Source organism: Mytilus galloprovincialis, chromosome 6 (assembly GCF_965363235.1).
Source record: "Mytilus galloprovincialis chromosome 6, xbMytGall1.hap1.1, whole genome shotgun sequence".
Lineage (NCBI taxonomy): Eukaryota > Metazoa > Mollusca > Bivalvia > Mytilida > Mytilidae > Mytilus > Mytilus galloprovincialis.
Genome location: NC_134843.1, coordinates 71,292,682 through 71,436,860, shown reverse-complemented (window position 1 = coordinate 71,436,860; position 144,179 = coordinate 71,292,682). Strand labels below are relative to the sequence as shown.

Here is a 144,179-nt window from a genome sequence, read left to right as displayed (position 1 = left end):
ACATCTATAACATATATCAATATATCTTAGCAGCAAACACCATACTAATAAAAACAATTATACAAAAGAAAACAAACAACATTATATATACACTTATTACGAGTATAAAATACACTTTCTCTTAAAAAGTACTTCATGGCAGATTTTCGCTGTAAAATAACAAACACTATCATCATGAAAGATAAATAAAAACTTTTCCTCATTACTTAATTTACTGAAACTACTTTCTATATTACATACACTGTTAGAAAATATCGTTTGCAAATCTGAATATTCTGGGCATTCTAATAAAACATGTTTTTCATCTTTCAATTATATTCAAATCATTTTTTCTACAATTAAAACAAAACCTTTCATTTACATCTATAACTTCATATCTGCCAGATTTAATTTTTATCGTCGCAACACCTGCTCTAAATTTAGCATATGCACTTCTATATTTACCGGGCATAGTAATACTTAAATTTTTTTCTGTAGAATAATTTATTTTAAATAACCTGTACGTACGCAATTTACTTCTTTCATTAGCTAGTAAATTTGAATGCAATTTATTTTGGTACATAATAAATAGTTTTTTTTAATATCTTTAATAACAGTCTTGCTCAAAATACAATCAATATTACAATACTGATTAAGTTCAAGTTCTTTAAACTTTGTATTCACTCTACAGTTCCAATTTTTTACTTTATTAAAACTGATAGTATTACTCCAAAGAAAAGATTTCTTATTAAGTCTACAATTAGACATCTTACTAAATCGTGACCATGTCCTAAATATGGAAGACCATTGTTTAACAATACATGGTTTCCATCCCATATCTCCATAAAGTGCTAAGTTAGGGGTATATCTACCCACTCCAATAAAAAAATCTCATACCCTTATGTTTAACAGCGTTTATACACGAAAATTCCTTAGTACCCCAAAGAGAGGCACTATAGTCAATCACTGACCATACAATTGAATTGAACAATTTTGTAAAAACATCATATTGAAAACCACCATGAGCTTTACATTTTGCCAGTAGTAAGCCTAATGCCCTACTGGCAGATTTGGCAACTGCTTTTGCCATATCCTCATAACCCAAATGTTCGGTTAATAAGAAACCTAAATATGTATAATTTGATACTTTGTCAACACATTTTCCATTAAAAACAAAAGGAAAATTAGTACATGGCACAGAAGGTGTTCTAAAATGCATAACTTTTGATTTTTCTAGATTAAACTTTATCATGTTTCTATCACACCAACATTCTAAAGTATTCAAAATGATTTGTAATTCACTTTCACTTTCTGTTAAGAAAAACTACATCGTCTGCATATAACATTATACACACTTTTTCTTCACCAATGCTAATACCAACATTTACCTTTTTGACTTCATCAATTAAATCATTAATGAAAAAAATAAACAATAATGGTGAAATTATACACCCTTGTTTCAAACCAGTATTAACTGGGAACCAGTAAGATAAAATACCATTTAACTTAATACAAGACTGAACATTATTATACAAAGATCTTAATGTCTTTATCATTTTAGAACTAACCGCAAGTAACTCTAATTTGCTAAATAACAATGCTCTGTTTATAGTATCGTATGCCTTTTTAAAGTCAATAAAAGCAGCATATGTGAATTTCTACGTAGTTTTCTAGAATCTATTATACTTGTTATAGACAAAAGGTGATCAATGGTGTTACGATCTTTTCAGAAACCATTCTGCTCTAAATAATAATAATAAAAAAAAACCAACAACGAACCGCTGTTCTGTCGATTGATAGTTTGTACGTTTACACCATTTAAATTCAGAAAGGAAATGTGGAATGTGTCAAAATGATGACTTACCCTTTAGAAAAGAAATATTACCGAGGATGTCCTAGAGATAAACGTTTAAAGCTTATCTTAAAAGCAATCAGGATCAGATATAATTCCACATGTTGGACGGTTTTATTTATAAACATGAGAGTCAATTTTGCTCTGTTAATTCGTTTACTAAAACAGCGAAAAACGAATTTACCGAGTGTATTTACAATGTTGGACTGTTACCAGTAAAGTAGTAGAAGATGCTTTAACAGAGAATGTCCTTTGTAACTAGGTTTTCCTTTTTTTGGTTTTGATTTGGAAATATAAGCCTGAAGCGGACATGAAGTGTATCATAATTTTCACAGTGCTTTTACAACACTGTAGTATAAGTTGATGCTGTACAACATTCTGTATCTAAATTAAAATATAGCAATAGAATACCACGAACAACTCCGAGATTACTTAGACTGTAGAAAAGACAATCAAAGATCTGTCATCGACATCTATTAATGGTTTTAAATACATATGAAGAAACTACGATATGAATAAAGACAAGTACTTTCGATGTTCTTAATAAAAGATGGGCAAAAGATACCAGAGGGACAGTCAAACTCATAGATCGAAAGTAAACCGACAATGCTATTGCAAAAAAAGAAAAAAAAACCCAGACAAATCATAATACACAAGACAAAAAAACTAAAGACGAAGCAACACGAACCCCACCAAAAGCTGGGGGTGATCTCAGGTGCTCCGGATGGTAAGCAGATCCTGCTCCACATGTGGCACATATATTATCAAATACAAATTCAATTCGTTATCAAAGATACCTGGCTTATAATCTGATACATCAGACGCGCGTTTCGTCTACATGATACTCACAAGTGAAGCTCAGATCAATATAGTTAGAAAGTCAAACAAATGTTTAGTTGAAGAGCATTGCGAACCCACAATGTCTAAATTATAAAAAAAAGTTTTGATTTCTTTTATTAATTGAGTCCTGTCTCATCTTAAAATTGTTAGAAGAACGGAACTTTCATACATAACGGTAATAGATGTAAGAATTACTGTCTCGACAATACTCACGAAAAAAGATAATTAAATCTGTAGCTTCAGGTCTTTCTAAACATTCTTATCAAATTTTCTACCAATTGATTTTCTTCGTTGATTGGAACATACTGACAGAACTTTGACCGAATTACCTGCTCTTGAATGATTAATTATAGCCAAGGCAGTTAATACCGGACTGACGAAATAGTCTGCGACATCGCCAATCAGAAAAATAAGGTCATCTAATTTCCTAAAAATAACATCTTTGAATTATATATTAGCATGAAAAGAATGATTCGTTGACGTATACTCTATGGGTATATTATGGCTAGATATCTATGTTATCTTTAAATAAACTAAATGTCCTTTTTGGTTTAATTATTAATTCAATGCTGATATTAATTGACTATAAAATATGCCGACCGCGAGTATCATTGAAGACAAATTAATATCGAAATGAGCATCTTGTCGACGTAAGATTATCACCTTTAATGTAGTCATTGCCGTTGTGTTACCTCTTACCAGTTATTCCTAAATTTAATAAACATAATTAAACACATTTATTCTAAAACCAGTTGTTGGCATGACACGGGTTGTGTTCTTCTCATATATTGCATGATAATATGATACTAAACCCCTAACGGGAGGGATTGTGCTTGATATTTATATAATGAAGACATAATCTTTCAATCAGTTTAATTGAGGTCTGGAGCTGGCATGTCAGTTAACTGCTAGTAGTCTATTGTTATTTATGTATTATTGTCATTTTGTTTATTTTCTTTTGTTTCATATTCTGACATCGGACTCGGATTTCTTTTATACTGAGTTTTACTGTGCGTATTAGTGCGGTTTTTTTTTACATTGGCTAGAGGTGTAGGGGATGGTTGAGATCTCAAAAACATGTTTATCCACGCCGCAATTTTGCGCCTGTCCCAAGTCAGGAGCCTTTGGCCTTTGTAAGTCTTGTATGAATTTTAATTTTAGTTAGTTTCTTGTGTATGATTTGGAATTTAGTATGACGTCCATTATCACCGAACTAGTATACATATTTGTTTAGAGGTCAGCTGAAGGACGCCACCGGGTGCGGGAGTTTCTCGCTACATTGAAGACCTATCGGTGGCCTTCGGCTGCTGTCTGCTCTATGGTCGGGTTTTTGTCGCTTTGACACATTCCCCATTTCTTTTCTCAATTTTATTCCACTGCGTTCATATAACAGCATGCATTTATCATGTGAATGTCACCATTGCACGTACTATCAAAAGTCAAATCTCTAATTTATAACTATGTTACTTTTAAAATGAGTTGAGGAATAATAAAAAAAGAGTGTGTTACATCCCAAATTAACCACGCAATAGTATGTACAGGGTGACCTAGTCTAATGGCTTGTTCATTTTATTGAAAGCGTTTGTATTCTCATAAAGTCATCGTAAAGAAAACGATTTCAGATAAAATATAAAACTTGCAATATGCCAGCTGAATCTGAACAATTATGACAAGAAATATGCTCTTTAAAATGAATAAACAAATTAACACAATATAGAATTTCCGTATCCAATATTGTTATAAAAGAAATAAAACTGCACACACAGTGAATAATAAATTCTTCCAAAGGGAATAAGAATGAAACGACAATATTTCATGTCTGAATAATTTCAATATTCATGAAATGTTATTACTCAGAACCGGTGTAAAGTTTGTCCATTGATTTATTAACCACTGCTTATGTCGTTTTAATACAATCACTACATATTCGGTGTACGCTTTTGTAGTATTACCAATAATGCAAAACAAATTTTGAAACACATTTTTTTTTAAGATTGCATTTCACAATATATTAATCTTTGTCTCATGTTTACTATTACATGGTTTCCTATTTCGGTGATGGATGTTGGGCTTGGATTGATCTAACAAAAAAAAATAAAAGTAGAACAAAATCTTGACCTAAAGTAATGGTCTTCCGAGATGAAAAAAAATTAATCCAGGTTAAACCGACCCGTGCTCTAGACTTGCTGTGAACGAATGGTGCAGTGAGTAGCAAAAAAAAAGATTACACACGACCTATTCTTCTAAAGAAGAAATTAAACTACGTTAGGAACAAAGGCAAGTTTCTAGTCTTTGTTTTTTAAAAAGTTTTATGAAACAATTACAACATTCCCAATAAAATGGTACTTTGTAATTGTACAGAATAAGATTCCGGAAATAGGACTATTTTGTTTTGCAGCTGAACATTTGTTTGGATGTTCTAACTTCCTATTATTTACATTTCAACGTCGAATGTACACTTCAAAGTAAATACATAAAGTTAATACTGGACTGAAGTATAATAAAATTCAACAAGGATAAATATGCGACATCATCAAGTATTAAACTCCAAAGAACAACCGTTATGATAATTCATTTTAACGGAGTGACTTTTCTTATCAGACAACACAATTGATTTGCATTGCATTTATTTTAAACCAAAAAAAGTTCATTAAATAATTGCACCTGTGATTTTTTTTTATAATACTTTAACAATGTGATGTACTTCTCTTTGGACATGTATCAAACTTATAAAACAGGGGCGAACGATACCAGAGGGACATTAAAACTCATAGAACGAAATCAACCGACAACGCCATTGCTAAAAAAGGAAAAGACAAACAGACAAATAATAGAACACAAGACACACCATAGAAAACGAAAGACCAAGCACACCAAACAGTCCAAAACTGGAGACGATCTCAGGTGCACCGGGAGGGTAGACAGATCCTGTTCCACGTGTGGCACTCGTCTTTATGCTCGTTTTTACAAACTCGATAAATAGTATAACTCGTTAGGTCACATTCATGAAACAGGGAAAGTTAAATCAAACCAACTCGTGATGGCGTCCGTAAAAATTATAACTCAATCTATTTATAATTAAATGATGATGGGGTCTCGAATTCAGTTTAACGGCTTCAGACGAAAAATATTTTACCTTTTTCAACTGAACCAGGTCAATTATTTATCTTAAAATTCATCGCCCAAAGTTTTATAAAGTGTTTTTTCATCCCCTTACTGTTGTTTCATGCATGCACCATGAAGAAATGTTGCAAATTGTATAAACGTATATGCAAAATATTTGCAAATGATGCACTGTTCACAACTGGGGCTATATTTGTAGACAACTAATTTTAAAGAGCGATATTAACATCTTAAAGATTAACATTATCTTCTTGTCCAACAATCTATGAGATTGTTGCTTCTATAAATACAACATAATTACTTATCTGATCTGATACTACTTAACATATTCTTTTAATCATATATCGTTGAAGATCCTTATAAAATTGAAAGTACCTCAACTAATTACAAAAAAATCTATAAAGAAACAACTGTGTTTAGTTATTATTATTTCATTTGTTTTACAGTTTTGCACATTGAATATACTTAAATCAATATATCATATTGTATAATTTGTGTTAAGTTAATATATTTGATATTACATTCCATCATCAACGAACTGAACAATGAAATAATACGACGGGTGCCGTATAAGGTGCAGGAAATTCTTACCCTTCCGGAGCACCTGATTTCACTCCCGGTTTTTAGTGGAGTTCGTGTTGTTTCTTCAGATTGAAGAACATGCATCACATTGGGAAGTAGATAGAGCATACCGGGATGCTGCAAGAATATATCACCCACGCGATAGAGCTCAAGATATAGGCCACAGATTTGATGTCATCAATAAGGCTTATACTTTGATCAAGCAAAAAAGATCACAGGATACTGAAGAAAATGGAGTGAAAAACAACACAATGACACCAATTCAAGCTATCATGGAAGGATAAAGATTGAGAAGATGAAATTATTTGATTTAAACTTTTTCCTTCTGCTTGTTCTGTCGAATCAAATTTTATGGTGTTACGTTTCATTTGATGATTTCAATTGCCAGAAAATAATGTTCGATAACTCGTAGATTTTGTAATATAGAAGGATTTGTCAAATTGCTCTTCCATTAATTAATTTTTTTTATTATTATTATTAAAACATGATTTGCTAGCTACTTTTGACTTGGTACGATTAGCATCCCAACAAACGTTAGTGAAAATGAAAAAAAAAAACAATTTAGTACGAAACGCACTAGTTATTTACTTACGAAAATATACGTATCCTCAGTTCTCTTTTAAACGATTTCTTGTGAAAAAAGGAAGATAAATGACCATTACTTGAAGTTTAAATTAAAAAAGGCACTGCCTATTAAATTTTCAGTGCGAATTTGCGAAATAGAAACAAAAACCAAAATATTTTGGACGATTTTCTGAAACTTAGTGATAATTGCAGCAAAAAATGCAAACAATAATTTAAACTTCCAGATCCAGTATTCTGAAGGAAACATTACCGATTTCATATTTCATAGATATTTTGAGAAGACAACTCATAATTACAAACAAATGACATGAACTCAACAAACAAACAAAAACGAAATTGGGTGTGTTGATAGGGAAAACAGCTCCTGTTATGATTAAATCATCACCCGTTTGGTTTTCACGCTCGGTCAAAATGTTAGTGTTTGTATTTCCTTTGTTTTTAGTAAGAAGTTAAAATATCATGATTATTTACTGTGTTAAGATTTTCTTTTTTATTTATATTAACTTCGGTATGTTTAGATGGTGAGTTTTTGATGATATTGGTCCAGTGTTTTGGAATAGCTTTCTTTAGTTTTGTTAGCTCAGCAATCCAGTTTTCCTTATTTTTAAGTTTACTTAGTATGTTATTATCTAATAAATCATTTATAACCAGAAAGTTGCTTTGTGTCCTGTTTTTTAACAGTAAATATTTATTATTGAAATTGATATATTTATTGCCCTCATTATTTGTTTCCTTTTTTCCTTAAACATGGTAGGCTTTTGTATTGTTTTTTTCTTAAGCTTTTATCAAGGTCTTTATCAACTGCAGATCAAACTCTGGATTTTTTTTTATTTGAATTTTATCATTGTCTATATTCATCTTCATTTAAAAAAAAAAATATCTCCTAACTTATCCAGAAAATTGTTTTATCGATCCATTTGAGTTGAATTGTTGATATAGAAGTCTCTATAGCAATCCTTTTTAATCCCCCTTCAGTATAATTTTGTGCCAACGTATCTCTTTTAATCAGATCTCTTTTGCCATTCCAGATATAGTTGTTAATGTCTGTGTCATTTTGGTCTTTTGTGGATAGTTGTCTCATTGGCAATCATACCACATTTTCTTTTTTATATAGTTATATATCATAGTTTAATGTTTTGTATAAATTATATTGGTAATATCATATTGCTTGTTATATGTATGTTATAGTTGGGACTATGAGAGACTTCACTACATTTTGTATTCTTCCTAGTATGCTTAGCTTTTATTTTGACCACATACTTATAATCGTTTCTTGTTTTTGACAATAAATTTTTTGATATTATCTTTATTATAGCCAAATTAAATGCCAAAACTTTTCTTTGATTCTTTCAAATTTGTCTTTAGCTTGTTTCAGTCTACCCTGCCAAATTCCTTTAATTTTAGTTCTATTTAGTTTCAGTCAGAGAATGAGCTTAAGGTCATGACTGAAAATATTTCCTCTATTAATTAAAAGAAAAAGGTTGATACATCCTATTGACATATTTTTATACTTCAAACTTTTCCATTTAATCTAATTTGGAACTTTTTGATGTTGTTATCAGACTTTATTCTGCATGCTAATACCTCCAACATTAGTACAAAAATCAGGGCAAATAACGGACATCCTTGTCGAATTCAACGACAGATCTTAAATCGTTTGATATCCAACCATTATTTACAATGTACCTTGATTATGCCATTATATATATTCACAACACAATGTATAAAATTGTTTTTAAATCCAAATGTTTTATGTTTGTATCATGAAAAACATTCATTTACCTATAATGTCTGTTGTGTTCACGCATCGTTGTTAATATTATGGACTTTGATGCGACTGATATATAAGTGAGAGGTTTGGCGCTATAAAAACCAAGTTGAATCCAATATTGTCATCATTTAAAAATGCCTGTACCAAGTTAGGAATATGACAGTTATTGTTGTTTATTCGTTTGATGTGTTTTATCATTTGATGTGGTATTTGATTAGGGACTTTCCGTTTTGAATTTTTCTCAGAGTTCAATATGTTTGTGATTTACTTTTTTCAATTGTATCAAAAGCTATTGAAAAATCCAGGAATAAAATTGTATCCTCTTCATTGAAATTTCAGCATAGTCAACGATATCTTGACTTTGTCTTATATTAAAACCAAAGTATCAATACTTTTACATAGCACTTCTGGTTGGCATTTACGATATTTGATAAAACTATTTTTATTCATTGTGCAAATGTATAAGCAAACATTTCAACATCTACATTTAAACAAGTTATTGGCCTATAGTTATCCTGAGAATTTGGATAATTTTTTTTAAAGATCAGTAAAATTGCCCCCTTGTTGGCAATTTGCCAAACTTTTCTTTTTATAAGACTCATTATATATTTTGGATAGTAACTTTTGGATTTGGGGCCAAAATATCTATAGAATACTACATTAAGTCAATCTAAACCTGGAGCTTAATTTTTATACACCACTTCTGTATTTTTCCGGATGTTACTAGCCCTTCTAAACTATTACTATAATTATCTGAGAGTTTTTTTTTCTATTTTAGAGTTTTGAATATACTACATTGTATTAAGTCTGTAATTTATTGAGATTTACTGATTTATATAGTTTTCATAATATTAAATTTCTTGTTTTTTTCTTAATGACTTACGAGTAACATTTTGATCTAACTCATAAATTTCGATTTTGAAAGAGTAAGCATATAAATCCAATAGTTGACACTCGATATTGAAAATAGTTCGTTAATCAAAGTAAAACTTTTTTCAATTCTGCTATCCGCCAGAATAGTTGCCGGTGTGCAGGATTTTATTTGATAGATTTGAAGTAATTCTAGATTTATGAATTTACAACTATTTTGATCTGAGCGTCACTGATGAGTCTTATGTAGACGAAACGCACGTCTGGCGTATTAAATTATAATCCTGGTAACTTTGATAACTATATTCATGCGCCTGGTCTATTTAATGACACAACTATACACTTCACGTGATATAGAGGTTACGAGTGTGGGAAAATAGATTCCTTATCTTCCATTTTAAAGAATAATAAGGATTAAACGCCTTTTTAAAGGAATTTATTGGTGTATAAACTGAACCAAGTCACTCACAAACATATCATAAAAGTCCTTTGTTTGTTTATGAGTGAATTGGTCGAGTTTATACACCAATAAATTCCTTCAAAAAGGCGTTTAATTCTGTGACATTGATGATGTTCTTCCTATTAACAAGCCAATCTTTGTCTCATAGGGTTTAATTTATATGTCCTTGAGCTATTTCTAGTGTTTAAAGAAACCACATCTTTCTTCTCTGTCTCATGTCTAAACATTTATTTCGAATTTGACAACGGCAGTTAGCACAGATATAGAATATAAGACAAACGAGACGATTTAAATATTGAAATTAGCAATCTATTCTGAACCTTTATATACGTGGCAATATATTAAATTCACCCGCGTATGAAGTATATGTTTCTCAACTTTTACGATATACAATAGCTTCTTGCTACTACTCAGAATTTATTAAACGTCACCGGTGACTTATCCTAAAAAATATGATACAGTGTTTTGTGAAAGAAGGTCTCGTCCTTTTTCTAAAAAAAAAAAATCAACGGAAAATATCAGATACTCAGTGGATAAATGTTCAGTGTCTGCTATACAAATAATAAAATTTGGCCTAAAGTTATAGAATATTTGTACTAAAATTGTGTGTTGTTTACTTTGCTTAACAGTTTTCTGTTTGTTTGTTTTCTTGCTATTGTATCCCTTTTCGTCTTTCGACGTTTGACATGACTCAATATTTATGCATGTTCCTATCTGGTTTTGACTTTTGGCATTTATGGTGCATGTTTGTACTGAGGAAGGGTTTGGAAGCAATATAGTTTTGTTTTTTACAATGTCGTTTCAATTATGTTTGTTATTGTATTAAAATTCCAGTCAATCTTTTCGAGAAGGTGAATACTAAATGCCGTATGTAATATATTTCGTTTACAAAAGTATTTTTATCGGCGTCCTTTTCAATATACTATCAACTACAACACCTTTATTCTTGGAGTAACTGATAGATTTATTTGTATGGTTTTTTTTGTTGTATTATTTTGATAAAGTTTTTATGTATGTTTTCAGCATTTTGATTGGGCAAAACATTTTTTTTTACAGGAGTAATTTGCTCTTACTGTTGTCTTCAAAATTATTTCCAGATGAAAAAAACAGCTGTTTTTTTTAATTTATTTTCTCCATTTTCTCCACAAATATATACTTTTCATTCACTCATCGGCATCTTATACTTTTCCTCATGTATTTTCATTTTGAGAAGTTGTCATGAGACCGCCTGCTATTGCACACGTTGAATAAATCAATGTCGAATAATCCGTTTGGTGAAATTGATCTTTCCTTTCAGTTATTACACAAATTACAGGGTTCTGTGTTGATATCTATACAAAACATTATATTTAATTACCTGTCTTGTTTTTGTTCGTTGCAGTTGCGACCATATCGATGACATACATGTATTGTAGTTTAATCACATCATACGATGAATTTAATTTGAAAAGTTCCCTAGCATAAAAAAAATACGTGCACAACGACTTTCTTGAAGTTGAGTGTGTCAATTTTAATATTTTCATAAAGGTCCTCTCAGTATGTCGATACTGTTTTGCAAAGAAAAAAACCCAACTTCTCTAGAATAATCAAATGATTCTAACAAACGGGTTTTAACAATGCATTTCCAGCGTGATAGATGATCATAATGGCTGATTGAATTGTTCCAGTTCTTGTCTTAACTTTAATGTTTTGTTGCTTTGCTTTATTCTGGTTTTGACATGGTGTTGCTGTCTTATTTGCAATAATGATTGGCGATTAGCAATTGCTTTTTATACAACACAGATAGCATAAAGTGTGTTTCTTGTGTTTTTCTGTCCTGAATTTTCTTGCATATTTGTATTGCATTCCTGTCATGTGATGTAGTCATCTTAGTGGTATATTTAACATTGCCATAAAAGCACGAAATATGACTAGCCATAAAACCAGGTTCAACCCACCATTTTTCTTAAGTTGTCCTGTACCAAGTCAGGAAAATGGCAGTTGTTATCTAATAGTTCGTTTCTGTGTGTGTTGTACTGTCGTTTGTTTTTTGTTGCACTTCAGTGTTTCTGTTTCGTTGTTTTCCTCTTATAGGTGATGTGTTTCCCTCAGTTTTAGTTTGTAATCCGGATTAGATTACTCTCAATCGATTTATGACTGTTGAACAGTTGTATACTACTACTGTTGCCTTTATTGTTTATAAATGTGTTTTTTTCCTTTTCAATTAAGCCATATTCAATGTTTTTAAATTAAAACCTAATGATTGGGTACACTTTGGTAGATAGAAAGAAACAAATACAAAACCATTATCAGCAATCAATTGAAACATAGAGATTTCAGGAAATATATTTTAGTATACAACGTTCGAAAGCGGTAATTGTTTATGATGTACATATATGTAGGTGGGTACTACTGGATCTAATAAACTGTTAACTAAAAGTTAAATTGCAGGATATAAAGTTACCTTCAAATTAACAAGTGCAAAATGGTGTGTATTGGTAATACTATAAATCCATATAAAAAACTAACCAAAACGTTCATATTTTTACTTTATAAACATCTGCTCTGAATCCTACATCCACATTAGAACCATCAGCTTTAAAGTCTAATAACATATATTGTCCAGTTGAATTGTTCACTTTAATACCCGACAGAGATCCTGTGTAATCTGCTATTGTATCATTGGTGGTATATCTTCCATCGTGAACCTGTTAACAAAAATTGAATACATGCAATTTACAAAACAAACAAAAAGAAATACGTCTTTTATACGATCCTGATATACACAGCTACTTTTGCATAGGTACTATGTCTGTACCAAAAATCTGTAGTTCTGGAAAACTACTTCTAATGTTCAGTACTATTTTGTTACTCTAAAATTATTGTAATATTTAGGTACCTGTATTTCACAGTACTTGATTTGTACTTGAAAATTTAAGTACTACATATTTTTGGTTACAATTTTGATAGTATGTCTATTTAAAATCTCTTAAAATTATGATTTTCAAACATGGAATATTGTGATCGCTTTTGGTATTATTTCTGTACCAAAATTTGAAGTACAAGTTAAGTACTGTAAAATACAGGTACGTAAATAGTACAATAATTTTTAAGTAAAGAAATAGTGCTTAATATCAAAAGTAAATTTTCAACACTACGGATTTTAAGTACAAAAATAGTACCTATGCAAAATTGGCTGTGTATAAGTTAGTGAACAAAAAAAGATGATGTTTATCTCTTGGCACAACCCAGTGCCGAATATGACGTGTTTCAAAAATAGCCTCAAGATAATAATTTTAAAGCATGGATATTTAAAAAAAAAGGACGTCTCATCAGGCAAAAGAGACAGAATAAGGTTTTTAAAAAAATTGGATTTAATCTAAAGCTGAAAACCCGATCAGTACATGGATCAACAGCAAACATGAAGAATGATCCTTTCTGCAAGAAACATACAAAAGGGAATTTGTCATCAAATAGACAGACACCGGTAACTTTTAAATAGTTTTCAATTTGACTGCTACATTTCAAGGTTCCTTGCAAAGTTGATATAAAAGACAAGACAAAAGTTTAAATTTGATTATTATCTGGATTTTCCTATTGAAATCTATACTACAGGACTTAGTTTAAGACTATCGCATACGTGGATACATGATAAACGGGACAATGTTTGACTTTAATTTGTAACTTTCCATTTCACAGATATGCTTTACAAATTACTAAATCGTTCACGACAAATCATCTTCATATATATGTTGCATGTTTATATTTCACTTACTATATTAACAGTGTTGTTCTGCAACCAAAAACACTCAAATTTGTTATAATGAACTCGTAGTGAAAGCGACACAACATAAGTTTTACTTTTGTTAACACGAATTTAGAATAGAGAATGAAAACGGGAAACGAGTGAAAGAGACAACAACCCATCCAAAGAGTTTTAACAGCACACTGTCATTATTTGGGTCTTCACATTGTTGATTTATTCTACGTCTCTGTGTCTTTATCCATGACAGACATTCTCTGGTGTGCTCTCTTCACACAAGAATTATAGACTACATATTCTCATTATAAACGGGCATGTCCTACTCCCTGTTGTTGTATACTTGATTGAGCTTAGTATGGCAAGTCAGATGACAAACGGAGATGCAATTGCCTAGGTAATTTGGTTTTCAGATAATTTTCTCATGTTTTGTTTTCTGGTTGAGAAACTTTCATTTAACAAACGGATCTTCAAAATCTGAATATCGTTGAACAAATGTTGGCTTTTTATTATCTATTATCTTAAATTTAAAAAACGTTTGCAGGACTTTTTCTCTAGGGAAAATGCTTATATATCCATTTACTCCCTTCCCTCATACAGATGAACTTCTGATTAAAATCCAATAGAATAAAATATCCATTTTCTGGTGATTCTTTTTGATAGAAAAAAATACATGGATAGATTTTTAATTCTGACAGGCAGACGCCGACGCTCAAAAATAAACCAATAAAATATACTCTTTTACTTACTCTTACGTGGTCGCAACATTTCTCTGTATGAAAATCACGGAATTTGATTCTAATAGTATTTCCAATTCCGGCATAAAGTGTCCAACTTTGATGAACACCATTCACATATGCGGACGGATATCCAGAGGAGTAAATTGTTTTGAAGTACGACACTAAAACAGAATATTGAAGTCGGTAACTAGTAATCAAATTAAAAATATTCTCACAAGGCTACAGTACTGAGGATTTGAGCTTCTTTACTAATGTGAATGGCGTCAGAATTTTTTTTTTAGATATTTATGGGGACTAACTTCAACAATACGGTGAAATGAAACGAAGCTGCATCGTTTGATTTTTTAAATTGTATACTTAAAAGTTAGAATTCATTTACAGTTGGCAAGCTTTTCAAATAATTATTCATCTATTTCTATGACGTGAGTATATAATTCAATCAGAAGAATACCTTACCAATCATAACAATTACAACCAGACAACATATCCAGGGTTCACAAATCGAATCTCGACTTCGTTTGCTGATGATTTGTTCTTTTTGATTGATAACTGCTGTACATAAATTCATGAGAGTGAGGATTTTTCTTTGTCCATTGTTTTGTGGATCGAATCAGTCAATCAAATGATTAACCTCTGTTGTCTTCAATGTTGACATTATTTTTCTTTTGATAACTTAACACGCATAATTCATACGAAATCCATCACCAGGTAAAAGACAAGATGAATACAGAATCTACGAGGACGAATTGTTCACTTGCAAATGTTCTTAGCTTATTTTGACAAAACTAAACCATACTTGCTACTTAAAACGAATTATTATTTCACCATTTCACTTTTATTTATGATCGAACAAAATCAAACTTTATTTTTTTTTATATATCTCGTAGCTAGTGTTCCTTTAAAAATGTATTTAAATAAAAAAAAAAAGATTATAAACATAAGATGGACAAAAATAAAGAGCTTTGATTGAGATATTTCGGGGAACTGTAGTAGACTAGCTAGAATAGAATGTTTTATCTAACAGATAAAGGTCACAGAGGAACATATAATACATAAAATGCCATTATAAACATGTGTAGAACAATAACATATTCAATCTAGATAGTAGATATGAGATAAAAACACCAAAAACAGAGCGCCATAATATTATAATCCTTCTATTTTATGTTATTGCAGGTAAAAACAACGTACGGTGATTTTATTTGCTCTTTTTATATTCTGAATCTTTTCATATTCTATATCAAATTAATATCATTTAATTTACCTTCTGTTCACATTATAATGCCTTTTCTGTAAATAATCCATACACATTGTGTGTTATTATTTTACAATTATAAACTTGAAAATTAGCAAGGTGACTGATCATTTATATAACAATTAAACTCACAGAGCATAACATGTTTTGAAAGATTATAATTATTACATGCATTTAACCTGTTACAAGTTAATTCTTAATTTGATTAAACATACCTTCGCAGAGATCACCAAAGGTCTCGTTGCGGCAGTGACAAATATAACTGTCGTTACTTGCCAATATTCCACATAGTCCAGCATTTTTACAAGGATTCGGAGAACAAGGTGACACTAAAACGAGTAAATACCAATAAATGTTAATTGATTGATTGATTCTATGCAAAGAACTTAAACTCTTTCAATGAATGCATGAAAGTTTTGAATAATGGCAGATAGCACCTGAAAATAATTTGAAAAGTTAAATAATAAGGCTTGACAAAATGTCTGTGTTCAGACAAGCCGAGGCAAATAAGAAAAATGAGATGGTCTGACGGATAAACAATACAGAAGTTATACGAATCAAATTATAAAGTATTCGACCACAATAATTTATTTACTACATAGGTTACTCACTTTGGATAGTTTAATGTTCGGGATTTTACATTTTACATAAATTTGTATAATTTGTTACCGAAAAGTAATCTTCTTGTGCTAACAAGGAAGCACCTGCCTGATATTAGTTGGTTAATCATATAATTAATATAATGAAGCTTAGATTGCTTTATTCGTATTTCTATCGATAGATCTATACATATGTGATATGTAAGGCAATCTTGGAGTATATTTGTCCATCACGGAAATTAAGAAGAGAACATAGTTATCAAAGATACCAGGATTATAATTTGATACGCCAGATGCGCGTTTCGTCTACATAAGACTCACCAGTGACGCTCAGATCAAAATAGGTATTAAGCGAATAATGTTGATCAGATACAATAACAATAAAGAAACGTCCTGATAACATTATAATATACATGTTATTACAAACTATCAATTGTACTTGATATCACATCTTAAAATATCGTTTTCTATGTACTTAAGTTGATTTTATATTTTATCCAAAAAAACGTGACTCAACTTATATTGCTAATTAAGTATCAATAGGTGAAGCTCTTCTTCAAATTTACACTATTACATTGTGTATGTTGGAATTGCAAAAGATTTGCTCTTCAGACTGCTTGTGCTTTTAAGATGCTAAATGCATTGGATATGTTCTGATTTTTGTCAGGAGAACAGGATCTACATATCTATTCTTTCAAATATTTACGAAATACAAATATTGAGCTTTTGTCTATTTGTTCTAAGTACCATTCTAATAAGTGAGGCAGATTTACACGTTTTTTTTTGTAGGTTGTTCTCATGTATTGTCGAAAGAATTTTCAAACATCTTCATTCCTTCATATGATCGACGTGTCTGTTTTAAGCCAGGAACATGACAATTAATTGTTTGTAATCGGTTTCATGTTGTCATAATTGTTTTTGTTTGTAAATAGCTTTCTAATTTGAAGAATACTCAAATCAAGACCTTTTATGAATAACATAGTCGTTCGAATTTTGATCAATGTTGAAACATTTACGGTGATATGTAATTATATTGGTTACATCTTTATTGAGAAAAAGGAGATATATGCTTGTCAATGATGTAAATATCAACCGTAGATGTCAATGATGTCAATGTAGTAAACTATGGGTGACTAAATCGGTATTTGGTATTTTTTTTGTTTTACTTTAACTGGCTCATTTCAATAAGCACATCGAGAATACGGCGAAGATAAAATACATATTCTACCTCTGACTTTAGACAGTGTTGTAACATAACAGCATAAGATTTAAAAAGTCCATAATCAGTTAAAAGGCTCCATTCATAAATCTTCATGAAGCATGAAACGCTATAACCAAAAAGACAAAATACACAAAGAACAGAACTTTATTATTTTGTCTGAATGATATTTGAAATCACATCACATCTCTTAATTTTGTATACATCAATATGACAGCGGTCCGTGTAACACTTATCAATTCAAAGTTTTAAAAAGTTTCAAAATATCAAAATTTCAAATTGTGTAAAAGTTTTGAAATTTTGAAATTTTAACCAAATTATTAAAATATTAAAATTCTAAATATCGTTTATAAATTTGATAGTTTAGGAATTTGATCAAAATTTTAAAATACTAAACCTAACGTGCAATTTTGATTATTTCACTTTTAGAAAGTTTGATTTTTTAAAAAAGAGGGGTACCTGTAAACACTGATGTTAACACGGCTCTGATAACAATCATTCTTAGTTATAAATGAATAGCACAAAATATATCAAATCATGTTTAATTACAAAATAAATAATGGAAAGAAGAACCTTTTTTTTTTATATAAAACATATTAGACATCACATGGGATAACAGTATTCTGAAATTTTAAGGTTGTGCATCTATCAAAAAAATTTGTTAAACCTATTTAAACCGGAATTAAATAAGTTGATTTAAATCTCTTATATAAGGTTAGCGTTTGAGATAAATAATTCAGAGCTATTTGGTGTTCCCAGTGCCCAACATTTAGAAGTAACAGTGAAAACTGACCAACTCGCAGTAAACCAAATAGTATTATTCGCCTTTTTGACGTTCCTGATGAAAGTAGATCCAGAAAAAGCGCTGCGGTCGCATGCAACTTTAAACGTTTTGTTTTCTTTTTTATCGATTGCATGACGATAATATATTGCCTTTTATGATTTATTTCAGTTCCAAGAAATAACACGGAAGGAATACTTAATGTATAGCGTCGCAAATAGATATCATTGAGATGGGAGCCATCTCTGTGGGCCCCGCTGTCAATAACGTGGGGTAAATAAGTTGTATGGATAATCTGATATGAAGCATTATTTGAAGTTATTACATAGTCTCATGTGTGATTTTGATCTAAGATTTTAAGTTAAAACTGATAAATATTCTCATCTTACTTTCATAGTATAATAGTGATATGACTGCATAATGTGAACTCATTGTTTACTACTCTAAGGTGACTTCTGGATATATGGATTGATGTTTGAACAATATGTTTAAAGGTGCTGCCCAATTGATATTTGTCACATATTTTTAGAATTATGCCTTCAATATATTATGACCCACCAAGTATAAAGTATGAAATATTAATGGTTCTCGAGAGGTAGAGCGGACACAATTTGTTAAGAACAACGAACGGATGGACAGACCGACAGACTGATCTTAGACCTAGGATGCATACATTATGACACATTCTCTTGTGTTGGTTAATATATATGTTAAGTTGAAAATGTTTGTCAGGTATAAAGTATGAAATAATAACAGCTGTCCTCTCAAAATATAATGTGGATCAAATTTGTTAGCGATGGACAGACCAACAGACAGACAGACCTTTGACCTAGGAAGTGGTACATACATCATGACACACCCTCTGGTGTTGGTTAAAATGGATGTCAAGTATAATATTTGAAATCATAACGGTTCTCAAGATATAGAGCGGACACAATCTTCACCACAGGACACAGGGTTGTCAACTGAAACCAAAGTTTTTTTGACGTTGACCTTTGACCTAGGAAGTTGTACATACATCATGACACGCCCTCTGGTGGTGGTTAAAATGTATGACAAGTATATACTTTGAAATCATAACGATTATCTAGATATGGAGCGGACACGATCTTCACCACAGGACACAGGATTGTCAACTCGAAACCAAAGTTTTTGACATTGACCTTTGACCTAGGAAGTTGTACATACATCATGACACACCCTCTGGTGGTTGTTAAAATGGATGTCAAGTATAAACTTTGAAATCATAATGGTTATCTAGATATGGAGCGGACACGATCTTCACCACAGGACACGGGGTTGTCAACTGAAACCAAAGTTTTTGACCTTGACCTTTGACCTAGGAAGTTGTACATACAACATGACACACCCTCTGGTGTTGGTTAATAATCCTGTTAAGTATTAAGTATGAAATCATAACGGTTCTGTAGATATGGAGCGGACACGAAAGTGTTACGGACGGACGGACGGACGGACAGACTGATCACTATAGGGCGACCCGCCGTCGGCGGGGCCCTAATGAACGTTGTGCTAGGCACGCTTCAGCTGGCCCCTAGACAAAAAAGTGTACTGGTTAAGTGATTATAGACTTCATACTAAACTTCGAAATATAACAATGAACTAAAATTAAAATCATACAAGACTTAAAAGGACAGAGGCTCCTGAATTGGTACAGGCGCACAAATGCGACGGGGTTAAACATGTTTCGTGAGATCACAACTCTCCTCTATACATCTAGCCAATAAAGAATGAAAAATACACAGTAATACGAACAGTAAAACGCATTTGAAAAGGAAATACAAGTCCTATGTCAGAAAAGGAAACAAACGAAACTAATCAAAATGACAATGATAATAAATTAACAAAGGACTACTTTATATAAAGCTAGCAGTTACTGCCATACGCCAGCTCCAGACCTTAATTAAACTGATTGAAAGGTTATGTCTTCATTATGCACACTCTCTCCCTGTTGTATTTATTGCTAATTTGTTCCTGAACATTCATGAAATATGCGTCACTGGTTCTTATTTTTCTTGACTTTCAAATTTCAGTTTTCAGCGTTCCGTAGTTGAATTTTTTACTTAAAATTCAGCGTTTTACATTGTACTGGTTTTTCGAGAGCAACATTGGTGTATGGCCAAAAATGGAAAAATCCATCATGCAGCTGACACTGTGGCTTCTCTTTACACGCCCCATTCTGACTGGATGTACCTGTGTTCTTTTAGTTTGCTAAAAGTCGATTGTCGTACGATAACTTAAAAATGTTCAAATAACAAAATACAAATACGGAACAATAATATCCCTTAATACAAAAAAAAAAAATCCCTTTCCTTTTATTTACTATTTAAAAACAGTGGTTGATCTAGGACCCATAATGGAGTTGCATGTACGCATATGATAACCAGTCCAAACGTTGTCTATAATGGAGCAACCATTTAACTTTAAAAGTGGGGTGTTGTTGTTTTGTCGAAGCATTTTTATTAAGTATATCGCTGACATAAACTTTAATTTGAAAAGAATTTTCAATTTTCAAAATGCCGACACCTACAAATAAATAGATGGGTATTTAATGTAATACAGCGGCAACTATTACATACATATGAATGCTGAAAATAATGTTTATGGTATACGTTTTTATATGATATGAATGGTATCAACTTTTACAAAACCAGAGCTATAAGTTTGATATAAACGTTGAATTTATTTGGCCTTTTAATTTTATTTGACTTTATTTGCCTTTTTAACTTGATTTGAATCGAGCGTCACTGATAAGTCTTTTGTAGACGAAACGCGTCTGGCGCAAAAACCGGCAAAATTTATATCCCGGTATCCATCTATGATGAGTTTATGTAGATACCTTGTAACAGTATCTTGGCTCCAATCTACTAATATTTGGTCTTAATTTCAGCGTAAATAAGATATATATATATAAATATATATATATCAAAAACCTCCCACATTGTAGACTAGCACAACCTTAATTAGGACACCATGCATTCAGTATTCCTACCGTACCAAAAAAATATTAACTAAAATCATTGATACAAGGCAATATAACTATGCTCGTCATACTACGGGGCGCCGAATGGGACTCTTGTGGTTTTGTACAAAATTCAATTCTGTCATAACAAAATCATTTTTGTCTTACAAAAGTATGTGATACAGACTTGTTTTATGAGAACTTCAATTTTGTGATGACAAAATTCATTTTTGTCATGACAAAATTCTTTTTTGTAGACAAAATTCTTTTTTGTAGACTTTTGTCAAAAAGGTATGCAAATATAAACTTATTTGCATACAAAATTGACTTTTGTTACCTGATATGGAAATTAAAACACAAAAGTCAGTTGTGTGATACAAAATTCAATTTTGTGAGACAAAATAGACTTTTGTGAGACAAAATTGACTTTTGTGAGACAAAACTCAATTTTGTGAGACAAAACTCAATTTTGTGAGACAAAATTCAATTTTGTCAACTTTGTCTGACAAAAGTCAATTTTTGTGACGACAAGCTGAATATTAAGGGCCAATAACCTACAAAGAACAGATTAAATGATATATTCTTTAACCAACATGATTGCAGAAAGTAAGAAGTCGTAGAGTAAAACAGAAAAATTTGAAATCAAAAGAGATAATACACCGTGTATTGAGCCTTTCTATTGCTTAGAGTTCAGTAGAAAATATATATACATGCTCAACCTAAACATACTATTTGACCTACTGCGAGTTGTTCAGTTTTTACTGTTACTCCTGTTTCTCCTAAAATATGGGTGCTAGAAAAACCAGCAAGTAAAATGGCCAATATCAGATCTGTTCGTCTTGTTTTGAAATGAATTCTCTTCTTTTGAGAAATATTTATTTTGTCATCCAATTTTTCACCGCTTACAACTGTCTGTCTGTGGTTTTATTTCATAAATTAACTTTTAAGTATCAGTATGTTTTCAATCATATTGTTCGTTTCGTTCTGCTTTTATTTCGTTTCGCTTTTTACAGGTACCCCTCTTTTTGCCCCTTTTCTATTTTTGATATTTCAATCAAAAATTTATTTTATAAAAAATCAAACTTTCAAAAAATGAAATAATCAACATTGCATGTAAGGTTCAATATTTTAGAAGTTTGATCAAAATCCTAAACTATCAAATTTAAAAACAATATTTAGAATTTTAATATTTTAATAATTTGGTTAAAATTTCAAAATTTCAAAACTTTTACACAATTTGAAATTTTGATATTTTAAAACTTTGATCAAAATTCCAAAAATCCAAAATTTCAAAACTTTTTAAATTTTTGAATTAATAAGTGTTACACGGACCGACAGCCTACTAAAACACGTATTACAGAAATCATCATGAGGTCAATGTATTGTCATAACAATTTACACACAACATTATATTCAACAGACTTTAGAACAGTTTTCATTTTATAAATAATTAGTTTCATAATACATAGATATCGCACATACCTTCACAATGTACGCCTTGAAATCCACTAGGGCACCGACAAGTGTAGCTGTAATTGCGTTTCTGTACCAAACAAGAGCCCGAGTTCATACAAGGGTTTGAAGAACATGGTGTAACTGTCAATTATGAAAATAATTTGTAATGAATCTAAAATGTGAATAAATAAATACATATAAGTGACAATGAAAGAGTTTTCTTAAACATTCACGTACGGAATATAAAAAGATGTGGTATAATTGCCAATGAGACAACTATCCATAAGAGACCAAATGACACAGAAAAAGCGACTATAGGTCACCGTTGGTTTGTTCTATTTTCATTACAACTACATACATGTAATGGTTGTTGATACAATTTAAATTTCATTTCAGTTTTACTTTACTTATGACAAAATCATTTCCGTTGTCTTAATAACCACCGTGATTCAAACTTCAGTAGTGGATTGATTGGAAACTAATGACAGTTCAAACAACGAAGAAGCTAACCCAAGGCCATTTTGTTTTAAACTTTGATTTTTGTGCCTGGATATTGACATATCATAGTTGGTAGCGTAGTCCATCTGTGTCAATAAGTCAGGAGTAATCAAGGTGTGTCAGGCTTACCCTGGATACCTTTGATATGTTTATTAATTCAATGATTTTTACGTAATTTAACTAACACGTGAAGAGAACTCGAAAATTGCGAGAAAAGCAAAATGTATCTTCGATTCAGTTGAACAAAGTAACAGAGATAATTGCAGTATTCCTTTGAAAAATGTTCTATTTTATCTCGAAGTAGTTGAACATTGAGACACGATCTATCAAATGGTGTACAAAAAATTAGATTCCTAAAATATATGACAGACACACACTACACGTTATGTTAATTTTTAAAGTTTATTGAGTTATATTTTGTCCCAAATGTACATTTGTCAAATGCTTAGTCATTTTTATAAATTTACTTTTTGCAAAATTACGAATTATTCGAAATACTAAGGATTAAAAACAACGATCTTCATTTATCCAAGTTAAAAAAACTGCCGCATAGAATATTCAACTAATAAAAAATCTTCACTATTAATCATAAAACATATTTGAAACTAATTTTTTTCTGAAGCTATAATACTTTATTTGCTTTCCTAACTATTCCAGTATATACACACTACTTATTGTAAAAATGTTCATAAAAGTTCGAGTAAATATATAGGACTCAAATCTATGGCGGGTTCCAAATCTATGGCAGATTCCTAATCTTTGGCAAATGTGACGTTATAACGTTAATCAAATCAAATTTATGGCAGATTTTTTGTTTTCTCCAAATCTTTGGCAGAATTTTTGTTTTCTCCAAATCTATGGTAGAATTTTTGTTTTCTCCAAATCTATGGCAGAATTTTTGTTTTCTCAAAATCTATGGCAGATCTTTCATTTGCGTAATTTTCCCGGGGGAAAGAGTAACATATAGCGTCACATTTGAAAAACGCCATATTATATTGTAACCGCCGCTAACGATGGCAGAATCGATAGATTTGACCAACATTCTAGATGAAGGTACTTCCCTTGACAACAATTTGCGGATGATGTTAAGGCAGATGTGACATAATATCCGGTATAGGGACACAATATGTGTACCGGCCGAAGTCCACGTTGAACAAGGGCACCGGATATTTTAGAAAAGGAGTTATAGTAAGTATTTTACTGTCTACGACTGGCAAGGTTTATAAAGCGAAAGATAAAATAACCGGATACAAACTTAAATCGTCATCAAATAAAAAAGATGTATTTACGATGAAATAAATATGATATTATTAGAAAATTCAAACTGTTTTCTTTATTATATTTAAAAAAAAATGCCTTGCTAGTTGTGTTTAGTGAATGGATTTAACAGGTACTAGTACCATGCACAGTTAAGAAAATGCTTATCTTTTACGTCGTTTTAATCTTGAAATGTATTTTTCACAAATGTTTATGAACATGTACCCGTTGTCGTTCATTTCCGAACTTTTTTTAAGGCAAGTCATTAGTTGTATATGTCATGTATGTACTGCATTGTTCTACAATTGCCATAGATTTGGAAACAACAAAATTCCACCATTGATTTGGGACGGCATGACATTGCATTTGCCATAGATATGGAACCCACCATAGATATGAGTCCTACAAATATGATTAAATTTTTGAAGATATTTTAAAAAACGCTGCTTTATGCTTTTCATTCTATAAAGAGAGACTGATGGCTATGATATATTTTCGAATGTACCTTTATCAGAATTATTTAATACCTTGACAAACAGTTCCTGAAAATCCAGATCTGCAATTACAAGCAACTGTACCATTTGCTGATGAACATCTACCTCCATTCAAACATATAATTTTATCGCAAGGGGTAGCTACAACGAAAAATAAAGCATTTGCAGAGAGACATTTCTAAACTATCGTGTAATATAAAAGGTCTATATGCTTAAAAATACACAAGGAATAGGCTGCTAATCAATGAAATCATTACAGCGGTTATATAACATAGAGATATGCATTCAATAATTGACAATATTTTTCAACATGATAAATCAAGCTTTCGAGCTTCATGCGAATATGAAGATCATTTGCTTTAATTTAGAAATAAATTTTAGAAATTTATGGAAGCTATATATTTTTTGGAAATTTACACATGGCCTTGGCCGTGATATTGAATTTTATCCTGAGTGTCAGCGAAACTGAAGTGATGGTGGGTATGCATTGGGAGTGGCTGTTCTTTTTTATATACTGTGCAAGATAAATCTATAACATTCTAATAAATCAGTAGCTTGCATGAATCATTTCGTAAATAACCGCTAGAAAAAATGTGCTTTTTTTAAAGATTATCCCCGAGCTGTTGTGCATTAAATGGATGGAAGAAATATACTTGTTTTTTATTTTTACCAATGATTGACAATAAATTAAACAAGGAAGACGAAGAATATAATGTTATAAATATAAGAAATTGATTAAGCTGTTAAATTATATTAAACTAAACAAATCACCAGGAGAAGATGGTATTGTATTGAAAACCTACGAAATATATAGGTACTTGAAACAATATGAGTTTATTCCAGTTGAAAGGGAGTATCTTTCAAAAATTTTCTACTCGAAAGAAATGACATAAGAATCTGGCGACATATACCATGGTTAACGCTTGTTTATACAGATAACAAAATAGTTAGTAAGAAATAAGCAGAACCTGACTGTTTAGTGGTTGTCGTTTGTTGAAGTGGTTCATAGGTGTTTCTCGTTTCTCGTTTTTTATACCGATTACACCGTTGTTTTCCTGTTTGAATGGTTTTACTCTAGTCATTGTAAGGGCCCTTTGTAGCTTGCTTTTCGGTATGAACCAAGGCTGCCGGAGGTCGTTCTTTGACCTTTAATTGTTTACTTTTTGTTTTTCTGTGTTACAGTTGACGTAGCTCGGTATTTATACATCCGTCATTGTGTTATTGTGTCATGGTAAATGTTTGTTTAAATATTTTTTTTATAGTGATTAAGATTATAACACAATGTTGACTGATGTAGCCTTATTTTAATTGTTTTTACCAATTATTTCTATTTGGTTAGTTCACACATCGATGTCAATATAATGAAATTTTAAGCCACTATCATACTAACTTTAAAACTAGGTTTTATACACCATTTTTACGTACGAAAATGCCTGTACCAAGTTTGGATTGTCACAGTTGTTCTTCATTCGTTTGATGTGTTTGAGCTGTTGATTTTGCCATTTTAATAGGGACTTTCTTCGGAGTTTTAGTTTTGTTGTGAGTTTACTTTTTTCTCTTACAAAATGTGACTTGGATGGAGAGTTGTCTAATTGGCACTCGTTCTTATAGTTATATAACTGTAAGTGTCGTGCATGTATGCAAACTAACAGAATAACGGAAGGCTCTAGCACAATTATCCATTAAGCTGTCAATTGTTATGTGATTTTAAAGGTAAATGTTGATTTACCTTGACACCGGATATCGGAGTATCCTTTTGGACAAACACAAATGAAATCACTGTTTATAACATAACAAACTCCATTGTTTAGACAAGGAGAACTGCTGCACGGTGTCACTACAAAAGCAATTGTTTTTTTTTTTACAAATTAAAGCATATGTGTCATTCAATCAAACATAAAGGTATTAAAGAAAATGTATCATATGTGTCTCCGTTTTAATACTACACCTAGAATAAAACAAAAACTTTTTTCGGATAAGTTGAATTTTGAAATCTTTAATTGTAAACTAATTTCAAGTGACAAATAATATCCATATATTTATGATAACAACGTTTCATCAAGCGTTCAGGTTGTAAATGCAATCCTTTATCACGGAATCAAGATAGCTTATGCTTAAAGCTGAATTCAACCATCATTCATGTAGTTTAAATAATGAATAATATTGAAATCAAGCGTCCAAAAATTGAATGTTTTATACACAGATTAACAGACACAGATTCTGCGAAAGGTTGGGATCTCGATAATGAAAAACTAAAGTATGCAAATGGGCGATTGCTTCAGCACAAAAAAACTAGAAAACAAAATAATACTAAATGGAAAATTTTGACAGAATCATAAAAAATGTACGACACACTTGGATGACCAAGTGAAGTTAACGTTAGAACTAAGATATTTAACATGGTATATTGAAAGAGGAAACGAATGGGATGAACCTACGACATTCGATACAATTAATATAGACCCTTTGAACTCAAAATAGATACCGCTACAGAAGACACTTTTCTAGGCACTATTCTGATGAGAATACAGGGTACCGCTTACCAAACCTCACCAAATCTCATCATCAATATACATTTTCAAATATCCCGACTTGGTCTTATAGTTCAATCGTATCAAAGTATCTATAGACAACTAAAGTGATAAGTTTCAAATAGAATCGATAAAATAAAGATGCAAAGTAAGTTGGGGTTTTACCAGATAAATGTCAATCCTGCTGATTGACGTCACGTGGTATTACCCTGAAACAGTTTAAGTAGAGTACGTTATGTATAAGAGCAAAACTTGTAATAATCCTTAATATCAAATTAAAGGATCTACAAAATGTTGATCAACTCTTCATTACTTAATGTAATCATGTGGTCTACATGATTTTAAGGAAACCTCGTAGGTGATATTCGCTTTGGTCTGTTCATGTCTGATTAACCTCAGGAAATTATCAGGATGAATCAAGATAAAAACTTCAAATCACCACCGCCTTTTTCGATTTCAAGGTCAAAATATATTTTTAGTTGGATATACGTGACTACAAAGAGATTTTTATAATTATAATCTAAACACTGGTCAAGGTTGGCTCAGTTAAGTTTTAAAATTTAGTTTTCTGTATAGTTCTTTGTAGACTTTCTATTCGTCGTGATATATTTGGTCATTATATTGTCTGGTCTTTTTTGGCAAAAGATTTGTTACGCTTTAATAAATACCTACTTCCACAGTTGTGACCAGAAAATCCTGGTGGGCATGAACAGTTGTAGAATCTTCCAACGTCAACGCACAGACCATTATTAACACAGGGAGATGAACTACATGGTGTGTCTAATAAAAAAAAAACCATTTTGTTTACCGTTTTCGCATAATTCTTTGTTAACAAAAGCGAGTATGATTCGTACATCTTAATGATACTTTTAAAGAATATTAATATACAAATTTAAAATATTCGTTTCATGTCTTTAAGCGTTTGCATTTGCCATTTGACGAAGGACTTTCCGATTTGAATTTTCCTTGGAGTTCGGTATTTTTGTTAATTTACTTTTTGCGAGCTATACAATACCCCTGAAATATAATACAAGGATTGCCAAACACCATAACACAAAATTATCAAACAAAATATAAACAAAATGTCTTTTTGCGTTTATAAAACAGAATACAATAATTCTAATTTAAATACAAGTTACAAGAATAATTGCGCATTGATAACACAAAATAGAAAATCTGAAACAAATGATAAAATTGTTCTAAACGCAAAATAGTTCTTAGGGTATCACTATTTCAAATATCTGTTAGTGGTATCGATAATTCCATGTAAATCTACAGTTGATGTACACTTTCTTTTAATATTTCAATTTTGCAATTCAAACGGGATCAAATTTGTTCGTTTGAATGTTTCAAATATATTCAACTTACTTTGTATACAGAATGTTCCATTCCAGTGTGTTGTATTGGAACAATGACATTTATCATGGTCACAATATAACGAAGTACTACATTCGTCTGATGAGTTACAATGGTCATTGTATTTCTTCTCTGAAAAACACGATAACAATGATAACGAGGGTATGACACTTTTTTTTATTTGTTGAAAGCCGTACGGTTGCCAATAATTGCTTACATCCACTTGAATTGAACTCTGGTGGATAGTTGTTTCATTGCATCGGCAATCATACAAACATCTCCTTACTTTTATATTCATGTGGAACTTACTGACTTACTTTTTCACACAACTCTCCTTTTTAAATCAAACATATAATAAGTGATTTAGATTGAAAACAAACCAACAGAACAGTTTCTATTTACTGAGCAAAAACACCTTCACCATACAGTCATAATGATGTAAAATAATTCATTTTTAATTATTATCCTTTTTACGTAGTGTTACAGGTTGTGTTTGCTGATTTATTTAGTATGTGTTACAGGAAACAAAATATGATGTAGGAGCGTTGTTAGTTTCCAACATATTGTAAATATATTTATTCAATAAAGACAGTAAGCTACGATTACCTTTAAAAAGACATAGAATAGAACTTTGTAGTTAATAAACATAAAGTTGATAACTATGTTCTATTACTCACGGCAGTAAAGAGTGAACATGCCGTGTATATTATTCAGGTTACACATTCAATCTTCGTTTTCCAATTACAATACTAAATATAGCAAACGAATGAACAAATGTGTGTTTGTTTGTACTTGTAATTAGACATTGTGAGAAAGATCATACTTACTACTATAACACTTTGGATCTTTCCAGTAGTAATCTTCTGTTGGACATTGGCAACGATGTGAGGAACAAATCAGGTTACCTTTACATTCGTTGGTCGATACACATGTTGCATTGATCGTCTTTTCTGAAAAAGTATAAACAAGCGATTAGAAAAAATATCAAATGCGTTAAAAAAAAATATGTATACTTTTTTACCCCCGTTTTTAAAATGTTAAGCTACCATTTATTCTGTTTTAAATAATTCCCATAACCTTTAACCGTTATACATTATATTAAGGCATTCAACAATTAGCTTTTTAAAACATGTTTGGCCTGGAGTATCATTAAAAAGACGTTTGATGGTAGCATGCGCATTTGATGCAAATAATTGGAAAATTAAATTTCATTTTCAATATTTGGAATTGTAGAGCACTATTTCATTACAGTATCTTTTTCGCTGTTGTTCATACATCAAAATGTTTGGTAATTTTCACTTAATATTTTGAAAAAATTTTCAAATTAGGTTTCAAAGACAATTCATCGTCTTTTTCGGTATTTCAAATTAACATTTGTGAGCGTATTACTGGATTTTCTTTATCATTGTATATTGCAAATTCATTTACGATATTTCGCGAAATTTACATTCATGATATGAGGTATAATTGCCAATGAGAAAAATGGCCACATGAAGTGCTTCAATACAACTTTGCATTATGACGATCATGGAATTAACGTGCGACAGATAATCACAAATATGTTAAACGTTTCATCTCCACATTCCTTACTTTCGAGTGTACTACTCTATTTGGTTCTTTTCAAACGACAAAGATATGCATTTACTAAATATTAAGTTCGGTTTAAGAAAAAAAAAAAGTTTATCTGCATAAAACAAAAGAAAAAACATGTATATATCCCAATGTTTAACTATTACTGCTTTGTTTTCCTTGTCATGTTAAACCGAGGTATAGCTATGCGAACTGTGCGAAACCTTCATGTGTAGTCAACGTCGTTAAACCCTCTTCTAGTAGTAGTAGCTTAGCCATAACTAATGATGAGAATAAACTCATTATGAATAACAGGACTAAATTTTGTATATACGCCAGACGCGCGTTTCGTCTACAAAAGACTCATCAGTGACGCTCGAATCCAAAAAAATTTAAAAAGGCTAAATAAAGTACGAAGTTGAAGAGCATTGAGGACCACAATTCCTAAAAGTTTTGCAAATACAGCTAAGGTAATCTATGCCTGAGGTAGTTGTTTTCGACATAAATCTGTTGTGTACATCATCTTATTCCTTATCAACAAAGTATAAATAAAATAAAAAAATGAAAACCAAAGGATAAAAGGTTGAATTAGATTTTCAAACAAATATAGTAATTCCATAACGTTTAAGTTGCTTTACAACAATATAAATCATTTCTGCATTTAAATAAATAACACGTTTATACACAAATTGTGAACCACATATTCAGTTTAGAACTCACGGTTATTGTGGACACACATCAGTTCACCATTACAGTTTGTAGTACCACTACAACAACTCTCACAAATCATGTGATGAGCACCTGATGACCGACGTCCAAATATGTTGATTTGTCCATGAAGGCAAAGCTTTGAAACAACATAACTTTTTTTAGAAACAAACTTATGATATAGAAACCATACACAACATATATATTGGTAAAATTATTATAAATTTAAAGATTAGTAAATAAATTGTTGCTTATAACTTTACAATATTTCTCAAATCGGTTTTACTTTGCTGTAGTGTTACAACTATTGTAATGCGTAGGGCAACCTGTGTTTGACGATTTCATATTTCGAAGGAGTTGACTAGATCAAGATGCGATGAAATACATATTTTTAGTGTTGTTTTTAAAACAATATCATATATCTGAAATGGAGGTTCAAAACTCAAATGTTACATTTACATGATGACAATTATAATTTTCATAAAAATGTACCATAATGACCGACATGTTATATAATCGTTGGTGTTCTGTGGTTTGCATTTTGGATTGACTATAATATTATTTGTTTTGGCATTTTTCTGTAATGCAGGTTCATGCGTGTGTGTGTATGCTGTATTTCTGTCACGTAGTGTTCTCATTTCAGCGATATTTTAAAACATTGTCACAGAGCGAGAGGTTTGGCTACCCATCAAACAAGGTTCAACCCACCCATTTCTTAAAATGTCCTGTTTCAAATCAGGAACATGCCACTTGTTATTAAATAGTTCGTTTCTATGTGTGTTGGCGTTTGTCTTGTACTTTGATGTTCCTGTTGTTCCTTTGTTTTTCTCTTGTGCATAGCCCACTTTTGACCTTGGATAAGATTAAAATGCATATCTACTTTCCTTTTTGGGATATATTTTTTTTACGAAACTCCAGAGTAAAAGTGGCACAGTTTTCTTATTAGAAGTGAAGGGTTTCCCTCGGTTTTGGTTTATAACTCTGATTTGTTTCCTCTCAATCGATTTAAGACATTTGAACACCCGTATACCTTTAATTAATCATTTCTGTATATCACATTTTGCTCTGGTCATTTGTTTGTGAGAAACAGTCTTCAACGGATTGATTTAAGATCATTGAAGATTCGCTGTAGAATATCGGATGTCTTTGTTCTTTTCATTAGATAGTTTGACAGAACAATAACTTCTAGAAAAGTCACTACAGAAGTAGTGACTTATAACGTACACGTATTTGTACACAATAATGTAGGCAGGAAGGGATGGGTCTTTAAAATATCATGGCATTTACACAGTCTCGTACAAAATTCTTACCACGATTGACCAGGACAGTATGATTTGTACTTTTCTTACTAATTGATTTATATTTAGTGTTGTCTTCTGAATTTGACCATTTTATAAAATATTTACCCCCCCCCTTTTTTTATGACCGCTCATTGGATATGTTTGGATTTTTTGTGCATGTAAAGTTATTATGACAAGATAAATTAGAATAAAGGAGTAAATAGGCTGAGACGGAAGTGAAATTAAGTGTTTGCTAGTGATTTTATTTTCCAAAATCATATACAGTAATGCATAACACATTTGAAAACATGTTTTAGTTGTTGAATACTTTGATCAAAGAAACATTCATAATTTCATAAAAAATCATACATTATAACTGTACATGGACAACAACGTGTTTCTGTTCATTACTAATTGTCCCCCAAGAATTACTTTAAAGGTTGAAATTTATCGAACATTTTATAATTGTATGTTATGTTAACCTACCGCTGAATGCTTGCATCCTAAATCATATCTTTCCTGGTTCAAATTTGTTCTGTATTTATGTAGGTAACAGACCTAAAGAAAACATTTGCATATTTAAGAATAACGTATTTGCAAAGACTAACGTTAACAGTGGTTATCGTTACTTTTTTGTTATTCTCTAAAACATGTTAGTTGTATTTCTATCCCGAATTGTATAATTCAAATGTCTGTATATTTGTAAACATCACTTTATAAAAAAAAACATTTTTTTTTTCGTATCAAAGATAGGTTAAAATATGATGTTAAATACATATATCACACTTTCAGGACATTTATATCAAAAGATGAAATCAATTGCATGATGTCTAAAACTAAATCGTTAAAAAGAGTTCTATAAGTAATATTATATATTTATAGGTCAATAATCGAAATTAGTGTTTTCATTTATTTATATATTACTTCATTGTCCAGGCATTGTGTGGTTGTGTTACATCTGTATGGATCTGCAACTCCGCTGCATGAAAGACAACTCTGAGTTGGAGCTTCAACAATAAATATCACATTATTTAAGGATGTGCATTTGCTGTCATTAATTAATTGCACACATAGAAGATACTTTAATTTTAATTTAAGGGTTTTTGCAAAAATTTTATATATAATAATCGTTTTCGATAATGTGTATATTGCAAATTGTCAAGTTTATTGATGACACATAAAAAGATGTTGAAATCGCAAAATCATTGTAAACATTTTTGAGATTTCTATCAGAAGGATGCATTTTTTAAAAGAAAAATCTATTTCGGTTTTTTTAGTACGTTAGTAAGAGTTACATATTTTGATTCAACATTCAACTTTTAACTTCTATAAAGAAACATTATTAAGTTAACATATTGAAGAATTTATTTCAATGTTCAACATTCAAATTATCAACATTTAATGATTGATTCATGCATCCAAAATTTTAAGAATTGTTTTTAACTCTCATCATTCGATGAAAGTAAATTAGCATGCTTATACATGTAGTATTAATTAGATTTTTTTTTATTTCAACAATTAACAAAGTTAACATAATTGTATTGCAAATTTGGGAGTTGTAGAGGTGCCAGTGATGTTACAAAACATCCAATTTCAAATTACGTAATCTAAGCAAATATAGTTCAGTGTACTACAATATAAAAACTTTATGGTGAGTAATAAAAAGTGCCGAAAGACTAAATGTGAATACATTAAAAAAAAAAAAAAAACACTAATATATACCAAACATTTTAAGGCATGAAGATACTCGTAGAAGAGTGTGTATTTATTACCTACAGTGAGAGTATTACACATTGTGTTTCTATTGCAAAGTAAGGTTTCATTACAACAACTCTCGCAAACAATATGACTGTGCTGACTGCTTCGTTTTCCAAATATGATCCCGGTTGCATGTCGTTTGGTGCAAAGCTGAAACAGAATATCAGCACAGTATTATCATATTGCTAGTTTAACATATCAAGATTCAACAAATTAAACAATTGATTGCACAACACAGATCGCCTGAATTGTTCATAGAAAACTGCGAAATAAAGTACTATGAATATTTTAAAGAGGGGATATACCTATGTCTGACTCTCTTCCGACATGTTTTCATGTTTTTCTATATTTAAACGTTAGAAAACTCAATTGATCTATAAATATACCGATTTCTTTATATACTTGGTCTGGACGTTTATGAGGCACATTCAGATGGCCATGATGGTATGCAAATTAGGAGAAACTTACCAAATCAACGCAACAGATTTTCGATGTTTTGACGTTCTCCGGTTATTTTTTAGTTTTTATTTCAATTTTTCAATTTTTATGGGTATCTTCTTAGTGAACGTATGAGCTTTGAACATTGGTAAACTTATTTCACTTGAAAAGCTACAACGTTGGAAACTAGAAGAAATGACAACTTTTGTCGTCTTAGATGCATGATTTTTTTTATTAGTTGTTAGTGGCTTTGAACTAGCTGTCAGATAATTGTGAGTACTCTTGGATCTGTTCATTGTGTCTTTTTGTGTCGGGATGTATAAGTACCCGGCCACGTCCACTTGTATTTTTTGTCCATCTGATGAGTTAAACCTTTTTCAACAGATTTTTATAGTTCGTTCTTATGTTGTACTGTTATACCACTGTCCCAGGTTAGGGGGAGGGTTGGGATCCCGCTCACATGTTTAACCCCGCCACATTATTTATGTATGTGCCTGTCCCAAGTCAGGAGCCTGTAATTCAGTGGTTGTCGTTTGTTTATGTGTTACATATTTGTTTTTCGAAATTTTTTTTTTACATAAATAAGGTCGTTAGTTTTCTTGTTTGACTTGTTTTACATTGTCTTATCGGGGCCTTTTATAGCTGACTATGCGGTATGGGCTTTGCTCATTTTTGAAGGCCGTACGGTGTATAGTTGTTAATGTCTGTGTTATTTTGGTCTTTTGTGGATAGTTTTCTCATTGGCAATCATACCACATCTTGTTTTTTATGAGATTTAATGTTGATCTATAACAAATGATCTTTATGCTGACTCATTGTTTACATAAGTTTTATGGCTGTTAGTATACACACTTACATCAGGGTACGTACAGCCAGTATCATATCTGGTTTGGTTTTGTTCAGTTCTGTATCTGTGTTGATAGCAAATCTAAGAAAAAAAACCCAACTAAATCATTATTCAAAATCAATGACAAGTCTGAACATAATATACAGATATTGCATACGGTAAACTTGTATCACGTTTCATTGAACCTTTAACCACACTTTTGATATAAATTCCTAGTTTCGATAAACCACGATAAGAAGAAAGTTGGCTATCATCAAAAATGGTCAAATATTTATCTACTAGTCCAACGAAAACATACCATTACAAGTATATGCTATCAAAACTATTCACGGTTATCAAATTCTGGAACCAAAACTTTCTGGAAAATATTACCCACTTGACAGCCCGAAACAATATTTGTCAGTATCACAAAAATAAAATACACGTCATGTGTCGCAATTGTTCACTACATCAATGCTTTGGGTGAAAGTTTTTTTGTTTTATATTAAAGATGTCTATATTGCAAATACATATATAAACAATAGATACAAAATATTGTATTGGGGAACAATATGTTTATGAAATATTTCATCCTTAGCAAAACACAAAAAAATCAAAATCAAAATTAAGGTATAAAGTGCGAATGAGAGAATATAAATTTAAGTACCCATATCAAAGTTGTGTAGAACTACAACTCATTGAAAAGTAATCATCAATGAACAAAAGCATCCAAATGTTCACCAAGTACCCGTAGCTTATGTATATAAAGGAGCTATTTGTGTCTAAGTTTACAGTTCAGCGTATCATGTAATTGTGTCAACATTTGAATAATTATATTCATGTCTTAAAACAAAGGGTTCATTATTTGACTGATTTCTTATCATGGACCTTTTGATATTGTACACACATCAATCAAATCGTCTTCTTGCTATTCTAGAAATTAATCAAATGATGATGCCCAAACAAGATGGGCCACCATTTTTGCCTTTAAAAATGTCCTGTGCCAAGTCAGGAATATAGCCATTGTTATATTATAGTTCGTTTCTGTGTGTTTTAACGTTGTGTTTGTTTGTTTTCTCTTATTTTTGAGTGTAAATTCACATTACTATAGACGTGTCACGGTACTTATCTGTCCCAAATTCATGTATTTTGTTTTGATGTTACATTTGTTATTCTCATAGGATTTTGTCTAATGCTTAATCCGTTTCTGTGTGTTTGTGTTTGTTACATTTTAATGTTGTGTCGTTGTTCTCCTCTTTTATTTAATGCGTTTCCCTCAGTTTTAGTTTGTTACTCCAATTTAGTTTTTTGTCCATGGATTTATGAGTTTTGAACAGCGGTATACTACTGTTGCCTTTATTTACGTACACAATGTACTTTTATCACATTTACACAGTTAAAATATCACACCTTTTTATGATTCACATCAACAGTTAAAAAGTCAAGTGTCAAAATCAATATTATATGCACATCAATATGTTACGACTTTGTTTATAATTTACAACTATACCTTACAACAACGGCAAACTCAAAAAAGATAATCAAACATCAGTGCCATAGATCATTTCAGAAGGAAGGTTGATTCGGTCTGTTGTATACCTATTGACTGGATATGAGTGAAATAGATAATAGAGGGTAATAGTTGTATCCGAGGGACAATAAACTTAATATTCCCAGAACATCCAGTCAGAAAGTGTTTTATTATATCGAAAATGACAGCAGACAATAAATGGCGGTGATAAATCAACTATCGTAATATTAAAAAGAAGAAACCAAACCATAACGTTTACTTCATAGATATGTTCAAATGCTAACAATGGCTAAGGCTACGTCTTGCACTGGCGTCAACCCTATACTAGATACAATAGGTAAAACACGACGTTATTAGTCCCACGTTATTTTCAAAATCCTCCAATTGCGTAGCTGCATTAAAAATTCCGCGAAATATAATGACGCTTGCGGTCAAATAGTTTCACCAAGGTCCAATAGTTGGAAATTTTTGACCGGTCCAATAGTTCAAAACTTGTTATTTGCAAAATAGTGAAAATATTGTGTACTTATTTTATATAGAAAATGATAACTGAGGTATAATAAATCTACTTATTGACCGGGTATGAGTCTAAAAGTAAGTGTATTGCCCGCTTATGTGCAACTACTGCCCTGGTATTCAATGAAATGTAAACATTCCATTAGCACATGTATATGGAGTATACGTCTTGCAGTTGATAATATTCTAGAACTTTCGTCTCATATCATGATTTCCTTCAGAGAGGATTTCCGCTTACAACAAAGCCATTACACTAAGAGCTCCAAAAGGTAAATTGAAATCATCTCTTCTAAAATTTTACTTTGGAAATACATGTTTGTATCAACTACATTTGATATTGAAACATACACAAATAATTAAAACATTAGTGATACATATAAATCTATTGATTAAACTCATTTTCTATTTTTTATTTGAATGGTTAAAAAAGATGGATGCAGTCTACTAATATTTAATTATTTGTTCGTTTGGGTCGTATTACGTTTCCGCATTTTTAGCAAAAATCCAGTTTCACGTTTCCGCATTCTCGTGCATTACTTTTCCGAAATAAATAGATACCACCTTTCCGCATTTTTACCTGTGTTTCACCTGTCAAAAATGGTAATAACGATATATAAGAATTAATTTGCTGACTACAGCCAAGAAAACTAAGTTGCCGCTGATTTTAAGTGCTACATGTAATGTATAATAGTAAACTTACGTTTACGTTTTTATCTGTATATATGAACTTTTAGTGCTGAACATTGACTTTTAATTGATATATGACCATGTATGATTTGTATATACAAACTTTTAGTGTTGACATTGACTTTTAATAGATACATGACCATATTAAATTTTATCATTTTAAGTTGATAGTTTCATTTTAATCATAAAGACTTATCCTGCTCCAAGTCCTACTTCCACTTCTGACCTCCCTCGGTTGCTGAGCAGGGGGCATACATTAAAAATTGATATGCGGAAACGTAAATAACCTTTAACAAAATCAATGTATAAACAATGCGGATAATAGAACTATAAAAATGCAGAAACGTATTGCCAAAATGCGGAAACGTAAAACGCCGGTTCGTTTGATCTACACTTGCGCGGTTGTGTGTGTAATGTATAGCCTACTTGTATATTAAATATTTACCTGGTCATTATCACATTTTACAAACTGTTGGCAGTCGTCTAAATTATTCATTTCACTACAAGCTAGACATAACTGACCACATTCTAAAAAAAGAGTTTAACAATTGTATTCAAATAAAGGCAACAGTAGTATACCGCTGTTCAAAACTCATAAATCCATGGACAAAAAACAAAATCGGGGTAACAAACCAAAACCGAGCGAAACGCATTAAATATAAGAGGAGAACAACGACACAACATCGAAACGCAACACACACAGAAACAGACCAATCATCAGACAAAACACCACGAGAATAACAAATGTAACATGAAAACCAAATACATGAATTTGGGATAGACAAGTACCGTGCCACGTCTTATCTCAATATCTCAAAAATAAGAGAAAACACAAACGACTCAACGTTAAAATGCAACACAAAGAGAAACGAACAATATATAACAATGACCATCTTCCTGACTTGGTACAGGACACTTTTAAATTGTTATTGATTTATCTAATAAGTTTGGACTATTTTTTTTATAATATGTATGTTTTGATCTTAATTTGTCTTTTATGATGCTAAATGCAACACATCTTTTAAAATATCCAAAGCCTTATGCAAACGTGATAGAGTCATGAGGAATTGTTAAGTGATCAGAAAAGGTTTTACTGTCAACGGCGGTTGGAAGAGCTGAGGAATAAAAACAGACACACAATAAAGACAAACCTGGTCAAGGAAAATATATATACATGTATATCATCACCAGAGGGTAAAGTACATCAAAACTGTCTATTTATTCAGTCAAATGTTTCTTTTGAAAAACTTCTATTGGAAAAGAATACTAAAATTCGGATTTTTATTTTAATGTCGAAAGTATATTTCAATGGCACTATTTGAAATTTAAATGACCTCACTCTTTGCGTAAAAAACTTATGATCAAAATCTATCATGCGCAAATGAAATAAAGTACCCCCCTTTTTACCTTCCACAAGTTTAAAAATTTCAAATGCTTACAAAATAAAAAGTAGGAGGCAAATGAACAGATAAATAAGTATATAATAAGTAAACATCTAAAAGCATAAACAAATGAACAAATTCACAAAGATTAAAATTAATGACAAAACGCTCAAAGTATGAATTAAATCTTTATGATTTGTATGTTTAATTATAAAGCAGAAATTAGATTGGTTCATATTATAAACACACGGGTTTTGAAATACATGGTCATTTTATTCAAAATCCGCTCGAAGTTTTCCTCAGGCATTAAAATCAATTCCATACAATAATGTAAACATTTAAAAAATTAGTTAAAGATTTTAAATATAAAGAAACTACAAAATAGCAATCATCATAATTACAGATTACTAATAAATATTACTTTTTTTACAGGGAGCATCGGATGTAAGCGTCTTGCCATGTATATGTCATTCTAATATTGCTATCGTTGATGAACTGTCTCATTGGCGTGTTTTTTTTTTTTTTATCTTATTCATTTTGAAGAATAATATTGTTTTGATAGGCTGTTTGAAATAACAAAGCAAAAAATTTAATAAATAATACACACACTATGAAATTTTATCAAGCCTCTTACCGATTTCATAGATTCCATAGAATAAAATGAACACAACTATACCATTAAATTCTAAAATAAAAAATATATGTATTTAGTGGAAATGTAATACACTGTTATACGCTATTGGATGATTGACAGATATATGTTCTATTTTTTTTACCATTTAGCGATTCTTCACTTAAACTAAAAACTATTTTCTTTTATTATTGTTGAATGTGTACAATTACTATCTCTCGCGCACTAACATTTACCAGAAACTAATCAATGTCAATAATCTAGTTATCTTTTAATGAAAGTACATCATCTATATATCTTTTAATGAGAGTACATCATCTATATATCTTTTAATGAGAGTACATCATCTATATATCTCTTAATGAGAGTACATCATCTATATATCAGAACGCAATGTTAAAGGATAATGCTATTTTGTTTTATTTTTCCGTCAGAAGACTCGTTATGAAGTCAGCCTCATGTAATTAAAGAAACAAGTGAAACAGAAAAGTACTAAAGTACATCCCCATATTAAGTTTGATTTTATGTTGAGTGTGAGGAAACAATTGTAAAGGATAAAGAACTTAAATTTGTTTATCATAACAAGATGAAAGGGAAGAGAGGGACAAAAGGTATAAGGGGAACAGTTATACTCATCAATCAAAAATAAACTGATAACACCATGGCTAAAAATGAAAAACAATCGTATATACTCTAACAGATTATTGAATTATTTTGTTTTAACCACACTGACTGTTTATATAAAAAAAAAATACACAGAAGATGAAATTATCAATATCCAGGTCTTTTTAATCGACATTATAGTATATGTGTTGAGCTTAGATAATTGCTGTTAAAACAGAGAGTCAGTATTCCAATGGTCACTTATTGTGAATACTTCTGGACGACTTGTTTTTGAACTTGAAATATACAGAATTCATCCAAAACCTTCTAAAAGACAAGAGAAAGAACGCACCTTGCAAATTTTTTTAATATTTTTTCAGCTATATTATGATGTCCTGTTACTGAATAACTCATATTTCAGATAGAACCTGGATCTCATATATCCCAGTGAACGTAAAATTAAGGATAGAACTGATACTAGAAGAACTTTCTCACACCTTGATCTTTTCTTAATTTTGACACGGCTTCACAATCTTTGACAAAAGAATTCACCAATTATTAAGTTTCCATTTCTCAGCAGAAACATACCTTCTGCTCCGTAATATGCTCGTGAATGTTCAAACTATACGGACTTCATACACATATATCTGCTCTTTATCCATAAACTGCACCAACAGAGTTATGAGGAGGTAATATTAAGGTGGTACCTAACACTACAGGGAGATAACTCTGTAAAATCAGCTAAACGTTAAAATAACATTGTATTTTTAAGGAAATATTAAGCTTCTCAATGATCAAAATAAGTGTTTGTCAAACTGCTATCTATCCAACCATTTTTTCCGAGGAAATGATTGGTTCAAGTTTTCTGAAATTTTTATATTTTTTTCAAAGGGTCAAAGTGTATATGTTGTCAAAATTTTATGAAAAATTAAACGATCCAAATTAATTTTAGTCAAGGTGTTGGGTACAACCCTAAGATTGACTTTGCGAAAACATTATGGACACCATCATGAATTGGTTGATCAATGCGATATGTCTATGTCTAAACTAACGACATGTTTGTGGTTAAACATCTATGTCGTATGTCTGCTAAGCACCGAATGTGACATATTCCCTAATATGAATATGACTGTTTTACCAGTGTGAATTTGCACTACTATATCGACTTGTCGCAGTAGTCAACCATCTGTGCTGAGTTTTTTTTTTGCGTTTGTTTGTGCTGAATATGTGTCACACAGAGATGTTATTTTAACGATATTGTTTAACATTGTCTTATAAGCGAGACCTTTGGCTACTCATAAAACCAGGTTTAACTCACCGTTTTTTCTTCTTAAAATGACGTTTGGTTTTGTATTAATTTTTCAATTGTTCTTTTGTTTCCATCGGGTTTAGTTTGTAACCCGGATTTGTTTTATCTCAATCGATGTATGACTTTTCAACAGAGGTATACTACTGTTGCCTCTATCTGATACATACCATGTAAGCAGTTAGTAGCTTCTACGAAGCTCTGAAGTCCGGGATCAAAAAACTATTTTGATACATGGAGATCGGATACAAATTTCATGGAGCCCTTGATAGACTCAGTTAAAAGGGCGAAATGTACCAGAGAGACATTCAAACTCAGAGATCAAAAATAAACTGACAACGTTAACGCCAGAGATAAAAAAGAAAAACAAACAGACAAATAAAATAACACATGTCACAACATAGAAAACTTCAGACTAAGCCACACGAATCCAACCAATAACTGGAGGTAATTTACTAATAATATAATAGTTTTTCAATTACAATTCGATTAAAAAAAAACAGATCTATCAACACAGAATCAGTACCAACAAGAACAGGGCAAAATCAACAGCATTTAACATTCTCTTGTATGCAGTGGAAACAGTAATTAACACAAAACTTACGACATCTAGTTTTCTTGAACATGATTCCACTTCACTACGAAGTTCAATAAATTGATTACACATTTCTTATCTAAAAGTCTTCAAAATTTTATCTTTTAATTATTAGTTATCATGACAATTTATGGTGACATTTACAGTACATTTAAGGACAAAGATAAGTTTATTTATATTGACTTGAACACGGAATAGCAATATTCTTTTATCGTTTCATTAATTTAAGGATTTCTTTTTTAGCTTGTTTCCTTAGATATAACATCTGAACTTCATATCTGCTGCTTGGAATTATTTTGGTACATTGTAACTTAAATGCTTAAACTAAAGTTTGTATTCCAGCTGATCATAGGTCTGTTACTAATAATTTACATTTGTCATATATAATGGGCTCGCGCTATATAATTTCAATGTTTTTATTCATGTCAAAGACAATTACGCGCATAAACGTATGGCAAAAATTAATTTATCTTGTTTTATAAAATGTAAATCAATGCAGTGAAAACGACCCATAGTTAAAATTAAATATAGAAAACTAACCTTCATATCATCAAGTTTTCTGTTAAATTTACACTGCACGTTGAGTGTTTGATTTATAGTTCGTTTCTCTGTGTGTTACATTCTAATGCTGTGTCGTTGTTCTCCTCTTATAATTAATGCGTTTCCCTCAGTTTTATTTTGTAACCCGGATTTGTTTTTTTCTATTGATTAATGAGTTTTGAACAGCGGTATTGTTGCCTTTTATTGCCATTATCAGACAGAATTGCATGGTTAGCGGGTTACACAACAAATTTAAGATAAAAAAACAAAGAAAAGAAAACAGAATGAGTAGAACAATTAAGGTTTGACAAATCAAATACTTTTATCAACAGTAAATTATATATATACATGTATGTACAGTTGTGAAGAATTTGAGTGATATACATATCTTTTAATGATTTTGGTGTTACGTATAAATAGAGAATGTCAAATCGCTTTTTAAGCCTCACATCCACTTCAACCCGAGACATTAAGACAATCCCAAGAGTTCTGATTAATGAATTATATTGATTTACGGTTGATACGGTGTGTGAATTTGCAAGAGCAATATCATATAAACTTAATACTATACATAAGGTTGATGTTTTCTAGTGACGTTATACAAATAAGGAGTTTGGTAAAGCCTCTGCAACAGTGACTGATACCGATGATATGACGTCATTTAGATTAAAGGTATGACAAAACGTTTGTAACCGTGACTGATATCGGCATCGATAGCATCATGGATAGAAGATACAACTAAGTATAAACAGAACTCTTAATATAAAAAATACAATGACCAACTATGGTATTGTCGATATAACGGAATTGTAAGGGAATGTCATACAAGTGCGTGTAAGACCAGTCTGCACCTATCATTTCTTATACCTATACCAAACCTATTGCAACTAAAATTTTCAATTACAAACACGTTTTGCAGGATCTCGATATTAACGACTTCAAGTCTAAACTTCCTAATTGCACTTGTGCTAGTTCCCAATTCACATATAATCCTGTTGGCCACGTTATTACCGGTGACCTCAACATTGTTAATAACACTTCACGAAATGTGTTATCGAAAGGTCCGAAATATCGTGAGCCTTAATTCATCAATTGGAAATACAAATTTAAAATTTTGATGGATTCAGTGAGGGTTATGCCAGGCAATGAGTTAAGCGCGATAAGGAAGACGTAGACACTCTTTCCGAATGGATGAAGGCAGTGAGGTCGTTGATACAAATCAGAATTAAGAAACTCAATGGGTCTATCAATGCCCATGCTACGCCAATCTTTAAAGACCCAAATGTTGCAAAACACCTATCCTACCTCCATGACAAATATGTTGTTGTCCCCGCAGATAAACCCCCAAACAATATCGCTTTTGTGTGTAAAACTCATTACATTAACTGCTTGATAAACGAATTAGGTATTGATAATTCACTTGGAAACTCAACATATACCCTCACGACACTTACCAAAGAGGAAATCCTGGATTATCATAGGTCTGTTCTATGTTCCTCTGGAATTTCAACCAAAGATGAAGAACTGGATCTTCCATCGCTGTATAGTATACCTCAACTACATTATACACCTGCATACGGGGTATATATTTCCCAATTGATACGATATTCCTGTGCTTGCATTTCCTATCATGATTTTCTTGATAGAGGGTTGCTGCTTACAAGGAAGCTATTAAACCAAGAGTTCCAAATGGTGAAGTTGAAATCATCCCTTCGTAAATTTTACGGACGCCATCACGAGTTGTTTGACCGTTCTAGAATAACCGTTTCACAAATGATATCGGATATGTTCCTTACGTCGTAACTACAATCCCCTTAACTTTTATGAATGTGACGTACCGAATTAGACTGTTTACCGCATTTGTTATCACATAAGCAACACAACGGGTGCCACATGTGAAGCAGGATCTGCTTACCCTTCCGGAGCACCTGAGATCACCCCTAGTTTTTGGTGGGGTTCGTGCTGTTTATTCTTTAGTCTAGGCATAGATTACCTTAGCTGGATTTGGCAAAACATTTAGGAATTTTGGTCCTCAAACTTCGTGCTTTATTGGGCGTTTTTAACTTTTTTGAATTCGAGCATCACTGATGAGTCTTTTGTAGTCTATGATGATTTTATTTTCTATGTTGTGTCATGTGTACTATTGTTTGTCTGTTTGTGTTTTTCATTTTTAGCCATGGCGTTGTCAGTTTGTTTTAGATTTATGAGTTTGACTGTCCTTTTGGTATCTTTCGTCTCTCTTTTTTAGCTGACTGTTAAACCAGGTTTAGTCCAACAATATCTACATAAAAAATACCTGTACCAAGTCAGGAATATGACAGTTGTCATTCATTCGTTTGATGTGTTTGAGGTTTGGATTTTGCCATTTGATTAGGAACTTTCCATTTAGAATTTTCCTCGGAGTACGTTTTGTTATTTTACTTTTACCTCATCAGTTTTTACCGATATTTTGTTAGTATTTTACAAAATTAATTTTCTTCTACTACAATATTTCTTTCTCGGATGTAATACATTAACACTGAAAGATGCAACAACTCGATTTAGAAGAATCTGTAAAATCATTAGACGCCAATTACAAAACATTGAAGCGTCAGATCGATCAAATAATCACAAAAAGCAGACAGTCGTTAACTGAAAGCAAGAAACATGTCATACTGTAGTAACAATTTATCCTCCAAATATAGAAATAAAGTAAAACAAAAGACATTATTAATTTTAACAAAATGATTAATCTCAATTAGGGGCTAATTTTTACATGACTGTGCAAAGTTTCTATTTTTTATCCAAACAAATTAAAGCTATAGTTGTAGTAAATATTTTCCGTAGCAGTAAAACAACAATTCATATTGGATCAAAGTTTGATAAACCTCGCTTTTATCCAAGTTCTAATCAGTATCTAACAGATAGTTTATTGTTGCTCTGAAAATTGATTTTTATATTGTATATGTATATATTGTGAAGATATTACATATTTTGGTTAATATAATTTGTATTTTGGTACTGGCATAACTTTTTGTTCAGTGAACTTCCATATATGTCTTCTTTTCCATTTATATATCCTGTAAGAAGAAAGGACAATGTTACCACACAACCTTAAATTCCTACATGTAAATGTAAAATTATAGCTTGCTGTTCGGTATGATCTAAAGCTCCGACTTGATGAACGTACTTTAACATTCAATGGTTTCTTTTAAACTAATTGTGACTTGGGGGAAAAGTTGTCTTATCGTCTTATATCTAAGATTAAGTAAGAAACATAAAAAAGAACAGAATGTAAGAAAAAAAAACGGGGAAAATCACAAAATTTTTTTTTAAATAAGGCAGATATTAAGACGGTAAAAAGAATCGAAACAAACTTTGGTAAAAACTAACGCAAAGATAAAATAAAAAAAAAAACCATCGAAATGGAAAATACTTTTTAAACTTTAAGTGGCACTCTATGAATTTTCAACTTTGACATGCGGATCTTTTCCATGATCCATGATATATATCTCCTGTTATCAAGAGAAAAAAAAAGACTAAAAGTTAAAACTGTAAGCCACAAATTGTGTTTTCCTGTAACGGCATTGTCCCAATATTTTCATAAAATTGATTTTCGAGTGAACGTCCCTCGGAGAAATAAATGGAAACTATTTAATAATCAAAGCCAATTTATATATTCAGTATGTTTATATTTAAACCGTTGTTTTAAGCCTCCGAAATATTTCCTTTGGAAAAACTGACGAAGAACCAAGATATATTCTTTTCAGTGGTGGGATACACAGCGGAGTGGTTTCCTAGGCCTACACTTGTGAATAAACGAATAAACGTATCGTTACCATTAATGATACATTGGCACCGTAAAAGCGAATAATTGAGTCTGCAAGACTGTTAATTGCAAAGTATGAGTCCTAATTTATTCTCACAGAATTGATAAGATGATATCAAATCCGTTACCTCCTGTGGTGACCGTCATTAAATGGTTAAACGACGTCACGTATCGGTGACTTTTTATCCCGAGTCTTCATAAATGCGATGTATTTACGATAACAAAAGTATTGCTAACTTGTTAGTACATGTCTTAAATGACCTAAACATTATATTAATAACACATAGCTGAGAGGGTGATAGAGCCGATTGGTACCCCGAGAAAACATTGTCAACCGTGGCGAAGGTTGACAATGCTTTTTCGAGGGGTATCAATCGGCTCTATCACCCTCTCAGCTATGTGTTATTTTATTTATTATACTGAATGTCCTATCATTATTGTCTTTTACAGATGAATTTTATTTAAAAGTATTTTCTATGACGTCACGTTCATAACAACGTTACGGGTATTAGAAAAATCAACAGAACTAAAGCAAGATGTTTTATTTTTTATTTTGACAGTCAAATAATATAATCTTAGCCAAAACGTAGAACTTAATCATTGTCTTTAATAACTTTATATACCTTCAATTCATTGTCTTTTAAATTATCGATTTTTGAATATTTTTGACGAGCGGGTGACGTTCAAAACAATGTCACCCACTCAGCCATGTGATGGAGTAAATTAACACACCCGTATTAGCCAATCAAAATACAACAGTATGCAAAACACAACATTTAAAACTAAAGACTGAACATTAAAAACCCCACCAAACAAGGGATGATATTGGGCGCTCTGGAGGAGTAGGCAGATCCTGCTCCACATATGGCACCCGTCGTGCTGCTCATATATGTGCAAACCTCATTGATAAGTGTAATTCGGTAAGTCTCCATTCAACGAAATAAATACCAAATCATGGTTCCGAAAATAGAAACATAAACGTCATGTGTGTAACAGATATTTAATAACGGTCAACCAACTAGTGATAAGTTTAGTCGGAAACACTATTCAAATGAATATACCTTGACTACTTAAAAATTAATTATTAACCAATTTTTAAAGTTATAGAATAATTAGTCGTTTCAAATCCATACAACATTTAGTATAATTCAAACTACGTATAACAATATGAATAACAATAAAAAGATTTGGACCAATTTCTTTTTTTTTCTTTCTTTTTTTTTGTAGCAGTTCAGTGTATCTGTATTTCCGTTATTTTCCTCTTACATTGGATGCGTTTCCCTTGGTTTGAAATTGTAGCTAACCCGGATTTGTTTTTGCTTAATCTATATATGACTTTTGAACAGCGGTATTCTACTGTTGCTTTATTTACTGCACAAGATAGGCATACCGATATATTTTGTTATCTCTTCAGTGGTGATCGGGAACACAATATTTGAAATTGATATCAAACATTAATGGGTTGATCAAACCAAAAACGACTAAAAATGTATTCAAACCCGGGCAAAATTTATAACCCAAAGCATCGCCTTCTTATTATTTTAGGCACTTAATAAACAAATTGGGTTTTGTTTTGCGCTAAAATACATTTACTTTTTTGTTCTAATTTTTTTTATTATCTAATTCCTACTTAGAAATTTAATTTTGTAACTAATTGTGTTCGTTCACAAAAAAACCAACTTACCTTTTCACAGATAAAACGAAACGAGCTGCTACAGTCATCGTCATTCCATTGAAATCCATTAAGCTTTCGTATTGCAAGGCAATGTTCATTTCCAAATCGATTGTTTGGAGCATCGACAGTCCAATCATCAAAGGTTACCACAGTCTGACTACTTGTCCATATCCAATCGCCTTCATTTTGTATGTCTGTTCCGCCTAACCAGAAGCCTGAGGCAATGATATATCATATATAAATATATGTGTAAACAAATCAAAATCTGTTTTTGAAATAAACAAAGGCTTTACTAGCGATGTCATTTATAACTTGTCACGAAATGAAAATAACGTTTTATAAATTTCCTGCGAAAAACAGATTGTGAAGTTTTACTGTAGTTTGCGTTGTTAATCATAAAAGTGATTAATCTAACATTCTTAATCATTAATTCGATATACTTAATATGCTGTTTCATTAATATACCTTACAAAACCTTGGCTGCATTGATTCCTTAGCGTGCACGGAACAGTAAATGAATATAACTCTTTATAAATTGCGTGCGTCCGAAACAATTCTCTTGATTTATTATCATCAGGAAAGCTCAAACCTTAACATTTTGAATTGATTATGTTGAAATATAAATGACTTACAAGTTTTTGCACACCGACGATTTATGGTTAAAAGAGCTGAAGGAATTTAAAAATACGAGAACCGTTAGGAGCTATAATATATGATCAAAAGGGCCCTAAAACGAAAAGGTAAATTCATCTAATTTCAAATTTATCTGAGGAAGATAGAACCCTAATGTCCTAATGATTTCTTTTAATCTCTGATCGAGGAACTGTGGAATAGTTGGAAAATATCATCATTAGCGGTATCGACCCAGCGCTATATCAAAGTAAGAATTGTCAGCTTGGGATTATTAGTCTCTCGTGCATTGCATACATTACCAATCGATCAACTTATATAACGGGCCTGTTACCTTTCGAAAAAGTTGATTAGTTAAGGTATATAAATAAATAACGAAAATTCGCATACATAGACTTACTTCAAATCTTAAAGTTTCAGTTCGTTGGAAATAAGAATTAAAAAGTGATGTCTATTTAGAATTTCCATTGCAATCAATATACATACTTAATGCAAATGCAGTTGCTGTTGTCTTCAAAAAGTCCTTTTCACAACTGGATTTTACCTCTGCAAGCATTCCGTCTTTATTTTCGCATATAATCTAGAATATATATGTAATTTTATAATGTGCATTATACATGAATACTGTAAACAGTTTTGTTGGTACTGTGGGAGAACAAGTACTACCTTTTTATAGATGTCAAATTGAATGCATGTTTTGTAATCATAACGAAAAAATAAATGAAGTTTTTTTGAGTATACGATAAGCGCATATATACATATTAAATATGTTCTTGCTAGAAAAAAAACGAACGTTTCTTCAAATTCTCTTTGTTTATAATATTGAATATAATGACTGTATTTGCTACATACAATTTTTTTCTATTTAACATGATTATATAGTTTCGTAATTTGTTTTTGAAATAAGGGAGACGTATATATAATATTGAATATAATGACTGTATTTGCTACATACAATTTTTTTCTATTTAACATGATTATATAGTTTCGTAATTTGTTTTTGAAATAAGGGAGACGTATATATATATATAAGAGCACTGCTTTTATTTCCTTACCCTCAATTATTGAATGACTTGCAATTTCGTTTTCATGTATCTACGTTTGTAGCTATACATAACTATTTTTTTATAATAAAAATATTAATCAAGCAAACGCAAATTGAGGTTATTACTACAATTACTACAATACAGAATAACTTAAATACTCATAATTGTTATAAAGAAATTGTCGTATATGAATTTGGTCGATTACCGTGCTCCGATTAAGATGGAAGGCCTTTGATAGTTCCTTTTTACCAGAATAAAGATTGCCTTCGATTCCGTAACGGAGTCGTCCATTTTGATGATTCAGAAGCAGGATTTGGTGTGCTCGATCAGAACATTTAAATGGTGTAATACTTACCTTTGCGTCGTTCCAAGATCTTTCTGAATCACTGAAGAAGTAGCATTTTGTTTCATACTGTGTCCAGCCGTTTTGACAGGAGAGTGAAACTGAAAGTTTAGTGAAAACTATTTAGAAATTATAAACTTACTGTAAAATACAAATTTTACTATATGTATTTCTTTTGTATTAACCAATGCACTATATTTTATGTTCTTGTATTTTGCATTTGACCCTGTACATAATTTTAAAGAAAATTTGGTTATTTGGAATTATTTATTCTTTTTTTTATTTTAAAATTATTAAATAAAAATTTCAATAATAGGCATACAACTACAAGTGTTCATCGTGTGAAAATAATGTCAAATATGTGATATTTCCGCCTGAAATACAGACAGAATGTTCATTTTTTCTTACATTTTTGTAATTGATAAATAGAGGCAACAGTAGTATATCGGTATTCAAAAACCATTTATAAATATTGAGAGAACACAAATTTGGACTAAAAACTGTTACCGAGGAAACACATCAACTATAAGAGGAAAGCAAAGCAACAATAGGAACACTAAAGTGCAATAAAAAAAAAACACCACATAGTTACATAGAAACGAACAGTTTGATAACAACTGTTATATTTCTGACTTGGTACATGACATTTTAAAAAAGATGGTGGGTTGAACCTGGTTTTAAAGGCTAGCAACACCTCGCGCTTTATGACAATGGTAACAAAATAGAAATAACAACACTACGAGACAAAAATACAGCACAAACACACGCAAGAACATTCATCTGTGATTTTGTATTTTCTGATGGAATCAGTGTGTTTCTTCACAAAACAAGGATCATTATAACCCAAAACAAGAATTTATTTCGACGATTCCCATTTTTATAGAAAAAGCTCTGTTTAAGAGATGGTTAATTCGATCTTTTAATTGAGCATTGGGAACAGTAGTGTAAAGCGTAGACAAACCAAAGGTCTTAATGTGGCTGCAAAATTGCAGATTGAGATCAGAGATTTAGCAGTAGATCTTTAGAATAGCTGAGAATCCCCAACTGATTTTCACCACTGGTTGAATATATTGCATCACAATATTTCATAAGTTCATCTTTCACTATAGAAAGAAGAGTAATTCACATTTAAGAAAGAGTTTTGTGAAGTTCTGATATCCTGTATACTGATTGTAGATTTTCTACGTTTTCTTTAATGTTAAAGACACATGAAAGTAGGAGAGATTTTTGATTTTGTAAAATATTGTCCTTTATAAGTGATGTTAATAAATATGTAGGATTACCCGTTGTGTTACTGTGCTCTTTTATAAGACATTGCAATTAATAGTTTTTATATATGAAGAGAATATTATTGGAGGCTTCATCTGCTGGAACAATGACATATTTTTCGTGCAAGAGGAAAAGCATCTACATCCTCAGGGTTCTTAAATGGGTCAGAAATCTTTGTGCTAAAAGTATATCATGATTTGTGAATGCGCTTCTGAATGCATGATCGAATATCTTTGATACATTCATACAAAGTGTCAAGTTCTGGATCGTCTGGTTTACACTTTACCCATTTTCTAGCTTAATCCTCAACTGCATCCATCAGTTACTGACATTAATAAGAGAATTTCTATTTTGTTTGACTCCTTCACATAGATTTTCATTGACAATGAACAGCTAGCGAAAATAGCAGATTTATCTGTGTGTAATGTGTTTTTTTTTCAAACAAAAACATTCAAATCTGTTAATTACTTTTCATTTGTATGCTAAAAACTTTCGATAGCAGTAGATATTTTCGCATAAACATTTGGTTATAACGTGCACACATTTCTAATATGAAGCTTTCGAGCTTCATGCAAAATGTTCTTCGGTCGATGGTTTACATTCCAGCAGAAAAAAGAACCATTCAATTATCAAAGAAAAAGTCAATTCAATTAAGTAATGTCGCTAACGAGCACAAATGGTATACCGTCACCTCTAGCTCAACCCTCTTTTCATGTTTTTTTTTTATTTGTCATTTTCTTAAAGGATATGTGTTATATATTGTAGACAGATATCAATTGTCAAAATTTGTGATTATTATCCACAAATCATTCAAAACATATATAAATAAATGGTTTATTGCTTCCCATTTGCATTGACAGTACAGCATTAAAGCAACGTTTACATCTATAATTAGCCTTAGTTGGAGTCATACACTGTAAATAACAACCAAACATGATATATGGCATCGTATTTTTAATCTCTTAAAAAAGGGGAAAAAGAGATGAAAATTTACCTGTGGACTTCTTAATCATTATTGCCTCCTTTAAAAACTCATTTTGTGGACAACAAGATTGGTCTAGATTGCACTGTTTGGTTTTCCAATCAAAACTAGCATAACAGCAGGTTCTCTCTGCTGAACACACGGAACCACACGCGATTGATGATGGCACTATTACTTTCCGTATCGTTGTGCTGCTTGGAAGAATATTTCTGTCTTTATTATTGATAAAATCACATCTTTCAATTCTTAGTTTTGCACGACAACATGAAGACATGAACATAAAAAGTACTGTAGAAAGAACAACACCTAAAATGTTCATACCACGTTCTTTTAGTTTAGTTTAACGTTTACAAGGTATTGAAAAAAAAGTTGTCAGCTCTCTTACAGACATATAGCCATGATTACATCCTGACAGATTTCAATAAAAGTCATTTAAATAAAAACTATATCAGCTATTCAAACTTGGTATGACGTCATTCTAATGGTATACGTGTTCTTTATTTCAGTGGTTGGACTATCATATACCTGAACTATGTTACCTTGAACTATCCAAACCCTATACTTTCTTTAAAAAATATTGAAGAATTGAAGGTAGCATAATTGATTCTTACAGGTAAACGATAGTTCAAGGTCTGAAAAAAGTCCATAAATTCACACAATGTGTTTCTTCATTTTGAAAATATTGATTCGGTAATGAAATAATTTAAAAGATACTAGTACTTAAATAAAATATTTTACATCTGGTAGGTTTTTCGTCCCTGCAGTTACAACCTATCGGTAGTCGGTGCTTAAGTATTGGTATATGATTTACATGATAGATTTTCATTACCATTTTTTGTTGCTGTCGAAGATATCGAATTGGAATTAAGATCGCAACTCATTTTGGTAAAATCCGCTATCAATTTGCTCTGTTCATTTGTATCAGAATCGAGGTCAAAAGTAAAAACACAAAAATGCTGAACTCCAAGGAAAATTCAAAAAGGAAAGTCCCAAATCAAATGGCAAAATTAAAAGTTCAAACACATCAAACGAATGGACAACAACTGTCATATTCCTGATTTGGTATAGGCATTTTCTTATGTAGAAAATGGTGGATTGAAAATGAGAATTAGAATCTGTTTGCACCTGAGATCGCACAGTAGGAGGTAATTTTGTGAATTTTATCATGTTTATTTGTCTGTGATTTACGTTCGTCATTCACAAGCAATGTAACGTCTTAAACCAACATTTGCACATATTAACTGTTTTTAAAAGCCCTTTGTCAAAAGAATTGCTTACGTTTATATACACAAAGAATACAAAGAGTTATTATAATAACTAAAACTGTATTGATATTTTAAAACATAATCGAATATCTTCATTACTAAAAGTACAACAACATTTCTTTAGTGCATAAGAACGGAGGCAACGTCCATTTTCTCTTTGTTATATTTGCTTCTCCGCGGATCTGATAAAATAGTACTAGTACTATATTTTACTTGGCTATTATAAAAGATCTTCTGATAATACTTATAAATTTTATAGTCAAAGTTGTGACTGAGTAAAGACATATGAAGATAACTCGATCTTAATATTGTTGAAAAAGAGTAGGTACACGATATCACATAAACTTATCATAGTTACCAGGGTTGAAATTGTGTTTGCCAGACGCACCTTTGGTCTACAGATGCGCGATCGAGAACCCAAGCTAGGAGAAATAAACAACCATTAGTCGAAGAAAATTAAACAGCCCATGGTCAAAATAAAAAAGAGAAAAAGATTAACAGCAGTTTACAAAACCAGTTATTTTCTTTTCAGAGACAAATACGTAAAAAAAATTGCGCAGGGAAGTTACACAGGGAAGTGATGGTACCAAGATCTACCAACTGAAGAAATTATGATAAGATTGCTCTTTTCATCGAATGTGACCTACCGAATTAGACCCAACACCAGTTTTGCACTAACATGAGAAACACGACGGGTGCCAAATATATGGCGCAAGATTCTTGTTCTTCTAGAGCACATGAGATCGTCCCTTGTTTTTGTTGGGGTTCGTGTAGCTTAGTCTTTAGTTTTTATAGTGTTTTTATCTTAATTTTTCTTTTATCTCTGTCTTTTTCGATTTCTTGCAATTGTTTTTCAGTTTAAATATCCTATTGGTGTCTGGTTCTATTTTACACCTACATTTGAAAAAAATTAACAATGTAGAAAGACCGACAAAGTAGTGACAAAAAAAAAAAACGGAAAAGAGACGAAAAAAACCTAAAAAATACATAAAAGAGGGACGAAAGACACCAAAGGGACAGTCAAATCATAAATCGAAAATAAACTGACAACACCATGGCTAAAACAGAAAAAGACAGACAAACAACAGTACACATGACAGTGATAGGGCGTTTCTTCATTCAATGAGACAATATGAAGATAAGGACTCAAAAGATTTTTTTTAAAGAAAGCAAAATGTTTACATCCTGACGACAGTCATATAATTATATGCCAAGTTCTGCTATCACTACAAAAGTCAAAAAGTCTGAAAAGACCAGTTTTTGCCTGAATTTGCATGAATTTTTACTCGACATTCTTAATTTGTCTAAATCCTTTTTAAAAGTTCTTGACATAGTATGAATTTGTCTAATAAGGTTCTTGATTTTTCTTGACAAGTGTCTTGACAGTATGAACATTGTCTTAAACTTTCTCGACACTTCCTGTATCATCTGATAAGAGTCTGGATTAGTCTCGACCAATTCTTGACTGTCTTAAATCTGTCTCGATCTGTCTTGACATATTCTTGACATTCTTGATAATGTCTCGATTTGTCTTGACATATTCTTGACATTCTTAATAATGTCTGAATATGTCTTGACATATTCTTGACATTCTAAAAAATGTCTGAATATGTCTCGACACATTCTTTACAGTCTTGAATATGTCTTGACACTATTTTAACAGTATAAACGCCTTAAAATGTGAACAGACTTATTCTGCACTGTTTATGACATTCTATTGCTGTTATATACTTATTATAGCTAAACTAGACTTTGAAGAATCAAGGATTAATTTGGTATAGTAAGATACCCTTTTGGTTCAACTAAGTTGGAATACCCTGAATAGTCCCCAATGTAGTCTAATTTTTATTTATTTTTATTAAACGTTTAATTCATTGTTTTCACTTGGAATATAAGTTGAAGTTACTGACAAACAGTATTTAGATATTTACCGTTCGCAAAACTGCCAGTCAAATTTGCTTTACTAAAATGGGTGTCTCGTAGGCAGTTAAAATGGACCCATTATAAATACATTTTTTTTATTATACCCCCGCTTTGAAAAAAAGGAGGTATACTGTTTTACCTCTGTCTGTCCTTCCGTCAGTCCGTCAGTCCGTTCGTCCGTCCGTCCCATGAATATTTTTCGTCACATTTTTCTCAGGAACTACACTACCAGGATTTCTGAAATTTGGTTTCAGGCTTGATATAAGTCAGCTATACTGTGTGATGCGTTTTCAGATTCATCACTTGACAACTTCCTGTTTACCGAACACTTGTATGATTTTACACATGATAGCCAAGTTGAAAATTTTCGTCACATTTTTCTCAGGAACTACAATACAAGGATTTCTGAAATTTGGTTTCAGGGTTTATCTAAGTCAGCTATACCGTGTGATGCGTTTTCAGATTCATCACTTGACAACTTTCTGTTTACCGAACACTTGTATGATTTTACACATGATAGCCAAGTTGAAAATTTTCGTCACATTTTTCTCTGGAACTACAATACAAGGATTTCTGAAATTTAGTTTCAGGGTTTATATAAGTCAGCTATACCGTGTGATGCGTTTTCAGATTCATCACTTGACAACTTCCTGTTTACCGAACACTTGTATGATTTTACACAAGATAGCCAAGTTGAAAATATTCGTCACAATTTTCTCAGGAACTACAATACAAGGATTTCTGAAATTTGGTTTCAGGGTTTATATAAGTCAGTTATACCGTGTGATGCGTTTTCAGATTCATCACTTGACAACTTCCTGTTTACCGAACACTTGTATGATTTTACCCAAAATAGCCAAGTTAAAAATTTTCGTCACAATTTTCTCAGGAACAACAATACAAGGATTTCTGAAATTTGGTTTCAAGGTTTATATAAGTCAGCTATACCGTGTGATGTGTTTTCAGAGTCGTCACTCAATAACTTCCTGTTTACCGAACACCTGCATATTTTTACACTATTAATATTATCCACTTGCGGCGGGGGTATCATCAGTGAGCAGTAGCTCGCAGTTTCACTTGTTATTCCTGGAGTAGATAATATTTTTCTTTTAATCTTTGGGAAATATTCAATTTTTTTTATGTTAAAATAATTAACTTCATAATTTTGATGAAGAAAATCAATTTTAATTCATTCTTTTTTTTTTCATCAAAATGATGATTTTCATTTTCACCTATGAACAAACTTTTAAAATTATAGTGGCATGGTCGGTCAACTGATATTAGCTTATTACAGGTAAAGCAGTAATTTCTATTTGACAGTTACGTGTAATCTGGGGTGTGGAATACCTTAATTGTATTGGGAACATCCTGTCCATGTGTAATACTTAATATATATTCCAACAGATGACATTACACAAATCTGTTAAATGAATCATTTGTATACATGTATCATCATAATTTGCTATTTAAATAAACCACATTTTGGTACAATAATTATTTACAATATAAACATTGAATATTATGAATGTAGAACGAAATATTGTCTACAGTATGATTGGTTTTAATCATTTAATTTATAAGATTAAGTAATCAAAATTTGTAATTATTTAAAAACCCAATTTTAAATTGTTTTATATCAACACACCCACATTTAAATTATTTTATACATTAGATTTCATAGCCATATTTGCATTTGTAAAGATATTTATATACCCAAATTTTCAATTATTTTACATGCCCAACTTTTATTATTGAAGTTTAACTTGAAACAACAGTATATTATATAAAGAGAAATAAATATTAAAGTTATATCATGAATATTGGTCTTGATTTGTAAAACTCAGAACTGTCAAGTAAATTTAAGACACAATTCAAAATGTTCAGAATATGTCAAGCCATATTGAGAAAAAACTAGAGGCTCTAAAGAGCCTGTGTCGCTCACCTTGGTCTATGTGAATATTAAAGGAAGCAGATGGATTCATGACAAAATTGTGTTTTGGTGATGGTGATGTGTTTGTACATCTTACTTTACTGAAAACTTAAAAATTGACTATAAAGAACAATAACTCCTAAGGGGGTCAATTGACCATTTCGGTCATGTTGACTTATTTGTAAATCTTACTTTGCTGAACATTATTGTTGTTTACAGTTTATCTCTATCAATAATAATTTTCAAGATAATGACCAAAAACAGCAAAATTTCCTTAAAACTAACAATTCAGGGTCAGCAACCCAACAACGGGTTGTCAGATTCATCTAAAAATTTGAGAGCAGATAAATGTTGACCTGATAAACAATTTTACCCCATGTCAGATTTGCTCTAAATGCTTTGGGTTTTGAGTTATAAGCCAAAAACTGCATTTTACCCCATGTTCTATTTTTAGCCATGGCGGCCATCTTGGTTGGATGGCCGGGTCACTGGACACATTTTTCAAGCTACTAACCCAAAAGGATGATTGTGGCCAAGTTTGGATTAATTTGGCCCAGTAGTTACAAAGGAGAAGATTTTTGTAAAAGATTACTAAGATTTACGAAAAATGGTTAAAAATTGACTATAAAGGGCAATAACTCCTAAAGGGGTCAACTGACCATTTCAGTCATGTTGACTTATTTGTAAATCTTACTTTGCTGAATATTATTGCTGTTATAGTTTCTCTCTATAATAATATTCAAGATAATAACCAAAAACAGCAAAATTTCCTTAAAATTACTAATTCAAGGCCAGCAACCTAACAACGGGTTGTCCGATTCATCTGAAAATTTCAGGGCAGATAGATCTTGAACTGATAAACAATTTTACCCCCTGTCAGATTTGCTCTAAATGCTTTGGGTTTTGAGTTATAAGCCAAAAACTGCATTTTACCCCATGTTCTATTTTTAGCCATGGCGGCCATCTTGGTTTGACAGCCGGGTCAACGGACACATTTTTCAAACTACTAACCCAAAAGATGATTGTGGCCAAGTTTTGATTAATTTGGCCCAGTAGTTTCAGAGGAGAAGATTTTTGTAAACTATTACTAAGATTTACGAAAAATGGTTAAAAATTGACTATAAAGGGCAATATCTCCTAGAGGTCAACTGACCATTTCAGTCATGTTGACTTATTTGTAAATCTTACTTTGTTGAACATTATTGCTGTTTACTGTTTATCTCTATCTATAATAATATTCAAGATAATAACCAAAAACAGCAAAATTTCCTTAAAATTACTAATTCAGGGGCAGCAACCCAACAACGGGTTATCCGATTCATCTGAAAATTTCAGGGCAGATAGATCTTCACCTGTTTAACAATTCTACCCCATGTCAGATTTGCTCTAAATGCTTTGGTTTTTGAGTTATAAGCCAAAAACTGCATTTTACCCCCATGTTCTATTTTTAGCCATGGCGGCCATCTTGGATGGTTGGCCAGGTCACCGGACACATTTTTTAAACTAGATACCCCAATGATGATTGTGGCCAAGTTTGGTTTAATTTGGCCCAGTAGTTTCAGAGGAGAAGATTTTTGTAAAAGTTAACGACGACGACGGACGACGACGACGGACGACGGACGACGGACGACGGACGCCGGACGCCAAGTGATGAGAAAAGCTCACTTGGCCTTTTAGGCCAGGTGAGCTAAAAAGAATGTCGAGAACATGTCGAGAAATTTCAAGACAGTATTCAAATGTCAAGAATTTGTCAAGAAATTTTAAGACAATATTCAGAATGTCGAGAATATGTCAAATAAATTTCATACAAATTTGATATAAATGAGAATTTGTCAAGAAAAATTAAGACACAAGTCATACTTTTGGAGAATGTCGAGTAAAAGTTCATGCAAATTAAGACAAAAACTGGTCTTTTCAGACTTTTAGACTTTTGTAGTGTATGCAAGTACAAAGTTGTAGAGCATTGAGGACCCAAAATTCTCAAACGTTGTGTCAAATACGGTTCAGGTAATCTATTCCTGGGATAAGAAACCTTATTGTACAATGTAATGAATTATCATTCATAATTTACCATAATTTATTTATAATCCAAGTTGTTCCATTTGCTTTAGTGCATATGTGTCATTAATGATGTCACTGCAAAGAATGTAAAAAAGTTCTATGAAAGACACCTCAACTGGTCATTTTATGAACATGTTTTGTAGAAATCAAATAAAGACATTCTCACTGAGTCTATTAGAAAAAAGATTATGTAGTTTTCCTTAAATCCAAGAAGTCTGAAGACCTTAAAGAATCAAGGCATGGTAGTGCAAATAAAACATTTTTTTTTTATCTACTCAACGTTTTTGTGACCGATTTCTCCATCCTTATGTAATAGAATTACTCATGACAGGAAACTACACTATGCAGATATATTGTCTCATTATTAAAATCTAAGAAAAGGCTATCAACAATTGAGATTTAAATTCTTCTTCCTTCTATTCCAAGGAAAAGTTTGGTGACTCATACTGTAGTGTACCATGAAGATGTATTACTTTAAATGTTCATTGTTGAATTATACATTATCTTTGTATAAGGATTCTTCACCACAAATTACTTAAATAAAACTCTACTCCTAGATTGGCCTTCTTTTACCTTAGGGGTCCCAATCCCTTAAGCTCATATATAGCTATACTAAACTATCCTTTACCGCAAATCGTACCCGAACCCATAACTAAACCTTATACTAGCTCAAACCCTAAAACATCCCCTAACTTAACCATAAACATAAATGAACCCTGTAAGTATTGGGACCCATAAAGTAAAAAAAGGCTGATTTCTTTATGCCTTACTGTAGATTAAGAAATTATTATGTGCATTCATTATTGTGATTTTGTTATTTTGTTATTTTAGACTAAAATGTGATTTCAATTTTACGATTTTTCTCCTTTAATGCATATAAAAAAAAATGTGAGTTTAAATTATTGCGTTTACAACTCTGTCGCATTCTTCGCAATAATAAAAGCCTGGCAAAATTCCTGAATTTACAGTATTTCTTTTGTTTGTTGTTTGTAGCTGACATCAGAAAATAATATGAATTGTTTCACATTTTGCCATGACAGAACCTTTTATAGCTAAGGTATACATTTTGTTTATTGTTGAAGACTCACAGTGCCTTCTTTTTGTTTACATTTCTTCCTTTGGTCTTAGTTGGAAAGTTGTCTCGTTAGCATTTACACAAAATCTCTGTATTCTTATATAGAGCCAAAACTTCTCTGGAGTATGCAAAAAAACAGAGTTGAAGCAATATGGCTAATGTTTACCTCCAAATTGAGAGCATTTTTGAGAGTTACATTACAGGCCTTAAAATTGCAATACCATGGCATAGGTATCAGGTGTTCAGGAAATAAAAACAAATTTCATATTCAAAAAGTTCCCATAACAAACCATGATGAAATAATCATACTTTGTATAATTTGATTATTTTCCTTGTTAGGCCAACTAAAATTAATTAGTAGATTTTCATCCAAATTTTTGAAAAAAATGGGGCGGGTGGGAGGATTTTATTTTTTATTTTTTATTTCTTATGAAACCCTCTTGTGATGTGTTCTTCGAATATGCAAGTGTAATAATGAGCTTATAGCATGTATATACATGTATAAGTCATGGTACATAATATTTCAAATCTTAACATGAATAAAAATCTCTGATTGACAACCACTTTTCTACATGTAATTGCTGCTTTAGAAACCTAAACAGCAAAAACATAAAAGAAGAATGCTCTCTTCAGTTGGACTACCTTCACCAAATTTATGTGTCTTTCTAAGCTACTATTTTCTTGTCTCCATAAAATGAAACAAATATCCAACTAAAGAATTACAAGTACAGAATAAAATGAAAACAAAAGGGTTGGTGCTTTTATGATTCTTCTTATAGATGCAAATATAATTAATATGTAAAACATGAACTTACCCAAAAATTAGTTGTTTAATGTCTTTATTGATGGTATTGCGACAGAAGGTATTTGCTGTTTGTCAACAAAAAAATACCCATAGGTAAATGAAATTTGCAAAACCATCTCAGGATATTCTCATAAAAAGCCAGTCAAAAACAAGACCTACTCATCAATTAACATTCAGACAGCTCCAATGCAATAAAGACGGTTTCATAAAGACAGTTTTAAATTCTCATTCTTCAGCCAAACAATCAAAGATTAGAATAAATTACCACCTGAAATTTCAAACAAAACTTCTACAGACAACTTTAAGGATGAACTTACCTATAAAGTACTCATTAAAAACTTTTCCCACTTAAACTAAATGTACCTTTTGTTTTTTATCTTAATTTTTAGAAAAAAAATGTAAAAATTAAACATTTGTTAAAAGTTCAATAAAAATTTGTAAAGTTTAAAAATAAAGAAAAATTGAAATTAACTTTAAAAAGCAACCCCATGCGCCAGAATGTAATCTTCAAAATGTTGATGGTTTTCTGTAACTAAAAAAGAAGAAATCTAAGTATATGTTTGCCGACTTTTTGAACTCAAAATACTGTCAGAAATCTAACAAGTTTGTGCTTGCGTCATTTTGTTTATAGTTGTGTTTTTGTACCAATGTGTTCCGCGATTCTTGCTCTTTGGGTATAATTCACAGTCAAAAATTCCTGCCACAAAGTCATTTAATCAATAAAAAAAATCAACGGTTTTCTAATCACAGAAATTTGTGTCATGCCGCGATTTGCCATCTTGGACACAACGTATTACTTGTAACCAAATTATTACATGCCCTTCTCGAAATCAATCTCTATTCTCGATAGACGATTTTGTCATCATAGAGCTGCAGAATCTTTTTTAATTACTCAAGGAAATACGAAAACCGAAATTTGAAGCAGGAAGTTTGGAAGGAAACAAAATTTTTGACGGCTACCGGAAACGGAGATGAACAAAATCCGGAAATCGTAATTTTTTCAAAATAAAAAAAATCGGGGCGGGACGATTTCATAGGGGCGGGCGGGGATGAAAATCTATCAATTAATTTTAATTGGCCTTATGTATCCATTTGTGAGTACATTTGTTTTATTGTTAAAGGTATGGGCTCATCAAAATAACAACATGGGCCAAAAAAATGAAGACATTACCAAGTTCTCTATGACAAGTACATCATTGGAAGTAAAAGAAAAAATAACATAAGTCTCTAAAATACTTTATTTTTTCCTGCCAATAGAACTGACAGAGTTAATGAACATTTAACAACAAATCTCTTCATAATAAATAACAATTAATAAATATAAAAATATTTTCCAGAAAAGATTTTTAAACACTGTTGGAAATACAAATTGACATTTCAGAATCTAATGCATCCTGGGTAATATTTTCAAAAGTGTACACCAAAACTTCCTGATTGGTTAAAAATGTCATAAACAATGGAAATTTAACCAATGATGTGTCTTTATTTTCATTTTGGGGTTTGAATAACGAAATTACCCATGATACTTTAGATTCTAAAACAGCCAATTGACAGCACTTTTTCTCACGAGACTCTATGGTGTTACAAATAAAAACATGTCTTTGAAAGCATACAATAAAACTATTGCACAAAACAAAGCAATCAATGCCTCTCCTGAGAATGGATGTAATTCTAATAAAAGCTATCACAGAAAATAACAAATAAAATATGAATTGATTCTTATTTACAAGACATATATACACAAACACAACATACAAACATGTGATGGGCACATATGTTTGTAAGGTTTGATTGCAAGGGATGTCTATATGAAATATAATAATGATTTGATGCAAAATGACTTCTGCATATATTGCATGTAATAAATGAAAGAAAAACCTCTTGTATTTAATAAAATCTGAATTCATCTCAAAATTTTTAAACTCAATATTTATAAGTCAATTTACCAAAGATATTACCTTTTGCATGAGAATGTTTTTCATTTGCTGTTTAGAAATTTTTGCAGCCATATTACATTCGATTTTGACATGTAATTAAATAACTGCAATGAAATTCTTCCCCAAATTAGTGTCACACCTACACTTTGGCATTAATTCTACCAAAAGTTTTGCATGTACCTCAGAATAAAAAAAAAAAAAAAAATCTACAGTGAAAAGCATATGAAATTCACCAAAAAACAAACATTGCATGAAGCCATCACTAAGCTCATTTTCTAAACCAAATTACCAATGATAATTTTCTTGCATTTCAAATATTTGGTGTATTTTTCATTTTGGTGTGTAATAAATTTTGGCACTTATATATAACATCACAATAAACATCACAAATTGCAAAAATAACTATGACTGTAATGTTCCAAATGAGTGAAAGAATTAACTCTTAAAAACATTGCTTTTTATCAGAAGTTTTATGAATGGTTGCAAATAAATTTTTATCAAGCACCAAATCCCATGAAAACCTTCACAGTGAAATAAAATAAAACATGAATTCATCAAAACAAAAACAAGGGAAATCTGACAAAAAGTGGTATTTGTAGCAACCTCTGCATGTTCTGAAAATGAAGATTGCTGTACTTAATTAAAAAAAATATTAGAAAGTATGGCTTTTAAAAAAGAAAAATCATATACCACATATATATGGAAAAAGGGAGAATTTTTTAATATTGCAATGCAAAACGTATTAGAGACAAGTAAAGCCTGATTTCTAAAGATTGATTTATAATAAAAGTCCATTTTATGGACTTAGTATATAACTTAGAATTCATACATTCCTGTGTCTAGACACTACTTTCACTCAACATACATGTATCCAACATTTTTCATGCATATTGAATTTGTTGAATAAGATGCACCATCCATTTTAGTACACATCCATCTATAAAAGACATGGAAGTTATTTCTGATTGGTTGCCCTACTGTAAGTTATTCCTAATTGGCTGAAATACTGGAAGTTATTCCTGATTGGCTGCCCTACTGTACATGTCTGCATGTGATATATGATTCTCTAATGTGTCTGATAACTTTGTCAATGAAGATTTCATCTGAAATTAAAAAAAGAGATCATATCTATTTCTAATCTATTTTATATAAATGACTTGCAGAAAGCTCAAGATTACACTTTGCATTGCTAAGTAAACTTGATTTGTGACAGTAAAAGTCATGGAAGATTCCAAGCTTATAATTTTGCACTCCAGATCAGTTTATCATCTACATATAAGACTCATCAGTGGTGCTCCAGATCACAGCCCTTGGTAGCAAAGTAGCAAAGTGGTCTAGGAAGTCCAACTTCTGTATCAATGAGGTTGTGAGTTCAAACCCAGTACATGGCAGGCTTGCTCAACTCTGATCTCAATTGACTAGAATAGTCAGTTTTGCTCCTGAAAGTGGGTGGTTCTCTTGGTGCTCAGGCTTCCTCAATCAAAAAACACTGGGGTCAGAAAAATCTTAATTCTTTGAAAAATTTCGCATTTTACAAACAGTAAATTTATAGAAAATGATGGGATCAAACATATTTACATTTATTTAGGCCAGGCTTTACATACAATCCAGTTCTCTTACTAAGCAATTAATTGAAAATTACCTGGTCTATCATGGTTATAGAGGAAGATAATATTTCTTTCCATTTATGCATTTCACTTTCATGGAGAGATTGCTGTTGTTTGAGTAATTGTATCCAGTCTTCTTCAGACTTCGGTACATGGCTGAAATAAATCAAAACACTAGTTTTAATTTCTTAAGATTTAATATTGTACTAGACTTGCAATAAAATTACTATGTATCTGTAGGATTTAGAAATTCATTTACTCAAAAGTAGTTATATGTTCAATGACAGTAGCCAATTTGCACTTATTTTGGTGGTTTTCTTTACTTCAATTTATTTAAGAAACAGATAGCAGTTTACATTATGTGTTTATTTTGTAGTCATGTTTGTCATGCATTTTGTATGAAATGGATGTCTGTGAAATATTTTAATTTTTCATTTTATTTTAAAAATGTTTTCAGTTGATGTTGCATGCATTTCTTTTATCTGATTCTTTTTTTTTATTCTAGAATTTTCTAACTAATTTTGTGAACAAACATTGGTCATATCACAAGGCCACTTACAAAGAGGCATATAAATTTATCTTGAAACTTACAAGAAAAAAAACCCTGTAAAAGCTGCCTCATGATAGCCTATAAAACTACAAATATTAAACTTACTACAAATCTAAAGTTTCCTTTAAAAAATGTCAGTGTAACTGTAAAGGGAATAAGGTACTGCATATTAGCTATTCCTATTTTTTTTCTCAAAGGCATTAACTTTAAAAGGTTGTACAAAACACCTGGACTAAAATTAATTAGGTTCATTTAATTTTCCTAAATTTTTGGACAAATTATTCGATTTGATCCGTTGACAAAAACATAAAAATTTCAAAAAACTTGAACCACTATCATTATCGGAAATATTTCATTTAATACATAGCAGTTTGTCAAACACTAATTTTGCTCATTGAAAAGCTTAACATTTCCATAACAATAGAACATAATTTGAACGTTCAGCTGATTAATAAAGAGTTATCTCCCTGCAGTGTTATGTACCACCTTAATTATACAAAGTTTAAAGACTGATGTCAAGATATAAATATGACAGCAATATTTCACAAAAACATTGAACTTACTTTACATTAATACTGGTTTGGGAATGTGGGAAGTACAATATATTGGCATAACCTTCTAGGGACCATAGCTTATAGAACAGAACTGCATTGAATATCACTAACAAAACTAATCTGAAAAATAAAAAACATTATGTTCAATTAATTTAACTGCTTTCATCCCCTTTTTTTTGTCTCCTTGGCAATCATACCACATCTCTTTATTTTTATATATAAACACATCTTGTTTAACACATTTTTTAAAATTCAAATACACTAGAAAAACAATTCTGTATATTATAAACAAAAGATAGCAATTGTCAAATTCGGTATTGAATGGATTACTATAAATGCTTACATCCACTTCATTTGATCTCAGATGGATAGTTTCCCATTAGCAACCATAACTCATCACCTTTTTCTTTTATATATGAATGCAAAGAATATTCTAAATAATATCAAAAAGCTTACCCTTTCTCAGATATTTGAAAGAAAATTATATATCAAGATTATTATCTATCATTTAAGTGAAAAGATAAAATCATTACTAACTCCAAAAATATTCTGTATAAATTAACATGATGTAGTGAATTAAAGTTATTTTAAATGGAACATCTCATAATAAGACAGTCTTGTGTTACAGTCAAAAGTCTTGGCATCTTTGGATGGAAAGAAGAAAGCAAGCTGACTATCTGAAATTCTAATGCAACAACGTTTGTAATGTTCATTTTGATTGGATAACGTTACTTTTTACATGGCATCAATTGATGCTATGGGACGTACACGCAAGTGCAGACAGCATATGACAGATTTTAATTACATGTTTTAATGTTGTTTTCTGTCAGTTTCATTAGAATGGAGATAACACTATTGTATTTTAAGCTCCAATGGCATCAATTGGGGATAAGATGGTGGCAAATACCCGTTTACTGTCTCCCCTTACGCGTCACCAGTAAACTTAATTTGCCACCATCAAATCCCCAATTGATGCCGTCGGAGCAGTTATCTCCTAATTCTATTCATTTGTTAATAAAGATGTGAGTTCAAAATTCAAAGTATTTATTTCTAATTTCATGATTCCAATGAGCTTATTTCAAAAATATTTATAGGAACTTACATAACTAAAATCACTCGGACTAGAGTATCTGCGTTGAGTTTAGATAATCCTTCTTCTTTGTACACTGTATGTACAGAGGCAACTGAAAAAAAAAAAACAATTACAACTATTAACTTTTAATATTATTGAGAAAAAAACCCATTTTGCAGATGTTTTGGCACCAAGCCTTTGTAAGTTTCTATATTTTCTCTATTAACTTTGTGTTTGATAATGATTGCTTTGTCATAATTTTTTTAATACTGCACATTTAAATCTATAATAAGAATATAAAAGTAATTTTTACTTGGCTAACTTACCCCTTTAAAAAAAGTCCAAGAGACTTAATGTAGTGAGAGAAAGAACAATTTCACAATTTCACAGCAGTTTTATAACAAAAGGTTCTAAATTTGTTAAAACATGTTCCCACAAATGTGGACAACTTGGTTAATATGCAAATCATGCAAGTCAAAATTTTATAAATAACTTCTTGTGACATACAAATTTTAAGGATACTTTATTCTTGTTGAACTCTTTAAAACTGTTCTGGCAGACGCTTTATTCTTGTTAACATAACAGTACCCAAATTGCACCGATTTAGCAAAAATAGTAGCTGACATCTTAAAAGACTTCCTAGAGACTAAACAATTTGTATTTTTATGATTTGATACTATGTACATCTGTCAAAATATGTAAAAATATTCAGATATGCACAAAACGTTCACAGTATTTATCAATAGATGAAGTGTTTACTGAAAAAGCAAAATGTCCTGAAAAGTCGCCATGTGACGTCATCAAAACGTCATCTTTTTAAAATGATCAAATACAATATGTTACAAGTATCCATTTTTTTAAAAATTAAGAGTAATCATGGACTAATATCCAATTGTTCAAAATATTTGAAGAAATTAAACAAAAGCTCTGGAAGGAGACTTTTGACGATGCGAATTTAAGCATGGATGCAATTTGGGTACTCCTTATTTCAGAATCATTGATGGTTTGGAGGTCAGTTTAGACCAATTTTTCTATGATTCCATATGGATTAAAAATCAAATTGGTGTACCTATATAATAAAGAAGGATACAGTTACAAAATAAACACAAAATGGACAAGTTTGTCTTTATCATAAAAAGAGTAGGTGAAAAAACAGTTAAAATAGGTGCGTTTTGGGTACCGTCACGTTACATGTAATTGCTATACAGTTGTTTGAGCTGCAATTTATATTAACAATTTAAAAGTAAATCAAGGTTAAACATATTTTCTGACTTTTGTTCTTTTCTATTTGTCAAATTTTCTAAAAAAAAACACTATGGAAAAATCCCCACTTACAAGTATTTCTGACAGGTAAAGGAGCTGCCACTGGTGGATGATGTTTGGCTGTTTCATTCAATGATAAATGTCTAGTGGCTTTAATTTTGGGATTTTCCTTCATATTATGTATTAACACATTTGACCTAGTTCTACGCTTTCTCAGTTTGTGTTTAGAGTTTTGTGACCTCAATGTCTGTATTGACCTTTCCTTTTCACATTCTTGTTTGAGATGCAAATCCATGAATTTAAAGAAATCTTTGACACCTTCATATCCATTCTTCTCTATCATATCTGGAAAAACAATTTGTACCATCAATCTATTCTATATAAAATATAAAAAAAGAAGATGTGGTATGATAATAAATCAACTCTTCACAAGAGACCAAATGACACAGAAATTAACTATAGGTCACTGTACGGCCTTCAACAATGAGCGAAGCCTATACCTCATAGTCTGCTTTAAGATAACAAATGTACAAACAAGTTTTTCTAGTTTGCCGCTTTCATTATTGCTAAGATTGACTCTGGCATTTACATTTAAAACTGAATTTTGCACAGTATAAGAACATCTACTCTTAGTCTTTTCCTCAGTAAAAGATCACCGATTCAAGTCATGTTGCAATTTATAAGAGCATTAAAAATTAGAATTCCTGAAACAAATTTAAACAAAAATAAAAGTTGTTGTGGTAATCCTGAACCTTCATATTATCCCTCAAATACAATTATTCTGGTATTTGTTTGGCAAATTTTTTTTTCAATTAATTTTTTTGTTGAATGCAGTCTTCATTTTTCCCCAGAACAAAAGAACCTAAAGTGAGCAAGCTCTCAAATTTATATACCCTTCCTCCATACATTTTCTGTTTTGAAATTAAATTTAAATAGATACATACTTTTTACAATGCCCCATACACTTTTCTTGTAGCGTATCTCTGTAGTGACTTTTAATCTAGATCTGTTTTTTAATACCCTGGTTAAACAATATCTATTCACAACCTGAAATATGATTTAGAAATATAAAGGCATGCTCTTTTTGTTAGTTTATATCTCACCCTGATTTTAAACACATTGACAAATGTCTATGGTTACGCATACATCTATCCCTTATTACAACATCGTAGTAAGGTTTCTCATGTAAATTAAGACCTGAATTACATATAACTAACTATTATTTTATGTTGTGTTCGTTTTTTTGCAAAGTATTTGATTAGATATTAACGAAATGAGGTGACTGTATAAACAAAACTCTGTGAAACTGGAAATTTTGGCAAACTTGGTCTATTATGAATGTTTCCTGACCAAGGCAATGAAGTCATCAATAGTTCGTCTTAATGGATGCATTAATGAAACTATAGGTAAATGATAAACAACAAAGAAACACATTTACATAAACTTTCAGCTCTCAAGGTCACAATAAAGTTGAAAAAGAGACTGAAATTACTATTTGTCAGCAGGTGTTGGTTTAGTCCGAGATTACTCTGACGTCCAACAGCTGTTTTGCCAAACAAGCTGGGACCATGGGACGTCACAGCTCGTCCCATATTAAAAAGTGGATATTTGCCCACCCAAAATACATGCGCTGCTTAGTCGCTTCTGGTGCCGACTGACGGCCTTGGAATTATATAAATCGGGCATCAATCTGTTCATTTTTCAGTTATCTCTTGTAAGTTTCTACTACCTGCCACCCTTTATTTTCTAATATTTAGACAATTTTCACAGTGACCCATCGATTCTGGCAGTTTATCTTTCATTTTGAAAGATTGTCATGTGATCACGAGAAAAAAAGTAAGGCACAATGGACTATGGGAGATGATGTATGCAAATGACCCTAGGTTTGTGGTTGGCACTAAATGCTTAATACCGATCTCCTGTAAAGAAGGTGAAATATTGTGGTTGACTACTAAATGTTAGCTATTCATCTCCTATAAAGGAGGTGAAAAAAAGTATAAATATTTGCATATATGAGTCTGGAGCTCGTGAAATCTCTCGTAACTTGAAGTCCATTTGAAAATAAAAGTAAAAATGTCTGAATTGATGGGTCACTGTGAAAACTGTCTAAATATGAGAAAAAAAAAGGGTGGCAGTTAGGTGAAACTTACATAAATGAAGAGATAAATGAAAAAAGATTGATGCCCGATTTATATACTTCCAAGGCCGTCAGTCAGCACCAGAAGTGAGGAAGCAAGGCATCTATTTTGGGTGGGCAAATATCCACTTTTTAATATGGGACGAGCTCTGACGTCCAGCAGTCCCAGCTTGTCTGGCAAAACAGCGGTTGGACATCAGAGTATTCTCAGACTAGTGTTGGTTTATCACTTTATGTTTCTCCTTTCTGTCACATTGTTTTTATTATCTATTGTAGTTTTCAAGAATAGTCAAAAATGCAAAAACTTGGTAAATAGTGCCATTCAAGGGCAATAACTCCTGCAAGGATGATTTATTTATAGGTCTTTGCATTTTGTTAAACGATACTGTTAATGTGATATGAATTAGAATCCAGCTTTGTGTTAGACCGACATGCTTAGTCAGATTTTTAATGAGAAAGAACAAAAGGTAACAAACAGTCTGCATAAATAAATGTAACTTAGACTGAAAAATATTATTCATACTAGAAGCTGACTGGTATTGCTCTCAGTCCTTAATGATGAGTGCTTAACCATTTAGCTGAGAATCAAATACTATTTTTCAAGTCTTTAGTTTGAACCAGTGACCTGCAGCATAAGCTATAGAGAAGATCATGCTATCATGAGATTAACAAAGCAGCAAAATTTGATAAATTATTGCTAAAATGATATAAATACTTCATTCATACATGTTAAAGTATTTCTTAATGTATTTCTACCAGTAAATAACAGTTCATTTGAAGAAAACTACAAGTTCATACAAAAATAATAAAAATAATAAGAACTGACCAAAAACAATAAGTCTCCAAACTTTGTTTGGGAGACTTAATAAAAAGATGTGGTATCATTGTCAATGAGATATCTCTCAACAAGAGACCAAATGACAACGAAAAATTCACATGTTTATTACCATAAATGTATCTCCATAGGGTATACCATTCATGCAGCATTCACAGTCAATGACATACAGGGAACCAGGTTTAGATTCCTTCAAACAGGTCTGTTTTTCTGAAGTCTGAGAAGATTTTGGTCCTATTGAGTAGTTTAAGGAGATTTTGTACCTCACCATTCTTAATCTTTGTCCATCTTCCTCTTGCCATGCAGGAAGGTTTATATCTACAATTAATGGTTTAAAAGGTATATTTAATTTATTTTATGAAAATATCGAATAATTCTTATAAATATTGTTGGGTTTCAATCTTCAACCAAATAAAAGAATTGTTACAATATATAATAGTTATTTATGAAGCAATTTCCCTGCTTGTTTCATCAAACTAACCATAAAGGGATGATCTGTCTAATGCTGTATAGATGGTAACTTATGTGTTTCTTCTTTTTATTCAAATGCTCTGGAATACAATGTCAGGGTAAACTCAGTATCTTCTAGTAGTGTTTTTCATTATTAAACCAATGGCAGAAGAGCAGCATCATTAGGGGAGGTGAACACAGATATTTTTTTTTGTACAATACATGAAGCTGTCAAAGAACCTTTCATTTTAAATGATAATTTTTTTCAACTTACCTTTAACACCAAACAGATAACACCTTACTGAATCAATTGACCAAAAAAGGAGTTAAATTCAAGATCTTCAGTTATAATTATAAGACCACACTTATTTCAACACCCTGTCTGCTGAAAGCTTATATACTAGTCAACAAAAGAAACCATACATGACTATTTTTCAAATTTCAAGATGAAGTTTTCCCTTTATAGGACCAATATTGAAGATAATAATACTTAATGACCATGGAAATATAAATCCGTTTCAAAAAAATTTTTTTTGCTTTTATGATGTCATTTGGCGAAATTTTTTTTTTTTGACAAACAAAGAGACAACAACCCGACCATAAAGCAGACAACAGTAGAAGGTCACCAACAGGTCTTCAATGCAAATTCCCACACCCAGAGGGGTCCTTCAGCTGGCCCCTAAACAAATATATATTTACTAGTTCAGTGATAATGAACGCCATACTAAACTTCGAATTGTACACAAGAAACTAAAATTAAAAATAATACAAGACTAACAAAGGCCAGAGGCTCCTGACTTGGGACAGGCGCAAAAATGCGGCGATGTTAAATATGTTTATGAGATCTCAACCCTCCCCCTATACCTCTAGCCAATGTAGAAAAGTAAACGCATAACAATACGCACATTAAAATTCAGATCAAGAGAAGTCTGAGTCTGATGTCAGAAGATGTAACCAAAAAATAAACAAAATGATAATAATACATAAATAACATCAGACTACTAGCAGTTAACTGACATGCCAGCTCAAGACTTCATTTAAACTGATTGAAAGATTATGTCTTCATCATATGAATATCAGGCACAATCCTTCCAGTGAGGGGTTTAGTAGCATACCATCATAACATATATGAGAAGAACATAACCTGTGTCATGCCAACAACTGGTTTTTAAATAAATGTGTTTAGTTCTGATGCAAAGACCCTATAAGTGAATCAATATTAACGCCAAAATATGCAATCTTTAATATTAACCTGAAAACAGTATCGTAACTATATCCCTTCTTAATAAGTCTATTTAAATTTTTTGATAGCTTCTTAGGTGAATACTGACATTTTTGTGCTGTATAAAGAATATTTCCATAAAACATTGGATGTGAAATACCTGAACGTATAAGAAGTCTGCATGTTGAGCTATATTTACGAATGATGTCCTTATACTGATGATAAAATTTAGTAAATGTTTTGACTAGTTTGTGATATCGAAAACCCTGATTTCGAAAATTTACAAAAAACGACAATTTTAAAAACAGAAGTTCCAACTAATGATGCCAACCTTTCATTGAAAGGTTAAGACAATGTTTGCCATCAATTCTTTTTTTTTTAAATCGTATTGTTTCTTTGTTTATTTGTAAAGCAAAGTTTGGCCCCACAAGAAATCATTGAAATGTAAACATTATCCATTGATTTACCATAGACAGTATGTATAAAGTGAAATTAAAAAAACGATAACAATCTTAAAAATAATCTGAAAGGTTCAAAATTTACAGTGTGTTGTTTTCATATCTAAAGCATTGATTTGAGAAAACATTTTTTTCTTCTTTTTTTTTGGCATTTTTTGAGATTTCATAAAAGCACTTTTTTTTACTAAATATTAAAAAAAAACAATATTTCAACCCATTAGTTACAATATGAACATGACTTGATTAGCATATTGAATATTTCTAAACAAATTTGAAAATTCATTTAGTACTTAAAATTGTGTGTTGATTTTTTATCCAACTTTCCTCAAAAATAATTTGCACCCTATGATCGTTTTCACGGAAATTTGTTACTTTCCGACATGATTGGATTCTCATTATCATATGTGCATACATTGCAAATGAAAGCTTTTTAAGATAGTGTATATTTTGTTTTATATTTAATTCTTTTTGATAAATTTTATTCCAAAGTCGTGTATCGTTTCTTTTCTTGACTAGTATAGTTTAAAGTCCTACCATATGATCTCCTGGCCTCATGGACACTGGTCATAAAAGCTGTATCTGTAAATATCATCTGGAACATTTTATCTACTGACACTGGATAAACATCATTGTGGCTAACCTTTCCTACATGCTGATGGAGAGAGGTACAAGTTATCTCCCCTAAAATATAATATATAACAATTTAAGATAAATACAAAAATGTTCACATTTTCAATGTTATTTGAGAACAGCTAATTCAATTTTCAATTAGTTTCTACTGTTTTGTCAAATGTCTTTTAGTAAAAATTTGAAAAACACAAAAGTATCTTTTGTCATGATCAAATCAAAGTACTTCAATTTTCAAAACTACTGTCTAAAGGTGTGTATTCTTTTTCTCAAGTTTCAAGGGTGAAAAGGAGGTGTGTACTATGCATAGGTGCATTTTATGCCAACCAAAAGACATTAGATAGATTTTATAAAGAATTGCTATTCAATGTCTTGGGATTTCCTGTGTCTATTTATAGCCTACTGTACCTTCACTTTCTTCAGTTTCATCACTAACATCTGTTGGGACTTCTTCGTCCTCTTCTTTATCAATAGCTTTATGATACATGTCAGCTATCAATGAATCTTCCTCCTTTGCAGGAGGAATTAGTGCCACATCCTCTATAACCTCTTTCTGTAATGAATGTAAATATTTTTAATCCTCATTAAAATTACTTCATGTCAGTATGTTTTTCTATATCCAATATTGAAAATAATTTAAGTTCAGAAATATGTGATCTACAAAAATTTATTTCTACTGCTTGTTATAAAATCCATTCTTTTTTTTAAATCAGGTCAATTTATTTGACAGTTCAGCGATTTTAATTTATTGATTAGCAGATCAAAGGGTCTGATTAGACAGGATTAATTAGGTATAACTAATAACAATGAGACTTAAAAACAGTGTGGAATTACGGAAGTGACAGGTTTTGGATTACACAAGTTTTTTTTTAAACAAAGATTGATATAGACATTTTTTGGGACCAGTATATTTTATCCAATGTCACAACTTGTTGGAATACTCAGGTGTCAGATTAAGCAAGTTTCACTGTATATCCAATTTTGGTGTTTGTAAAATTGTATCATATACAGTACCATGTTAAAATTATGTAAGCGGTTTAGTTTCATTGATTTAACCCTCTTAAAAAGGATTGACCATTGTAAAACCAAATTTAACAAATATTGAAAAAAAATTGTTTCTATTAAATATAAAAATGTTTTCTCTACAAATCTATTAAACTTGTGTAGCTTATAACTATTTTTATCTGAGCGTCACTGATAAGTCTTATGTAGAGGAAACACCCGTCTGGCGTATTAAATTATTCATTTTTTTATTCATTTGAAGATAAATGTATGATAATTATTTTAAAGGCAATGATATTCAATCCTAGTTTTAAAAAAATTGAATTCTTGGGAAAGGGTGATAACTCAACAAAGAGAAAAGTTAAAATCGTGAAAATTGAACTTGACCTTCATTTAGTCACAGAAAACAACATATCTAAATTTGAAACAATTTCATCAAGGGGTTTTCATGTAAATGAAAGCACATGTACTGTTTGGCAGTCACATGCCTGACCACCTGCCCATCCCCCTTTAAAATCTGCTTTAAAGAGAACAGATCCAGTGATTAATCCTTTTTTCATTTTTAAAAATAACAGCTATATAAAAATGTTATGATCAAGGTAAAATCAAATAACAAATAAACTTTAAATCTCAAGCACAAAATCTAACCTCTATTTTATCTTCACATTCCTCCTCCTCCTCTTCCTCATCTTGTTCCTCCAATCCATTATACGGAGGTACATAATCATCATCACTAGAGGTTAGACCTAATTCTTCACCATAACTCATATGCACCCACTGCCACATTTCAGGGGGAGTCATCGGCTGAAGTATAAACATTTCAAATATAACTACAAGCAAAATATTAACTTAGTTTAGGGTTTTATTAATAGTTTTAAATATTTCATGACACTAGTTAATTCTTATTCCAAGTTCCCACACTAACCATTGCTACAACTGATTCTATTTACAATGCAGTTGATATAAGATAATGTAAAAATGCATTTTACAGTTCACTTATGTTTACCTTTATATATATAGTATTTCGTAACATTTGAGAAAATATATATATTCTCAAACAAAACTGTAAAATAATATCCACTGATGATCATTAATATCTCTTCAAATGCTATTAAAAGTGTCTTGAAAGAATTTGAGATCAGTGCCATGGTGTGTGATTTTGTTAACATTTTTGTTAGGGTGATTTTGTATAAAAAATGTTCAGATGGTGTGTAATTTGGCTTAAAATTTTAGGCAATATAGGAAAGGTGTACTGACATAAGAGTTCTCTAAACACATTAGCTCCAAATAGAGCTTTCGTTAGAAAAAGGGGGGATGTAAAAGCATAAAAATATAGTAAATATGCCAATACACATAATTAACAGCGCCTATGAAATATCATCAGGCACTGTTAATTATGTGTATTGGCATATCTACTATATTTTTGGCTTAAAATTAGTTTGTTCATATTGTGTAAAAATATGCTCCATTTTTAGATGTTTTTTTGTAAAATTGCTAGTTGATTTTTACCTATGCTGTTGCAAGACATGTCAAAGTTTGCTCAAAATAATTTGTTATGAAATGTTATGTCACAAGATTATTTTATGTTTTGATTTAATTTTGAAGTAATTAGACTTTGCTTAATTAGTTTTCTATGTTGGTAATTACAGCATTTTTAACATGTCTCACTTTTTTTTTTTTTTTTTTTTTTTTTTTTTTTTTTTTTTTTTTTTACAAATACTGAAAGCTATTTTCATATTAAAAATTATTGTTTACTTATTGATTTTTTATCATCATTCATCAAATTGTTATCTTTAATTAAATTAAAATTATGAATTCCTTGGTTTTTAGCCATGCCTATCAGAATATTAATTCTAACTCTATACCCCTTGTCCCTTACTTCAGTTACATATGAATTAGCTCCCCTTTATGTAACAGCAATCTGAGCGTTTGTGACATCTGACTTGAACTCTGATACATGTATAGTTATTCTCTTTTAAATATAAGTAATTTCAAATCTTGTACAATAAACTACCTGTACTATTTTTAAATGGATTTGGATTAGAATCTATTGAACCACTTTGAAACAAGTTGGTAATAAATAATAATTATGTTATATTTTTAGACACTGCTCAGACTATAGCTATTTCATATTGTTTCATTTTTTCTACTGATAATTCCATGAATTGTTTATAAACTTTTGAAAGTTAATATACCTGATCTAATAAGGCATTTTGCCAAATTCTGAATAGCATAAGATATGTTTTATCTCTAGCTCCGAAAGAGGTAAAGAAGTATTTGTCTTTATTTGTCGTAATCTGTATGGCATTAGGTATCACTCTGGCTGTCTTCTCCTTCGTTACAGCTGATATCTCTTTGGCTGTGATTGTTAACTGAAATATACAACAAATAGATGTTTATAAGGTACCAAGAATATTAATTTGGCCATTAGGCCCACATAAACAATTATAAATGGTCATTAGATATATAAACAATATATAAACTGTTTATGTCTATGAATATCAGCTGTATTTGCTAAGAAACAGGTGTAATGCAAGCTTCAGCAACTTTTTTATCCTGCATTAATTTTGTAAATTGTTTTTGCTTTGAAAGACAGAAAACCCCACATTTTTGTATATATTTTCAATAAAATCACACATCAGCAGATGACTGGTACGTTGAAAAGATACTTGCATAGTCAACAACAATACATTTATCATCATTTAAATCATTTATCATATAAACATAATAGTTAATTTCTACAGTATAACGAAATAACAAAACATTGTCCAACTTACGACACAAGTGTTTGATTTGTCCTACCCTTCAGAGTTTGAACTGTCTGTGCATTCACTGATTGCATGGTTAATTTGGTTTGTGACACATTCAAATTTTGACCTTTAAAATAGGTGCCTTAGAATAAGGAGTTAATCCTGCTGTTTATGTTTGTCTATGAGTAGACATGGTAGAAAGTGGGTTGAAAATTGGAGACTGGAAAATTCACAGACTGAGCAATATGTCATTGGAATGTGATTGCAATACACATTCTGAGGACAAGAACAGTTTATACAACAATGCAAAAAAAAATTCAGCATTTTTTTTCCATTATTGTTTTAGATCTATATTATCCCTGTTCTTTGATTGTACTTACAACTGTTTCCCACCGAAATATGTTGGCGTAAAAACAGATCCAGTTCTGTGTAATATACATTCTGCCATGTACTAAGATATCTCTCTGTAAAGCACAGGAATAATCTGGAATAAAGCGAATAATGTTTTAATCAATAACATTTTCTTGATATTAGTTATAATAATTAAATGCAGCTGCAGTAGACATGGTAGACAACCAAACATATATGTTTTTTTACATTTGAATATTTTTGAGTAGACATTTATTATTTTAAAGGGGAAATAAGCCAATTTAATCCATGTTCTATCATATCTATTGGCCATTTCAAATGCATTACATGATCATGACCTGATACTTATTTTAAGTATGAAATATCATGAATAAGTATAAGTTATGTCATTTACAAACAATATGTCTGGATGGTTCTTAATTGAAGTTCAATATCCATTGTGTAAATTACAAATGCATGAATAAAACAAATATTTTTTTTAGAGAAATTGGAAAAAAACCCAATTTTTTTCGAATACTTCCATTGGTTTTAAAGGTGAAAAAAATAATCATCAAAATTCATGTAATTTACTTTAACTGCACTCTTTTGACATCAATTTGTGGTGAAAAAGAAGCATCTGAATGAATTGTCATTAGGACATGTAGGGAAAATACTTCCATCAAATAGAGGGGCATTGTCTACAAATGTGTTTGCTTGGAGTCCAAGAAATTCTAACCAAAGGTTAAAGCCTAACTAATTCTATAAATTTTGTTTGTGTCATTGTATTTCTTTGCTCAAGCTGAATACAATTTTGTTGCTGATGCAGTTTGATGTGGTTTCTACATGTATTATTTTTTTCAGGCAATTTTTGTAATTTTTATTACTGATGGTTGTTTGCAAAACATAAGCACATTATTCTTCACAGAAAAGTAGTTTCTCCTTTATGTCAAGCTTTTCATTCTGATTTACATGACTTAAAATTTGGAATTTTCAAAATTTTGTCAATTAAAAATTCAAATGTTAAATATACATGATATAGTATGAACTTTTCCAATCCTGATCTGTTAATTATCAACATGTATTTTCCAATATCAATGAAGCTATTCATTTGAATCTTTTTTTTAAATACCTGCAGAAACTTTTATTCATCTACAGATTATAAACAGTTTATGCATGAACATTTTATCTCATCAAGGACACATTCACTAACAGTTATTCACTTATAACTTACCGACTATCAGTCTCTCGTCATTTGGGAGATCTTTGAAAAACTTCCTAAAATCTTCACTTCTTGACTTGTATGTTGGACTAAACATCTGAAACATATTGAAACGAATATAACATGTATGTAAGTACATGAAGTAAAGATATATTGATTAGAATATCAAATTTCTTTTTTTAAATGTAAATAATCCCAAGTGACAACTAAATAATGTATCTACATGCATGAATTTTAATGAACCTCTTTGTCGTCTCAAACATGTCAAACCACTCTAATAAGTAGCTGAGTTTGTTCAATTTTGAAATAGATCTTCCTTTCACAAAAACAATCTATTTTTTCACAGTCATCAGTTTTGCTAATAACAGGGTATCTGCACAAACTTACAAGTCTATCATGTCTATGGGAAGCAGTTTTATTTAGAGTCTAAAATGTAACAATATGACAATATTCTCCTGATAAAAATATATAACACTAATTTCCATTTGAAACAAAGAGTGTACATGGTGTATATATGCTGAAATATCTTGCCTGCTTAACTAGTAATGATTAATGCTTACGCAGGATACTAATATCTAAACTTAAACTTCTAAATTTACTGACAACACCAATAAGGATACTACAGCACATACATCTTATTACTTTTGCTTGTATTTCAAATGACTGACCCAACTTACATATGTTAAAGAAATGTAAAAGGTTTTAACCATATCTACAGATTGTTACAATGTATATAAAATATATGTCTTTCATTTTACTTATCATTGCTTATAGAACTTGAAAACATCATTCAAATGGAGGGTAGACACTTACCGCTGAATACCATGGTGTACCTTTCTTCTTCTTCTCCGACTTCTTGGCTGATGTTGAGCTTGCTGCTTCATCTAGTGACTTTGAAGGGTCACTCAACCCACTTTTAACATCAGTTTTAGAATCAATTGTCAAATTGAGATCAAGAGATTTTTCCGAACACTTGTCTATAATATTTTCTAATGATTTTTCAAATGAATGCTCCCTAGAATGGTTGTGATTTAACTCAACACTGCTTCTACTTCCGGGTGAATCAGAAGATTTTTCTATCACTATTGACGACCTCTGATTACTACTTGTATTGGCCTTTAACCCTAGAGTTGAAGTTCCAGATGACCTGTCTGACTTTGACACTAGTATATCACTTGCCCTTGAACCTGAAGCCAAACTAGCAGATGAAGATCGCTCTGACCTCATGCTAGTTTCTGTATTCCCTGATCTTACACCAAGACTAGCAGACGATGATCTTTCATTTCTTTTGAATGATGAGGTCCTCAAAACTACCTTTTCTTTAAGAAATTCATTTTCCTCAGATTTTGTGACAGTGAGAAGGTCTGGGGCTGATTTTTCCCCATCACCACATGAAAATCTGGAGCCTTGATGTTCTATATATTCATTGGAAGAGGAATTCTTGGATGGATTTCCAGACTTCCTGTAATATAAATTCTATAAACATATACCGGTAAATGGTTATAACACAAGTATGTGACAAGATTTAGTATAATACTTTACATTAAGGTGTAATACCACCAAATCATGGTACATCACATCCGGTTGTACATATAAGAAAGTAGGTCTAAAAAAATATTCCCTTGAATATGACCGTTGTAGGTAATTAATCCTACATTTTATTGCAGTAAAACCATTTCTGTGTCATAAACATATGTCTTGGGTATTTCAAAACACCATTATTTTTTATTTGGGATTTCTATAGAAATCTTGAGGTTACATGGTGACTAAACCTTGTACACAGATAAATTAAGGGGGAGGAATTTGATTGGTTAACTTCCAATGATGGTTATTTTCTTATATGCAATGAAATGTTATGTTAAATTTTTTTCTGTAGTACTGGACAGGATAAAAATTTACTCATGCCAAGTATTTCTTTATTTGAAACAAAGATAAATTCTGCACATTTTTTTGAAAAGTTCAAATTTAACAAAGACTAATAGGGGAAAATCAATGGTGGTATTACGCCTTAAAATCTCAGATTTTTATTGGTTCATGCAAGGGTGAAAAATTGAAAATTAACTCTATATCCCATAATGGTTACTTTTTTTTAAATCCAATAAAATATTATCATGATTATAAGTTTTTAATATATGTCAGGAGGTATTTAACTTTCTTATAGTTGTTCATATTTGCAATGGAAAAAAACATATATACATGATATTAGTTTACATATATATATATCATAAAGATTTACAATATAAAACAAAAGCTATTAACATACCTGTGTAGATATAATCTGACACAAAAATACTATTTAAATTTTTCTTTTATGAGAAAGCCTGAATAGGTATATAGTTTGAATTCAAATAAGCAGAGCAACCTGCCCTAAGTTAAGTACAAAATATATATTACTAATGAAAATAATCTATGAATACTTTGAAATATATATACAACACTCAAAAGGTAGTTCAGGTAAAAATCAATTTATATTAAGTGCATGAGAAAGGTTTACAATTATAATAACGATACCAATTTTTAAAAGTGATTCTTTCAGAAATATCTCTATGGAGAATAAAGAATGGAAACAGGGAATGAGTCAAAGAGACAGCAACCTGACAAAGCCAGGTCTTCAATATGGAGGAAATCCTGCATGAGACACAGTCTTCAGCTTGCCCCTTAACCATTATATATATATACACTAGGTCAGAAAAATGGAAGCCACATACACTAAACCCTGAAACTCATGAATTAAAATTTTAAAACACACAAAACGCATAAGACGAGCAAAGGCAAGAGGTTCCTGACATGGGACAGACAAAAAGTGTCGCAGGTTTAAACATGATTAGTGAGATCTCAACCCTTCACATATACATGATATATCTTTAGCCAGTATATCATGTATATGTGTATACAATGAGTTAAATCTCAAAATCACCAGCATTGAAAATTACAATTATTTTTCATCTGAATCCCTTTATCATGTTTATGTGTACTAGTACTGTATGCAGCAACCTTTAAATAGAAAGTCTCCATCTGACTTTACACTGAATAAAAAATATATCATGCCCAATCTGATTGTCATCATCTGATGGAGTGATGGAGATTCACTACTCATATAAAATCTAAATTTAGCATGGTTAGATTATTTCAACATAAGATTTCACTCACCCTGGAGAATCGCTACTCATGTCTGATCCAACCAGATTCATAGATTCTTGACTACCCTCAGATAAAGGTGTGGAGTCTCCCGATTTTTTCCTAAAATAAACATTAAAAATTCATGGTTAAATAGAAATCAATTATTATATTATGTTTTTATGTGATTTATGCAACACCAGTACAATTTGTTGTATTGATTATATATGACGACCTAGCAAATTTTATTATTTCATCAGACTTATCTATATAACCATCAATATTAACTCATAATTTGTACATTTACAAAATTGACACATAAACAAAATGTTGACAAACAAGTAGGGAATGAGTGGATCCATGTGGAAACTTTAGTAGTGGTAGTTGAGACAATTTATAAAATGGGACAATTAGCCTCCCTTTCACTTCCATGAAATTATATATATAATAATTACAGCAGATTTTTCAGCGGTTTCTCAGTCATTATGGTCATTAAAAAACTATTACTATCATGTACAGACTGAACTGTTGTACAGTGAAATATTCTGAAATTATTGTGAGGTTTTTATTCATTAATGCAACTTATGCCACAGGGTAAATATCACAATAGTAAGAACATGAACAACTTGCATTCTAATATTTGATACCAATATAATATAATATGATTGAAATTTCAAACTATATACAAACAAGAAGAAGCTGCACCATGTGCACTGCAGAACTAAATAAGACATGTATGATGATGTAAGATTGATAATGGAAACAGGCATACAGGGAATGTGTCAAAGTGACAACAAACAGACCAACATGACTAAAGAGCAGTAAACATCTCAAGGCCACCAAATTGTCTTCAACACAGCAAGAAAATCACACATTCGGAGGCTATACCTAACAAGTCATCATTTTCAACTTCCAACAAATACACGCTCTCTGAGGCTATACCTAACAAGTCATCATTTTCAACTTCTAACAAATACATGCTCTCTGAGGCTATACCTAACAAGTCATCATTTTCAACTTCCAACAAATACACGCTCTCTGAGGCTATACCTAAGAAGTCATCATTTTCAACTTCCAACAAATACACGCTCTCTGAGGCTATACCTAACAAGTCATCATTTTCAACTTCCAACAAATACACAGGCTCTGAGGCTATACCTAACAAGTCATCATTTTCAACTTCCAACAAATACACGCTCTCTGAGGCTATACCTAACAAGTCATCATTTTCAACTTCCAACAAATACACGCTCTCTGAGGCTATACCTAACAAGTCATCATTTTCAACTTCCAACAAATACAATATCATTCCTTATCACAGAAGCCTTGAAAACTATGACTAAAGTTTTTTACCCAAGGTCTTTCAGATTGATGAACTGACAACATGACCGACAGAGTCTAGCAGAATTACTAGCCATTGGCTACCAGATAGAAATAAAAAAATGTGGTATGATTGCCAATGAAATAGCTATCCATCAGTGACAAAAGGACAAGCTAGGGTGTAGATGATATTATAAAAATAAAAAGATGTGGTATGATACAACATTTCCCCAGAGACCAATTATCATTGACGTTATCAACTATAGGTCACTGTTTGGCCTTCAACAATAAGCTTATGGCATAGCAATCTATTAAAGCCCTGAAATGACAAATGTTAAACAATTCAAACGAAAAAAAACAACCGGCCTGTTTATGTACAAAACAATAAACAAATATGATAAACAGCAACAAATAACAACCATTGAAATACAGATTCCTGACTTGAGACAGGTGCATACTAAATGTGGCGAGGTTAAACATGTATGTGAGTGCTCAAGGCTCCTCTATCCTTAAACAGTGGTACACCAGCACAACATGTTCACTAGAAACTGTACAACATTGTACAAACCCTGTTTCTTTTCTGAGAGAAAAATGCTGTCCCACAAACCAAGTGACTACAAACTGGATTCATTATTTCATATCTTATTCCATAATCCTGTATCATGTGTATGCTCTGGTGACTGCAGATATTTCAAACTATTATAATATACATGTATGTAACATGTGTTATTTTATAAGTAATGTCAATAAATTCATTTAGATTAAATGCAATTTAATTTTCAATACAAACTCAGCTCAAAAGAGTTTCACATCTCAAAAATTATGCTTTATTATACGTATATTTCATATAAAGAACACTTTTTTCTTAAAACTGTAAAAAAATATTTCAGATCTAATTTCAATAAAATTTTGACAGTTAAACTCATACATGTTTGCAATTTATAATGATTATTACAAATTACTTGTTTGATGAGTCATTACTGAGAGTACATACACTAATAAAATAATTTGAATAACAATTTTTATAATTCTTTACACATGCTTTACACATGCATCTAGCATGCCTAGATCATGTATATAGATATAGGCTATGAATATTTTTTAAAACAGAAATTTATATGCGTTTGAATATATAATTCAAACAAAACTTTTTAAGTATTGCAGATATCTATGTATTTAAAAACGGCTAATTTAGTCTTCCATGTCTTAGATGCATGATTTGTTTTATTAGTTGTTAGTGGCTTTGAACTAGCTGCCAGAAACTGCAAGTACTCTCAGATCTGTACTTAGTGTCTTTCAGTTGTTGGGATATATACAAGAACCCAGCTATGTCCACTCTGTGTATAGTATTTTTATTTGTATCCATCTGATGAGTTAGGCCTTTATCAACTGATTTTTATAGTTTGTTCTTATGTTGTTTACTGTTAGCGTTGCACCACTGTCCAAGGTTAGGGGAGGGTTGGGATCCCACTAACATGTTTAACCCAGCCACATTCTGTATATATGTGCCTGTCCCTAGTCAGGAGCCTGTAATTAAGTGGTAGTTGTTTGTTTATGTGTTACATATATTTGTTTTTCGTTCATTTTTTGTATATATATAGGCCGTTAGTTTTCTCATTTGAATTTTTTAACATTGTCATTTAGGGGCCATTTAAATTATAGCTGACTATGCGGTATGGGCTTTGCTCATTGTTGAATGCCATACAGTGACCTTTAGTTGTTAATTTCTGTGTCATTTGGTCTCTTGTGGCTAGGTGTCTCATTGGCAATCATACCACATCTTTTTTATATTAACATTTGATTCAAATCAGATTCATAACCTATCTTTATCTTAGTGGGTTTCTTTTCCAATCATTTCAATAAAAGTGTTAAATATATAAGAAAAAATTAACTTGCAATTTTCGAGATGTAAAACACTTTTTTCTGTGACTGTAGTTCATGTAGTTGATATTAATGAAAATGAGAACCAAAAACATACATAAATTTCCCTATTAAAAAAAAGTATTTTAAAGATTAAAAGAAAAAACTATTTGCATATAAATATCTATATTTAAACTTACTTCAAGTATATTTAATTAAGAGAACACGTAAACTCCTTTTTGACCATGTGGTATTATATATATTAACAAGAATGTGTCCAAAGTACACGGATGCCCCACTCACACTATCATTTTCCATGTTCAATGGAGCATGAAATTGGATAAAAAATATAATTAGGCATTAAAATTAGAAAGATAATATCATAGGGAACATGTGTACTAAGTTTCAAGTTGATTGGACTTCAACTTCATCAAAAACTACCTTGACCAAAAACTTTAACCTGAAACATGCACTTTCATTTTCTATGTTCAGTGGACCGTGAAATTGGGGTCAAAAGTTTAATTTGGCTTTAAAATTAGAAAGATCATATCATAAGGAACATGTGTACTAAGTTTCAAGTTGATTGGACTTCAACTTCATCAAAAACTACCTTGACCAAAAACTTTAACCTGAAAAACTTTAACCTGAAACATGCACTTTCATTTTCTATGTTCAGTGGACCGTGAAATTGGGGTCAAAAGTTTAATTTGGCTTTAAAATTAGAAAGATCATATCATAAGGAACATGTGTACTAAGTTTCAAGTTGATTGGACTTCAACTTCATCAAAAACTACCTTGACCAAAAACTTTAACCTGAAACATGCACTTTCATTTTCTATGTTCAGTGGACCGTGAAATAGGGGTCAAAAGTTTAATTTGGCTTTAAAATTAGAAAGATCATATCATAGGGAACATGTGTACCAAGTTTGAAGTCGATTGGACTTCAACTTCATCAAAAACTACCTCGACCAAAAACTTTAACCTGAAGCGGGACAGACGGACGAACGAACGGACGAACGAACGGACGAACGGACGCACAGACCAGAAAACATAATGCCCCTATGTGGGGCATAAAAATAAGTATTATTATATTGCATGTACATGTATAGTTATTACAATAACTAAACCACATAATACATCCTGGTTACGTAACATTGTTAATAGTCTTATTAAATGACCCCATATAACTCATGTGTATAAAAGACATGTACATGCAAGTACAGGTATGTTAAATTCACTTGAATTACAGGTCTTATCCAAAATAAAATCATTAATGTAATTTAAAAATAAGGAGATTAACTTTGGTTTTCCTTGTGGATCAAATCCTCAACAAAATTTGTTGTAAGAAAAATCCATTTTTTATACCACAGGCACTTGTCTCTGGAAATATGAACTCTCACACAGCCTTAAATCATGCAGGAATATTTTCATTATACTTGCAAAAGTAAATAATCAAGAACACATGTCTACAATGTTTACCTTTTCCAATTCAGCTAAAAAATTTATATGATTTTAATCTAATAACAATTTTTTTTACTATTTCAATATTTACCTAAAGCTAGGTGTTTTAACGATCAGTTGCTTTATCATGCGCGGAAAACTGTTGTTCTTTTTCATTTCCATTCAGTGTATTAAATCCATTGTGTAAATTTATGTCCTATTATATATATCAATGTGGTTGATATTAATCCTCACACAAAATTTAGTAATTATGATAACATAATGTAATTTTTTATCACTCATTTGAACATTTTTAAAACAAGACTTTCATCAGAATTATGTTTCAAAATTCTTTTTTAAGTGAAAGGCCAGTTTCCGGTCCATTAAAAATAATTTGAACACTTAAGTCAAATGTTTTGTTTCGGAAACCATAACATTAGTTTAAAATGTCCTGTTATTTCACACCAATTATATGTAATTGAGCAATACACATTTAAAATTAACCCTTCAACACATGAGTGGTCACAACATGGCATGTCTTGTAAGGTGATTGAGGTCAAAGTTTACACTCTAGAAATAGTAGTACCAGTGACCCAATAACTGTCCACTTATTATGTCAATAATACACCTGTACAGGTGATATAGAAATTATCAGATTTATTGTCTTATACATTGTATGTGCTCAAAAAGATTTTATAAAAGATATCTGCTTACCTGAATATATTTCAAGAGTTCAAAAGGTTATCTGTTGATTTGCAAATTCAGCAAATTAGTTACATTGAATTGACCCTGAATTCTTGATAATATTCCAGTTTATATCTTAACTACTTTTTAAATCGATTTAAAGAATATCTCCATTCACATTTAACATGTTTAAATCACCACACTCATAATCAAAGGTTAATATCAAGGATGAATTTTCAATTACTGGTTTGTTTATCTTTTAACAGTACATGTATTATATATATACATGTAAATGAAAAACAATATGAATGACAAAAATCATGTCATAAATTATGAACACTAATTATATTTACATATATCAAAGTGTTTCCCAAACTTGTTACATGTATTGTTAAAACAATTTACAAATCCTTTGCATGTCACCAAAAAATTTACACATTTTAAAATAAATTACATGTCTCAATAGATTTAAATTTAAACATTTGAAAATGAACTTACATTTCCCAATATATGTATTAGTAAACATGATAAAGAAAGTGGAAAAAAGAAGGAAAAAAAGGGGGTAATCCAAAAAAACCATCAGCCAAAATTTGACAAACAATAATACCATGATAAAAACAAAAATGACAAACAGACATACAGACATACAATTGTCCACTAAACACTATGGGTAGAACTAGTACTCACATTTAAATATGTATTTAGGAGTATAAATCTAAAATAAGCGTGGGAAACCTTTTAACTGTAAGGTAACACTTCCTTTACATATACAGATATATATATATATTTAGCCTTTGTTATACATGTATAAAAGACATTCTACCTGGAAAAAAATCACATCTATTTCTAATATATATACTGTAATTTAATTTAGTAAGATTTTTCTGAAGTTATATTTTATGTAAAATTCATATATACCAGTATGCTATTGCTTGAAATTTTAATTGGTACTGACTGTTTAGACCCTCAATCATCGGTAATTTAGCTACATGTACAGAATGTAGGTCATCCTGGTCATAGTACTAAAAGACATAATTTAAAGTAGGTGTTTTCTATTGGATTTTGTGATGAATTAAGTATAATTCCTTAATTGTTTAAAAGACATATATAATATTCAATGTGATCACCATATTTTGTAAAGTTTGGAGAATACATGTATTTCAGACAGTTTTCATTTTAGTCAAAAATTTGTTATTAAAAGTAATTTATAAAACAAGAGATATATATAGTCAAATTCTGCAATCATTTGGTAATAATGGCCTCTATATATTTTGATCTTACAATAAGGTAAAAAGAGACAAGGACAACCTGTCGTTATTATGCAATCTTCTTTAATTCTAGTAATATACACAATGAATAGTTTATCAAAACCTAGACATACACAAAGTACAGTGTCGGAGGGGTCGGAGGGGTCAAGATCCCCAAATCCTGGGCTAAAAAACATGAAATCCTGAAGTCCCCAATTTAAAAAAAAAAAAAAAATGACATCCCAAAAGTCGAAAAAAGAAATCCCAGATCCCGAAAGGGTCAATCCCGAAATCCTGAGCTTAAAAACACCCGATCCTGACGTCCCGAAAAAGGTCCTGCCCCCTTCACAGTAAGGTACCATGAACAAACACTTATTAACATGATTAGTCTAGAATGGATTACAGGCTAATGAGAATGGTGGAATTCATTTGGCATCCAGCTAACTTGTCTTGAATATAATGGAAGGTACAATCATGCTTTGCCTTTACCACAAAAAAAAAAAAGCAATGTCAATGGACAGGAGTTGGTTCATTAAATTTTAATTTTAGCCCTAAAAATCTAAATTTTTTCACTGTGACAATGTACAGAAAACTTGAGTAAAACATGTATATAAATAAAATTGAGAATGACAGGAAATGATGAATGTGTCAAAGAGACAACAACCCGAACATAAAACAGACAACTACATGTTAAAATGTCCAATTGTTTCAGCAAAAAACATTTCACAAACTGCGTCATAAGATACATACAATATGCCTAAATATAATGGATGAAAACAAGAAAAATTGACAACCGAGTCAATCATATTTAACTACAAAATATAATCATATAACAGACATTTTTAAAAAGCGTTTGACATGATCAGGGATACTATAGCTACTTATAAGTTATTTTTATTTACTTGTAGGATACTTGTACAAGTGAATTTTATTTACTTGTATAGGTAAAAAAAAAATGGCTAAGTTATGTCCCAAAGACATTCAGATTTTTTTACTTGTATACACTGTAAGTAAAAAAGTCATCTTATCTTCTTTCCTTGAATTCTTAGGATTTCTTTACTCTAATAGAATTTTAAATTGTCTGCCCTTTGCAGATGTCTTTTCTTATCATTTAAGTGTAATTTCATGGACAATGAAAATCCCATTTGTCTGTTATCTTCAAACACTGCTCATTAACAAGCCCCCAAAAAACAATTTTTGAAGGCCTTGCACAAATACATGTACTTAAGATATTTGCTCAATCAGTTTCTTTTTTGAATTAATGAGAAGAAACATTGAACTCTAATAAAAAATTATGAGCTCACCTGGGAAAAATCATTAAAGGCATGATTTTACATCTCAAAACTTGAATATTTTTGTGGGATTGTAAGAAAAATTTACTTATACAAGTGAATTTTTGAGAAAATTAAGGACATTATTATTAACTTATATGTACTTGTATGTGTATATTTTATTTTATTCTCAAGTAAATAAAAATAACTTGTATAAGAAGTACCCCTGACTGATGTATTTGTGACGGCACATTGAAGGATAATTTCAACCTGCTTTATAATGTGTAGATTTCTAAGTTTTCACAAAAATTTTCATGAAAATTGGTGTGAGTGTTTTTTGTTATTGATTACCATGATGACAGAGAGACAAACAAACAACCATATACCATTAAATACATCCCAATTGGCAATTGTTTTATAATAAAATCAACAGGAAACTTTCTGTCAATAGATTTAAGGAAGCTGGATGGCTGGCTTGTCATGTTTTAGATTTTTAGTCAGATCATGTCAGATTTTGGGAATCCTCTAGTTTTATCCATTTAAATGCCTTGAAAAAATTTGCACAGTGACCCCCATTTTTCTTTTTTTTAATCTTTTACATGTATAATGATAAGCCATCTGTAAAAGTTTTATGAAATTTTAATTACTTTTTAACAGTTTTTGAGAACTTCAACTTGTCAATGATAAAGCTATGAAAAGTCAAGAGAGAATATTTTCCCGCCAAAATTTCAATGGCTTTTATCTCAATAACAAGCACAGTGATCTATATATATATTTTTTGCTCTTTGGATTCATTTATTAATCCCCTATCTATATAAACCAGTGATTTGAAAAATTAATTACTTTGAAACTGAGAAGCCAACTCCCTTAAACAATTCACAAATGCCTCATGAAATTGGTGAAAGTGTTTTTGAATTATTGTCTGAGGTGTTTACATTATTAATAAAGAACTTGCACATACATCATGAACATTGTTTAATTAAATCATTGATTTAATACTTTCAATATATTAATGAGTAAATTTCTGATTAGACAACGAGAACCTATACTACATGCGTTTATACAAACATTTTAAATTCATGAAATTAGGCCGTTATTTTTGAATTGTGTTACATTGTTTTTTCGGGGCCTTTTATAGGCTAGCTGACTATGCAGTATGGGCTTACTCATTCTTGAAGGCCATATTATTGATATCATGTTACATTAATGTAGTTGTCTCATTGGCAATCAAACCATATTTCCTTATAATACATCAATACATTTTGTACATTCTAATAATATTTGAGTAAATTTGTGGTGTATCTATCATGTCTATAGCTACATGTATAGCCATATTTTTCAACAAATAAAACCTTAATTAGAAATTGATATCAGTTCCCTGATATTTCAGAAAACTTAACATCCTTAACCCTCCTGCTGCTACTAATTTAACGTTGCCATGATATGCATGATATGGTTACATTTGGTTTGCCAGTAATTTCCTTTTTTTTCCATTTTAGATCATTTATATGTTTTGGAGTTTGGTGTGACATCAAATTTCAATGAACTACATTGTAGTACATGTACATTGTATTCCACATTTTGTTTAGGGGACAGTTGAAGCGGGATTTTCTTGCTGTGTTGAAGACACATTGAAGGCCTTTGGCATGGGTGTTCTCTATTCTTTTTGGTTGGGTTGTTGTTTCTTTGACACATTACGCTAAACTGGCTATGACAAGTATGGCATCATACAACATGTCATGTCATCCCCTGTTGACATTACAATATACATTGAAAACCCAATGATAATCCTATATATATGCAACACTGTTTAAACTTTGATGTTTTATTTGAAAGACACAGTTATGAACTGCCCCAGCAGAATCTGTGTGTGCTTATAAAAGACTTTAATATGACCAACTACTTATGTGGTAGGACATCCTGATACTTAATCAAGTAAGATAAACTAAACATGCTAAAAGAAGTAAAGTCAAGCTTACAATCGGTGCAATTTGAAGAAAAATAAACTGTTAAAAAATTATAATCATGATAATGATACATAAATTAAAACAATTGATTTTTTTTTCTCAAAATTGCAAATTGTAGCTTCATTTTCATTTCTTTTAGCTGTTCTCACTTGAATGGGCACAAAAGATGTCTTACCACAGAATGACAGAGAAGGTAATCTATTTATTAATTACTCAGATTATTCCCAAACCCCTGATTGGATCTAGATCCTAAGAAATAAAAGAATGTAGTAAAAAGTACATTGTAGGTACATTTTGTAATAGGAAATAAGTCTATTAAACATATACATTGTAAACCTATTTGTTCCTCCTGTCATGCCTGTATGGTCATGGGGGACACATGTGTCCCTCAGGCAGGAAGAGGGTTAATCTTTATATTGGTTTAAAAAAAAAGATTCCATTAAATATAAATCAACTACATGTACATACAAATGTATATCATGTACCGGTATGTAAGACTTTAAAGTATGATGCCTCCATAGGCTAAAGTCTGATGGTCTGCGAAAGTATAGACGTAAGAAAGGATTTTGATTAAGACATTTTTTTAAAACAGTCGTTTAAACAAAAAAAGCTTGTACCATGTGTACATATAAGTGTAACTTATTCGGACTATTACAGTGTAAGAGGGGGTGATCACATTATTGATAGACTGTGTGAACAGGTGACTGGTAAACGACAAGCTACATTTTGTACACCAATTATCATGATTATCCAAATGTTTAATATGCCAGAATTGTTAAAAATTAATTTTCAGGAACTATATAGTATATGATCATGAAGTCATTATCTAATGAAAATTGAATCACTGCACTCTCTCATTTTTTAACGTGGTCCATCCCCTAATTTACATGTACATTTTGTAGTTACACTAATACAGTCACTTAAGCCTACCGATTAAATTATAAAGCCTGTCACATATATATGTTATACCTTAACATGTACTAGCTTATAAAAGAAAGACTTTAGCATCCATTTATATACATGTATGTACTTTTAACATTTTTAGACATGTTAGATGCCTGAACATGTTGATTCATAACTCTTAACATGCTTAAGGCTGATCATGATATTACATCGTACTTTGGCAAACAAACAACTATCCCACTTTAGAAAGAGATACCATCAAACTTTAGCGTAGACCATCACACTTCAGCGTGAACATCACACTTCAGCATGAACATCACACTTCAGCGTGAACATCACACTTTAGAGTCCTACACATACATGACATATATATAAACATTTTTCAGTGTACATGTAATGAATATTTGAATGTTTGTATATATATGTATGTATAATGTAGTTCACTTAACCCTAGTCCAAATAATTAGGACGTCTTGTAAGGCGTCACAGAAAGATGAAAAAAATTAGCCTTGCAGCCTGCAGGACGTCAGGCCAAAATAAAAAACATGTTTGTTTCCCCTCACCCCGACCGGGTCAAAAATAAGCCCCGAGTCAAAAAATTATTTGCCCCCAAAAAATCAGATTTTTTTTTATTCTCGAAAATAATTCGTTTCCATTCCGACATTGGTTCCGATATTACCAGAGTTCTTCCCGGAACTCTCTGAAGTTATCTATCAATTTAGCAGTATGTATCGAGGGTAAACTGTCTGCTTGAAAGATGGGCGACAGATCGCATTGTCGTCTTCTGTGCAAATTAAGTACAAGGACGCGTCAAAGGTGTTACCCATCGTGGTAAATAGATTATACAGCTTTTCAAAAAGGTGCACATGGAACGACGTGTTGAACGATTAAACTACAGATGGTCACAACATAGATAAATTAGATGAAGTGACAGTTTCTGTCTCTGATAAGATGGATAACGGTGTGACTTTTGAACCCGATTTTGCTGAAGAAATAAGAGTTGTTCATGATTTTGACAAGAGACTCAAATACGTCCAATTTGACATTATAAGGGACGCACCACCTTCAAATGACAAAAACAATAATCAGACTAATAGTAATGCACAAAATGCATTTGACGTCCTAATGAGAAAAGCTAATACTCAGGCAAACTCGAAAGTACCTTCCAAACTTGATGAAACAGCACCAAGATTTACTGGTAAGTATGTTAAAATTATGTAAGGTAAGAATTTTCTTTTTTTTCTTGAAGGCTTGAGATGGTGTATGGTTCATGTCATTATAAATTAACCTGCCCCACACCAACTCAATTTCTATCTACATCCCCGGATCCCAAACTTTTGGCCTGGAAAATGGTGTGGGAGGGGCTAAAATGGTAACTTCCTAGGTGAAATGCTGCTGAAATTTTTTACAGGTGTGGACTTTGTCATTTTTTATACCCTGCCACACGTAGTGGCGAGGTATTATGTGATACCCTCCGAAAAATTTGTGTAAAGGGGAAATATTATATACCAAACATGCCTACATGTTCGAAAAAAAAAAAAAAAATTACCTGCCTTCCTGGTCTGTTTACAAAGAGTAGACCCAGGGGAGGGGAAACAGACATTCTTTTAAATGTGGCCGCACAATCATTTGGAATAGCGCATATAGACATGATAGAGTATAGTCCGAGATTACTCTGACGTCCAACGGCTGTTTTGCCAGACAAGCTGGGGCCGTGGGCGACGAAGCAGCACATCTATTTTGGGTGGGCAAATATCCACTTTTTGATATGGGACGAGCTCTGACGTCCCACGGCCCCAGCTTGTCTGACAAAACAGCCGTTGGACGTCAGAGACAGAGTAATCTCGGACTAGATCAGAGATGCAACTAATCGTCGGACCCGTCGGACCTAAGGGGCAGAATTTATGCAGGTCCGGCAAAACTCGTAGCTGTGCAGGACCTGATGGCCGGCAATATTTAAGTCCGCTTGGGTCCGCCAAAACTGAAATCCCCGTCGGCCCCGGCAGAGTATTTTGTTTATAAAATTGCGATCATCTTTAATAAAAGTAAATGTCCTGTTCCCCCGCATTTTCTAACTCCGGGAACCAGTATTTCCGCCCAGTAATAGTCTTTCGTACCTTGTCCATCTCGCCCCGAACAATTCTCCGTATTTCAGTGTAGGACACAGCCGGTCGCCTGGTCGCCAAATGCGACCAAAACCTTGATTGGGCGATTAGAAACTGTAAAAAGATAGATAGTTACTGACCCAAAAATTAATCATTGGGCGAGTGCATTATCATTCTCAAAATCGTAAAATTTACTCCTATAAATAACACACCCCAATTTCGGAACAATCATTTTCGGAAATCCTCTGGTCACATCGTTAAAACGTACAAGTTGAGGAGGTGTTCCATAATTGGAAGGATATACATATAGAAGAAGAATAAGTGCAATGCATAGAATATTAAAATGGCGGATTACAAACACGTCGTGCGTGATATTGCTTGTTTAGTGGGTCAAATAAGGCTCTACCGGCAATGGTGGTCGCTAAACAAATTGTGTTTAATAAAAGATAACGACAGTCATTGACTGTAAAATCTCGTCTGACCCACTAAACCAAACAAGGATAAGGGATTTTTTGAAAAGAACTCCGGAACACGGATACAAGTGAGAAGCTGTCAAAATATTTTTCATACGAACCCCCAAGGACAGAAACAAGTGATAAGAAAATATTACGTTTATAAAATGTCTTTTGATTTTGTTTTGCACTGACATTTTGTACTGAAATACAAACTTTTGAAATGACTGACCGGATAAGATATCGCGAAAATTCCCAGTACTAATTTTAATAGATCAATTCGCAGAAAACTGTTTAATTTTAAACGAAACAACAAAATCTTCACCGATGGACACGACATCACTATGCAACCAAAACGGTAATGAAACTTCACTTTTCGCTACTCTCACGAAATGAGAGGTAATTTTTTCCTCTTCAAACCCCTATATTGATCTATATAAGGCACTAGACAGTGAGGTTTCATTAATTCAGTGACAATGAAGACTGGGAATGTGTTTTTTTTGTGTTATGTGTCGGCAAGGTTTGATTGAAGAATTAAGAACATCAATTTATATTGATTTTTTTTCATTTTTTATGGCTCAACACGAAAAAAAAATTGAGTAAAATAATTGGGCTACCAATTGGCATTTTGGGCCTGTGAAGTAATTTTTTTACTGGCCCAAAAAAAATTTTTCGGGCCAGCCAAAGGCTGGCCCGACTGTCCTACACTGTATTTCCGTCATGTTTTTTGTTTTAGAAATTCGCTCTCTAGGAAGGAGGTCTATTAAGCATAGTTGATAAGTTCAGGAAATATGTCATGGCCGATAAAATTTGTAAGTGGGTCGAAACAAAATCAAAATTAACGTTTGTTCAATAGCATAATTTCATTTGATTTTTGAGTGAAAATATGGGTCTGGCAGAAATTTGATGGGTCTGGCAAAACTTGGTACCCTGTAGGCCCCATTGTCTGACAGGAAAAAAAAACTGTTTGCATCTCTGCTAGATACATGTAGAGTAATCCAAGCCTCTTTAGAAAACTCTAACTTATCATTACTTATGGTGTAGTTTTTCAAAGGCAAGCTTACAATTGATTTGACGACCAGCTGATAAGATTTTGAAATGCTCCTGCTACAGTAGCACTGACAGATAATGATCCAGATTCCTCATTGTCTGTGTCAAGGTAAGATTCGGGAGTTTCAGGAACTGGATTGTTATCAGAATCTATACGATTTTCAGTGAATGGATCATTGGAAGTTGATTCTGTTACTTGTCTTTGCATTAGTCAGTTGGTTGTTTATCTTAAACTGTCTTAAACTTTAAATTGATTTTTTTCAAATAAAAATTATTCCTGACAGGATACAGCTGACAACTAGGTTTTCTTCGTAAATAACTCTTATTAATATTCAAAGGAAGTGTCCAATGATGGAGACGGAATATAATATAAAATTATGAGCATTATATTTTTCATTTCAATTTATATTTGAATACAATAGTAACAATCTATAAAATTGTATACGAAACTCACAGGTCAACGGATAATTTGACTAAGACACCATAAACATTTCTCTGTAATAAAGGACAACGACGTACTATAATGACCGTTGGTGATTAATCCTGTGCACTCTTACTGCGGGGGGATATATGTGTCGTCTTCTTCTTTCCAGCTATTGGTTCATTGTGTAAAAAAGGTTTCCTTTTAATATCTGCATTTATTTAAGCACTGCGCATTTGTGTGCTAATTTGCCGGCACCTACAACAGTGAAAATAAACAATTTAATTTGCCGGCTGTGATTACAATATCTTCAATCAAGCCGACAAAATATCATATTATTATAGAAGTTATATAACATTCGTACATAAATGACACAGGCACTTGGGTATATGATACAGATATTTTTTTTTTTTTTGTTGTTGATTAAAATATTCAATTTTCTATATCTATAATACATATTTATCACTCCTGTGCATGTCTCACCTAGTTTCGAGTGATTTAAACGACTCTGAGAAAATACCCAATTTTACTATCCATACTAAGAAACAAAGTATGGATAGTAAAATTGGGTATTTTCTCTGAGTCGTTTAAATCACTCGAAACTAGGTGAGACATGCACAGAAAAAATAAATATGTATTATAGATATAGAAAATTGAATATTTTAATCAACAACAAAAAAAAATAAAAAAAATATCTGTATCTCATATACCCAAGCGCCTGTGATAAATGACATCATAAGCCTCTAAAGGCTGGTTGGTATAAATATACATGTCAAGTTAATATGAGACAGGCTGCATTAGGGAGCTACCATTTGATTTTTATGGGGGGAGGGCTAGGATGAAAAATTTTGTCCTGCATTTTTTTTAGTTGTAATCTCTGTCCTGCCTTTTTATTTTTCACTCTATTCGGTCCTGCCTTTTTTTTTATTAGTTTATCCTGACTTTTTTAACCTAAATTGTCATCCTGCCTTTTTTTTTGCAAAGTGTCTCATCCTGCCTTTTTTTTTTACTCAACATTCCTGTCCTGCCTATTTTTTCAAATTCCATCCTAGCACCCCCCCCCCCCCCCCCCCAGCCTCCCCCATAAAAATCAAATGGTAGCTCCCTTAGGTAACGTTTTTTCATATCAAGGAATTATTAAAAATGAAATTGGTATTGCGTTCCTTCCTATTTTATACTAGACTGATAAATATATATTTTACTCAAAGTTTCATGCAAACGAGACTGGAAAAAGTAAGTACATTGTAGATTTCTGCGCAGATGTGGGAATTCAAAACACGACAAAAAAAAGTTTGAACGATTTTGAGTTCATTAGTACAATGATTTTTTTTATTGATTTTTCTACTGTTATCATGGTTATTGGGGACTTCGTCCCCATAATATTGACTGCTTTAATATGTTTAAAATTGTAATATATTGTATTTCATGTATAACTATGTATAACTATGTACCAAGTTGTACTTTAAAATAAAATTAATATCTATCTATCTCACCGATCTCGCCGATCCCCATTAAGCTTAAGTTTAGAAAAACAGATACACTTAAAGTAAACGAGAGGTTTCAGAAGCAGCTAGAGAAACGATATAAAAAGACACTCGATGCGAATAGTAAAAAGTATAGAAAGCAAATGCGTACACTAAACTTAAATATATGAAAACTTCCGACCCGAAAGAGTATTGGAATCTTTTGAATAGGGGTAAACAGAAAAAGCAACCAAATCTTCCGCTCGAGGACTGATTCGAGTTTTTTTTAAACTGAACCAAACGGTTGAAGAACCCCCTAATCAAGAAATGTCTAATACAGATATATTTGATAATGTTAATATTGATCATTTAAACGATCAAATTAATGCCTACATTTCCAGAGAAGAAATAGCTAAATGCATTAAAAATCTGAAGAATAACAAAGCCTGTGGTGAAGGTTTTGCCCGATATTTGGCTAATTGGAAATATAAAACCTATATATAAAGGTAAAGGCAACAAGTTTGATCCAAAAAACTCTCGTCCGATAACAATTTTGAGTTGCATTGGTAAATTATTTATAGCTATAAATATATAATGTTATTTTAAATATATTTCTCATGTGATATTGGTGTACGGCAAGGTGAGAATTTGTCGCCTTTTCTGTTTGCCTTATTTTTGAACGATTTTCAAGATTTTTTAGAAACGGAAAATCTTCAGGTTCTTAACGTGATTTCAGATTTACTAGATGATAAGTTTAACATTTACCTGAAACTTTTTGATCTGCTATATGCAGACGATACGGTCCTAATGTCTGAATCAAAAGAAGACTTACAAAAAATATTCAACAAATTTGGAGAGTACTGTAATATATGAAGAATGAAGGTAAATGTTAACAAAACCAAAGTCATGGTATTTTCCAGGGGAAGGCCTTGTGCAGATTAAAAATGTTCCTTAAATGGGGCAGATATAGATATAGTTCATGAATTTAACTATCTTGGTATACTATATTTAGCAGGACCGGCAATTTTAGTAAAGCAATAAAAAAGCAAGCAGAGAAGGCAACAAAAGCAATGTATGAGGTTTTAAAAAGAGGTTGCATTCATAATTTAGCAATTGAATGTCAACGAGAACTGTTTAATAAAATGGTAAAGCCCATTCTTTTGTATGGCTCAGAAGTATGGGGATTTTGTAAATATATTCAATGTATTGAAAGGGTACAATTACGATTATGTAAATTGTTACTTAAGTTAAAATCATCCATCCCAAACTATACGATTTATGGTGAACTTTTTTCCTGTTCAACTAGATAGCAAACTAAAAATGATTGCATTTTGGACACGACTTTTTTCTGGAAAGGATTCAAAACTGTCTTATTTAGCTTATCAATTATTATAAAAATTGTCGGTCGACAAACATTTTGAATCGCCATGGTTAAAGTTTTTAAGAAACGTTTTTGATGATACTGGCTTTTTCTATATTTGGACAACTCAGCTTTTTCCTAGCTTAGATTGGCTTGTCCCTTCGATAAAGATGCGCCTACATGACCAATTTAGACAGGAATGGCAATCACTTATGTTAAATTCACCAAAATCTATAAATAATTATAGATTATTTAAGGAGACATTTCAGTTTGAATGTTTTTAAATATATTGGAAGATAAAGATATCTATACGCTACAACATGTAAGTTTAGAACCACAAATCATAGACTTCCTATAGAAACAGGACGGTGGAATGGTAAAGAAAGGGAAAATAGAAAATGTTTGAAATGCAATAATAACTGTATTGGTGACGAATATCATTATATTCTGGAATGTAATTAAATTATTTGAAAATGACAGAAAAAAACTATTTGATAAAAATTTGTGGCAAAGGCCAAATATTTTGAAATTCAAAGAAATAATGAGTTACATGTATACTAACAAGTTTAAATTAGAAAAACTATGTAGATTTATACGCCAAATAAATAAATCATTTGTTCTCTAGGCAATAACATAACCCCCATTTTTTATGTATATTCTGTACATACTGATATATGTGTATGTGTGTATTTAACGATAGTTAGTGTATGCCTGTGTGTATGTATGTTTGTGTATAAGATGTTATTATAAATAAGTTTGTTTTCATTGCTATGTTCCAGACCGTATGAGTATTTGGACCGTACGCGTACGGTCTGGACCGTATGCGTACTTTTTCGAAATACTCATACGGTCGGACCGTACGCGTACGGTCTGACTAATATTAAGGAGTTGGTCAATTGTACTAGATACAAATAAATATAACCGATCAACATAACTTAACTCTCAAATAAATAGAAAAAAAATCAATTGTAATTGAAATAACAACTTTATGTTTTAACTATTTAAAAAAATCACGCTAATTAAATCTGTAAATCTCTAGTATTTAGCATGTAGATCAGTAATACATAATACACTAATTGAATTATGACAATTATTCTCACTGAAATTGAATGTGTATAATGTGGGAGGACTCATGCTTTAGAATATTTAGCAACTTTTCAAAAAAATGCTAATCGAAAGGAACATGCATGAACTGAATAAATGTAAATATGAAAAACATTCTTTTGGTAGCGAGTGTCACCTTTGGCGAGAGTTTCAAAATAGGATTCAGATATACAATTAAACAAATATCTAATTTAAATTGTTAGGTAGTTCATTTTATCCATCTTATTGTAATAATAACAATTTGTAAAACTAAAAATAAAGATTGAGATAAATGTTTGTAAAGATGTAACCCATATGATCCAATAACAGGTATGGTCAGCTCAGACTGGACCATACGCGTATACTCATACGGTCCGACCGTACGCGTATGGTCGGACCGTACGAGTATACGTATACGGTCCGGACCGTACGCGTACGGTCCAAATACTCATATGGTCTGGAACAGCTATATGTATGTTTATCTCTGTACCGTTGTACCTTATGGTTTATGAGAATAAAGATTATTACTCAAGCGGAAACCTTAACTTCTTAATTTGTTTTACATACATACATTTCAAAGAACTGATATATTAGTCAAAAGCAAATTTTACTAATTACCAGTTAGTTAGGATAGATAATAAACTAAACAGTTAACTGTGTGGCCAAAAATGTAATGTTTTACACGATTATATGTATCTAAAATACTGTCAGCTGTTTTCTGGTTTATTATTAACTACTGGTATGTTTCAGTATTTATTTGATTCTTTATTTTATGTTGACAGTATACATTTTTGTAGTACTTTTCAAAAGTAAATATTAAATTTCACTCTATACCAGAGTATACTGGGTGATCGATAATATAGTCCGTTTCTGCATGCCGTGTGCAAAATGTCGTCCCTCCTCTGACTCTATACAAAAAACTAGGCCGCTAAGCAAAAAAAATCCAATAAATTGCCGGTTCCCTTTATCATATAACCATATCTATAGAAAAATGTTATTTTGCCGACTGCAATCAAGATATTTTAATCAGAGCAGATAAAATAGAATATTTTCTATTTTGTCGTTGCCGGTAGAAATGGCCACTGCCTTTAATTTGTTAAAAACTTATTAAATGGTTATTATTTTTACTATTCACCTAATTTGCCCTCAAAATGTTTTTTTTTCTGCGTAAAACATCATTATTCCCTAAAATATTAAATAATTTGACGTCTTATGATTCACACGTCAGTTGACAGCTAGACCAACCACTTGTTCCGTTATATAATTATCAAAGCACTCCCACTCACACAATACTACAATACTTGACATTTGCATAAAATATTAAAAAAAAGCAGTTATATTTCTGAAACATTATTTCGAATTCATAAACTTATGAATGTACATAATCACTCCATTTACAAAATAGTTTTTTTTCAATCTGATATTACTTCCTTATTGAAATGCAAAAAATTAATGTTTGGTTTTATATCTGACTAGCTAAACGTTCTCCTTATATTACAATTCTGTGTTATTAAAAAAAAAATTTGGAACAAACCATACATAATACATTCTTCTTCATTTGTCTTGGTTTTCCTGTTTGAGGATCTGTGTTGAAGAGCGAACTTTGCTCTATAATGGTTTGCTTTTACAAATTGTGACTTGGTTGCAGAGCTGTCTTATTTGCACACATACCACATCTTCTTATATCTAATAAATAAATAAATATAATAATGAGGTAGATACTTTCCTGTACGTTGCTTCCTATATTACTAAAATCTGGGACTTGTTTATATTTGTGTTAAAATAATTCATTAAAATGACGTTCTGAATGATCCAATACCGTTAATGTATTTTTTTTTATAAAGCCATGACTTTATAAATGAGTTTTTCCGAAACCTGTTTGTCTTTGTTAAGATTTTTAAGTGCTAATAAAAATGATTTTTAGGTTAGCTCTTTGCATGCTTCATTTGCCTCCAAAATGTTACAGCAAATTTATAACCAGTTCAAACTATTTTCTGTTTATTTATACGATATTAAACAAACAAATGTAGAGTATTTAATTAATCCCTTTCTAATTTGTAAAACAGCGCACCTACACAATGATATCAAATGGAAACAGGCCTATAACATTTTAGGAAACAAAACAGTTTTCAAAGAGAAGTGACAGAAAAAATATTTATAAACTAACAAATGATAGAATGTATACATGTAGAATAGTTTAAACTTTAAAAAAAAAAAACATCATTTGAAAATTCCATCCTCTTCCATTCTTTAAGTAGTCAAACAATAATGTCTTGTATTTTGACACACGCCTTATTGATTCCTATAAAACAAATCTAGACCAAGTTTAATTACATTATCATTCAAACATGTAGGTCACATTTTGTATATATAATTATCTAACAGTCATGTCAAAAGACAAAAGAAATAATGAGGATATTTAAAAAACAAAAAAAATAGATTTGGAAAGTGTGGTTTGTTTGAACAAATTTTGAAATTAAAAGTTTTGGTAATGTCTATAATGTAGTCACTTAGTAGTCATTCTCAATTTATATCATACTTTCCATGAATATAAAACTACATTAAATTTATATAACAAGCAACATCGAAGTGCAAATTAGTTACAAACATGTTCTCCATAGGGAAAAAGAAAGCGCACTTCATGTTATTTTTATTAGTAATTATATAAGTAAATTGGATAGATGTTTTTTTACCAAAATAATTGGTATCAATATAATGAATGTCACTAACTTAACAGTGATGCATACTCAATAGGTTTTTAGTGTCTGTCCTGTGGTATCGTTTGGTTTTAATTGTTTCTGTATATATACAGAACATCTTTATTTATTGAGGTATTTCATGATCAAAATATTTGACTATTTCCTTATAAATTTCTATTGTCTTAATAGCTTTATAAATTATGTACCAGTGTATTCTGACCTAGGGATTATTGTTTTTGTTTCTGTATAATATACTGAACATCTTTATTTATTGAGGTATTTCATGATAAAAATTTGACTATTTCCTTATAAATTTCTATTGTTTTCAATAGCTTTATAAATTATGTACCAGTGGAAGCTGCCCTACGGATTATTTATTTTTTGGGAAAATTCTAGTAGATCAGCTATAAAATAGAGACGAGAGATACCAGAGGTATACCAGAAGGACATTCAAACTCATAGATCGAAAATAAACTGACAACGTCATGGTCGCCATGGGTGAAAAAGAAAAAGACAAACAGACAAATAATAGTACACAAGACACAGCATTATATAGTGTTAAGGATTATAACATGAAAATTAGATTATTGATACAATTACGCTGTATATGTGATAAAAAGATAATACTTTCACACATTACCCCAATACTTGACCATTGCACAAGATAAATGGTATCAATAATATAACTCACTCTTATATTTCGGAAATATTATTTCGAATTCATAAACTAATACATGTTAATAATCATCCTATTTACAAAAATGCAAAACGTTCTTCCAATCGGATATTATTGTATACTGAAAATCGAATTGGGTTTTTATAGCTAAATAAACACCGTACTTATATTACAGTTTGCATTTCTGTTGATAGATACGGCGTCAGGCAAACCAATGAAGAAATTTTAAAACAGCGCACATACTTAATGATTTTAAAGAGAAACAGGTCAATAACATTCTATGAAACCAAACATATTTCAAAGATAAGTGACATTTAATTTTTTGAAGAAAAAAAATATATAAATTTTATGACAGAATGTATAGAATATTGTAAATTGAAAAAAAAATAATAAAAAATTCCATCCTCTTGTTTGTTTCATTCATAAAGTGGTCAAACAATCAGTTCTTGTATTTTGTTTACATAAATCAAACTAAAGTGATTGATTCATAGAAAAAAAAATCTAGACCAAGTTTATTTACATCATCATTCCGACAAGTAGGACGAATTCTTTATTTGAGTCAAGTCAAAAGACAAAAGATAATTGTAATGACGATTTGGTTTATTCTAACTTTCAAATAGATTTGCAAAGTGTGGTTTGTTTGAACAGATTTTGAAATTAAAAGCTTTAGTAATGTCTAAATGTACAGCATTTTTCTTCAATATCATGTTTTAAAAAATGTATACTTTGAATGTTCCATGAATATTGGATCACATTGAATTTGTTTCACAAGCAACATCGAAGTGCAGTGTAGTCAATTAGGAAAAAAATGTCTTGTACTTGTAGTATATATTTTCTCTTTATTATGATTTGTTTACTCTGTTTTGTACATACCACAACCGTCCATTTTAAGGGACGAGCAGTTATATCTGGACAAGTTCATTTCACCGGAGCATTAGTTATATCAAATGCAAATACATTGACATTTTGTTTACAGCAATGTTATAGCAATAAAAAATGTATGACAATTTTCTACAACCGACATACTAAAGGATGTGTATTACATTCTAAAACGTTTAAATACAGTGTTCCTGAGCAAGTACAAGACGGCTGGAAATTTTATGTTTTGGTAGTGAGTAAGTACAAAGATTTTATTCTAAATAAATAATAATCGACAATCTAAATACTATTATCATAATGACGACATGGCGATCGTTTGTAAACAATGCTGACAAAATTGGGAGAAATTCTTCTGGCTTTGTACTGAGTACACAGGGTAATCTTTTTTCGAGACATTATTTTGTTGTGTTTATCATAAGTGCTTTTAATAGAGGAAGAAAAAAAAAGACAATGGTCATTTCGTCAGTCCTGGCGTAGAATTAACATGCATTAAACAAAGAAAAACATATTAAAGTATAGTGCAGGTTATATAGGCATATTTACAATATCAAAACTTTCAATATCTCTAAGACTGTTTATGTCTATAGCCTATGTTAAAAGATTTTGTGCGTTCTTTCTTTTTAACAAAACAAAGAATATTAAAACGAATTAAAAACTGTTTATTATGAAATCAACATGATTTGTTTCATCAATAGTTATCGTTGAAAAGAATTTTCGTACATGAAGATATGATCCATCATAGACCACTACTTGGCCTACTTATTAGCTCTGCACATATAAACTTGATTAGTTTGAGACTTCACCAACGCCCGGTTTTGATAAAAATTTTTATCCCCGGCTTGGTATATTTTTAGGGTTTTGATTGGTTAACGCACGTCGTAACAAAACACATAGCCCCAGGTTGTTACTAACCCATACACCCTGACATTGCTATCCATTACACTGGAAACTTCACGTGCGTTTTCCGCAGATCTCTGGTTGTGTCTTGTGAAATATTGAATTCTGTAGATTACCCATGATGTCTGTAATAAAACTTTTAACCGACTAACGATTTTATCCCATTATGCCGATTATTTGCACTCATTTTAGTTAATTCATCGATTGGCTGCCTTATTATCAACGAATGGGAAACTGATCTAGCTATGCAAATGACCCACGTTGACGTCACACTGTCTATGACGTAACTCTCACAACATTGGGCGCCATTTTGGACCCATCCCAGATTCTCTGTCTCTGGTTTAAACACGTCTTATATTTGACGTCCTGTAGGGTTTACACCCCGTAAACAATATGTTAAATTCCCAAATTTCAATAAAAAAATATAAATAATGTAAAAAACGTTCATTCATTGTACACGTTGTGGTCGATTTCCTATAAAAATCGCAAGATTTGGATTACGATCGGGTGTTAATTCGTTATCTACGTTCATATCCGTAGATATGAATAATCTAACCCCCGCAGTACCATGTACACCCTTCGGCTTTGCCTCAGGGTATACTCGGATACTTGTTGGTGTTTTTCTATTCTCAATATAAACGTTTTACCTTTTAGCCATCACAAATAACAGTTTTATATTTACCAAAAATTCAACTGCTGTTTTATATATTTAGTGGGAAGCAGGTGTCCATCAGACATAGATGGTTTTATGCACTATCGCCATCTTGATTTGTGTTACAACTTTAACCAAGAACACTATGTCGACTATCTTGGACACATCAAACAAACGTGTTCGTCATATGGTGGAGAATTACTTAGGATTGATTCACAGGAACGCCAAACGTACATAGAGCATATTCTAGGTTGGTTAATTAAAATATATGACATTAATTTAAAACATACTAGAATATATCGTTTTATTCATGACAAAAGGTATTATTTTTCTTGGTTCCTCAAATTTTGTCACAGTGAACAGAAAAAAGATAACAATTTGGATGCAGTAAATAGAGCATTAACAACCAGACATCCTATCCTGTTTTACTAGTTGATGACCTAGGAACGATTTTGAATTTTATGACGGATTTCAACAATTGTCTTACAGGACAACTTGACTGTCCTGATAGTTACTGTTATATCACAATAGAGAGGTGCGGAATACTGAAAGATATAATTACAGTGTTGAGTTGATAAACTTTTCGAATTAATTTATTAAAAGGATTGATAGTTTTACCCTGTCATATCTTAATTCTCGGTTAATAGCATCACCTTCAAAACAAGATTGTGCTTTTTCTTTTGAAATAAATTTTCGACGGGTACAACCAAACTTCCAAACCAAATCTTTGTTTTGAAAGAAATAATTAAGAACAAAGTTTAAGTATTTGTTGTTAGAAAATTCTTAATTTATCTGTAACATATAGATCACTCTCATTGAAATCTAATATTTATACCTGTTCTTGGTCTTCTGTGTAATTTGTTAAGTAAAACTGTTTGTCTATGACTTATCTCATTGCTGTATGTCCTTTATCGATTTTTTGAACCCTTGATCATGTTGACATTGTATAATTGTTTTTTTTACAGAAGGAAGAACAGTCACACGTGTAGCGATACAAGGCCACTCAAACAACCCGGGTAATATATGGACTTTAGATGACGGAACTCCACTACCATACACTAACTGGCGTTCTGGAGACCCAGCGTTCGGGTCCCATTTACAGATATTTACAAATGATGCTTGGACTTCTCAAAATGGTTATAGACAAAATAGAAATAACATTTTCCTCTGTGAAAGAAGGCCATAGAATGATTCGCTTGAATAGTTTTCATTGTGTTAATAACACAGTCACGTATATAAATTCTGTTTTAAGAAATGTATTCACCTCGTTTTGAATAATTCATTCAAATATATACAATTTTGATAACCTGATCAATTCATAACATATACGCTTGTTGGTATTCGAATGTAATGGACCCGATATGGGTAAAAATGTTAAAAACTGTCTTTATCCTCTATATAGCTTATTATATTGTCTAGATGAACAGTGTATGTAATGTACGAATCTTGAAATGTCATTTTCACTGTATTCGTAATGAATTTCTGATGTAGAATGATAAATAAACATACGTCAAATTCGTGATATTTGCAAAAATAAGAAAAATATACTGTTTTTATAAATTCATGAAATAGTTACGAGAAGCGGACGGATTTTCATCGCGCTTACAGCTATCCAGATGCAATATTTAATACACAAATAGATAAATATTAACAATAGTTCCCGAACAGAGCTTGCAAGAGATTCAAAAGTAGCAGTTAAATCTCATTTGCAGAACAATGTACCTTTTCACATAATTATTGATGTTGTTTAACTAAAAACAGGTTTTGGTATTCAGCTTGTTGATATTGAATCAACATTCCACTATGCTGATTTAATTATGCGATTCATGTTTACTGTCAAATAATGATACTAGCCTTTCATTTTCACTGTAGGGCGATTCATTTTCATTGTATAGGCGAGACATTTTCACAGAAGGAAATTAATTAACTCAGCAGACTCTGTAACAAAAGTAGTGGATACTGTCGATGCTATAGGTGTCATACCACCAATTACTCCCTCAAATTTAGAACGTATGTGAAAGTAGGCCTACTCGGACAAAAAATAGTGCATTTGATGTCATTGTTCACCTAAACTAACAAACAAATTTGCAGAAATGAAACTTTTGTTGAAAGAGAAATATATTAAGACCATTTTGAGCCAAAATTTACCTGTCTATGAGTTTGCATTAAAAATTGAGGATTAATGCGCTCCATGGTATACTAATTTAAGATTTCCAGAAAACCAGGGGTTATTTTTAGTGGTACCTCCTTTCGGAAGCTCTCTTCTTTCTTATATGATTTTGAATGCATGTTGAAAATTGGCATGCAGAAAGGTGACACCTGTATGATTCAGGATATACCTAGTTTCTATGAAGTTAAACTTAAGGTAAAATATTTAGAAAGCTGTGAAAATTGCAAAATTTGGTTGAACAGATAGGGACTTTTAATTGGTGGTATGACACCTTTAAGCGAAATGCGGTGAAACATCAAAATCAGAAAACAATTGTTTTTTTTTGTCTTAACTGATCATTTGAGATAATAGTAGCAACATATCAATCTTTTTGGGGGCAAAATGTCACATATTGCAAATTTAGAGCCTACAACTTGAGTTTGTGCTATTTTTAGCTTTTCCCATCCTGACAATATGCTTTTATATAAAAAATGTCCTAAATAATGTTATAAATGCACAGAAAGTTATTCTGTGGTGTTAAACATTGCAACATAGGTTGTTTACTACCCCCAAACAAATTTTGTCATGCAGATTTAATGATATTATTTGATTTTTACCCCTTATATCATTGCGTCATACTATGTACTTGGCAGATAGCATAGCCTAATGTAAACACTGCAGAAACTCACAAAAGTAGCATTCATTATTCCAAATGAAATTTGTATATCTTAAATGTTATTAACTGATGTAAATAAACACAGTTAAATGACCATGACTGCACTTTTGATCAATTTTTAGTACTTTACTGACACCAGATGAAAAAAAAGGGGGGGGGGGGGTCAATATTCCTTGACACTTCAATACCTTGGATTTTTTACTAAATTTATTGCAAAAATTGTGGAAAGTCTTTAAAGAAGTAGAACAAACAAGGAAAAATCAGCAAAAACTGATCTTGATATTGAAAGTTTATGTTCCTGTAGCCCAAAATGAAATTTCAAGAATTTTCTATCAAAGTCATACATTACAGTCAGTTTAAATTGAGCTGTGAAATTTTTAATATAAGTCGCATAATGCTCAGATAGGCTGTTTTTAACTACAAATTGACTAAGGATTAAGAATAAAGAAAATTAAAGATTTCTAATCAACTTTTTTGTCTCTTTAGGTGTCATACCACCAATTACTCCCTCAAATTTAGAACGTATGTGAAAGTAGGCCTACTCGGACAAAAAATAGTGCATTTGATGTCATTGTTCACCTAAACTAACAAACAAATTTGCAGAAATGAAACTTTTGTTGAAAGAGAAATATATTAAGACCATTTTGAGCCAAAATTTACCTGTCTATGAGTTTGCATTAAAAATTGAGGATTAATGCGCTCCATAGTATACTAATTTAAGATTTCCAGAAAACCAGGGGTTATTTTTAGTGGTACCTCCTTTCGGAAGCTCTCTTCTTTCTTATATGATTTTGAATGCATGTTGAAAATTGGCATGCAGAAAGGTGACACCTGTATGATTCAGGATATACCTAGTTTCTATGAAGTTAAACTTAAGGTAAAATATTTAGAAAGCTGTGAAAATTGCAAAATTTGGTTGAACAGATAGGGACTTTTAATTGGTGGTATGACACCTATAGCAGCTGAGTCCAAATGTTTTAAGTAGTTTTACATGTTATATACCATGATTCGATTAATCATTTTCGTAAACCCTGAATGTATGACTAAGTGACTGTTGTAACTGGGTATATATGTTACAGTAAATAGGTGAAATTAGGAATTATATGTAATTACTAAAATTTAGGAATTACATGTAATTCCCGATGCACTTAGTAAATACAAGTAATTCCTAGAACTGCCCAGTAATTACCAGTAATTACTGATTTTAAAATGAATTTTTACACCTATTTACTAACTGTTAAAACAATGTTGTAATATGGTCAACTGATCAAAAGTTATGGTAATACTAATAAGAAAATCAGTGAGTATTCAGCTATCAAAATTTTAAAGATTTTGCAGAACCCAGTATCTCGCCTACTTTTGCTGTGAGTCGCAGGCCCAACAAAAATAGGAAAACAAATATTTATAATTTTCCTCTAGATACTATATTTTGACTAGTTCTGTCTATCAAAATTTGTTAAACATTCAGGATGGTTTATGAAATCTAAACTTTAACTTCAGAGTGTATGTTATGTTAACTGGAAACAAATAGTCCGTTTAGATAAGTATTATACGAAAAAGCATAGTTATTTTTACAAACTTTATTTCTAGATATTATCTTATGATCATAAACAAGCTTCTGTCCAATTTTGGTAGAAATCCAGGATATTTTAATTTGAGAAAGTTATTAAAATCTAAAAAAAAATTAACCACAGTGTGAATGTAATGTTAACTGGCATAAAAACTAAGTCCCTTTATAAGTAAAATACGGAAAAACTTGATTTTATTTTTACAAAATTTACTAAATTTATCTTTTGATCATAAACAACTGAAGCTTCTGTTCAAGTTTGGTAGAAATCCAGGATAATTTGAGAAACTTATCAAAATTTAAAAAATATAACCACAGAGCGAATATTTGTGGACGCCGCTGGCGACGGAATTATTAGGTTGGTTCGCTATGTCTCGTTTTTGCGACAAAAACGCAGGCTCGACGAAAAGGAAAAGAATGTCAACATTGAAAGTAAAACAAAAGGGATGGACCATTTAGTTGACTTTTTCAATCCACAAAAAGATCATTCTTATACAGGTAGAAACGATGATAAAATTTTGTTGGAGGTATATAAGTTTAAGTTTGGAGGTCTTGAAGAACTCATAAAAACACGGAAATATGAAAATGTGACTCTTAATGTCATCAATTTGGGGAAATTCGGAATATTGTAAAAAGCATATAAAAGATTCCACCAAACAATATAAAAGTCTGTCTAGAACAAGCACGACATACTTGGTCGATAAGGTAATGTCGGTTTTTTATTTGAAAAGACGGAATTTCGAGAAAAAAGGATCTAGATGATACAAATTATGTGTCCCATGCACAAAACATTGCCGTCATTTTTCTAAGTTGTCCAATTAAAAAGGGACACCAGAGCAATCACCATGTCGTAAGTAAATAATTATTATACTAGTATTTTGTACAAAGCTCACACTTTCGACTCATGCAATAATCAGGGATTTTAATAACAAATTCTTTTTATTCGAGTCGAATATCAATATCCGACTATTTGTCCCCTTCAAACCCAATTGACGTAGGGTTACGTTTTTCTGTTTTTTCGTGATATTTATTTTATACAGTGCTATTCGCTACATAAAATAAAATATAAGGGAAAAAAAATTTATCTCTATTTTGATAGTAAATTCTCATAAATTTAATCTAAAATACGAGATATCGGATAAAACTATAATGTCCGATACAATGTCCCCACATTCATTTTAACGTTATGTAACAAAATATACAAAATTTACGTCAATTGTCATTTATTTTTTATTGTGGTTTTCACAGATGTTTCAGAATACGGGTATTTTTTGTTGCTTGTTGAGAAAACTTCAAATGTTTTAAGTAATTTAAAACTTAATACCGATTCATGGGAGGGGGCAATAATTCCTCGCGGAACTGCATGAAGTGTTTTCCGAAATTTATAATGATCGACAGGCCGATCCGCTACAATACAAAATCATAGAAAAGAAAACAGCTATTGTTCCCGCTGATTCCTTTGTTTATTGTACATATTTGTGCAGAACGTAATGGCACTGTCAGGCTATATATACCGTAGACCATTCTCCTCGACATTCTGCAGTGTATAAATGAGTGCATTATCCATGTTAGCAGTGCTTAGTGTATTAAAAAATCGATTGCTTTTGTAATTAAAATGTTTATTAACAAATTGTTTCAATTCAATTTTTATTTTTTTATTTGTTAATAAAAAGCTTAGTATACTATCTAAGAAAACATGAATCTAAAGTTCATAAATTTCGCTCATAATATCCGTTAATTTTAGAAAGCCATCTGAAAAACGTGCATTCTAACATTTTTATTTTGGATAACGTCTTCCAGTGTGTAACGTTAGGTGACACCAGTATCTTGCGACGTTTCTAAATATTTAAAAGGATGGTTGTGCTTCTTAAGGTGTTGGTAAATGATACTTTTGAATTTATTGGGTCTTTCAAAACGATACAGATGTTCTTGAGTGCGTTTAGATAAATATCGTCCAGTTTCTACTACATACTGAATACCACATCCCGGTTTGTTTCATGTGAGTAAATAAATAATACTGTTTATTTTTCAAGTTATACCAGTTTCAAAATTCAAAGAAAATGTGCGACCATTAAACGTGGACCTAACCGTATTGTTGGTGGAAAGACGGGGACATGTAAGTCATTTTTTGGCATGACACTTATCGATAGAAGGGTAACCACGGTTTTTATTGTTAAAAATGTTAGCGATGGTAGTATTTTTAGATAACCGATTTTGAAGATTGAGACGTGTAGATACCCTTTGAACAAGTTTAGTATTTAATATTTTTCCATTTCTAAGCTTCATAATTGTTTTTTGTTAGTGAATTATATTATAAAGGAGCATAGACTGGCGTCCAGAATATGAACCAGCATACAATAAGTTAAGTTATGTAAAATTGATAAATCTGTTCGGCTAAAAATGTCAAACGCTATCAGTATTAATTACCCGAAAAAGATAGGGTATATCAGGGTAGGACTGATGGCTGACTAAATAGTAGAATGGGGCTGAATATTGAAATACTACTTTTTGATAAATATTCCTAAAGTAATGAACTAGAGCAGTTCTCGCTCGGACACACACTCCATAATCTAGTATATTATAAGAGCATAAACCTGAAGCACATGCATTTTTTTTTGTTATGACATTGCTGTAAACAAAATGTCAAAGTTTTTGCATCCAAAACTACAAGTGCTCCGGTGCAATGAACTTGTCAAGAACTAACTGCTCGTCCCTTAAAATAAGACTATTGTGGTATGTACAAAACAGAGTTTAAAAATCTTAATAACGAGAAAAAGTATACTGCGATACATTTTTACTACTGATTATGTTGCACGATGTTGAATATAAATTGAAATCAATGTTACAGTATATTTATGTAAATACAAAGTGTTCATGTTGACTTATTTAAATTACGATATTATAGAAACATGATTGGTACATATTTATATTGATATCACCAAAGCATTTAATTGTATAATCTACCCGTGATAAACATACCACACTTTAAAAATCTATTTCCAAGTAAAATAAAGAGGTCTTCATTATTTCAGCTTTATCGGCCGGGACAACAGTCATAATAGTATTTACAAAATTGGCCTACATGTCAGAATGCTAGTATAAATATATACAATAAACAAAGGAATCAGCGGGAACAATAGCTGTTTTCTTTTCTATGATTTTGTATTGTAGCGGATCGGCCTGTCGATCATTATAAATTTCGGAAAACACTTCATGCAGTTCCGCGAGGAATTATTGCCCCTCCCATGAATCGGTATTAAGCTTTAAATTACTTAAAACATTTGAAGTTTTCTCAACAAGCAACAAAAATTACCCGTATTCTGAAACATCTGTGAAAACCGCAATAAAAAATAAATGACAATTGACGTAAATTTTGTATATTTTGTTACATAACGTTAAAATCGTATGTGGGGACATTGTATCGGACATTATAGTTTTATCCGATATCTCGTATTTTAGATTAAATTTATGAGAATTTACTATCAAAATAGAGATAACTTTTTATACTTTTTTTCCCTTATATTTTATTTTATGTAGCGATTAGCACTGTATTAAATAAATATCACGAAAAAACAGAAAATAGTAACCCTACGTCAATTGGGTTTGAAGGGGACAAATAGTCGGATATTGATATTCGACTCGAATAAAAAGAATTTGTTATTAAAATCCCTGATTATTGCATGAGTCGAAAGTGTGAGCTTTGTACAAAATACTAGTATAATAATTATTTACTTACGACATGGTGATTGCTCTGGTGTCCCTTTTTAATTGAACAGCTTAGAAAAATGACGGCAATGTTTTGTGCATGGTACACATAATTTGTATCATCTAGATCCTTTTTTCTCGAAATTCCGTCTTTTCAAAGAAAAAAAAAACCGACATTACCTCATCGACCAAGTATGTCGTGCTTGTTCTAGACAGACTTTTATATCGTTTGGTGGAATCTTTTATATGCTTTTTACAATATTCCGAATTTCCCAAAACTTAAAGTGTAACGCGGGACAAGGAAATAATATTAAAAAATGAAGGTTTAATTGATTTTTACTTAATGAAAAAAGTCTGTTACATATACAAAATTGCAATATTCTGAAAGTAGAATTTAAAAGCTTTAAAATGATATATAACACTATAGAAGATCACTTTTAATGTTTATTAATCAATGACTTGAATGTGTCTTGTCCGCGATTTCACTAAAATAATACCAGTATGGTGCGACGTTTCTAAGCAGTTCAACCTTTAGAAGTAGTAAATAAGCAGCCTGGTGAATCTCATTCAAAGTTTGTGCGATCAAGGAAAATAATTGAATTAAATTGGATTAAAAAATTACAGACAGTCTACCCTCTCGGTCTTAATGATAATATCATGGGAATTGGTAATATATCTAGAACCGATTCCGTTAACATTTTGGATATAGTTTCTAAAACTGTTCGTAAAAACCGTTCTCACGGTCGCAGGACAAATCGCAATCAAAGAAAATTTCGGACCAATCATACCAATATTTCGGACCTAATTTCTATTTCAAAAAACAACGGCAGACATTATCTGTTAACAAAACTCTGTTCATTACCGGTTAATAAGTAAAATAAAATTTTGGAGGATTGCAACACAATTTCATATAGCAGTCCTAAGTATGAAATTGTTCAAATTATTATGGCATATTGTTATTCTAAACTATTTCCCAAAATTGATCGCCCTGAAGATCATAAAAAACATTTTACTAAAATAAAGTATGTCAATAAAGGTTTTGATTTTGTAAATATTGCCGGTATATTTAACGACCATTCTGTTAAAGAACAAATTCCTGGATATTTTGACAATACTGAGCTACCTCTTATTTGTTATATTTACAAGAAATCTACCCGGAAATTTGTGTTTAATTATAGTCAGCTGTGTAAAGATGTTAATATCAGTGAAAATACATCTACTTCATGTAATTGTAGTACCTCCGAATATATTTATGGACCCATTTCCCATGTTATAACAGGAGATCTTAACATCTTTCAAGACCGAGAGTTAAAATCATTCCTCAGTAAAGGACCTAAATATCGTCCCCCGTCAATTATTAATTAAAATGAGTGTCGTAATATCATCCACGACTCACTCCATACTTACTGTATGAAATGGATAAAACGAGAAAAAGCTGACAAAAAATCTTTGGACTCTTTTTTTAATTCAGTAATAAAGATAGTTGATATACGTATTCAACATTTTAAAGAACATTTTACTATTAACAATAACCACAAAAAACCTATTTCTCGTATCAAACATAAACTAAAAGAACTAGCCAAGAAATTTGTTTTTGTCCCGGCCGATAAAGCTGCTAATAATATTATTATTGTTTGACGTAAATTTTACATTGAGGTTCTGAAAAAAGAAATCACCAATTCACCAACATTCCAACTGACTCCATTTTCAGAAAACGACATCTGTAACAAACATAAACTTTTAGCTACCGCTTTACAAGCAGAGCCAAATACAATGAAAGTCCCAACTATGTACTGGCTTCCGAAGCTACACAAAACACCATACAAATATAGATTTATTTCGTCTTCAAGCCATTGTTCCACTACTAAATTGTCTATTCTTCTTACCAGCACACTTGGTACAATTAAAAACCTGATAATAAATTGTTCAAATAAGGCCTTCGAAAATAGTGGAATTAATTACTTTTGGAGTGTCAAGAACTCGTTGGAAGTACTTGATAAATTGCATGCTTATATTGGTGATTTTAAATCTGTTCAAAGTTTTGATTTTTCTACCCTGTATACCATATTGCCTCACATTCTCATTAAGAAAAATTCACACATCTAATTAAATGGGCATTTAAAAAGTCAGCATGTGAATATATATGTTCAAACTCTTTTAGGTCATTTTTTAGTAGCAATAAACAAAAAAACTATGTCAATTGGACATGCTTTGATACTATATATGCCCTTGAATTTTTACTAGATAACATTTTTGTTCGCTTTGGGGATTCCGTATATCGTCAGATTATCGGAATTCCAATGGGGACTAACTGTGCACGACTTATTGCGAACCTGTTTATGAGTTACAATTTATGACAAAAATAAGCAAAGACCCATCAAAACAACATCTGATAAACAAATTTAATAATACTTTTAGATATTTGGATGATGCTCAATAATGACGACTTCAGTATGTATATTAAAGAAATTTATCCTGTTGAACTTACTTTAAATAAAGCTAATACTAACAATGACCATTGCCCTTTCCTCGATCTTGATATCTATATCACTAACGGAAAGCTGAATACAAAAATTTATGATAAAAGAGATGATTTTTCATTTCCTATCGTTAATTATCCATTTTTAGATGGTGACGTTCCCTTGTCACCATCTTACGGTGTTTATATATCTCAACTTGTACGATTCGCTCGTGTATGTAACAATGTTTTAGATTTTAACGAGAGAAATTTATGTATTACTGAAAAATTATTACACCAGGGTTTTCGATATCACAAACTAGTCAAAACATTTACTAAATTTTATCATCGGTATAAGGACATCATTCGTAAATATAGCTCAACATGCAGACTTCTTATACGTTCAGGTATTTCACATCCAATTTTTTATGGAAATATTCTTTATAAAGCACAAAGGTGTCAGTATTCACCTCAAAAACTAACGAAACCTTTGAAGAGACTTATTAAGAAGGGATATAGTTACGATACTGTTGTCATGTCATTAAAGATTGCATATTTTGGCGTTAATATTGATTCACCTATAGCATGTATAGGGTCTTTGCATCGGAACTAAACACATTTATTCAAAAACCAGTTGTTGGCATGACACGGGTTATGTTCTTCTCATATATGTTATGATGGTATGATACTCAACCCCTAACGGGAAGGATTGTGCCTGATGTTCATATGATGAAATCATAATCTTTCAGTCAGTTTAATTGAAGTCTGGAGCTGGCATGTCAGTTAACTGCTAGTAGTCTGTTGTTATTTATGTATTATTGTCATTTTGTTTATTTTCTTTGGTTACATCTTCTGACATCAGACTCGGACTTCTCTTGAACTGAATTTTAATGTGCGTATTGTTATGCGTTTACTTTTCTACATTAGTTAGAGGTATAGGGGAGGGTTGAGATCTCACAAACATGTTTAACCCCGCCGCATTTTGCGCCTGTCCCAAGTCAGGAGCCTCTGGCCTTTGTTAGTCTTGTATTATTTTAATTTTAGTTTCTTGTGTACAATTTGGAAATTAGTATGGCGTTCATTATCACTGAACTAGTATTGATTGATTGATTGTTGGTTGCTTAACGTCCAGTGGCAAATATTTCATGCATATTCAGGACGATACACTGAACTAGTATATAATTGTTTAGGGGCCAGTTGAAGGACGCCTCCGGGTGCGGGAATTTCTCGCTACATTGAAGACCTGTTGGTGACCTTCTGCTGTTGTTTTTTTCTATGGTCGGGTTGTTTTCTCTTTGGCACATTCCCCATTTCCATTCTCAATTTTATGACATTTTTTCTACAACCGATATACTGAAGGATGTGAATTACATTCTAAAACATTTAGATACAGCGTTCCTGAGCAAGTGCAAAATAGATGGAAATTTTATCTTTTGGTAGTGAGTAAGTCAACACATTGTATTATAAATAACTTAGTAGTATGACCCTAAGGTTTGTAATCTACTATATGTTTGCTTATAAATAAAGACAACAGTACTATACCGCTCTTCGAAAGTCATCAATTGATTGAGAGAAAACAAACCTGGATTACAAACTAAAACTGAGGTGAACACATCAACATTAGAAGAAAACAACGAACCAAAGTCCAACAAAAACCTAAAACGACAATGCAACACACACAGAAACAACAACTGCCATTTTCCTGACTTGGTACAGGACATCTTAAGAAAAAATGATGGGTTAAACCTGGTTTTGTGACTAACCAAATCTCCCGCTTTTATGACAATGTTAAAGATAACATTCAATGACAACATAACATGGCAGGACTACAATACAAATAAATGGTAGAACATACAGGACAGAGAAAGACTCGAATAAACAAAACAACAAAACATTACGACAAGCTAATATCTATTAAAGCTACCAGGCCCACACCTTAATACGCCAGACGCGTGTTTCGTCTAAATTACACTCATCAGGGACGCACAGGTAAAAAAAAAATTCTATTATCAATATAGACAATAAATGATTTTTCAAATTTGCAACCAATGTAGTACCGGTAAATGTCAGCCTGTGGACATAGTTCCAGCAATTGTGAGATCACTCGACATGAGGAGTCTAAGTGTGTCCATCTGCTCGTAATATACAGTAAACTGGTTCCAAATTTTAGTTAAGGTTCTAGAATTACTTTTGAATAACACACAGTCGTATAAATTCACTAAAATATGAAAAACAGAATATGAAAAAGAGACTCCCTGGCGGTCCTGTGTGAAAAAGAAATAGTTTTTCTCTTTTAACTATTACATTACATGAAAATTTAATCGTAAAAGTTTTACTTTTAGCAATTAAAATTAATTGTTTATTTATCAAAAAATAATTCAACTGCTTGTTTTTGTATAATTAGAGGGAAGCAGGTGTCCATCAGACATGGATGTTTTTTTTTTGCACTATCGCCATCTTAATTTGTGTTACAACTTTAATCCTGAACACTATATCGACTATCCTGGACACATCCAACCAATGTGTTCGTCATATGGAGGAGAATTACTGAGAATTGACTCACAGGAGCGCCAAACGTACACATACCATATTATAGGTTGGTTGATCAAAGTATATAACATTCATTAAATGTAAAGAAATGATACATAAACACATTATCAAAGTAGCCGTACATACAACATCATCAAAGTCCTTCTGTCCAAGAGTTGTTGTTATGGAACTTGCTCGTTTTTAAACGGTTGAAACACCTTTACGTATACACCTTGATTAATCCATTAGAGCCATTGACGGAATATATTTTCCGGATGTTTAACTATCTTTTACTGATTTGGCTATGCTGTGTCCTGTCCAGCTTCGGTTAATTCATTCGTATACCGCTTTCTAAAGAAATTGTTTTACGTCTCATACATTTGACCTTTATCTTTTGGGAATGAAGAGAAGAATGTGTATTTTCAATTTTGACACATCTCACATTACCATGATTATCCCTGTGTGTTGAAGTGTCAGTTAAGTCAGCCATGCATGAAAAACAAAAATAGCTAACATATATAAAAATTCATAGCAATTTATATTTAAAGACGCTTTCAGTTTAAAATCAATTTTGATATTCTAGCATTTTTACCTTTTTTATGTTTTTCATTACTACACCTCTTTGTGTTTTGTAAATTTGAATCTCCTTTTTCAGTTCTTTGGCGAAAATGACGATTTAAATTATGAAAATTTAAAGATTGAACAGAAAAAACAACACCATCATAGATGGTAAAAAAAAAACAAAACATTATGACCTGTATTATCAGTTGACTTATCAAAAGATTGGATTTTCATGATCGGCGTCAACAAGTTAGACAGGAACGGCTCTTCTGCCTAATGCACTTCTCATCAGCACTGTTAATTGGTTGTATTCACGTTCACGATTTTTAGTTTTCTATGTATTTTTTTTTGTGGGGTAATACTGTTATTATTTAAAATTTATCAGTGATCTATGCCCTTTTATCAAGTTAGCATTGTCCTCTTAGTATCGTCATATTTATTTTTACAGAAGGAAGAACAACTATACGTGTAGCTATACAAGGGCACTCATACAATCTGAGTTTTGCATGGATTTTAGATGACGGAGCTTCACTTCCATTTACAACCTGGTGTTCCGGAGCACCTTTAATTGGCAAATTTTATTTACAAATTTTTCAAGATGATTGTTGGACTGAGCAAGATGATTTTAACCTATAAAAGAATAACATTTTTCTTTGTAAAAGAAGACCATAGATTGATTCGCTTCATAAAGGTTTTATAATGTCAATGACACATACGTATATAATTTGTTACAAATAAAATGTAACATTGGGTCAACTGGTGTAACTCATTAATAAAAACAACTCAAGGTTGGTGTATTAATAGGTATTTTTTTTTTTTTTTTTTACAGTTTTCCACCTTTTTTTTGTTTGGTAAATCGTCATTAGTACTTAATATGTCATATAATTTGACGTCTTTTGACTGGAAATTGGATTGATTGTTAGAAAGAGCTTCCACATATCTGAACTGTTAATTTTATGAGACCGTATACAAAATATTCTTCCAGATACAACAGTTATTTATTAAACTAAATAAACAATATACAACAGCACCCGTGCTTGTTCCGACTAACACTACAAACTGCTCAGAGTCTGAATTGACCAGTTTTTGTGCTTGACCAGTAAATTCAAGCACACATTTTACTCGACAACTCCCGACATTGTCTCGACTGTACTTAACTGTACTTATGTGTTCTCGACTAGGTCTCGACTTTACTTAATTAGTCTGATTCAGTACTTGGTGATCTTTGTGTAGTCTGAAATGGTCTTGACCAAGGCACGACCTGTCTTGACTTGTCTCGACCTGTCTCAACTAGTCTTGACCTTCAAATTTAGTTTTGACTGGTGTAAATATCAGCTTATCTAACTAAATCAAATATTGATCTTACAAAATTCAAGCTTATTAGGTAGTTTGATTTATTGCTGTGAAACGAAGGAATTTAATTTTACAATAGGTAAAAATAAAAATTATTATATAAATTCAGATAGGCATCTTTAAATTTTTTTATAACTTTTTCAAATCAACTGGGATTTTCATCAAACTATGCAGCTATCTTAGATATATCTTAAGCTTACTGAATCTCATGTCATTTTGTTTTTTGTTGTATTGCTGTAAAATTTAAGAATTAAAGTAATCTTGGTAAAAAAAGCTAGGATTTGCAATTCGGACAAAATGGAGATAGTACACTTTAATTTTTTTAATAACTTTTTCAAATCAACTTGGATTTTCATCAAACTATGTAGCTGTCTTAGATATATATTAAGCTTACTGAATCCCAGGTCGTTTTATTTTTTGTTGTATTGCTGTCAAATTCAAGAATTGAATTAATCTATGTCAAAAAAGCTAGAATTTACAGTTCGAACAAAATAGAGATAGTACACTTTAAATTTTTTAATAACTTTTTCAAATCAACTTGGATTTTCATCAAACTATGCAGCGGTCTTAGATATATATTAAACTTACTGAATCCCAGGTTATTTTTTTGTTGTTGTATTGCTGTCAAATTCAAGAATTAAATTAATTGCAATACTCATAGAAGAAGACCCTATACCAATACTGAACGAATAACAATGAGATGAAGAACAACGAGTTGTTGACGTATTTCTAAACTATGTTGAAGTCCTTCCTTTAATCACAAAGTGATTAAAAATTCATCTAGAGTTGTCTCTCTTTATCTGTTGTTTTACAGTAATTCACAAATGCCAAAATTAACATTATACAGACTTTCTGTATATTATACTCATTTGTGTAGAGGTTCCATCCTCTGTTTTTCATTTATAACTAATACAAAAACAATCCTTTGAATTAAACATACATTTTATTACACCAACTTGTATTTACATCTTCATGACTAGAATATACATTTTTACTTTGTGGCATTACTTTGGCCTATCAGCTGACCTATGTTGACATAGTGTCATAAAACCCCTGGTAGTTAAACACGGTTAAACCACCACCTACCATGGGGAGTGACCGGGGAAAACACTCGTATTACCAATGCTCCAGTTATTAGTGCCCCACCTGTTGGCAGGTGTAGGCATCCCCTCTATAAGATGAGGTGGAGAAAGTCCCAGAGTTACCCATCTGTAGACCCCACCGTTACCATTAACCACATTTTCCAAACTTGCAAATTGTAGAACTTGTCAGGCTCAGAGCAAGGGCCGAGTGAAATAATCCCCAAATCACTACCAGTCTGCCTGGACCGCCACATGAGAGCCTCAGTTAGCTACCAAATCTGACTGGGTTCGCACTTCCACAAAATTTTCATTTTTGAATCATTGGAAAAGTTCATTTTGTTGTGCGTAGGAAAGACTCAACCCCACTTGTATATTATTTAAGAAAACCTGATTTCCAGTTTGTGACAAATGAGTTCCATCTGTTCTGTATAAAGACACTTCACTTGCCCTAATGTTCTCATGTAATATAGCTTTTCCCCCGTTTACTATTACAAAGTTTTTGACCACTGAATTCACTCTTTTTCTCGTCTGTTCGATTATTGCACCCGCATTCAAGGGGGCAAAATGCCAGTACCTCGCTGTAGCATTGAAGACCATATTATAATAACATTTTTAAATAAAGCCTTGTAACGTAGGATAGAACATTTTCCATTTTCGATTAAACCCTTCCCTGTCAATTCTAAATCTGTCAAATCATTAGCTCCATAGTGAATTATTATAAAATGAGGAGAAGGTAAAAAATTTCTTTTTGCGTTCAGTCGGGAGTCCAAATCTTTAATCTGTAAACCAGGTTGCCCAATCAAGTATGTTGTTACACCTTTTGACCCCAGTCCCAGGTTGTTCCTACCATATTTCTCCGCCTCTACGTTGGCCAAATGAACAAGGGAACTTCCAACAATCCATAAAATCTTGGAACCTGTGAAAACCTGTAGCTTGTTAGCCTTTTGAAACTAGAAAAATTGTAACCTAATATAGCGAGAATAAGCATGCGATTTCCATCTGCCTAATCTCATAATTACCTCCTCTGAGACCCCCTGCCTGGCTAGTTCCGTGGCTCCCCCAATTCTAAAACTATGTGACCTAAAATGACTTTTACTAATATGAAGAAAATGTAAAGGTTTTTCCAGTATACTACTGAATTGGTATCTAGTTAAAGGCATACCAGCATAATGGATAAACAAATCTGTATTGTTACAGGTAGGTCGTACCTTTAAATATTCGTTATTGAGTCGTACCGGACAGTAGTTTTTTTCCGTTCTCAGGTATCAACAAAGTAACAGACTTTCCCCTTTGGTCAGTTTTTGACCACCTTACTCTTAGCTCCTGGACTTTTCTCCTAACTAAAATATCAGAAATTGTTAAGTTGGAGCCATTTATAACAGACTTGGATTTTGAAGTAGTGATTTCCCCTACTCTTATCAAACCAAAGAAGGCAACAGAAAAAAACTGCTGAAAATAAAGCAGCTTTATATTTATTCTTACATACTTTATCTAAACAACTAATCATATCTGATAACAATTGCACTGTAATTGGTGCTCTAATGTCATTACGTTTTCCCCCTTGAATTCTTTTTATTCCTTCTAATGCCTTTCCAATTATAAAAAAAATTGTAGTATCCTGTATCCCTTGAATTTTATGATAGTATGAAACTCCTGATATATAAGATGATATGGTCCCCCCGAAAGACCCTGTACTGACAAAAAAGCTATAAAATTTAACCAATCATTGTCTGGCACCGGCCAATCCTGTTTCAATTTATAAGATGATCTAAAAGTACAAAGTTTTGACAGAGCCAAATTGTATGATTTTTGTGTATTTTTGGACACACCTTGATTGACAATATAATCAGCCACCTGACTTAAATGTTCCAGATCTGTGTTGGAATTTTGGTTGGCCACTGGTCTGCTTTTGGAGCTAGGCTTCTGAACTTCCCCCACTGAGAACGAGAAAGACAATCAACAATTTGGTTTTGTTTTGAAGGGATATAAATTGCCTTAACTAATGTATTATTTTTTAAGTTCATTAAAACCATCTGTCTTACTAAAGTCATAACTCTATTTGATTTGCTCGTTTTCATATTAATGATTTGAACAACCGCCTGATTATCAACATGAAAAATAACTTTTTTGTTAACAAAATAGGATTCCCAGGACATAATAGCAGCAACAACTGGAAACAACTCTAACAATGTCATATCTCTGGTGTTTCCAGTCTCAACCCAATGTTTTGGCCATATGCCTTGGGCCCACTGACCTGCAAAATAGATCCCATACCCGCATTTGGACCCCCTGCACTATCAGTGAACAACTCTAATTTTTTATTTGAAACCCATTCATTGTCTGTTATTACAGTGACACCATTGTATTGTTTTAAAAAGTCTAACCAAACTTCTAAATCTGCTTTCATCTGCTTGTTTACTCGAATTTTGTTCTTACCCTGATTGTTGAATTTATGAGTCTGCGACAGAAGGTGCGGCCTGGAGCAACTACCTTACAAGCAAAATTCAGAAGCCCAAGAAGGGATTGCATATCTTTAAGAGTTATTTTAGAACTGTCCAAGGTATCTCTGATTTTTTGTGAGAGTTTGACAAGTTTTTCATTTGGAAGTCGCATGATTAAATTCTGTGTATCAAATTCTATACCCAAAAACATAAGTTATGTAGTCGGCAAAGTAGTCTTGTCAATAGCAAGAGGAATACCTATTTTGTTGCATACCTCTTGGAATAACTTCAAAGTATTGCCAACTTTTGATGTTTGGCTCGACTCGACAAAAAGAAAATCATCTAAATAATGGAGGATATCATCATTTCCGCTTTTTAGCTGTATTATCCAATGCAAAGCTTTTGCAAATTTCTCCCACAGGGCACAACTTATTGAGGCCCCCATAGGGAGCATTTTATTAAGATAATATTCACCCTGAAATTTTATCCCCAAAAAATCAAAATCGTTCGGGGCAATTGGCAACAAACGAAAAGCCGCTTTTACATCACACTGACTTAATCGGGCAAACGTTTTGTGTCTATTAATCAAAATGCTGCTTCGTCCACTGAACTGTACTTGACTGAACAATGATCTTTATCAATCAAATCGTTTATTGAATTATTCTCAGGATAGGATAAATGTTGAATAAGTCTGAAATCCCCATCCTTTTTGGCACTAGCCTCATTGGTGATACCTGAAGTGTGGGAAAAGGTGGGTATCTGAAAGGACCAGCAATGCAACCAAGTTTAACTTCCTTCATTAATTTTTCTGTAAAAAATTTGGGTAGCTGTAATGCACTTTTTAAATTAGAACTCTCCCTTGGTTCCCTAGAGCCAAAATATTTTAATGAAAAACCGTATTTGAAACCAGATATAATTTCATGTGCTACATTGTTAAGTGGGTAGAATTCTAAATAATTTTCCAAGACTGATACTTTTATAGGAATATTTCCCAATGAATAAAAATTAATACTTTTTGTTACTTCTTCCTTGGGCCCGGTTATTACATTGGGCCTTTCTGTGTTTGCCACTGCATATTTCACACATGTGTTTAAACCTACAACGAGGGAAGTAGGGACAGTCATTACCATTATTATAGTATTTACATGACATATTTACACTCCCACTAGTTACCTGTGATTGTTGATGTGTTCTATTGTTTGAAAGTGTAGCTGCATTTGAGTTATAATTACCACGATTTTGTGTATTTGTTCTATAACCCTGTGATTGCACTGACACACTGTTATGTACTGTGGGAGATGTGATGTGTAATAGCCAATATTCACCGTGTATATTTCCCCAAGATAAATTTGGATTCTTTTCTATTTTTAGCCTAAATTGCTCGTCATAGGTGGCCCAGTTTTCTGACCTTGTTGCCGCTAATCTTATATTGCGCATATATTTTAACAATTCCTGTGCCCGTGTGCTGTATTTCTCAATGTAGACACTCATAAAAATCATGAATGCTGAAGTCCATTCATTTATTGACAAATAAACCCCCGACGATCTTTTTTCAATGCAAATTTTCCCCCTTTTTAATTTCAAATCGCCCTCGTCAACCTCTTCCATTTCTTTTTGCGTTCTCAAAAGAGAATGAAGCTCTATAAACTTTCCCTCCCAAATCTTTTCTTTAATTTTAAAAGACACGTGTTCCCCCACTGTGTCATGAATGCTAGATTCTCGTGACGGAGTGAAATCAATGGAATTATTTGCAATTTCGTGCCTTAAAGAGGGGAATGCCCGTGCATCCTCCTCCGACTCATTACCTGATGAGATATCAGTAGTTTCCTCAGGTACTTCTACCACCACATGTCCGACCTCTTTTGTTTTCTTGGCAGGTCTTCTCCGGCCAGCTCCGTCTTTCTTTTGGGCAATTTCTTCGGGCTGCACTTTTTTTCCTCCTGTCCTGCTGGTCGTTCTTCTTTTCTTCCCCATGGCCCTTGATGGCGACCCTACGGCATTTCTCTTGTTAGGCATCTTCTTTTTGGATACTTTAACTTATTTGCGTAACACTTGCTTTCTTGTCGACAGCAAATTAACAAGTGCCCGATACGGGAATTCCAAAATTCTATTCTAGCTGATACGGGAATTCCAAAATTCTGATTCATGCTGCGAGCGCCGCTATAGCCATGCCAAATATGGCATTAAGCTACAGGTTGCAACACCCACGCACCCACACGAATATTTGATTGAATTAAACCAGATTATTGAAAATATAAAATAATCTAGGTCAAAAAAGCTAAAATTTGCAGTTCGAACAAAATAGAGATAGTACACTTTAATTTTTTTAATAACTTTTTCAAATCAAGTTAGATTTTCATCAAACTATGCAGCTATCTTAGATATATCTTAAGCTTACTGAATCCCATGTCATTTAGTTTTTTGTTGTATTGCTGTAAAATTTAAGAATGAAAGTAATCTTGGTAAAAAAGCTAGGATTTGCAATTCGGACAAAATAGAGATAGTACACTTTAGTTTTTTTAATAACTTTTTCCAATCAACTTGGATTTTCATCAAACTATGTAGCTGTCTTAGATATATATTAAGCTTACTGAATCCCATGTCATTTTGTTTTTTGTTGTACTGTTGTCAAATTTAAGAATTAAATTAATCTAGGTCAAAAAAGCTAAAATTTGCAGTTCGAACAAACTAGAGATAGTACACTTTAATTTTTTCAATAACTTTTTCAAATCAACTTGGATTTTCTTCAAACTATATAACTACCTTGGTGATGTATTAATTTTACTGAATCCGAGGTTTTTATGAGGTTTAGTGTATTGCTGTCAAATTTAAGAATTAGTTTAATCTAGGTAAAAAAGCTAGGATTTGCAGTTTTGACACAATAGAGATAGTACACTTTAATTTTTTCATAACTTTTTCAAATCATCTTAGATTTTCATCAAACTATACAACTATCTTTGCAATATAGTGATCTTACTGAATCATAGGTTGTTATTTAGTTTGGTGTATTTCTGTCAAATCAAAGAATTTAATTAATATAGGTCAAAAAGCTACGATATTAGAAATATATCTTTCCTCATATATTAAATGATATTAAATTTTTGTTTTAACAAAAAATAGGTGTCTTATTTAAAAATTTCATAACTTTTTCAAATTGACTTAAACAAAATAAACACCTTTTTTTGTTAAAACAAAAATTATATTAAAATATTTGTTTTGTCAAATTAAATGACATGGCACTATACATGGTTTAATTACATCAACACACACGAGTTTTACAGGTAAAAAGAAAGCCCTACTTTTCTTAAACTCGTGTATTACTTATCTAGTGAATTAAAAAAGCCTTGCGATTTAGATTTAACAGGATGTTGCAACTTTGAATAAATGTTATTTAGTAATAGTAAAAGTTCAATGATAAGTTAATATTGATATTAAAAGACCTCCGAACAAAAAGGGGTGTTCAGATTTGAACAGCCCTTTTTTGTGATGAGGTCTTTTAATGTCAATATTAACTTAATCATTGAACTTTTACTGACTTACAAACCGGCAAAAAAAATAAGAAAAATACATAAAAAGCACTAACAGAAACCTGATTCCCCTGAACTGGACGAGTCTAAATATGTTCAACTTGAATGATAGTTAAACAGTACTCAGACGGATATATACAAATATATATACCCTGTATACCACATTGCCTCACATTCTCATTAAGAAAAAATTCACACACCTAATTAAATGGGCATTCAAAAAATCAGAATGTGAATATATATGTTCAAACTCTTTTAGGTCATTTTTTAGTAGCAATAAACAAAAAAACTATGTTAATTGGACATGCTTTGATACTATATATGCCCTTGAATTTTTACTGGATAACATTTTTGTTCGCTTTGGGGATTCCGTATATCGTCAGATTATCGGAATTCCAATGGGGACTAACTGTGCACCACTTATTGCGGACCTGTTTTTGTATTGTTATGAGTTACAATTTATGACAAAAATAAGCAAAGACCCATCGAAACAACATCTGATAAACAAATTTAATAATACTTTTAGATATTTGGATGATATTTTGGCTCTCAATAATGACGACTTCAGTATGTATATTAATGAAATTTATCCTGTTGAACTTACTTTAAATAAAGCTAATACTAACAATGACCACTGCCATTTTCTCGATCTTGATATCTATATCACTAATGGAAAGCTGAATACTAAAATTTATGATAAAAGGGATGATTTTTCATTTCCTATCGTTAATTATCCGTTTTTAGATGGTGACGTTCCTTGTCACCATCTTACGGTGTTTATATATCTCAACTTGTACGATTCGCTCGTGTATGTAACAATGTTTTAGATTTTAACGAGAGAAATTTATGTAATACTGAAAAATTATTACACCAGGGTTTTCGATATCACAAACTAGTCAAAACATTTACTAAATTTTATCATCGGTATAAAGACATCATTCGTAAATATAGCTCAACATGCAGACTTCTAATACGTTCAGGTATTTCACATCCAAATTTTTATGGTAATATTCTTTATAAAGCACAAAGGTGTCAGTATTCACCTCAGAAACTTACAAAACCTTTGAATAGACTTATTAAGAAGGGATATAATTACGATACTGTTGTCAAGTCATTAAAGATTGCATATGTTGGCGTTAATATTGAGTCACTGATAAGGTCTAAACACATTATTTTTTAAAAACAGTTGTTGGCATGACACGGGTTATGTTCTTCTCATATATGTTATGATGGTATGATACTAAACCCCTAACGGGAAGGATTGTGCCTGATGTTCATAATCTTTCAGTCAGTTTAATTGAAGTCTGGAGCTGGCATGTCAGTTAACTGCTAGTAGTCTGTTGTTATTTATGTATTATTGTCATTTTGTTTATTTTCTTTGGTTACATCTTCTGACATCAGACTCGGATTTCTCTTGAACTGAATTTTAATGTGCGTATTGTTATGCGTTTACTTTACTACATTGGTTAGAGGTATAGGGGGAGGGTTGAGATCTCACAAACATGTTTAACCCCGCCGCATTTTTGCGCCTGTCCCAAGTCAGGAGCCTCTGGCCTTTGTTAGTCTTGTATTATTTTAATTTTAGTTTCTTGTGTACAATTTGGAAATTAGTATGGCGTTCATTATCACTGGACTAGTATATATTTGTTTAGGGGCCAGCTGAAGGACGCCTTCGGGTGCGGGAATTTCTCGCTACATTGAAGACCTGTTGGTGACCCTCTGCTGTTGTTTTTTATTTGGTCGGGTTGTTGTCTCTTTGACACATTCCCCATTTCCATTCTCAATTTTATTATAATTAACAGTTACAAAATTGAAATGAAAACGGACGGATTTAATGGCATTACATCATATAATTATTTATTTATGATAAAAAAAAAAAAAAAAAAAATAGCTTCTAAATAACACCAAAGGATAGTTTTATAAAATTAGGGGGTTAATTTGTACTTTTTTTGCCAACTTTCACAAAATAACGATTTCTTATTTAAAAAATCACGCAATCAAAACCCTATACAGACCTCATTTATAACTGACCAATGAATCATAGTATGCCCTACAACTTCATGCTATATATACTTGATGTTTTTGATCTGTTGACAGATGAAGATGAAGTAATCATGAAATAGATTCGTAAAGATCAGACCTTATAAAACAGTAAGTAAACTCTTCCAACAATTAGCTTTTTAAACAGCTTGTTTCAGAACTTATAATCGGACAGACCTAGATGCATAAGGTCCTTCACAATATTCATCCGGTAAATGTTCCTTTTGTTTCTGATTTGGTAATTTAATAATTTTCCTACATTACCGATTACGTTAAAATGCAAAATAATAAGTTTTGTCTATTCAGTCCAATTAATTAATAGATCTTACTTTATTTGTGTTTTTTTTTTAAATAAAAACTATATATGCAAACTTCAATGAATAAAACCGTATTAAACTAGGTTTCACTGGCCCGATCAAAACGTGTGAAGTGAGATATATTCGCAAGTTCAATGCATTATATGAAAACAAACTCTTTACAGCAGATTCAATTGAGTGTGTAGCGAAAGGTAATATATTTGGTTAGCGTGCTTGTTAGCTGAACCGTGAAGGCATTATTAGGTCAGGTCTACTACCCTCTTTTCGAAGTAGCATAGTCCAACAGATAGATCGATTGGTTTTCTGTCGGACTAGTCTATTCTTAAAGTAGGGTAGTTTACTAACCTAACAATGACTACACGGTTCAGCTTAGAAGCAAGCTAACCAAAGATATCATCTATGGCTACAAACTCAATGGAATCTGCTGTAATATAGTCGTCCGTTATTCCCTTTTCAAGTCTAAATGAAGCACAAACACCTGAAAAAACTTTTATCTGTCTTAGTTTTATCCTTGCCTGACAAAAAATAATCATATGTTATAAATCGTATCAAAACAGTAGATAAGAACCATAGTGAAAAAATATTTAAAACTTTTTAATAAGCAGTCAGTTATGTGATAAACTCAAGAGAACCCCCCCCCCCCCCAAAAAAAAAAAAAAAAAAAAAAAAACAAAAACAAAACAAAAAAAAAAACTAAACAAACAACAACATAAAAATATAAATGGAAATTGTCAATAATAGCATTTTACAAGATCTTGTCTTTATGTGCTAAGTACTAGTACAGAGAAATCAATTAAATTGATTGATTGTTGTTTGCTTTACGTCCAGTAGCAAATATTTCATGCATGTTCATGACTATAACACATAAATTTTAAATGCAATAGGTAGGTCGTACAATAAGTGGTCGACAGTGAGGTTGGACGTGAAACTTTAAAATACCACTGGAAAATGAGGGTATATTGAATAGGGGCAGAAATTTAGACTTGAAACAGCTGGCAATATTCGGACCACTCAAAATAATAGGTGCAAGAGTTTTTAATTTGCCGAGAGCGTTGATCCATAAAATCTACCCTGAAGTCGATCATAAATATAGGAAGATGTGGTGTGAGTGCCAATGAGACAACTCTCCATCCAAATAACAATATATAAAAGTAAACCATTATAGATCAATGTACGGCCTTCAACACGGAGCCTTGGCTCACACCGAACAACAAGCTTCAATAAAGGGCCCCAAAATTACTAGTATAAAACCATTCAAACGGGAAAACCAACGTTCTAATCGATATAAAAAACGAGAAACGAAAAACACGTATAAATTACATAAACAAACGACTGTACATCAGATTCCTGACCTAGGACAGGTGCAAACATTTGCAACTCCATGTTTACGTGTAGGTTACAATATAATTTCACGCATCCAATTTAGGTTAGATACTTTTAGCTCGCCTTTTTGTAACTGTGAGAATTCTGTGAAGGTGTATTGTATTTTAGTTTTTGGTATGATATTCTGTACTACCGATCACTACTGTCTCTTGGTTGGTCTCGTGTGGGGGTGTTCGCCTCGAGAGCGGGAGGTCATTTGTTCGAATCCCAAACGGGCCAAACAAAGACGTTAATTAAATTGGTATTCTATTTCAACGCTAAACACATGGCATCTTGGAGTAAGAGCACAGACTGGCCGGCTCAGAGTCGGAAATGTGTCCGGGTCGGATGACTTTTCTTCCTGCGAACTAATATCTTGTGAACTTACACGATAAAAAAAAAAACCGACTCAGCTTGTCAGTCTAGTAAAAAACGGGATTAATACTCTTATTATATTTACATGTTATCGTCCTGAATATTAATTTTATTTGCCGCTGGTAGTCATCCATTATCATTATTTATTTTACCATTATATTATACAGTGAAGTGTTGTTCTTTTACTGGTTTATATTACAACTTCTTAAATTTTCACAGATCAAAATTAAAATATGGCAGGTAAAAATTTTCAACCAAACACTTGTGACTATCTTTGACGGTAAATAACATTAAATCAAATGTGCCTTTTCGGTTATATAATATTTGAGCGTATTATTCTGTATTATATACGCATGATCTTTCTATAAAAAAAAAGACCGAATGTTGACTCTAAATATTTTTATTTATCTGCGTCTTTGGGTTGCTGTCGCATTAATGTATACCTTTACATGTATCTCCTTTTATTCAAAACCAAATGATTCGCTTCGGTATAGAAATATTGAAATCTCTGGAGCTCTCCCGTCCCATAGTATAACCTTGCTAAATGGGTGCGTTCGTTTGGCTTATAGGATATATAAATATGCAGCTTTGTCCGATCAAAATATAATAGGAATGCATATCCGATGCCTGGTTCAGTGATAATTTCACGCTATCTATACCTAAAAAAAACATTAGAGGGAAAGACGATCTACGCACGAGTTGAATGATTGAAATGTGTAAACAATTAGAAAGGTTAGCTAAATCTTTTCAAATAAGTCGCATGCCTGAGTTTTACAACATTTTTTGTGACTTTTGCTAGAACAATAGCAGATGAAACAAATATATAACAAAACTGATCAGCAAGACAATACAAAAAAAAAAAAAATGAAACGCCCAAAATAAGTTGAATCTTTTTATAAATTGTTGTCAACCTTTTTTATATTTTTTTTTGCTTTTGTTACAACTACATGTATTATACAATTCTTGAGATACAAATAAACTTGAAACATCAAATGTTGTCACCTAGACGGGACAGCTGTCATTGTACGCTTCAATATATGAGTTATTGCCACTCAATGAAGATTGTTTTTCTGTTCTAGTCCCCTCCCCTATTAGTTTTGTTAGAAATTATACATTGTAATCTTTGATTATTATTCGAATGTAAATAATAATAAAATATATAAAAATTGAAAAACTGTTTTGAGACCTTAATCAACTGAGGACATATGATTACACATCACTAAATGAAGCTGATTAATTTATTGCTCCTTTGTGTCCAGTGGCAAATATGTCATGCATATTCTCGACTATAGATGCAAAGTTGATCAATCTGAAGCAAATGCTTACAAATTTAGAGTGGCACTTTTTACAATAAGGCAGAGCGTTCGCTAGAGGTAAAACGAATGCCGTAATAGAATATATTTGAACCCTTATGATCGAACTCGTAAGTTAAGCTATAAGCCCTCCTTTCCTCTTTTTCTCCACGATAGACGAATGCCATAAACAAATTAAAACGGCATGAATATTTACAATCAATAACGGCCACTATAAGTAAATGAGATATGGCCTTTTTTTATAAATAAATTCCTATTGCAGACAACATCTCCCTGTTCGGGACAGGTTATTATTTCCACAAAATACTGGCTGATTATTGATCGGAGATATTTAAAGCAACCAAAAGCACTATGAATCAAACAAAATCTTAAATCGTAAATTAAGGTATTTTGCTGGGTGTTTTTTCCCGATCCTATTTCGAACCCCCTGATTTTAAGAGGGCGTATCTAATTAATCATGCCCGATTAACTTTAAGTAAATTGAACCTCAACTTAAAGACCTACATCGGGTAAATAAGTTCGAGGTACAATAAGTAGACAATAGAAATCTTTTGTGAGATGAGATCGTCCCAGGTTTCTTAGATAATTATTTTGCATTGAATAACAATGAAAAATGCACGAGCAGGTTTGTAAGAATTTAAAACTATCTGGTAGATGTGATCTTTTAATAAGTTTGCCCTAAGCAGAAGGTATTGCTTTATAAATCACCACAAATCAGAAGAACTATTTTAATAATTTCTTTAATGTTTCATCCCTTTTTGATATATTTATATAATATATATACCAAAAGGAATAAAACATTAATGGAATTATATAACTATTTTATACATACTTTTTCCCAAGTTATGAGGAAAGATATATTTCTGATATTGTAGCTTTTTGACCTAGATTAATTAAATTCTTAAATTTGACAGAAATACACCAAACTATATAACAACCTATGATTCAGTAAGATCAATGTATTGCAAAGATAGTTGTAGAGTTTGATGACAATCTAAGTTGATTTGAAAAAGTTATTAAAAAAATTAAAGTGTACTATCTCTATTCTGTTCGAACTGCAAATTCTAGCTTTTTTGACCTAGATTAATTTAATTCTTACATTTGACAACAGTACAACAACAAAAAAATGACCTTGTATTCAGTAAGCTTAATATATATCTAAGACAGCTACATAGTTTGATGAAAATCCAAGTTAATTGGAAAAATTATTAAAAAAATTAAAGTGTACTATCTCTATTTTGTCCGAATTGCAAATCCGAGCTTTTTTCACCAAGATTACTTTAATTCTTAAATTTACAGCAACACAACAAAAAACTAAATGACATGGGATTCAGTAAGCTTAAGATATATCTAAGATAGCTGCATAGTTTGATGAAAATCCAAGTTGATTTGAAAGAGGTATATAAAAAATTAAAGATGCCTATCTGAATTTATATAATAATTTTTATTTTTACCTATTATAAAATTAAATTCCTTCATTTCACAGCAATAAATCAAACTACATAATAAGCTTGAATTTTGTAAGATCAATATTTAATTTAGTTAGATAAGCTGATATTTACACCAGTCAAAACTAAATTTGACGGTCAAGACTAGTTGAGACAGGTCAAGACTGGTTGAGACTGAGTCGAGACTAGTTGAGACAGGTCGAGACTGGTTGAGACTGAGTCGAGACTAGTCGAGACAGGTCGAGACTAGTCAAGACAGGTCGAGACCGGTCAAGTCGTGGTCAAGACCATTTCAGACTACACAAAGATCATCAAGTACTGAATCAGACTAATTAAACAAAGTCGAGACCTAGTCGAGGACACTAAAGTACAGTTAAGTACAGTCGAGACAATGTCGAGACTGGTCGAGTAAAATATGTGCTCGATTTTACTGGTCGAGCACAAAAACTGGTCAATTCAGACTCTGAGCAGTTTGTAGTGTAACAAATTGATCCAATACCTATACTTTAATATTAATATATAGATAATTATTAAAAACCATTTACATAGAATAAATAAATATGAATTAAAAACATATCCAAATAGTAACGGAAAACAATGAGTTAAAGAAAATTACCAAACTCCTAGCCCAACGAAACCGACTAAAGGTCACTCAAATTGAGTTAAAAAAAACAGGCTTTGAACTCGGGTGGTTTGGATCGGTCAATACTACATGCTTCAAAATGTTTAAAATAGAAACAATATTTTTTTTAATCGCGTGATGGATACAAAAAGCTGTGTAAAATACTAAGAAATTTTATCAAATATACACAAGTACACCGTATAAACAGATGCGATACCTTTTATTTAATTGAACTTTTGGATGAATGATTACAACACTGGATGAAGTGTCAGACGACTGTCATGAAGAAGTTTTTATCTTGGTATTTTGAGAAATAGCTTCAATATTGTGTCCAACATTTGTATGATTGGTTATAACATAAAAAAAGTTTGGTTAGAGCAGTGTAAAAATATATCCATCATGTTACCTCATGTGTGATAGATTGATAATTTAAAATAAAATATCAGTATTGAGTGTAAAGTTTTCATGCATTTAAAATGTGATATGTAAATTAGTCGTCCTTTATCTTGATTTGTAAAGTTGCAGTCAACTATTGTCGTTTGTTTATGTGTTACATATTTGTTTTTCGTTCATTGTTTTACATAAATAAGGCCGTTAGTTTTCTCGTTTGAATTGTTTTACATTGTCTTATCGGGGCCTTTTATAGCTGACTATGCGGTATGGGCTTTGCTCATTGTTGAAGGCCGTACGGTGACCTATAGTTGTTAATGTCTGTGTCATTTTGTTTTTTTGTGGATAGTTGTCTCATTGGCAATCATACCACATCTTCTTTTTTATTATTGGTCTAGATCGTCATTTAAAAATGCAAATTTTCACTAAAGAGTGCGACTACTTTTTAAGATTTTCCATCTAAAAGTAGACAGTTGTACTTTTATGTATTTGTCTTATCATTTTGAAAATTCAACAAAACACCAGAATACTTATGTCAAATTCATTTTTTTCTTCAACTAAGCCACACAAGACGGGTTAACCTATATATAAAGTATCACTTCAGTTTTGTATTCTGTGTCAAAAACGGCTGTTGATTAGAGAAGCTCAAAATTGGACGTCGATTAGAGAATGCCAAAAAAATGGACGTCGATTAGATAGGCATAAAAGTGGCCGTCGATTTGGAAGGATATTTTATTGTGACGTCAGATTTGGACGTCGATTTGAGGAACGGACGTCGATTAGAGACCGGACGTCGATCTGAGTCTTACATATATAAAATACTAACCTATAAAGGAATATATAGTTAATTTACATAAACAATTTTGTATGGAAAAAGATGGCCGTAGCCCTTATTTCTATTTTTTTTTTCAAAAAACACATTATATGTTATACAATAGCATGACATGAACAGTTTGACAAATTGTAAACCAATCAATTCTTTATATTTAGATACCCATATCATGCATATACTTTAAAAACATAGTTCCTTGGTAATTCAAATAATTAAGAAGATGCAAAAGTAACATTAGTTGAATTTTTTATTGTAAATTAAGCAAGCACGCACATACTTTCTTGAATTATATTTGTTTCTCAATATCGTTTTTGTTTTGGACAGGTTTATTTAATTGAAGCACTAACCCTTTTGGAAGAAAATACTTTGATTTTTTTGGTTTACAGAAATGATATGAAAGCAAACTTATACATAGCATTTGCTTCAACAACAGAATGTGAAATATTGCAATAATGGATATTCAAAGGTAGCAGTCCTTAGACGGATAAAGGATGATTGGACAATTTAGCTGTTGAAAGGGAATAATAATAAGTTAATTTTTAGGATTGCAAATAAAAATGTCACAGACAATTTTTTTACAATGAGAAAAAGGGACGAAAGATACTAGAGGAACAGTCAAACTCATAAATTGAAAATAAACTGACAACATCATTGCTTAAAATGAAAAAGACAAACAGACAAATAAAAGTAAACAAAAACAACATAGAAAACTATACGCCACACGAACCCCACAAAAAACTGGGGTAATCTCAGGTGCTCCGGAAGGGTAAGTTTATCCTGCTCCACATGTTACAACCCTCGTGTTGCTCATATGTTATTGTCATCCTGGTAAATAGGTTTATCCGGTAGGTCACATTCATGAAAAGGGAAAAGGATTGAAGTTAAGACGTAAAAAATATATCCGATATCATTTGTGAAACGGTTCGCATGTGTAATCCTAAGAAGTTCCTGTATGAAGTCAGCCTCATAATGATAAAGAAACAATTTGGCATAAATTCGGCACAATTGCTTCTAATCGGAATGCCGACAGTCTGTTGAAAAACACGTCCCCCAAACTTAACATGTTGATTGTATTCAAAAAAGTTTTTTTTTAATACAACAATGTATATGAATAGTCGATATACGTAGAAAGGTCATTCTGATAATTCAAAGTAATGTTTAAAAGATGAAATACTAAACAAATACCACGTTAAAACCTGTGAATTAATTATTTTAATTCACATTTGTATAGACATTTTCTTTCTATCAACTTTTGTCAGTTAGTTTTCCAGATAAAAGAGGATATCGAATTAAGTTTTAATACATTACCACATTGGGGCACTTATCAGCCATATTAAATTTACGTTTCTGTGAAGGGTCGGAAGTTTTTTTTTCTAATGTATTATAATTTCCTACTCAAACAAAACAGAACATCACAATTTAATTCAGATACATATTGTTGGATTATATTTGAAAAATGGAATATTTATGGTCACCTCTTTCAAAGTATACTAAACTATATGTCGGATATTTTTTTTTTATTCGATTTGCCTTTATTTTTTTGACAATCATGATTATATTCTTCGCGTTCGTTCCTTTATTAATTTATAACCAGATAGTAATAGACATTACGAATCACATACGGCTCGTCAAAAGTTTTTTTTCTTGAACATTAAAATCATAAACGTTTAAAACATTTAGGTTTGTCGGAAATTTGTAGAAACAGCCGGGACACGAATCAATATATATATCAATTAAATTGAATTATCTGCTGAAGAGATTAACTGAGTTGTTTGACTATTGATAAGAGCCAGTCTGTGATAAAACCATGCAAAATGGTCCATATCCAAAATATTCCAATCAGACTGATATTTTGTATTTTTGATAACTGATATGTAATAACTATATGTGCAAAATATTTTGAAAAAATATTCAGCCATTATTTGTGTATGCCGAACATTCGATAATTGTCCATTTCTGTACTGACAAAAGGCCATTTTAAGCCTATTTTAGGGTATTTTGACCTGATTTTTTTTTTGTTTTATAGAAAAATTACAGCTTAATGATAACAAATATCTTGACAAACAACTTAAAATGAAAGAAAATTGGGATAATTCAAAAAGTTGGGACATTTCTCAATACCCCTGACAGGTTGAAATTGCATGGTTTTGAAAAAGTGCCGATTCAGCAAAATTTGTATATTTTTAAAGGCTTGAATCTTGTAAGATCATGTTTTATTTTTCATGAAGCTTATATATATATAAAATGCAAGAAAATGGTGGTCGGCAAATGATACCTTCTTAGGATAAAATAGTAATCAAAGATAGGCATGATGGCAATTTTGCCGAATTTTAGTTTTTTTTATCTGTTTCAATAGAAACTTTTCAAAAGTATGTGATAGTCAAAATATAAGAAAAATAATGACTTAACTAATGTTTACTGGTTATATTAATTGAAAAAACCAAGTTTAACTTAGTTTAAATTAGAAAATATACGAAAGGAGTAAACCCCGTTAGACCCCTTTTTTGCCTTTTTTGCCCTTAAACTGAGCATTTTTACAATATGTTTAAAATATAAACTTATTCAAAAGAAAACTACTTTAGAAACTTAAAGATGGGCTGTTTTATTTACAATACTATGCACACTCATCAGGTAATATCATCATGAGTTCTTCACAATTTCAGCATTTTATAATATTCTAGTTTTTAGACACTTTTGGTCTAAAATCGCCGCGATATAGCCTTTTTGTGCTAATGCGGCGTAAAGCAACCAACAATCAATAAATCAATCTAAATTCAAAGTGGCCACATTTGAGTTCAGTCTTAAATTTTTAAAACATGTTGTATTTGATAATGATTCATAAACCTGTTTAACATATAACAAATAGAGACTCAACATGAATGCAGCCCCATGCAATTTAGACAAAATAAACAGCTGCGCCATGAGCACATGATACGCTCGACGTCTTGTGTGGAAGTTTTAGGCAATAATCATCAATAGTTTCTGAGAAAGTTTTAAGCAATAACCATTTACTGTTTTTGAGACACGGCGGGACATGTGAAACCCCACCCTGTTTTTTTTTTTTACAAAAAACTAAATATCAATAAAATAAAATTTTGAATCAAACCAAAAAGTAAACAGATCTTTAGATTAATATAACAAAGAAGTGTGTACAGTTTCAAGCAATGATAATAAATTGTTTTTGAGATACGGCGTGACATGTAAAAAAAAACATCCCCTTTTTTACAAAATACTCAATAACTCAAAAATAAAATTTTGAGTCATCACCAAAAAGTATACAGATCTTTAGATTAATATAACAAAGAAGTGTGTAAAGTTTTAAGCAATCATCAAGAATTGTTTTGAGATACAGTGCGACATGTGAACCCCCCTTGTTTTAGTTACAAAGTGTCGTAACTCAAAAAGTTTAAATCTTATTTTCACCAAAAAGTATACAGATCATTTGAACATTAATGAAACAACTATTTTAAGTTTCATGAAATTTGGATTAGTGGTTCTCAAGTTACGGTGCGACATGTTTTCGCCGGACAGACAGACGGACGGACACCGGACATTTGTATACCATAATACGTCCCGTCAAAATTTTGATGGGGGTATAAAAACTATCGTAAAAGTACTAAAAATTCTAAGCACGTCTCCTTCAGATGAAATTGGGGTATTTTCTTTTCTAAAATAGTATGAAAATGTAGACAAAATTGTACGAACTGCGCAGCCTTGTACATTCATGTTATCTATCTGCAGAAAAGAGGAAGATTTAATAGTTTTGTGAATATCATAGAATTGTGCCTCTTACCTAGAAAAGTGCTATATTTTGTATATTGTGACAAAGTTTTATGCCAAATATAAAGAGACTACTCCTAACAGTTCCTGATAAAACTGCAACTGAAATTTTGTGACGTTGACATGAACCAATTATTAATCCCTATGTCAATTTTGGGAGAACAGTGAACATAACAGTAATGTTAAGTTTCCTTCTAAAATGTAATATCTTGCAATTTGAAGCTTGGGAATAAGACATGTAAGAGAAAATTGGCCTATTACTACCAGCTGAAACAAACACAAATATTTCAAATTGCAATAACCACATGTAATAAAAACAAATATACACAGATAAATGGTTAAACTGTTGAGCAGACATTGTCATTAAAATGGATATGATTTTACTGTTTATATAATACTATGGTGGTCTGCCGTAAAGAAAAAACGTGCAAAATGGTCTAAATACAAGTTTTTAGTCATGAATGAACATGATGACGGTATTAGCAAAAAAAGAGTAAAAGTTTGATAGATCTGATAAAAATTAACATAATAAGAGGGTCATCAATATCTATTTCAACTAAATATCAAACAATTTTGCAGCATCAGAGTTGAGCACATTTTGATAAAAACAAGCATTCTGTGAGTAATGCATGGCAGTACATAGTCCACAACCCGTTACAAATTCATTGTAATGGAACAAAATTTTAAATTGCTCTATAATTTGTCATGGTGTAAACTACATACAATTATCGAGACAAAATCTTCAAGCATAGCGAAAAAACTTGTTGAATTCTGACTATCTAAGTGCATTTTCTATGCCCAAAGACCACAACTCCACACACAAATATCAGACTGGAACAAAATTGAACCACTAAATACCAAAGAAAAGAAAAAACATCCAAAATGTCCTTTTGTCTCTAAAAAAATGAGTTATTTCCGTTTGAACAGAAATCTCCTAATAAATAAGTATTTCATCAAAAATTTAATTCTAGAGAAAGGGCTTAAACTGAACAAAGAGAATTGCTTAAAGCGTGAAAAATGAATTTGACCTGTAACTTGTCATGATAAATCAATAAGCCAAATAACAAATCAAAATCTACAAGTACAAAAAAGTCTGATTTGCCGAACTGACAGATAGACAGACCGACTGACAGACAGACGCAGTGCAAACCTAAGTCACCTTCGACTTTACCCGTTAGGGGACTAAAAATCAAAATCTCAAAGTATCAACAAACAGGAAAGAGATGCTCTTTGGACAGGGGACAATCAAGATTAATTTTGGAAAAGCTTTCGATTTTTGAAGAAGTAGGGTCACCTCAACTGTCTTTCTTTTATCTGGATTTAATCTGAAATATAAATCAAAAACTTTTATATGTGACCCGCCATGACATTTGCAGGCTTATGGAGGTAGAACGTAATTGTTAGAAAAATTATAAACATTATAAATATCGAGATTCAATAAAATACGTATTTGTGAAGAAGAGAGAAACACTTTTCTTGGCTTCTTTTTTGCGGACGCCGAACTATACATCATTTATAAGTTTTGAAGAAGTTTTACTTTATCGTTTGAAGTGAAATTGAATCTACATTTTAAATTGATACAAAAAAAAAATCAAATTTCTGCTCTATAGATTTCCTTTCATAAATGAAGTCTGAAATATATCCATAATAAATGCACCGTATCAAATGCATATAAGAGAACACATAATTATAAACTGTTACGTGTCGCATACTTTGTATAGAGACATGCATAATAAATGTTAATTAAAAAAAAGGAATTCTAAAGCTTACTTTGGCAAATTTTAAACTAACTTCATTTCTACAAGTTTAAATTACGTGTTCTAAAATAGAGCTACAAACAAACAAAATTAAAGATTTTCTTTCATAAATTAAATGAAGTCTGAAATATATCCATAATAAATGCACTATATCAAATACATACATGAGA

The 144,179-nt window shown here is 31.5% G+C and overlaps 3 protein-coding genes across 6 annotated transcripts; 1 reads left to right on the top strand and 2 right to left on the bottom strand.

Moving 5' to 3' along the window:
- Positions 1-12,572: 12,572 nt before the first annotated feature.
- Positions 12,573-42,867, bottom strand: LOC143080239 (uncharacterized). The gene is made up of 17 exons (XM_076255969.1): positions 42,806-42,867; positions 40,296-40,346; positions 38,725-38,807; positions 35,576-35,647; positions 34,296-34,431; positions 33,448-33,530; positions 33,010-33,081; positions 31,256-31,382; positions 29,794-29,916; positions 28,979-29,098; positions 28,283-28,390; positions 26,809-26,916; positions 25,113-25,220; positions 22,858-22,971; positions 16,012-16,125; positions 14,551-14,702; positions 12,573-12,749 (listed from the first exon to the last, which is right to left on the bottom strand). The coding sequence occupies exons 1-17, from the start codon at positions 42,825-42,827 to the stop codon at positions 12,579-12,581; spliced, it is 1,764 nt and encodes a 587-aa protein (XP_076112084.1). The 5' UTR covers positions 42,828-42,867; the 3' UTR covers positions 12,573-12,578.
- A 20,501-nt stretch (positions 42,868-63,368) lies between these two features.
- On the bottom strand, positions 63,369-97,897 carry LOC143080237 (protein Aster-B-like). Of its 4 annotated transcripts, none has more exons than XM_076255964.1 (16): positions 97,610-97,897; positions 83,330-83,419; positions 80,993-81,641; positions 80,192-80,276; positions 78,993-79,096; positions 78,058-78,234; positions 76,511-76,666; positions 75,269-75,413; positions 74,768-74,914; positions 72,216-72,421; positions 70,076-70,178; positions 69,204-69,476; positions 67,899-67,980; positions 66,806-66,916; positions 65,728-65,848; positions 63,369-65,188 (listed from the first exon to the last, which is right to left on the bottom strand). In XM_076255964.1, the coding sequence occupies exons 1-16, from the start codon at positions 97,801-97,803 to the stop codon at positions 65,099-65,101; spliced, it is 2,733 nt and encodes a 910-aa protein (XP_076112079.1). In that variant the 5' UTR covers positions 97,804-97,897; the 3' UTR covers positions 63,369-65,098. The 4 variants fall into 4 exon arrangements, with proteins under 4 accessions (XP_076112079.1, XP_076112082.1, XP_076112080.1 ...); XM_076255967.1 differs by lacking the exon at positions 97,610-97,897 and adding an exon at positions 88,631-88,649; XM_076255965.1 differs by lacking the exon at positions 97,610-97,897 and adding an exon at positions 88,029-88,413.
- Positions 93,105-109,271, top strand: LOC143080238 (pulmonary surfactant-associated protein A-like). Its single transcript, XM_076255968.1, has 3 exons — positions 93,105-93,278; positions 107,787-107,975; positions 108,691-109,271. Exons 1-3 carry the CDS (start codon positions 93,239-93,241, stop codon positions 108,909-108,911), a joined length of 450 nt encoding a protein of 149 aa, XP_076112083.1. The 5' UTR covers positions 93,105-93,238; the 3' UTR covers positions 108,912-109,271.
- The last annotated feature ends 34,908 nt before the right edge of the window (positions 109,272-144,179 follow it).

Bases quoted from the DNA above. Each gene is read 5' to 3' on its own strand.
- LOC143080239 (XM_076255969.1), bottom strand. From the start codon at position 42,827: ATGTTCAAGAAAACTAGATGTC. The intron at 40,347-42,805 runs GTAAGTTTTGTG...TTTTTATTTTAG, and splicing joins GTTCAAGAAAACTAGATGTC to AATTTAATGGTATAGTTGTG. The intron at 35,648-38,724 runs GTAAATATTTAA...TTTTTTTCTTAG, and splicing joins TAAAATGTGATAATGACCAG to ATTTGCTATCAACACAGATA.
- LOC143080238 (XM_076255968.1), top strand. From the start codon at position 93,239: ATGGGCACAAAAGATGTCTTACCACAGAATGACAGAGAAG. The intron at 93,279-107,786 runs GTAATCTATTTA...TTATATATTTAG, and splicing joins ACCACAGAATGACAGAGAAG to TGGGAAGCAGGTGTCCATCA. The intron at 107,976-108,690 runs GTTGGTTAATTA...TTTTTTTTACAG, and splicing joins GTACATAGAGCATATTCTAG to AAGGAAGAACAGTCACACGT.
- LOC143080237 (XM_076255964.1), bottom strand. From the start codon at position 97,803: ATGCAAAGACAAGTAACAGAATCAACTTCCAATGATCCATTCACTGAA. The intron at 69,477-70,075 runs GTATGTATCTAT...TTGTTTTTCCAG, and splicing joins TGTATGGGGCATTGTAAAAA to ATATGATAGAGAAGAATGGA. The intron at 67,981-69,203 runs GTAAGTGGGGAT...TTTTTTTTTCAG, and splicing joins TTTACCTGTCAGAAATACTT to TTGCCTCTGTACATACAGTG.